Source organism: Argiope bruennichi, chromosome 10, assembly GCF_947563725.1.
Source record: "Argiope bruennichi chromosome 10, qqArgBrue1.1, whole genome shotgun sequence".
NCBI lineage: Eukaryota > Metazoa > Arthropoda > Arachnida > Araneae > Araneidae > Argiope > Argiope bruennichi.
Genome location: NC_079160.1, coordinates 57735613 through 57879791, shown reverse-complemented (window position 1 = coordinate 57879791; position 144179 = coordinate 57735613).

The following is a 144179-nucleotide window of genomic DNA, read 5'->3' as shown; positions in this document are numbered from 1 at the left end:
GGTGGGGAAAATGGAAGATTTTTTTGGCGGGAAAGTTAGTTTTTAATTAATAATCAAAATTCTAATTAAAAATTCGAAGAAAGGAACCCCAGGCGCACATTCCCAACCTCCAAGGTATACATGTACCATATTTGGTAGCTGTATGTCAAACGGTCTGGCCTGTATAGCTCCAACACACACACACACACACACACACACACACACACACACACACACACACACACACACACACACACACACACACACACACACATTGAGCTTTATTATAAGTATAGATTAATATTCATTATTTACATAAAATTTATCCACTTAATTTGCTGAAAATCCAGTTGTTTCAGTTCTTTTTAAAGATAATACAATATTTGCTATATTTAAAGACTATAAAACAATTTATTTACAATATTTCTTATTTCTTTAAATGATTTATTTTTAGTGACTGAATATTTATTATTTGTTTACATACCAGTTAACAAATTAATCATTTATGAGCCAAATTGATTAATTAGAGTGTTGTATTATAGTATCAAAATACTTGATACAATGCTAATTCTTTCATATTCAGTTTCCCTAATAACAAATATCATATTCTAGTATCAAAATACTTGATACAATGCTAATTTTTTCACATTCAATTTCCCTAATAACAAATATCAATACGATTTAATGAAAATTTTTGAATCACAATCAAAAAATGGAATTAAATGAATTCGCATCTAAAATAATATACTACAAATAAAACCACCACAGCACGCCTGCAGTATGCATTACGCTTCAATTTTTTATCCACAAGTTCATTAGAAAAAAAAATCTTTCTTTTATTGAAAAATTACTATTTCAGAAAAAGGAGTAAATTAGGTAAAAATGTGCTGGATAAAATAAGAGAGATCAAAATTCCAAGTCATATAATTCAAATATGGCTTTAGCCAAGATTCAAAATTTAATACCATTGATGCTAGAAAAGCTGTAGCAAATGGAGCCCTAAGTCTGAAAAATGTAGATCAGCATTTATAATATCTTGAAGGTAGAACTGCAAAAAGATACAAGGAGGAAATAAATAATGGACGTATCGAAATACCACTTTATCTTCATATTAAACATGATTATCAGAAATTTAAAATCAAAACAACAAGATGGAATTTCAGAGTTGTAAAGAATGCATAATTTAAAATCTTTGATAAACGTCAAATCACTCAAAATATTTGAAAAAAGAAATATACGATAATGTAGTCTCTAATCTGTAAAAAAAAAAAAAATCATTTGAAGATTGAATTGATGCTATTACAGCTTTTCACTTGCCAAAAATCGCGCAATTCCCTCTATCATGTCAAAATTTTAAAAATAATAATGGTAATTCTAGAGATATATTTCATACATTTTATAATCTGTAAATATAAAAGCTTTACCTGCAACAATACACTCTACAATGTGTATTTGAATTTACATTTTGTGAAACTTTAAAAAACTAAGCATTTTATCTAATCACTTTACTTTCTTATGGATTTAATCAATTTGGCAAATGAGTGGCATAAAGCAATCTCTCGTTTTCATATTGCTTCAAAAAACGAAGCACAAAAAAAAAAAAAATAAAAAAAATTGGAATTTGCAAATGTTTCGCATTTCTTGTTAATTATAACTGAATCAAACAGCTGCTTGGGATTTTAAATAAAAGTTACGAATTGAGACTTAAATGACAGCCATTTTATACATTATCAGTAAAATTTTGACAAAGTCGAAAGCAGTATTTCTTTGCACAAGAAATTTCATAATTATTATCTTTTTCAAGATTAAAATTTAGAGTAATTAATTTAAAAACACTTACCTTAAAATTGTCTATAACTTGGTCCATTTCTATGGTGACGGCTTCAAAATTTCCAACGTTATCCTTTGATATCATTGTGAAGCTTTTATTTCAGAGTTCACTCATTTTAGAGTTCGATTTTATTTGCACTTCATTTGAGATTGTCAATTCGCCACTCTTCATGATATTTTACAGCTTTGAAAATTGTCCTTTCGAGCCATATAGCTAATAATCAATACTGTCAATTCAGTTATTTCTACAGCCATGTTGGCCAGCACTATATGCAAGAATCCAAGCATTTGAAAGATCGAACACTTAAACATCAAATTTCCCAGATTCAGTTGGGGAAAATGCTGATGAACTTATTTTGTTGATTATTTAAGTGCTTGATTTCGTTAAAGGTTTCGAGTTATAACGCTTGGCAAAGTTTAATTAGCATTTAGTTCGTATTGTTACAAGCTAAAATACTCTACAACAGATACAAAACATAAAGCATATTGAAGAAGCTTTTTATGACATTAGCGCCCTCTTGTGTTGAAAATGTTATAATAACAAATCTTGGCTAAGTTCATCCTAAATGATTAATGGTAATGAAATGATTATTAGTACTTTATTATATGTGTTCAATCAACGACAACGAAAATTTGAGAGTAGTTATGCGATGGGAAAATATATTTAAAAATGCATATTAAAAGTATAAATATTTTCACATAGTAGATTAAAAAAGTTTTATGTTATATATTTTCAAAATTTAAAATGCTCTGTAAGCGATTAAAAAGAATTTAACACCTGCATTGGTTAAGCTGGTAGCAGTAAACTCGAAAACTGCGAAATCGTAATCAACTTTTGATTGCATCTTTATATCCAATTGACTAAAGCTTTTAAGCCATTTCTGTTAATAACATGTAATTATTATTTTAGTTATAGCTAATCAAGAACATTATAAGATTTTTTTTATTGCTACATATTTTTGTAACTCATCATTTGTATTAAAATACTTTACTGGAGTGTATTGTAGTTGCTTCAATTTCATATAGAAATCGCCATCCATATTCGTTAATTCTGAAGTTGGGAACACGAAATCTGTACACAACTGGTAGCAAGTTGAAAATATGTGAACTTCAATGTTGAAAAAAATCGAAAAACAATTTCATATGGCCGATTACATCTATTTCTGTTAAATTCACATTAGTTAAACCTAAATCCCCGAAACAGTGCTGATTGTCGATTGTATATTTACTTACAGTTGATGACTAACTAGAAACTAGTTTTTTTTTTTGCTGAAATTATCTAAAAATATTTTTTTTTAATTTGTCTTAAAAATACTTAACTGAAATATATGAAACTAATGTTCTAATTTATTAAATGGATTCCTACCGTACAGCAAAATTCTTTATCGTATTATTGAATTTATATTTTATTAAAAATAAATGTTTAATTATTTTTAATTTTTTTCGTTGATTCACATTAAATTTAATGTTTCCCCCTTAATGTGACTAAAACAATCTTATGTGCATTCTATAAACTGTGAATTTATATACAGTACCTCAAACAATTGAGAGTACACCTTGCTTTTACTTAATAGATCCGACTTTCAATATAAATAGAACATAACCGAGAAGGGCAAACATGTTTTTATTTTTACACATAACAAATGATTTAATTTAACGTAAAAGCAGAAAATAACCAACGAAAAATTTCTAAATTGAAGAGTTTCAGAAGCATTTTAAATAAACATACGTCGATTTTTGCCTCAAAAAATTGAGAATACACCAATGAAATTCTGTAATATCTCGTATGCAAAGAAAGTTTAAATATTTAGTTATATGTCTTTTGGCTTTTATAATTCCCTCTAAACTACATGGAACCCATTAGACCAATTTTCTGGTAATGTTTCAAGACATTTTACCTCATTCTTCTCGAAACACTTGTTTTAAATGGGTTTTGTTTTTAATTTTTTGGTTTTCGACCACTGTTTCGAGTGTGGCCTACAGATATTCAATGACATTGATGTCTGCGGACTGTGGTAGTGTGTGTTACAATGAAAAAAGAAACCACATTTTGACGTTACATGCATTCTGTTTGGGGTCATTGTCTTGCTGGAAAATGAAATTTCCATGTAAACCCAAATTTTCAGCACTTTCCTTTGGATTGCTGCGACCATATGGTTCATCCAATTTGCTGCAGAAATTTCTCAAATCATGGGCAGAAGTGTAAGAGCTGAAACTGTGCGAAATGTAAGTAGACAAGCTGGATAGAAAAGTCAAATTGTTAGAGACAAACCGTTCATCAGCTTGAAAGTTCAGTAAAAACGTCTGAAGTTTACAAAAATCTCATCAACTGAAGAGCAAAGACTTTTGGAAGAAATTTATATTTAGTGATGAAAGAAAACTCAACATTTTTGGCAGTGACAGCCGTCGCACCGTATGGAGAAAGCCTAATACTACTTTGGATCCAAAAATATTCCATACTACAGTTAAACATGGTGGTGACTCCGTGATGATTTGAGGTTACATGGCTCCATCCGGGATAAAAATTTAATTTTTATAGATGATATTATAAACCATATGACTTTCTTGGATTTACTTCGCAGCAATCTAAAGAAAAGTGCTAAAAATTTGGGTTTAGATGAAAATTTTATCTTCCAGCGGGACAATAAGCCCAAACAGAATGCATGTAACGTCAAAATATGGTGTCTTTTTCATCGTAAACAGCAGTTACACGCACTACCACAGTCCGCAGACATCAATGTCATTGAATATCTATGGGTCACACTCGAAACAATAATCGAAAAACATAAAATTAAAAACAATACCCCACTTAAAACAAGTTTTGCAGGAAAAATGGGGTAAAATATCTTCAGATACCACCAAAAAGTGATCGAATCAGTATCACGACGTTTAGAGGCCATTATAAAAGCCAAGAGACATGCAATGAAATATAGACACTTTCTTTCTATGAGAGTTATTACAAAAATTTCATTGTTGTATTCTCAATTTTTTGAGGTCAAAATCTACATATGCTTAATTAAGATGCTTCTGAAACTCTTCAATTTAGAAATTTTTCATTGATTGTTCTTTGTTTTTACTTTAAATTAAACCATTTGTTATGTGTAACAATAAAAACATGTTTGCACTTCTCGGTAATATGTTATTCATTTTGAAAGTCGGATTTATCGAGTAAAAGTAAGGTGTACTCTCAATAGCTACTTTATATATATTTGCAAGCGATAAACGATTATTTTATTGCAAAATTTTATCATTTTATTGCAAAACTCGTCTTATGTCTATAACATTTTCATTATCGAAATGTAGATTTCAAATTTATACAAAATTATCTCAATTATAATAAATTATTTTCATGTTTTCTGAACATCCTCATGAATTAATCTAAAAATTTATTGCGTGAACATCAACAGAATCAAAATGGTGAGTGCAGTCTTAATGAAATATAACTTCTGCAAACCCCTAAACCTAAATAGGTTACTTATAACTTTTTTTTGTTTGATTTTAAATTTAAATTAGTGATTCTCAACCTGTGGGGCGCGACCCCCTAGGGGGGCGTGAGCACACTAGAGGGGGGGGGGGCGCGGGAATATCCAAAATAAAATATTATTTAAAAAAATGATTAACTAACTGAAAGGAAAGCACACATACACATAGAAAACAAAATACATTTTGACATATTTAATAACTTATTAAAGTAAAACAACTTACTAAATCAAAACTTACTTAATCAAAACATACTAAATTAAAAACAAATTTAATAATTATTAGTGAATTTCTTGGGCCTGTCCTACGGAGAAAAATTTTTCGAAGGAAGGCTTAGTATTAGAAATAGCCACTCTCAGTTCTGTTTCTGTATTTTGTTTTCAAAGAAGCCACAGCAGAAAATCAAGTTTCACAAAGGTAGGATGTTGATAATGGTAATAGAATGTGAAATGCCCTTATTTTTAATGCAGAAAAATCATCCTTACCCCTGACGAAAATTCAAATAGTGATTTATTACTAAATTGTCAATTAGTCTTTTAGTTTCGTCACTTGTCATGAAGTCTATGAATTTTTCTTCCTCATCAATTGAGAGACCTTCGGGAATCTTATGAAATGGATCCCTAACCCACTCGTAACTTGCTATCAGTTTATAGTCAGCAAGAAAATACTTTTTAAAATTCTTTGACAGCATGGCTAAAAGATTTTTAATGGTTGCAAAAACAACTTTTACGTGTTCTTCTTCAGCCTTTTAAGTTTTAGTACAATCATCCACATTTGCAAACATTGTTAGGTTTTTTGCTTTAAATTTCTGCTCCACAATTCCAATTTTTTTACAAAAAGCATTAAATTTATCACCCGTATCCAACATATGTGTATTTGCTCCTTGAAGTTGAAGATTCAAGTTATTTAATTTCTTTAATATGTCGACCAAGTACCTCCATTTCATCACAAATAAACCATCACGAAAATTCTCGGCCGATATGTTTTTTTCTTCTAGGAAAATGGCGATTTCTTCTCTTTATTCATAAACACGTTGCAAAAATTCCCCACGTGATGACCATCTTGCCTCTCAATAAAATATTAACGCTGAATGTACCGAACCCATGTCTTTACAAAGGGCAGAAAGGATTCTCGATTTCAGGGGTCTCATTTTTATATAATTTACTATGGTTACAACCGTAGTCAACACAATATTCAGACCAGGACTCATTGCTTTCGAAGCCAAACCTTCTCTATGGATCATGCAATGTGTGCACTGGCGCGATTTTTGTTTTACAAGTGCTTGTATACCTTCGAATTTTCCGGACATTGAACAGGCACCATCGGTGCATATTCCGACGCAATTTTTCCATTCTATGTTTGCCTCGTTCATAAAATCATTTAAAATAGCAAACGATGCGAGCGCTGTTGCTTTGAGTTCTGTTGCTTCGCAGAAAAGTATTTCTTCTATTACTGACATATTATCACAAATTCGAACATAGACAATTAAATGAGCATCTTTATTGCTATCTGTTGCTTCGTCAAGCTGTACTGAAAACAATTTGTCACGCAACTTCGAGAAAAGTTGACACTGTACATCTTCGGCTATATCGCCAATTCGACGAGTAACAGTATCATTTGAAAGAGGTATGGACTGCAATTGTTTTGAAAAATTATCTCCAAACATACAATCTCAATTGTTGCTGGCATAATACGCTCTTCACCAATGGTGTGAGGTTTTTTTACATCTGGCTATTTTACATGAACTTTGTAAGATGCAATTAAAGCTTTTTTATTCACAAACAAAGTTTATTTAAAAATGATTTTTGCTTTTTATATGATTTTAATTTTAATTCGAAAAATTCTCTGGGTTTGTTGACGTATTCACTATGAAGCGTTTCCAAATGTCGTTTAAGTTTATTAGGTTACATGCCATCTGCGGGCAAATTTTTGAGCAAATGATACACAGGGCTCTCTCTTCCTTCTTCATTTACTTCAGCACTGGTAAACCCAAAATTTAAGTATTCTTGAGAATATTTTCACAACCTCGCTCGTCTGTGTACTTCTTGATGCTTGACTATCGTCTAATGCTTGCCTACTTCCGCTTACAAATTTATCCATGAGTCTGCATAAATCTACTGCCGTGAATATTTAATATGGTGAATTGCAATTAACACGAAAACATATATAACATACACATTCACTATAGATTCGACAGCGATAAAAGGATCGACTCGAATGAGACTGGCTGGAATTGAAACTTGCGTTATCGAATATTTTCCATCTTTCTATGAGAAAACATTTGCTCCGCGCATGCTCGAGGTCGTGTAGATTCCCTTCCACAAACATTGCTTATTTTTTTTCACTTTTGTTTAGTCACAGTTCTGTTTTATTTCTTTTATTATTCGAAAAAATGTATTCCCAGTTTCTAAATTTAGCTCACCCCGTCTAGGTTAACTTTTATTAACGAATTTTTCTACTTTCATATTCTTTTAACGTTTAATCTCCCTGTTTGGCTTTCATTTCAAATATAATATTTAAATTTTCTCCGATTTCATTCGCTTCATCTATTTACCGCCCGCTTATTCTAAATGCAAGATGTGGTTTCTCGCCAACGTTGGCTGGCTTTTACTCTTGTTTTGGCAGTTAGTTAAAAATAATTTTAAAACAGAATCCAAAATACTCAATATACATTATTGTTGTATACATTTTATAGTAAGCTTGGGGCGCGATGAAAATTATGATTGAAAACTGGGCCTCAAATACTGAAAGGTTGAGAAACGCTGATTTAAATGGTAGTGAGCTACAAAGGGTTAAGAAACAATTATAAATGAGGAAAAACAAAGTTTTTTATTTTAATTAAAACGCAATTTTTTATTCGTTTCCTTCTTCAAACCATTATTCAATTAACGCATTTTTTTCGATTTAAAAACTAAATTTTCATCACTAATATATAATAATAAAAAAATTTATTTTAGTTTTCACAAAATAATTTTCCATTTAAATTTGTTGGACAGGGAAACTATTTCTGGCAAAATATAAAACGTCGGTAGAAAAAAATGTCGTTGGATTTTTTTTCCAAATAAAAATAAATTTTTCTTCGAATAAGCAGAATTAATTACTTCTCTCTCATTCTGAAGCAGGTGAGTTGATGCAGTCAGTCAGTTCGTCGCATTTCATTTCAAATTTATTTATCAAGGACTAATGTTAATGATCCCTCAAACTGAAAAAAAAAGAAAAGGAAATGAGCCATTTTATGTTTAAAATCTTGAAGTATATTTCTGGGTTTCTTTTCACAGGAAATGATCGAATTCATGAATAGGAACTAATGATGAAAGCAAAAAGAATTCGGACGGAATTTTCCTCAACCGGACAGATCGACTTGTTTTGAATGAATTTTGTTTAAAATCTTCAAATTTAGTGTAAAGACCTTATAGCAAATTTTGTCTCTCTAGCACAAAGCATTTTTGAGTTAGCTTTGTCACAGACAGACAGACATTTTCCAGAAATATATTTTTCGAATTCAGAGAAGTCTGAAATGATGAGACTCTTTAAACCTCGAATTCGAATTTTTTTGTCGATTACTATACTTTACTCTATACTGCGCATACAAGAACGTAAAAATAGCCTTTATTTTATTGTGGAATCTTCTACCAGATATAATCCAGCTAAAAACCTATAGTTTTATTGAAGAGTTTGGTGTAAACAAGACAGCTCTATTTGTTCAGAACTAGAGTTAAAATAAAACTTTTAATTAAGACAGCCCATGCGAACAGGAACCTAATTAAATAGGAACGCGTTTGGCCTCTTATAAGACAGGAATTTTAGTTAAGAGTCCACGGTCATAAAGCCAGATGGGTTTCTTATGAAGCAACGACTTCTTTAGACGAAACTTGTTTCACAAACATCGTAAAATAAGCATCCTTTTAATTATCGATACAACTCGGAGTGAAATATGATGGTATGTGAGCTGGATAGAAAGACTTTTGGAAAAGAGGTTATTAGATTCGTAGAATATTGGTATCTTAAGAAAAGAAATTTAATAAGAGAAACACTATATTTCGATCAATTAAGAATATAAATTTTGTTCTGACCTTAGTAAATATCTTCTGTCGTCTGATTTAATTAGCTATTGCTACATTCAACAACTTATTAAATGCATTCTGAAGTAAGGCATAGTATTAATTATGGGAAATAAAGCTACAGCTTTTCAAAAATCATTGTTAATTGCCAAACTTTTATTGTGTTTTGTTTTGAAAATACCTCATTGTTATGATTTAATCAGGAGTTCATTAATAGTATTTGTCAACCTAGTTTAATCCGTTCTAGCCGTTATCAGTAATTTATTTAAGAAATTCTCAATTAACGCGTAATATTTATTGTGAGAAACAAAATAGAAGCATTCCTTTAAAAATTACTAAATAAAACAAACCTTTTAAAATTACTAACTTTTTATTTCAAATTTTAATTGTTTCTAGTTTTGAAAATATTTCGTTGTTATGGTTTTAAATTGCAACTTTCTTTCATTGATGTGTGACAAAATAAAATCCTATCCAGCAAACTTTTCATATAAATTTGCTTATAGACTTATTTTATTACTACAGTGGTGGAAAAAAGATAGGGCTTGTGAAAAAATATTTGTATATTATAACTATTTGTTGTAGCATATTTTATTTTTTAAAACAATAAACTAAACAATTTCAAATGAAATATTATTTTGAATAACATTTCATTTTAATTAATTGCAGTGTTATTCATGTTTAATTTTTTGAAAAAAATAAAAATAGAGTCAGTTTCAAATTTGGCTAAAAAAAAACAGTTAGTTATTCAGAAATTTGCCCTTTGTTGCAATATATACCAATCGAGATTTCATAGAGTCCACAAGTCTTCCTAAAAGTTTTTTCGTCCTTTTTTCCTTTAATTTTTGATCGCATACTGTAACTCAGATTTATTGGCGTAACAACGCCTGCCTGCATAAATATCAGAAGTCATTACCTCTCACAAAATTTAGTTACATGTTTTTATCATATATTTTTTCCTGTTTTTAACTCAATTAAAAAAAACATTTTATTTGTATTTTACAATAACATATTTTACTATTAAAGATCTATATAAATCGTTTGCATTTTTGCTAATAATGTTCCATCTTTGAATCTGTGTATCGTTGATAATGATAAATTTATATAATTAATGGGATATTTTCCCATAATGCATCAGTTTCTATTTAAAGTATTTGTAGAAGAGTGAATGAAAAGGTACGAAACTTCGTAACAACGTAACCGTTAACGTATGCCTATGCCGCTTTGGGAGAACGTAGTGAGACATCAAGGGATGCGATTGGAGTTTCCGGCGTAGATCGGAGCTTGTGCGAGAGCCCACATGCACAGGAGGGAGCAGAGGCTCTAATAAAGAGCGCTGTCCAATTGACGTGGCAGTTCATGTGAAGACAGGATGGTGTTCACATTGCAAAATTCGATGATTAAGGAAACACTCCAAAGGCTACGCAGGTCCATCAAGAGCAAAAGACCGAGGCTACTCAAAGAGGGTGTGGTTCTGCTACATGATAACGCGCGTCCACGCATCTTCAGGGCCTCACATGCGGAAATGGCCAAGTTCAAATGGGAGCAACTGGACTATATGCACTGCAGCCCGGAAATGTTGCCCTGAGTTTTTCATGTGTTTGGTCAACTGAAAAAACGTCTGAAAAGGAAGCGCTTCAACTAGGACGGTGAACTCAAGGACGCTATGAAGGACTCGTCACGATCTCGTCACGGCCACAGGAATTCTTGAAACAAGGATTCCTTCTGCTCATTAATGAATGGGATCGTTGTGCCCAGGCCTATGGTGTATACTTTGAATAAAGTCTTCATTTATACCCACAGTGTATTTCATATCTTTTTCATTCGAACAGCCCTTGTAATAGGGTTTGAATTCATGCCTAGGGATTGCAATACCGGTATACCGGGATACCGAATACCGGTATTTTTAGCCATTTGTGCAATTTTGTAATACCGGTATTCAAAAGTTTAAATACCGGTTTTTCGGTACTTACTAGAAATTTTTAAAATTGTCTCCACTATATGTTCAGGGATAAGCCAACATAGCAAAATAGTATACGTTTTTGTTTTTATGTCTCCCTAACGGGCGAAATTAATGAGCTAATGAATGGCTTAATTAATTGCTTAAATCTAAATTAGCGAAACATGGATTATCCCTGAAAGAAAATATTGTATCCATAACTGCTGATGGGACAAAAATTATGAAAAAAGTTGGAAAGTTTATTGGTGCAAATCAGCAGTTGTGCTATGCACATGGAATTCAATTAGGATTAATAGATGTATTATACCAAAAAAATAAAGAACAGAAGAATCCAAATACTGTGGATATAGAAATTTCGGATTCCAACTTTGAAAAGAGTAAGAGTGAGAGTGAGAGTGACAATGAAGATAATGACAATATAATTGTTGAAGCAGATACCGAAATAGAAAATGTCTTATGGTATTTACATAATTATAATGATTTTAAAAATGAAAAAGAAGAAAAGAAAATAACCAATTAAAACCTGATTACGTTTAAAGTAAATTTTCTTAAAATTTTTTATCCACAAACCTATCCACATTCAGATGAATTCGGTTCAATTATCGAAGATTATGATGTCACTACTGTCGATAGTGAAAAGGAATTGTCTCTTGGAAAAAAATTAGAATTACCGATAAATAAAAAAAAAATTCAACGAACCAAAATATAATACAGAAATCATCTATATCCAAAACCATTCGAAGGGAAATCGATTTGCTTGAAAATGAGGGATTTAGAGGTAAATACTTGGAAAAGTATATCGCACATTGCTAACAGTACCACCAACTAGCGAAGAGGCCGAATGAGCGTTTCCGACAGCTGGTAATTTTTGCACAAAATTACTTTTCAGGCTTAATGACAGTTCAATTGATGCATTATGTTTTTTAAGATCACATTTCAAAAATTTGTAATAGTACCACAGACTGAATAGTGATATTTACCCTTTTTGGTTTTTTGGAATTTAAATAAATAAGATGTTTCTTTACTTTTTTGTGATTATATACTGTTATAATTTATAAGTTACAATTTTTTTTTTGTGATATTTACACTCTCAAAAAAAACTGGCAAATAAAAAAAAGTAAGACCTGTTTTTTCTTTCTTTTTCTAAAATTTCTAATACCGGTATTAAAACCGGTATCCCGGTATTAAGATTTAAAAAAATACCGAATACCGGTATTGAAATTTTGGTCTGGTATTGCAATCCCTATTCATGCCTCATTATAATGCTTTAAATTATTTTTGAGAGAGAATTAAAAATATTAATTTATACATTAAAGTTTTATTTGAAATTTGAGGTAAAAAGTATTTTTGGTGAAACATCTGATATCAGAAATCGGCAACATGTGTGGAACCCATATTTCATACAGAATGACATAATTGTGTACCATTGTCCTTGGAATAATAATGGTATCCATTATTTCTCATAGATTATAACAAGAATTCCCAGCAAGCATGGTCTTGATAAAACCCATATATTTAATTGCTAGGCGTCCGCTGCTGTTTTCATGTTTCAAATCTAAATCGTCTCTTTGAATTCCTTAACCTTTCAATGCATCTTGTAGCGATTTGACAACACATTTTTATTTACATTTATAAGCTTACATGAAAGTGTCAAGGGATAATTTGAAATCCTTTTTTAAATGCGTATTGATAAATTCAGAAAAACACCAGTTTGTGCAAGAACGGAACTAGAATTAAACTGGAAACTTAGAAAAATATTAGGATGGCTGTTGTTTGAATAATTTTCTCATTAAAAATGCTATCAATATATTTTATTTTCATTGTAAAAACTATATTGGTTAAAAGGGACATTTATTTTTTATTGTAATATTATTATAATGCGATTTGTGTCTCTAGGGTATTGTTTAATTCATGATGTAGCCAATTGGCCCATTTTAATTCTTTTATTAAGATTTCACCAGAAAAAATAAACTAATAAAAAATTTCTTAAATTATATGTAGCTATTCTAAACATGTTTTTTTTTTTTTTTTTTTTTTTTTTTTTTTTTTTTTGTAAAAAAGTAAATGGCCATGCATTCTAGGGTTAAATCAGTTGTCACCAATCACAACAATCGTAACACCACTCCCATCTTTTTTAAACCAATGAAAAATAACATGTTTCAAATGCATCTTTTGGATATTAATATTGAAAGGCACAGAAAAACATTTTAACCTTTTCTAGGGCCGTGGGAAGTATGCTTCCCACCAAATTTATCAATCTTTGTATGAAATTTTGTAGGTTGGCATCAGTTCTGACAAATTGTTGGAGAAAGACAGAAATTTAGATGCTTCAGTTCTTTATCTCAATCAAAATGATGTGCTTTGATTTGTTACTTAATTATTAATTAACCAAATTAATTAATTAATCAAATTAAATTTATCTAATAAACTAAATGAATTCCTTTTCTAATTCTAATTTCAAGCCTAAAAATATTTTAAATGATATGACTAGAAAAAGCTGGCCCTTTAAATGGTTAAAAGAGATTGTGTCATGAACGAAACATACTTCATAAATGTCTGGGATAAAAGAAACCATTTCCATGAATGGCTAATAGATAATCCTATATGTTTATGAAAACATAGTCAGTTAAAATCAGTGCGAAAAACACTAATGATGCATTCTAATAATTAAAATTAAAAAAAATTGATTCTGTAAACTACATTGTACTAGAAAATAAAGCACTCGAATTTATTGATGCAAACGTTTCATAACTAAGAGGGACCTTTCTAAACCTAAAAATAATAAAGCTAATGCTATAGAAAATATATCCATTGCAAGACCCACATATTTAACAGAATTCAAAAATGCGCGGTAGAAATATGCATTATTTCCCTTTCAAAGTCTTCATTATTTTTCTAAGGTCATAATTTTCTCTTACCGATTAAGCTTCTTAAAGAATTCTTGATTAAACGTTTAATGGAGAAAGACTGGAAAAGCTTGTGTTAAAATGTTCTATATAAAGTTACTCAACGTATAAAGTTGAGACAAGTTTGTGTAAACAAGGTGTTAATTGTTTACTAAATCTTTTAGGAAGTTCTATAAAAGAGGTAATTTTATTTTCAAACTTGAAAATCACTTTGATGGACAGAATATGTAAATTATGTTCGTAAACTTAATAAGCGCAGGTTTCTACTCTTGTTAAACATTAATGGAATAATAAACCCGTCTTCCTTTGATGTTAATTTTTTAAGATGGTCTCGTAGTATTTAAAGATATTATAATTCTAAATTTTCATGTGACTGAAAAAATACGCAATCATATTCGTAAATAATTTTCATATTTACTTATATTTTCTATTGGTGATTTTTAATAATAAATTCAGTAAAAAAAATAAATATTGAAATGAAATGAATTTAAAGAGTTTAGTTTATTTAAGTGATATAAAATTCGATTTTGAAACGATATCAAAAATTAATATTAATATTAATATGATTTTTAATATTAAATTCTGTAAAATAAATAAATAAATAAATATTGAAATGAAATGAATTTAAAGAGTTTAGTTTATTTAAGTGATATAAAATTCGATTTTGAAACGATATCAAAAATTAATATTAATATTAATATGATTTTTAATATTAAATTCTGTAAAATAAATAAATATTGAAATGAAATGAATTTAAAGAGTTTAGTTTATTTAAGTGATATAAAATTCGATTTTGAAACGATATCAAAAATATTTGGAGTCAGACATCACAACATCGGATATATAATAGCATTAATAAATAGATAAAAATTTTCTCTGACGGTTTTGTCTAAAATATCATAAAAATCTAAATTTTGGTCAAAGACCAAATAAAGAAAAGTTCTCATACTTAAAGATGGTTTTTCAGTAAATTTTCTCGATGATATATAAATATTAATCAAACATTTATGTATTTATATATTTTATAACATTATGTTTTTAAACATTTATATTTTTTTTCGTATATAAAATCTGCCGAAATTAGTCAGTGTTGAAATTTTTGATTCTAGCAATGTTTCTCTATATGGAGAAGTAAACATTCCACTAGAGCAATATATTGTTTTGTATATAAAACATGATTAATTGTAGAAACAATATATGTAGAGTTGACAATAGTTTTACAGTATGAACTGCAAAGCAAAATGAAAATATTAAAACTGAATTTTCGTTAACCATATATGTATTAAAATATATATGACATAATTAGCTTATTTATAAAGTATTTGTTTGAAAACCTTAAAGAAATTATTTCAAAATAAGTGTTGAACGAAAATTAAATAATGTTAATTAATATCAAAATAAGACTAGTTGTAGTTGGCTCAAAACATGCTGCCTGATTAATTTCTTTAATGCGAAACTCAGTAGCACACATATATTGTACAATATTTACAATATTAAGCAATATTTGAAATAATGTGTAATATTGTTGAATATTTCATAATAAAATATCACATAATATTGTACAATATTACGCAGCTTCTATGCTATATAATATTATTGAATATTTAATAATAAAATATCGCATAATATTGTACAATATTGCGCAGCTTCTATGCTACCTTCTATGCTACATTGTAGTATGCTATTATAAAATAATTTGTTGAATAATATAATAATTCCCTAAAACTAATGTTTTACTAGGGATATTTAAATAAAAAATAAGTTTAAAATTCCGATACAGGAGCACGTGCGTATTGTACAACACTATTTGCAATATTGTATATTATTAAACACTATTTGCAATATTGTATAATATTGTTGAATATTTAATAATGTGATATCGCACAATATTGTACAACAATGCTGTCTGATTAATTTCTTTAATGCTAATCCCAGTAGCACACATATATTGTACAATATTTACAATATTAAACAATATTTGAAATAATGTATAATATTGTTGAATATTTAATAATAAAATGTCGCATAATATTTACAATATAGCGCAACTTCTATGCTACCTGGGAAAAGATGTAGTATAAATTTGTAGTATGCCAGTAAAAAGTAATTTGTTGAATAATGTAATAATACCTTAAAAGTAATGCTTTACTTGGGATATTTAAATAAAAAGTAAGTTTACAATTCCTATACAGGAGCACGTGTATATTGTACAATATAGTACGATATTAAACACTATTTGCAATATTGTATAATATTGTTGAATATTTAATAATGTGATATCGCACAATATTGTACAACAATGCTGCCTGATTAATTTCTGTAATGCTAATCCCAGTAGCACACATATATTGTACAATATTTACAATATTAAACAATATTTGAAATAATGTATAATATTGTTGAATATTTAATAATAAAATATCGCATAATATTTACAATATTGCGCAGCTTCTATGCTACCTGGGAAAAGATGTAGTATAAATTTGTAGCATTCCAGTAAAAAGTAATTTGTTGAATAATATAATAATACCTTAAAAGTAATGCTTTATTTGTGATATTTAAATTAAAAAAATGCTTACAATCCTGATGCTAAATTTTTATATAGTAATTTAGTAAACTAAATGCTAGGGATGGATTTAGGAGCAACAGAAATATTTCTACGCGCATTTCAAAAGATTTATAGCATTATATTAAAAACAAGTTCCAACATTTGAAGATAAAGATTTTTATTTGTTTCTTATGGCTACAAAAGCCATTTTTACGGCAATCCATTTGATTTCTCTTTTATTTGATTTGATTACCTCCTTCCTTTATATTTTCTAACATGCTGGGGCATAAACTTTCTTGAAGGACAAAACGTTAATGTTTTTTGCAATAAGACGCGGAACTTTTGTGGGCTGTGTCCTTATCGGATTCGTAACCAATAAGATAGCTATTTGTACATTGGAAATATCAAAATCCAATTGAATAAAAAAAAGTTTATCTCTTCAATTTTTGAGAAAAAAAAGTACCAAGGAAAGTTTTGAAATCGTTGTTGTCTTTTCTTTTCCTCTTTATTGAGCATTTAAAGCTTAACGCAATGCTATAAGTACCGACATAAAAAAGGAGGAAGCGGTTATCGTATTAGAAGATTATGAAAGAATGTTGTATTCTTTCAACATCTAGGTAGTTTTCTCAACCGTAAAATTAGTTCTGACTTTCTATATCTAAACATTTTTTTACAGATTGAAAATTTATGTTACTCTTATTGAAAATAAAAAAAATAAAAAGTAGTAATTTCTAGTAGTTTATATAAATTTTAACAATATAATTTGTTTCTTAATACTGATTTAAAAAGCATATTTGCATTATTATTTTTTTCATTCTCTTTACTTTATCATACACGTAATACAAATAAAATATTGTAATTGCTAAAATATTCGAACTCGATATTTTGACGAATCTTCATGTTTTCGTCCACCCTGAGTTCGAAAAACACATTTTGGAAAGTGTGCGTCTATCAATCTGGACAAAGATAACACTAAAACAATTTGATGAAATTCAGTATACTGCATTTACATCAAATTTGCAGTTTTCTATCAAATTTTGAGCAAAATCCAGTCCGAGGAAGTCTGTCTGTCCAGCTGTTCAAATATAAATTCAAACGGCCGCAATAAAACGAAGAGAGCTAGATAGATAAAATTATTCATAGATTAAACATTGTGAATTGAGTTTTTGAAAAATATCTGTTCGTTAGATGCAGATTTAACGATTGATGCTATCTGTTCTGATTAATTAAGCCTAAGACATTCATGTTATTGTGTTTAGGACTAGAAGTCCGATTTTCTTTTTTTATAAACAGATCTTAAGATTTAGAGAAAAAAAATAATATGAAGAATATTAATTTATTCGAATGCCAATATTTTAAAATATAAATTTGTCAATTGATTAAATTAAATAATATGATATTCTTCTTTAGCAGTAATTTATTTAATTATAATGCATTTTATGTTTGTCGGAACATAAAATTTATAAGAATTTAATGAAGAATAAAAATTGTAATAAGCAATTAAGTCTTCTTTCAAAATACTTTATTGAAGTAATAGTAAAGTTCTTTTAATGCCAAATATATTAATCTATGGAATAAATTTTTATAATTGTTTTTCTTTTTCTTTTATGATTTTGGTAGGTAATTAGAAAAGCTTGGGTCAAACTTAACATTAGAAAATGAAACTGCAAACGATATTGAAGAAAATAAAATACTAAAATTATTGCAGTTTAAATTGTATACTTATTATGCTTCTAACATGTATACAATTCTTATATTGCTTCAATATTATTTGAAAATTCAGATTTATAAAATATGAATTTATAGGAAATTTTTGTTCATTCATATTTTCAAGTAAAGCAAATGAAAATCAATTTTTTTCACTAGGATATCTTTCAAAATATTAAAAGTATTCTACTAGATTTTTCATATCATTTGCTCTCTATATACTATATATGGAATCACGATTACGAAGAAATGACATATATCTCACATGTTCTCATATTTCTCCCTAAATTTCCTCTGAGTAGCTTAAGTTGAATTCTACTCATCACAAGATTGAAGTTCTAGGTCAATTCCTCCAAAATTTTTGGAGAAATTCAGAAAAACATGTGGAGACAAAAATGGTTATAAATTTTTGATAGTATAATTTATACTCAATTTTTTATTAAAAATACAAATTAAAACCATGTTAATAAATAATGAATTTATTGATTCATTAAAACTATGTTAATAAATGATAAATTTGTTATCATTCATTAAAACTATGTTAATAAATGATAAATGTGTTATCATTCATTAAAACTATGTTAAATACGTAATTAATCATTGCAAGCGATTAATTAAGTATTTACATATTATATACGTAATGTGATTATAATATGTGATTTTTTTTGTTTTCGATGATACAAAGAATCACATATTGCATATTTTAATAATGAAGCAAAACGAAATATTCTATAACATTTTTTATCAAGAGAAAGAGTTAATTTCAATACAGAATGGTATATATATTATATTTTAATTAATCATTATAAATAATTGAAAAATTAATTTGGAGCAAATATTTCTCCACCCACCCAAAATAAGTACTTGTTAAACCCAAAATGGTAAGAAAATACATTCGCTCGACAACAAATAATACAATTCATGCCAATAAATATTCTAGGTTGCAGAATAACAATCAAACTATCTATATTTCATTTTGTTAAATTTTATTCCCCGGGGAAATAAAGCACTCATATTTTCCGCTTCAAAACATCGCTTAATTAAGATCAAACCCTCGGAAGCTGAAAATGATAAAACTACTGCAACAGTTGCTATTTTCTATGTTAAATCAACATTATTATTAATGTCCAAAATAGCGGGTAAAAATATGAATTATTCTTCTTTCTGAATCTTCATTATTTTTCCTTAAGTCATGCTTTTCTCTACTGATTAAAATTACCCAAAAGACCTGGTAATTAAAATTTTGCTAGAAAAGCATTAAAACCACATGTGAAGCAATGCTTCAACATCTGTTGCTTAAATGCGGTTTTAAAAATTGGAGCAGGGTGTGAATAAATAGAGTATGAATTGTTTATAAAATTTCGATGGAATTTATGTTGAAAAGTTGGTTTTATTTTTAGGCATCAAATTATTTTGATGAAAGTAATATATAATTTCTTAAATAAACATCAGAAGAGAAATTTCAAATGTCATTACAGAATTTTATCTCTAGCTTAAAATTCATGCAAATTAATAATAACTTCTCTTTGTATTACATGCATTATTTTTAGATCAGTTCTTCACTAGAATTTACTTACCATTCCATAAATTCAGCGAACAAATAAATATAAATAAGTGAAAATAATTATCAAATTAATTGACATGATAGTTCTTAAAAAATTACTGTGGAAATGCATCTTGTTATATGGGATTTTTTTTTTTCATTTTTATACAATCTATTCTGTAATATTTGGTTGAGTCTTATTCTCTCAACAAAATATATATGACCATAAAGTTGTATTATAACGTGCTCTGACGAGTTAACGATTTACTTTCATCTTCGGATAGACAAGTGCATTTTCTGAGGGGGGTGAGTTGTATGAAGCAGAGAGAGGATTGCGGAGAAATAACAGGAATATAATAAATCTAATTGCGTTGAATTCTGTATATTTTTACTTTACTTTTTGATACGGTTAGATCAAAATGCATTCTTTGCATTTAAGAAACCTTCTCCATATCCAGCCCAATTCTATACATAGCCGTTCAACAACTCATCTAATTAGACTTCTTTGATATTGCCGAATAGTAACGTCATACCCGCTAACGCCAACGAAATACATTAAAAATGCGCCAAGAGACATGACATTTTAACATGACATTGTCTAAGTTCTTAAAAAGATGACAAAAAATAGACAAATAATATGAGAAATATATTGAGGAATAGTAAAAGAACTTTTACAATGTTCATTTAAACATACATTTTTAGAATTATATATATATATATATATATATATATATATATATATATATATATATATATATATATATATATATATATATATATATATATATATATATATATATATATATATGTAATGATATTTTAATTCTAATTTCAATTTAATTAATTTCCAAGATTTTATCTTAATTTAGCCCATAGTAACTTCATTCTAAAATATTCTCTTATTTCGTGATCCAATTCCACTTTCGGTTTAATTAATCCCTTTGTAAAAATAATGCGCCATCAGTACTACGTATTAAATGAAAGTGATACTTTTACCCTTCAAAAGGTGTCAAAGGTCACACGTGTATTGAATTGGCGCCTGGCCAGAAATCCAATGTTATATAAGGCTAGTGATCATCTGTTTGGCCCTTTTTTCCCTTTTCTTACTTCTGTGTGTGCAACGCTGTGTTTTCTTGTATATAATCATATGCCTGCCACTCGGAATAGAATAAAACGTTATTAAAAATACCAAGTCTCTTCACTGTTTCGAACCTGCATTCTACTTCAATCAAAATATGTTACATATATATATATATATATATATATATATATATATACTTAACAGAGTAACACTAATAAATACATTTCTAATTATAAAATATTGCCCCATTTCTCTGTTTCTTTACAAATTAAAAAGAAAAGAAAAACGATTATACGCTATCAGTCTTTTAAAACAATTGAGTCATAAAATTAAAAGAATAATGCAGATTAAAAGCCACTTGGATAATCATTCAATGATATTGATTCAACATCTCAAATCTTTCAAAATTTCACGTTATGTTTTTAAGAATTTAACATTCATTTCAAATGTCGACGAATTAAATTTGAAATAATATTATTAGTAAATTTCTGTCGAGATGTAAAGCATTAACAAAGTGCTGATGCAGCGTCTCCAAAAGAATTTACGACTCATTTCGAGCATGGCTGTCTAAAAACAAAAGCATTTAATCTGCAGCTTGTCTCACGAGCCTGGCAGAAGAGCAGATTATCAGAACTCGAGTCACGGATCGGGAGTCACTGTTATCGGGAGCTGTCTGGCCTTCATTTCTTCAATTTAATTGGTTGAATTTTATAGAGGACGTGGTGACATCAACTGAATTAAAGAGTGATGTCATTAGGTGACAGAAAATGTTTATAAGAGTAAATCTTCTAAATAATTGAAAGTAAGTAACATTTTAAAGTAAAACATTAGAAAAGAATTTGAACCATTTGACTTGTAGCATTAACCTTTAGAACAAATAAGAAAGTGAAAAGGTGTACAATAAACCAATTTTTTGAAATTTAAATTTATTAAAAATAAAATGAGATTCTAAATTTTTCCACCAAAAACTTCCTATGCAAAACTGAATTTTACATTTACAAAATTAAATGTTTTTCATTTATTACCAGTTAGTTCCAATTCGATAACAATTAGTATTATGTAATTATGCTAATTTAGTATATTTTTTTTTTCAATTTCAAATTTAAATAATTGTCTTTTATTATTTAAAAACTAATACCTATTTAATATCAATTATCACTCTGTAATGGTGCACCTTTAGTACCATTTCAATGAGACATGGATTGACTTTGGAAATTTCTACTTATTAAAAATTAAGCGACATTTCGACTTTTACCAACAATAAATCATAAATACGCAAAACTGAATTTTATACCACATTCAAATTTAAATAGTTGTCTTTTTAAAGGTAGCAGTTTAGCTCTCAAGTAAATTTTTTCTGGATTTTGATATTTTTTATTAAAATTCAAAACATTTTCTTTATTTCATCAGCTGTATAATCATATAATTTTTCATCGATTTCTGAAAGCTCAGACAATTTTGTGACAAGATGGAAAAAGGGAAGTTACAGTATTCCGAAATGCAACATGCATTTCGAATATGAATTGTTCGGATAATTAGGATTTTGATGGTTCTATAGCGCCTCGGGACTCACAGTATACATAATATAATCGAATATGCTCATATGCTTATTAAAAATCTCATATGCTTATTAAAATAAATCATGTTTAAGGCTATAGAAATAACAGGACTTTAATGTATGTTGGAATCTAGTACTTCAAAATAATTGGCTAATAGAACATCAAATTATGCGTCAAAAATTTATTTGAAATTAAACTTTACAAATATTCTAGTGAAGTTGTTTGCCAAAGAGAGTTAATAAAAAGTATATCAAACGTTGTTAAAATAATTAAATTTTATTTATAAGCCGTAACTAGACATTTATTTATATGATTACACTCTCATGCGTTGTGTTTTGACTTATAGCACTTTACACAGGCCAGTTATCTGTCAGCGATTTAAGCCGAGTAAGCGTCTCTTGCTTTTTCAGTAGCGCCAACTAGAGTCAAGAGTACGACTTAGCTACTTCAGACGTCACATTCGCTTGCACAACCCCTTTTTACAAGGGGGCACATTCACACACCTCACAGATAGAACACAGAAGAAGAACAACCATGGCCAAACCGGGACTCGAACCCGAGGCGCCCAGATCACGGGGAAGACGCGCTACTCTTGTCCACCCTTATAAATAAAGGTATTCTTATCCTTTTAAATTTTATTGAAGACATTCCTCGCTATATATTTCTTTCATAATAAATGGATTCTAAAATTTTGGTGTATTGATGTGTATCACTTAAACATAAACTGGAAGATCCATTCTCTTTGAATATATTATTACGCCCTCTGCATTCTTGTCGTCGTCCTCTTCGACATTGTTGTATTCAAAATTCCTGTCACGCTTATGTGTCCGTCTCTCTTTTGAATTATAAACCCAGAAAAGGTATACTCATACATATGATATAAGTTCATTTGGAGATGATCACTTTCTTCCAACATTAAAGTATAGGAAAATATATTATGGATAAATAATTCTAGAATTCAATTCTTTTTAAATTACAGCTGTGCCTATTTATAGCAAATTTTTATATAAAAAACAAAGAGTAATAACTATGAAATTTAGTTCAGCCATGTAAATAACACAATTTAGTTTCACGATTAGAAAAGAAAAATATCTGCAGTCAATGGAAAAATATTTAATTTTTAAGTTTATTTTTTATAATGAAATATAGTGCATTTTATCTGTTATAATTGTGGCTAAATTGTTCAATTCTATGTCATTCGAGATATGTATGTACTTCTTATTTAAAAAATATCTTTAAATGAAATACAAAATTATTCTTTATTTCATTTAAAGGAATCAATAAATGAATTGCTTAAAAATTATGAAGTTAGAATTTTTAAATTATCCCCCTAGTTATATATAGTAGAAAAATACTGAAAACGCAAATATTACAACTAAATAATAATCAATAAATATAAAGATGAAATCAATAAATGTATTGCTTAAAAATTACGAAATATAAATTTTTAAAATATCCCTCTATCGTATTAGTTATATTTAATAAAAAAAATTCTAACAACACAAAAATTACAACTAAATAATAATAAATAAATTAATAGCTTGAAGCAATAAAAGTATTGCTAGAATAAATAAATGTATTGCTAAAATCAATAAATGCATTGCTTGAAAATTATGAAATCTAAATTTTTAAATTATCTCTCTATGTATTAACCTTTTTATTAGTAAAAATATCTGAAAAATTAAATATTACAAGTAAAATAACTTCCCTCTTTTGCTACCAAAATTTATCGAATTATGGAGTTTTAAATTTCCTTATTTACGAAGGATCACAATCGGTTTTTTGGTGGATCATTTTTGAACAAATTTAGATCAAGTTGAACAAATTTAGTCACAGTAGAGTGTGAATATTTTGTTTAAAATTTTAGTATATCAAGGGTATTAGATTTTGGAACTCACATCAGATTTTAGACTAAATGTATAAAATGAATGATTTTTCCCTTGGTCTATCCAGTTTAAATATATTTGAACGCGTCGACTCCTACACGCTGTAAGCAAAATAAATATTTTATTATTGTGACTAATATGCCTAAAAATTTAGATTTTGTAATATTTTGGTGGTATATTAGTTAAAACATTGTAAAAATTATTCTTTTCATCAATTAAAGATCTTTCCGTCTAAAAATATCTAATGTAATAGAAATTAACTATTAGGGAAATTATTAGAGTTAGATCCTTTTATTATCTTTTTAAAGAACACTCTGATACAAAACGCTGTATAATCGTGTATGGCACAAGCTTAGAAAATTACCACTTTTTTAAATGTCATATAAATCTATGACCACCTTTTATTTGAAAAAAAAATACTTTGCTTCAAGGTAATTTATTTTTCATCTAAAAGCTATTAAATTTTTTGAATGCATAAAGTATAATTCAAATTTTTCCGACAAAAAACTTTCACTAGTGATTTATGAAAGAAACTCGCTCGGTATTAAGTATTTACCAACAGAATTCTTTCTTTTTCTTTCATTAATTTTTTGGCATATTTTATTCAACATAATAATCATAAAATATAAAATAATTTTTTTTCTAAATTTTTTTTATCAGGAGCTTAGAAATAGAAAATATGGTATTCGATAGAAAATATGGCATATTTTATTCAACATAAAAATTATAAAATATGAAATAATTTTTTTTTCTAAATTTTTTTATCTGGAGCTTAGAAATAGAAAATATGGTATTCGATAAATGGTCGAAATCAAAAGTTTAATGATTATCACCGAGTTTTAACGTCTATGTGTCAGAAAAGGTCATTTTTGAAATTATGTTTATCTGTCGGTGTATCTTGTGGTCGACTTAGGCATTTTGCGACATCCAGACATAACTTATTGTTGTCCTTCTTTTTTTCAAACTTGCCAAATTAGCTTCACATTTCAAAAAATTTAAACTTAGTATCATATTAATGATTTATAGCAAGTTAATCTGTTTAATTTATTAATTATTCCAATTTTTATTTATTTATTACTAGCCGCCTTTGGCGACCAGCCGGTTCTCCAATCTTAATGTTCGTTTAAATTTTAATAATTAAATAGGTTGAACCGGAATTCTCCGGTCGTACCATTAACTATTTTACGCAATTCCAACTTTAATAGATTCTTCAGCAAAATATTTTAAAACTTCAAATTTTGATAGTCATATAATTTACTCATAATATCATAAAGGCCTTCAGTCATAGCGTGGTATGTATCTCTAATTTTCTGTTACCCCTCGTAGAATTTATGCTTTAAATTAAAGTGTAAATGATTAATTTGCAATTAATACAATAATATTTTTTACTGAAACAAAGCATTTTTTTTAATAATATGATTACTGATAATAGAGTCACTGAGCGTTTAAACTTTATGGGCACTAAAGAATATCTTTCTTAATTTATGTAATATCTCAAGAATTTGTCAACAAAAATTTCTCAGATTCATCATGAACAGATCGATTCATTAACAATGTTTCATTTTAAATGCATTAAACACTAAGAAAATAAAATGAATCGTTTAAAATAATCGGTTGAACACAGGTTTAAAAAAAACTACTTAAAAAACGATGTACTTAAAACTATAAGCATATACAAAAAAATATATAACTAACATAAATACAATTTAATTACAAAAGCATGCAATTAACCTAAAAATAATTTAAATCATTGAAAACAGGTTAAAAAAACTACTTAAAAACTATGTACTTAAAACTATAAGCATATACAAAAAAAATATAACTAACATAAATACAATTTACTTACAAAAGCATGCAACTAACCTAAAAATAATTTAAATCATCCGTTGGTTGTCACGCCAACAATCAGAAAACAATGCGCATGCGTGAATTTTCTTCGCCAGTTACGTTAACGCAAATGCGTGAATTTTTCTACGCCAGTTGGGGTAACGTTATGCAGATTATACATTTTTAATTTCCTTTATTCTGTGTTATTTTAATTCAAAAGTACTTCAGAATGAATCTGAAACATGGATTAATTAACAATGTTTAATTTTAAATGCATCAAACATTAAGAAAATAAACAGAATCGTTTAAAATAATCCGCCGAAAAATGTTAACCCTAGCCTCATTACTGTTGGGAGAAAAAGAAAACTGAAGCCTTACTCATTTGGCGGTGGGGAAAATGGAAGATTTTTTTGGCGGGAAAGTTAGTTTTTAATTAATAATTAAAATTCTAATTAAAATTTCAAAAAAAGGGACCCCAGGTGCACATTTCCGACCTCTAAGGTATACATGTACCCAATTTGATAGCTGTATGTCAAATGACCTGGCCTGTAGAGCGCCAACACACACACACACACACACATTGAGCTTTATTATAAGTACAGATAATTCATGACTTTAGGGTATCTACGTTTACATACATAATTATCGAAGCAAATGTTCAATGTTTCTGAAGAATGTAAAAACAAAATGAACAAAACGAAATTTATAGGAATATGGCCATTTTTTTTATTCTACAAGTCAAAGATATAATATTTTTCCCAAATTTATTTATTATGCATCTAGATTAACAAAAACTTTGTAATTATTCTTCCTGATGGGTTACTTCCCCGCTGCGGCTGTCAGTGCAGTAACAATAGGTAGCTGTTTTGCCAAAAATTCACCCTTAGCTCTATTTATAAATTGGCAAATGGGTCTAAGAATAAAATATGGTGCGTAGTCTTTGTCTCAAAATTATTAATTCCTGTAAAAATTTTAGCAAAATGCTGGAAAAAAATGTGAGTCTTTCAGTCCTCGTACATATAAACATCATATTTCAAAAACCACAACTATCTGAATGGATTAGAATTGCAGATGTATATCAGAATTTTGATTGAATCTATCAAATGATAGGTGCTTTTTTTTCTGGCAGTTTAGAAGTGTGTGCACTTTTATTGTGTAGTTTTGGGATATTTGCATGATATCCATCAAAATTTAACGAATGAAATAATTGTAATTTGATTTGTGGTTGTGCCTTCACAATTACGCACCTACATCAAATTTTAGATCCAATTGATCGAAGCTAAGAATTTTAAATACATAATAAACTATTTTCTTCTTTATTCCATGAATTTTAACAAAATAGTGTCATATTTCATAAGCCGGGAAAAAAGTCCCCACCTTGATTTTAAGGAAATAATTTGTTTCTCAATTACAAGGCAAAGTAAAACTTTATCTCCTGATAAAAAAACCAAAACAAATTGAAATTTTAATTATTAAAATATGTTAGCAGTTTTGCATTATATGTAATTTAAATTCTTCCAATTCTTTTCTGAAATTTTTGACAAAATGTCCATTTATTGAAAAATTATCATGCTATTGTTTCAAAATAATTTATGATGGTCCTGTTTTTTAAAAAAAATAGTTTAAAAAATATGTGGATCTAAATTCAGAATTTCCATTTTCCCTTAAACACTCAGTTCAGCAAATCTAAGATTCATATTTCTGAACGGAGAGTACTTAACTGGCAATTCTTACAAACAAAAATGCTTAAAATCTTATATACCTACATTACAAATGTGTTTTAAATTTCTTTCATACAATCACATATTTCTCATTACATTGCATTCGCGTAATTATTTCGATGTTAATTATTAAAAAGCAACATTATCTTAAAATAATATACGCTCCTATAAATAACCTTCAAACGTTTCAAAAATTTTTATTTACAATGCAACTTACTTATTCATTATCCTTTTATAATCATCTATAAATACCAATCAAATTAAAATTGCAATTATCTCAATTTATCTGTTCCAGACACTCTTCGAACAATAACTCAATTCTCTGTTTGTCTACACCTACTCACAAAAGCACTAAACTTCAAGCACTTCTCCTTCAAAAGCCCTTTTCAGAGAGGCATTAATTTATGCCTATCTTCGGCCGTATTTCAAAGTGAAACTAATAGCCAGAAATCATTAAGTTAGGTTGCCACTCTGCACTAGTTGTTAAGAATCCCTGCTTATTAAAAGGAATTCGTAATGTAGTGATCATTATTGCTGACGTGAAACCTTAAAGCGCGATTTTCCAAAATGATCTGTCACATATGTTTCACTAGTTAGCTGGCAATTTATAAACTTCGCAAACAGAATCTTTTTACAGTGAGTTTATTTGAAGAAAATGTATGATAGGTTTTGAGCTAATGATTAGAAAGTTTTTTCTAGTATATTGATTAAAATTCTGGCAATTGTTCATAGTATAAAGATAGAAAACTTTCAAACCAAGTCTCTTGTGTTTTATGTCGCCATATTATTTTTTTGGAAATGAAATTTGTAACTTTTCCTATTAAAAAAAAAAGGGATAAGATTGTCAAATAACAATATTTTTTCTAATCGAAATTATTTTCCTTTAATTTGTAGTAATTCTGTGTTTTTAGTTTATGAATGAGAATTATTTTATGTTATGAAAATAAATATAGTATAGCGGTGATGCTATTGCTTGGCTTATTATGTTTTTCTGAATATCAGTATTCATCATTAAATTTCTTTAATCCTCAGTTAGTTACATATACAAAACAATGCCATCTCTAATAAAAAATTATGTTGTTGTATTGTGACTTATGGCATTCTACAAGCCAACTAACAAAAAAAAAATCTTAAGTGATTTTTTATCAAGTATCGTAATAATACATGAAATTTGTTTTATAGATTTACAAAATGGAAACCTAATGTTTCTATATATATCTTAATATATATAAATTACGTGTCACGTTGTTTGTCAGCGATGGACTCCTAAGCTACTTAACCGATTTTAATCAAATTTGCACACCGTGTGCAGTTTGATCTAACTTAAAAGATAGGATAACCCTTTTTTGAATTTTTAATTAGAATTTTAATTATTAATTAAAAACTAACTTTCCCGCCAAAAAAATCTTTTCATTTTCCTTACCGCCAAATGAGTACGGCTTCAGTTTTTTTTCCCAGCAGTCATGAGGCTAGGCTTAAGCTTTGTCGGCTGATTATTTCAAACGATTCTGTTTATTTTCTTAATGTTTGATGCATTTAAAATTAAACATTGTTAATGAATCGATCTTTCAGATTCATTCTTAAGTACTTTTGAATTAAAATAAAACAGAATAAAGGAAATTAAAAATGTCTAATCTGCATAGCGTTACCCCAACTGGCGTAGAAAAACTCACGCATTTGCGTTACCGTAACTGGCGTTAAAAATTCACGCATGCGCATTGTGTTCTGATTGTTGACATGACAACCATTATCAACGGATGATTTAAATTATTTTTAGGTTAGTTGCATGTTTTTGTAATTAAATTGTATTTATGTTAGCTATATATTTTTTGTATACGCTTATAGTTTTAAGTACATCGTTTTTTAAGTAGTTTTTTTTAACCTGTTTTCAACCGATTATTTTAAACGATTCGTTTTATTTTCTTAGTGTTTGATGCATTTAAAATTAAATATTGTTAATTAATCGTTCTGGTCATGATGAATCTGAGAATATTTTGTTGACAAATTCTTGAAATATTACATAAATTAGGAAAGATATTCTTTAGTGCCCATAAAGTTTAAAGCTCAGTGACTGTTTTCAGTAATCATTTTACAAAATAAATACTTTGTTTCAGTAAAAAATATTATTAGATTAATTGCAGATTAATCCCTTCCACTTTAATTTAACAAACTAAACTCTACGGGAGCTAACAGAAAATTGTTATGTTAGTTATATATTTTTTGTATATGCTTATAGTTTTAAGTACATCGTTTTTTAAGTAGCTTTTTTAAACCTGTTTTCAATGATTTAAATTATTTTTAGGTTAGTTGCATGCTTTTTTTAATTAAATTGTATTTATGTTAGTTATATATATTTTTTGTATATGCTTATAGTTTTAATTACATCGTTTTTTAAGAAGTTTTTTTTAACCTGTTTTAGACCGATTATTTTAAACGATTCATTTTATTTTCTTAGTGTTTGATGCATTTAAAATTAAACATTGTTAATGAATCGATCTGTTCATGATGAATCTGAGAAAATTTTGTTGACAAATTCTTGAGATATTACATAAATTAAGAAAGATATTCTTTAGTGCCCATAAAGTTTAAACGCTCAGTGACTCTATTATCAGTAAACATATTATTAAAAAAATGCTTTGTTTCAGTAAAAAATATTATTATATTAATTGCAGATTAATCATTTACACTTTAATTTAAAGCATACATTCTACGAGAGGTAACAGAAAATTAGAGAGATACATATTCCGTTATGACTGAAGGCGTTTATAATATTATGAGTGAATTATATGACTATCAAAATTTGAAGTTTTAAAATATTTTGATGAAGAAGCTATTAAAGTAGGAATTGCATAAAATATTTAATTTTTAAAATTTTAACGAAATTAAGATTGGCGAACCGGCTGGTCACCAAAGGCGGCTAGTATTTATATATACATACATATATCGAGCTGATATGCTGACCGAGATGATAGCGATTTATCGATAATTTTAAAGATTGGCGAAGGTTTCGTTTGCTTGGAGAAGAGACCGAACGGTACATTGAAATCTAACCAAAGATCATTATTACTTGCTATTAAGATATTTTTGTAGGAAATTTGACTCATGTTATACCAAATTTGCAAATACAAAAAAAAAAAAAAAAAAAAACATTATATAAAATCTAAGAACATTTAGAATAGCAATTTTACATTCTTCTAAAAGTACTACAGTGTAGTGCAACTTCTTTTGAATTGAAAGCCTTGGAATACTATAACTGTGTTCTAAAAATATCAAGATACAAATAAGAGTTATTGACGTTTTTAATATAAAAATTCAATTCTTTATTCCCACATGTATTTTTTATATTAAAAGGAAATTTTAATTTGCTATAACTAGGAATTAATCATTTATAAAAAGTGTTGGTGGTTCCTTTTTGATATTTTGCTCTCACTTGAATACAGAGATGAAACGAATGTTCAGATTTTGCAATCTTGTTATTATATACATTATCACTCATCCAATTTTTAGAATGCGTTTAAAAAGGATATTCAAGAATGTCAACAGAAAGGAGATTTTACACAAGAGTAGTAATTTCATGATAAAGATGAAAAATATGTTGGACAATCAATTGAAATAATACCAATTGTTGATGTAAATGCTTTATTTATTCAAGTAGTATTTGAAATGTAATTTATATTTGAAAGGGATAAAAAAAAGGAACTGTTGAAACACATTCTAAACATTTTTGTCAAAAGTCAAAACGAAAATCAAAATGGGAATTAGTATCCAAAATAGGACTGAAAAGTATCTAGGTATTTTATTTAACGAACCTTGAAATTGAAAAATTATTCCAATTAATTTATAATGCGGATACCTGTAAGTATACCCTAACAATCATTTTATCTTCTTTTAGATTTTAAACTTCAATCGAGATTATTTTTTACTGTAATATTCTCTAAGTTTTTGAATTGTAATATTTGATTTACAATACAATAGGCTTGCATTAATATTTAAATATCGGTGTGTTATTAGTGGTTCTCAATAATTATAGAATCCTTTTTTATCTCAATAAAATAGAACTGAAGGTACTTAATTTAACGAACCTTAAAATCGAATTATTACTCCATTTCGTTTCTTACGGGAAAACCTGTGAAAATGCACACATTTACAATCATTTTAGCCCCTTTTCGATTAAAAACTGAAGCGTGTTTACTTTTTCTGCCACTAGATTCTCTATGATTGTATTATAATATTTGATTTACAATAAAATAAGTTTGCATTTATATTTAAATGTTGATTTGTTATTAGTAATTCTCAATAAACATAGAATCATTTTTTATCCCAATAAAATAGAAACTGAAAAGCGTGAAGGTATTTAGTTTAAAGAACCTTGAAATCGAAATATTATTTCAATTCATTTCTTATAGGAAAAGTTGTGGGTATACATTAACAATCATTCTATCTTTTTTCAGATTAAAACTTACGTATATTTCTTTTCTGCTATTAGATTCTCTAAGGTTTCGGATTGAAATATTTAATTTACAATGCGATAGATTTGCATTAATAGTTAAATATCAATTGTATTATGTATACTGTGAGTATACATTAACAATAATTTTATTTCCTTTCAGATTAAAAATTGAATCGTGTTTACTTTTCTGCGATTAGATTCTCTAAGATTGTATTATAATATTTCATTTAAAATACAATAAGTTTGCATTCGTATTTAAATATCGATTGTATTATGTATACTGTGAGTAAACATTAACAATAATTTTATTTCCTTTCAGATTAACAACTGAATCGAGTTTACTTTTCTGCTATTAGATTCTCTAAGTTTCTGTATTGCAATATTTGATTTTTACATAAATATTTAAATGTCATTTTGTAATTAGAGGCTTTCAATAATCACTAAAAATTTTTTATCTCAATAAAAATTGTGGTGATAAGGAATGAAACAATTTCTACTAAGATGTATGTTAAGGGCTAATTTTTATGAGGTGATTTTACGATAAAAAATGAATTAAACTTTAAATCAGTGAAATACTACTTTTATACCTTTTCTATCATTTTCTAAAAACAAACCAAAAAATATTTTGTTTTTTAAAGAAGATAATGAATCTGAGGAGACACCATTTGAAAACTAAACCTACACCTTTCAGGAAAAAAAATATAAGAAGATATTTTTTCCTTTCCATTGTAACTTTTCAAAAAAACGAAAAAAATCGTCAAAATTTTATTCTATCGTCTTGTTTTCAAGTAACAAGTAAAATAAGTTGCATTATTAAAGAATTCTTACGTAATGGCTGAGGAATTTATGTGATGACACTATTCAAATGTTTGTGAATATTATCTGCTAAGCGGTTTACAAAAATTAACTTCTAAAAATATAACTTCTAAAAACATTATGTAGCAAGATATTACGTAATAATAACAAGCCTCATATTTGTTTAGAATATCAATTAATTAATAATGAATACTCGATAAATTATTTTTATTAGATCTTATTTACCCAAATTTTTATAAGTGCTACTATTTTCATTCAAGAAATTTCCATGTTAACCTTCAAGAACAACTTTTTTAAAACCACAAATCAGAGTATCTATTTATCTTCAAAATGGAGACAAAACAAGATAAAATGTGCAGCATCGTTCGCTCTTTTATGCGAATGTTTATATTCTCTTCTGACGCGCAAAACAAAATAGAATAAAAATAACAGAAGATGTATTTTTTTTGTTTTTTTTTCCATATTCATGCGAGTAAGCGTCAAGTTTATAGTCTCGACCGCGTTAGTATATTTTGCGGAAAATCCTCATTAGCATACAGAGCGAAGAAAATATCCTCCTCTTTGTTACGAGGCATTATCATTTTAATTCAGCGAAGAGGGGTTATTTACAAAGCAAAAATTGTTTTTTATCGTGTTTCATTTCTTAGGAGTTTTATTACTGGCCATTATGTTTAGAAGATGTATGTAAATTCTTAATTGGCTACATGAAAGATTATATTTTGTCGTGGATTTATTTTATTAGGAAGCAAGGTGTTTTTTTAATACAACGAAAAGATATGTTCATTAAATCTTATTATTTTTATGTCCCTTTCTGCTTTTTATGTTTATGTTTGAAACAATTAATTAGAATTTAAACTTTAATCAGTTTTAGAAATAAAAATGACAGCTAATAGTTTATGTTTCAAGCGATATTTGTACAATATTGAAATTTTATTTAGAACTGGTTTGGTTTAGTTTATTTGTATTAACGTCCCGTTTTAAAGCAACACAAGGGCTATTTTGAGACGTACCTCATAATTTTGAACCAAGGTCAGATGACGAGGACGACACCTGAGCTAGCTGGCATTCCCCTCTACACGCCACACCACACTAGCGGGAAGACGTTTGGCATGACGGATTTAACATGCAACAGACCCCCTTACATGACGGTTCTTTGGTGGATTCGGGTCTCGAACCTGAAACCCTACGGAAACCCTCACAAGCCGAGACCTTACCACCAGGCCACTTTATTTAGGATAGATAGGCAATACATGAATATCCAGAATATAACAATTCATATTATACTATGTGGTTGAGATTTTCCTAAAATTGAAAATGACTCCTATTTATTTGTTAAGGTAAGAGTTAGGATCAAGTGAGGGACAAAAAATGTTGTCCTGGATATTTCAGGCGTCCGGAACTTCACCTAAACAATAAGCTAGCTCGAGTTTTCAGAGCAAGAAATTAAATAAGATATGATAACACTGAAATACCCGTATGGAGTAAAAATGAAAAAAATCATACTTTAAGTATAATAAAAGTTGCTGAAGAACTTTGGGAAGACATTGATTAAAATTGAATTTAGATATTATTTTAGAAACAATTTAATGTGAACTATAATGCAAAGAATAGCAAATGTATCAGATCACGGCACGCAATGCTAAAATGCTGATTCTCCATTGCTTTTCATACGAATCATTTAAGACTTTGAAAAATAACTGACAGTAATTATTTTAATTGCTTTTTAAACTTTTATTCATCTGCCTGACCAACTATTTTACGGCTTATCTCACATTTCTAATTTCCAATTCTTATGTAATGAGTCCTTTATTAAAATCTCTTTATATGTAGCTGATGTATCAATTCATTAAAATGTTGGAAAATGTGTAGATAATATGGTGATGGAGAAAGCAGCAATTAAAAGAAATTCAAATATGGGGAGTTGAAAAGATGGAAATATATAAAAATCCGTGAAAGCACGAACCATTTTTTCCCCTACTGATGCAGTTACTGTTACAGAACCTATATTTTGCACATATGTATTTTTTAACATCAATGACATACTTGTAAGTAACAATCCAGACTAGCATTTATAAAGAAGTACATTAGAAATAGGATAAATTAGATCATTCGGAACCAATAGGTCATACCTGAAGTCTGTTAAAGCGTAAAACTCTGGATTATCCTGGATAATTCAGAGGCTGTAATCATTTTTTTATATAAAGATATAAAAAATGAAATAAATTGAATGATTCAGCTTATTTTATTTTTTAAATTTTGTAAATGGTCTTTTAACGGTATATAAACAATCCACATGCATCTTTCTCTATCCGTTTTGTTGTCTTTAATTAATTAAATTCACATTTAATATTACTATTTTATATTTTTATTAGTTTTACCACCTTTGGTTACACAGTGTCAATTGTTCGCGAACACTTCTGCAGAGGCAGAATTTTACGGAGAGAAGGTTTTACTGAAATTATCTTTCGTGGTTAATTATCTTTAGTTTATTTTATTCAATTTGTTTGGTTATCCAAATTTCAACCGGATAATTTTTCTTTATAATTATTTTTGACTAGAAATCTTGCTATTGTAGACCTTGACATCATTCTGATTCTCTGATAATATTTGTCGTATCTAAATTTCCAAGAAGTTTCATTTGCAACGATGCACGTGATACCTCGAGGGTTGGGGTTGGGCTGTTTGTGTTTATTAGAACAAGAGAGATACGTTGGCTCCTAATTCTGCTCCAGATTAAAACACCATATTTCTGTCTATGCAAAATGTCTAAACCATTATCATTTAAATAAATCAAAAATTAAAAAGTTTATAAATGTTTTTGGAATGACAATAAAATTAATATTAAACTAAAATTATGGTATAAAAAATTAACTAAATCAGATTGACTAATCGAGTGTGACTAACGCGCTGGCCTGTTAAAACAATAACATTTTTCCTATTATTACAAGGATCTACGATACATCGATAAGCAATTTTTAAGCATCAAATTGTGATTGATAACAAAGCAATGTTATTTTAAATGCTTTAGATTGCTTATTATGTAAATGAACATCCCTATTAGAATCGAGCCTTATGACATTATAGAGCTACATAAGTTTAAGCTTTGTGTTGTTAAGCTGTGTTTGTATTTTGAAATATTATAGTGTCTTTTTCTCAAGTAAACTGGGAAAATAATCAGCATAATCTTTTTTCCCTGGCTTTTAAAGAATCTAAGAAATGATGAGAAAATTGGATTGCAACAGTGAAGTCAGTTGTTGAAAATTATGCATTTTTTTTTAATTTTCACAATTGAGAAAAAATAATTATTTTAAATAAATTGACATCACAAAAATTATTTTTATTTACAATTTTGTTAATGTCATTCAGCACAATGTTTTTTCTTAAATTGTCTCGAAAAAATCTCCAAAATATCGTTGTTTTTTAATTAATAAAAATTCGAATTAAATGCTTTCAAAAAATCGTCCCTAGTTGCACATTATTATTTTCCAAAATATGTTTATGGGAAATATAGTGATTTGGGTCAAACAGTTTGTTTGCAACGCAATAATACGCTTTTCCTTTTACTATTGGTGAAGCTAAAAACAATAAATATGAGAATATCAGAATTAGATTTCTGCCAGCAATAATTAGCTAGGGTAAATTATTAATTTTTAATATTATTATAAGAATAATAAGTTATTAAATTATAATATTATTAACTGAACAATTGTTAGAATTTTAACTATTAGCATCATATTTATTTATATAATTTATGATTCGCACTTATTCCGTTGTAAGAAATGGAAAAATAAATTATGTATTCATAAACATATTTATTTCCAGTAAAGTTGAAATATCTCGCACATGCTCCTGTGGTATAGAGGCAAGTATTTTAAAAAATTCCACATTTCAGAAAAAAAAATCTCATAGCACCAATCTAAAAGTTATGTATTTCGTGTTATAGATGTATCAAGAAGACATATAAATATGCCAAATTAAAAATTAAATTAAATAAAGCACAATTGCTAGAAAATAGCATTTTAAAACATAACAATTAAATGCAGAGATAATTAAATCGACAGTTCAGCTAATGTTATTCTTGATTATGCGATTTTCGGCTAAGCGTCGAGGAACGTTGAAGAATAATTTGGTGGAGAAAATTAGAAAGAAATAAAAATCCACATTTCTGTCTTGCAAAAGAGGCTGACAAGAATTAGGTACATTTCTAGATCTCGAAATAGTTTACAAGTGGGAACGAACTAATAAATTATTCAACTGAATGGAAATTATTCCCTTTATTCAAGGAGTGTTCAAATGAAAATGTACGAAACTACACAGTAGGTATAAATGAAGACTTTTTTCAAAATATACACCATAGGCCTGAACACAACGATCCCATTGTTTAACGAGCGAGCCAAAGGATTCCTTGTTCCCAGAATTTCTGAGACCGTGACGAGATCCAGTCCTTCATAGCGTCCTTAAGTTCGCCTCCAAGGTCCGCTAGTTGTTGAATTCCTCGAGCATAGAAGAACCATTAACTCCGATGTGTACTGCGAGACATTCCGAAGACTACGCAAAATACTGCTACGAACAAAGTACTATTACTACGAACAAAAGACAAGGGCTATTCACGGAGGGTGTGGTTCTGCTCCATAATAATGCGCGTCCACAAGTCTCCAGGGTCACACACGTGGAACTGGCCAAATTTAAGTGGAAGCAGCTTGCCCATCCGCCCTACAGCCCAGATTTATCGCTCTGCGATTTTCATGTGTTTGGTGCACCGAAAAATACATCTGAAAGGGAAGCGCTTCAACTCGGACGGCGAACTCAAGGACGCTGTGAAGGACTCGTCACGATCTCGTCACGGCCACAGGCATTCTGGGAACAAGGAATCCTTCAGCTCGTTAATCAATGGGATCGTTGTGCTCATGCCTCTGGTGTATACTTTGAATAAAGTCTTCATTTATATCCACAGCGTCGTTTCGTACTTTTTTATTTGAATACCCCCTGTATGCAATTAGGCAATTCTTTATATGTTTTCAAGTTGATTTTTCGCTGATTAGCATGTCCAATAATATTCATAATTGAAAACTACCGGGTTTATTTAAATAAATACAAGCAGAAAAGAAAATATAAAGAAATTATTAAGTCTTTTCTTTCAAATTATTTTTGCAAAGATAGACATGTAAAAAAATAAGTAAACAAATCATAACTGAAAAATTAACAGGAGTGGTTTCCTAATACTATGTCACACACACTTTAATAAACTTGTCATGCCAGAGAACGCATTATATTTCCTTGATGTACAATAGTTATGAAATATTAAATCTGGGTGTGAATTTAGCATTGTTACTTAATCTATCGTACAATCCTTGGCGAGATATTTGGCGATTAACCCATGGCATGCGTTAATAGTATTCAAAAGTCGAATTGGTGTTTTAGCTCCGTTTTTCTCAATCGATTGAAACAAAAATTTGACACCAAACTAAACTTGTAGTCACAAATTCCCTTACCAAATATTTAAATCTTTGCGTTTTTGCGTTATCGCGTTTACATGTTTCTAAGGCTACAGACCGACAGATAGTTAACACTTTCTTGGTTTTGACTCAAAATTTGAATAGTGCCTACAATATAGATGTTAAATCTGCTCACCGAATTTTATATCTTTTGCTTTCTTCATTTTGTAGTTATCGTGTTATTAACTTATATTCGAAAAGCCGGACAGACGGACTTCCTTTAAACAGATTTTAGACCAAATTTGATAGAAATCTACGAATTTGGTGTAAAGAACATATACCAAATATCAATCATCTAGCTCAAAGCGTTTTTTAGTTATCTTTGTCACAGACAGACAGACAGATGGACATGCATTTGCTAAAAATGTGTTTTTAGAACTGAGGGAGGTCTAAAACATGGAGACTCGTCAAAATCTAGAATACAAATATTTGACGATTATTAAACTTTTTCCACACTACGTGTCCAAGACAGTAATAACAAACATTTCTAAAAGATTAATTTTATAAAACAAAACCTATCTTAATAAATGTAAATATTTTTACAATCAGTATTATTAGAATATTGATTATAAGAATAATAATCAAAACTTATATTCAGAATTTTGATTCTGTCTTCAGCAAGACGCTAAAATACATTTAAGAAAATAGTAGGTATAGTTTTCCTAAATAGAAATCCTTTAAACTTGTTTTGTTAGTTTTATTAATAGTTTGGAAAGGTATCAAAATCTCCAGAGAGTATGTGGGCAGTGATCCAAAGCCGTGGATTTAGTCTAGTTACGTTAACGACTCGTTTTGAGGCTAAAATAGGCTAATTTTAATGCGGATCTTGTCACTTTGAATCATGGGTCGGAAAGCCATTCTCCAAACTTTCGCGTCAAGGAGAGGATGTACAACCTACACCGGATTTAACGTAAGTCAGATAAGTTTCCGCGGCAAATATTTTTGCAATTCGATACTGAATACAGCTACCAGAGTCTCTGTTTGAAAGACACCGCACATTTATCTGCCCATCAAAAAAGTTCTCGAAGAGAAAACCCAATGATTCAATGATGATAAATGATAATTCAAAAATTCAATGACAATAAATGATAATTAAATGATTCAATGATAAATGATTATCCAATGATGATAAATAATAATTCAATGATGATAAATGATTATTAAATGATGATAAAAGATTCTACAATAATTCAATAATAATAAATGGTTCTTCAACGATTTAATTAAGGTAAAGGATTATTCAATACGATAAATGATTATTCAATAATTCGATGATGATAAATGATTATTCAATGATGACAAAATATTATTCACTGATTCATTGATAATAAATGATTATTCAATGATTCATTGATAATAAATGATTATTCAATGATGATAAATGTCAACTCAATGATGATAAATGATTTATTCAATGATGATAAACATTTATTCAAAGATTCAGTGATGATAAATGTCAACTCAATGATGATAAATGATTTATTCAATGATGATGAATCATGATTCATAATAATGGTTCTTCAACGATTTTATGATGATAAATGATTTATTCAATGATGATGAATCATGATTCATGATAATGGTTCTTCAACGATTTTATGATGATAAATGATTTATTCAATGATGATGAATCATGATTCATGATAATGGTTCTTCAACGATTTTATGATGATAAATGATTATTCAATAATTCGATGATGATAAATGATTATTCAATGATGACAAAATATTATTCAATGATTCATTGATAATAAATGATTATTCAATGATGATAAACATTTATTCAAAGATTCAGTGATGATAAATGTCAACTCATTGATGATAAAGGATTTATTCAATGATGATGAATCATGATTCATGATAATGAAAAGAAGTTTATTACTCTTGCACACATATAAGGATATTACAGTTGTTGTTACTATATGATTAAAGATGTATCTGCTGTACTAATCTACAGTTTTATACCAATACTAATAAAATATGGTTCAGGTGTTCTTCAAGAAAAGAGGAAAATTACTGTCAAAGGGACAATTGAAAAATATCAATTAAAATTAAAGAAAATATTAGTGTTTAAAAGCAGGACCACTCAACCTTTTTTCTCATAGATTAGGAGGCTTCATTCCCAGTTCGTTTCCGCTAGCCAAACCCAATGTTGCCCTTTAATCATGCATGTTCCCATTACTATAAAAAAACAATGCAAGGTTAACACGTGTATTGCTTAGATGATCAGACGACTGCTAACCGAGATGAAAAATCTCTGCTACTCGAAAAAGGTAAACAAACCGAAAAACTTTTTATTAGAGTTGCCACAAATGGGGTGTCAAAAGGTAGAATTAACTAAGAAAGTTATTCTACCTTTTGACACCCCATTGAACTATTGTTTTAAGCTCATTTGCTGTTAATTAAAGCTTTACTTTTCCTCTTTTATCACTATTTCACCTTCAAATTTATAAATACTTACTACGATGTAATAATATTTTTCAAACAATACTGTCGAAACAATTCTCAAATGTTATGGGTCAGCTGATTTGCTATCTATACCAATCGCAAAGCAAATAAAACGTAATGTTTACATAAAAAAATTTACATGAAAGAAATAATTGTTAAGACTAAGTAAATTGAATTCTTAATGATACCAATTTCAGATCTATACAATTGTTTCATTAATCTTAATAGATTTTAAAAATCCAGTATGATACATATTCTCTAGCAATATTTCTATAGCTATGGTGAAACTCATTATAATTTTATAGTCACTCAAATTCATTCTATCGCAAGTTGTTGTCACTGTTGAAAAAGCTTGATAAAAGCTTATTTCATTCGAACATTTTCTCTAAAGAAGGATTTCCATTCTAGCTTTTATTCTGCACTATGTATAGTTTTTAATTTGTACATGTAGTGATTTGTTGCAAGTTGATTTCTTCAATTTTCTATTTTTCAGTCTCATGGAATAGAAAATGAAATTTTAAATACTTAATTTCAAATTAATAGTTTAATAGCTAATATTTCGAACTAATTATTTGACAATGAAAGGCTATTAAAAATCTATAATCAAAATTCATTTTGCATGCAGGTAAATATCCTTACGCATTTTACAGATAATTATAACAAGTCGTGCAAACATCGAAGACCAAAGTTTTCAATTCTTTGGGGGAAAAAATCAAGTTTATACAGCTTGCATAGAAAATTGTTTTCAAATCAATGAAGTATTTGTATTTTATAACTAACCCCCTCTATAAACGTGATAATAAATAAAAATAACATACTCCTGCTTTATGTTATGAGAATTTAAACCACTTCGGTAAGAAACAAAAAGAATTTACTATAAATAGGGATTTCTATATCGTCTGTTCATAACTTTCTAAAGTTAACAAATTATATATTTAGAAACAAAAAGTAGCCACGCTTTTACATTTGGGTTATTTATGTTGAATTGGTAAAAATTAGAGCATTTACAGTGGATTTCAAAGAAGTATTTAGTAGATATTTATGAAACAAATGAGTTTTACATTAGTTTCATGGAAAATAATTTAAGAGGACACGACTTCATTATTTATAGTATACAATTTAAAATTTTGTTAATAAACTTGCTATAATTCTTAGGAATTTTCCTCTCTGCAGAAGAAATCATGAATAGGTTTATATATGAGGTATTGTGAATATTGTAACTAAATTTATACTAACACGGACTGACTGCAGGCAAGTTGCCTAAAAATTGTTTTGTTATTGATTTACTTTCTGTTATTTCTCACTTGTGCTAAAATGTTCTTATAATTTCTGTATCTTTCTAAATATGGAAGATTCGAGTCATTTCGTCTTGGGGATAAAAACAAATGTAAGGTTAGTTCCTTGAATAAAGTCTCGAGTCAAGATTAGCAATTCCTATCTTTGACTTTTGTTAATACATGGTTTATCTCCGCTAACTTTATCTACGTGACAATAATGAAGATGTTTTATGATAATTATTTTTATATAACAATCTTTCTTATAACACTCATTTTTGTTCCACTTTTTGCATTATCCATCGTCTTCATTTTTGCAGTAGTTCATTTTTATGTATTATTTATGTATTGAAGTATTAATAAGATGCAGTTTTTTTATGAATTAAGGCACTGTTAAGGTGCATCTTTTTTTTGTATTAAGGTATTATTAAAATGTATCTTATTGATGTATTAAGTTAGCGTTCGATTAACGTATCGCTAGAGAGTAAAATGGAATCCATCTTAATGATTTGTATGTAATTGCGCTTTGAGTTGTTATAGCTGTGTGAAGAAAATTAATATTCAGATAATTCGATATGACTATAACATGATTTTTTTTTATACTTTCGCTCCTTTTTATTTGCTAAAAATTTAGAAATTTTATAATTTCTTTTTTTATTAAATATTAGCAAAGTAATATGAAAAAGTATCAGGAATTTAACAATAATTTTTTAAAACATAAAACAGAATAACATTTTAAATATAATTTTTTTTTGCAATTAAAAATTAATATATTTTTGCTATTCTTCGATTTTGATTCGAAACTGTTTGTATAATGCGCATGAATGTTTATGAAAATACTATTCTTGATTATCTGAAATGGTTTCTCTTGGCAATTTTATATCAGCATTATATAAAAAATAAAGAATAAATTCATAACTCAATTTCTTATGGTTTAAATTAATCAAAATTATTTAAATTCATGATACATTACTCTATCGAGTATTCTGATTCAGCTAACTTAAAGCCCACCTTCTAAGCTTTCGAAATAAAAAAAAGCCATTTATTATTGGTTAACAAGTTTTCTGCCAAGAATCCACAGTTATAATTAGATATCTAAATCAGATCATCTCTTTTTTGTTACCTCTTTACTGTATGAGTGAACGGTCTTTTAATTCTGTAACAGATATAAAATACGAAACGTTCATATAACAGTCAACGCTTACAATCATGTTATAAAGGATACCCCCTCATTTTTATCAATGTACTTATTTATAATTATTGACTAATTTTTTAGATGCAACATTCAAAAATCATTAAATAAATTAACAATGTAAGAATCACTGAAATGAAAAACAAAATTATTTGAAACAAAATACAGATTAATCCTGAGATAAAATGAATAATTTTTTTAAAGTTTCATTCTAGAAACAATGTAGGTGCATTGGTTTCATACATATACATTTATTACACAAATAAAACCAGTGTATTTTAAACTTATTTGAATTGATCCTTAGACGAAATGAATAATATTTTTTTAGTTTCATTCTAGAAACAATGTAGGTACATTGGTTTTACACATATCCTTCATAAATCATGGAAATAAAATCAATATATTTTAAACTTATTTAAATTGATCCTTAGAGGAAATGAATAATCTTTTAAAGTTTCATTCTAGAAACAATGTAGATGCATTGATTTCATACATATCATTCATATATCACGCAAATCAAACCAATATATTGTTTCCCTATATGTGTATTGAATTGATCCTTAGACGAAATGAATAATATTTTTTAAGTTTCATTCTAGAAACAATGTAGATGCATTGATTTCATACATATCATTCATATATCACGCAAATCAAACCAATATATTGTTTCCCTATATGTGTATTGAATTGATCCTTAGACGAAATGAATAATATTTTTTAAGTTTTATTCTAGAAACAATGTAGATGCATTGATTTCATACATATCATTCATATATCACGCAAATCAAACCAATATATTGTTTCCCTATATGTGTATTGAATTGATCCTTAGACGAAATGAATAATATTTTTTAAGTTTCATTCTAGAAACAATGTAGATGCATTGATTTCATACATATCATTCATATATCACGCAAATCAAACCAATATATTGTTTCCCTATATGTGTATTGAATTGATCCTTAGACGAAATGAATAATATTTTTTAAGTTTCATTCTAGAAACAATGTAGATGCATTGATTTCATACATATCATTCATATATCACGCAAATCAAACCAATATATTGTTTCCCTATATGTGTATTGAATTGATCCTTAGACGAAATGAATAATATTTTTTAAGTTTCATTCTAGAAACAATGTAGATGCATTGATTTCATACATATCATTCATATATCACGCAAATCAAACCAATATATTGTTTCCCTATATGTGTATTGAATTGATCCTTAGACGAAATGAATAATATTTTTTAAGTTTCATTCTAGAAGCAATGTAGATGCATCGGTTTAGTAAAGACATATTTTATTGCGCTACCTTCCACCAAATATTCGGAAAATAATCCATTTTAAAGCCTATATCAGTAGAAGTTTACGCTACAAATAAAACAGCGCCATTTGTTGAAACTAAAGCTAAAACTTTTAATTAACAGTGCCTAGGCGCCCAGGAACCTAATTAAATTGGATCTCGTTTGGACCCTTAAAAGAAAGGTATTTCATTTGAGAGTCCACGGTCATAAAGTCGAATGGGTTCTTGTGAGCAACCGACTTCCCGAGACAAAACTTGTTTCACAAACATCGTAAAATAAGTATTCTTTTAATTATCGATGCAACTTTTCGGCGTAAAATATGCCAGTGCGAGCAAGTAGGACGAGTTTTGGAAATAAGACTATTAGGTTTGTTGAATATTAGTATCTTCAAGAAAAGGAATTTAATTGGATGTACATTAATTGATTGTCTTTGGAAAGTACAAATTTTGTTGGGCCTTAGGTGGATTGATTTCGTCCTTTGATTTAATTAGTTATTGCTACATTCAGTGACCTATTTGCTGAATTCACAAGCATGATATTTATCTTGTTGTTGCTTATCCTCAAAAGATCTGACATGCGTCAGATCAGTTCCAGTAGGTTGTTGATCATCAAAAACTCTATAATAATAAAGGGATCAGAGGTTAATTTTCCCTTAGAAAGTCCGATGCAACCCAGAATCTGATCCGATGAAGCTGGATGGTCAAGCATTTTTTATGAGTGGGATGGATTTTCCTACCACTTCCAACGGAAAGACACTTAAGGTGGCCATACTTTAGTCTAGCCAGAGCAGTCTGGGAGCCACGGTATCATTTGATTTCCTGCAGAGTGCAGGCACCGTGTACCATTCATGAGCAGGTGAAATACGCCATATCAAATTGAGTTTAGATATTTCATTTGAGTATTGTTCTTGATAAGTAAGCGAAGATAATGGTATTTATCTTGAAATGAAGTGGAATCGATTAAAAAATCATTGTTAATTGTTAAAATTTTATTTCAGATTTTTATTGCCATTTTTTTAAAATATCTCATTACCATGATTGAATCAGATTTTGATTAATAGTTACTATCACCTTCTTTAATTAGTTGTTGTTAGTTATCAATGGCCTATTTAAGGAGTTCCCAGACATTATATACAACAATTTTCTGATATTTATTGTGAGAAAGAAATAAAAATTGTTTAAATAACTTTTTAAATTACTAAACTATAATTTCAAATTTTCCATTTTATTTAGTTTTGGAAATATTTATTTTTCATTCAAATACAATCTTTTTAATTCAAAACTATCGGTTTTAAAACTTAAAACTTTTGCCTGAAATGTGGAAATTTTTTTGAGTTCATAAGAATTGAAATTTTATCAAAATCAGTCACCCATTTTTTTACAATATACATGAGGTTTTAAATCATAATTCCTTTGAAGCTTCTAATTAATTTAAGAACGAGCCAAAGTGGTTTATTTCTGAGTGGTCTCATTTGGGGACATCGCTCGCCGCTCGCCCACTGGCGCCGCTGATAGAGCATATTGCTGAACCCCGATTGGCCGAAAGAGAGTTCACATGACCAATGTAAATTAAGAGGCGGAGATTGTCGCCGAAATAAAGTGCGAAGGCTTTATTTTTAGGGGAGAGAAGAAACGAGTTGCAGGGACAGTCGGACTACGCCCACGAGTTCGAAGTCCGAGAACCAACTGAGTTTCAAGAAAGCCTTCAACTTTGACTGTTGTATCTCCTACTACAGGTGTAAATAACTATTTATTTAACCAAGATTAGAACAAGTTGTTCTTTGTATATATAGAGCTGTAAAATAAAGAATAGGCTGGAAGTTCTGCTTCGTTATTTGATCAGTCTAGATCAGAACATTACAACGTGTTAGACAAAAAGACACTCCTACATGTTTCCAAAGATTTCATGCCAAATAATGAGTTATTCTTCATTTTTTTGCTTTCTATTTGATATTTATCAATTTAAATTTAATTGTGAATATATATTTTTAGCATTTTAGTAAGATAGTTCTTATTCTTAATTGATATTTTGTATTAAATTGCAAAGGCTTCTATTTATTACTATTTATATATATAAGATGCAATTTAGAAATTTCGTTATAATTTGTCATAAATTGTATTTTTAATATTTTAAATGTTTCAATTTACGTAAAACAAAAATTAAAAATATTTTCTAACCTAAAATATTCATAATTATTGCTATTATCATTTCGAAAGATTTTCTTACACTGAGACTGCTTTAGACGGGTGGTGCTAAACGAAGACACTGCCGCCGGTGAAAGGAAGGGAAAAAATTGATTTTGAATTTTATGCATACACTACCTATCAATCCATGTTTTTTCATCATATTTGAAAAATTTTAATGACCCCTGAAAAGGTTAAAAGTTATTTCCTCTAAATACTTCCCACTAAAGAATGTATTAAATGCATATTCTAAAACTCAAAATACACTCATTTCCCAAACAAACAATAATCTCATTAAAAGATTAAATGACAGCGAAATAATAATTAAAAAATTAAAAAGGGGCAGTCTCAGTTTCGTAAATTTTATTACACCTGAAAATAAAGCACTCGAGTTTTCCGTTTCACTCTTTTCATAATAAACGCAAAACTTCTTCAAAACTGAAAAATTTAAAACCTTGTGCATCAACGCTTCCAGCCAATGCGAGGTCAACATCATTACTAGATAATTAAAATAGCGAGTAAAGGTAAACATTATTTTCTTCTTTCGTAATTTTCATTATGTCACCAATGTCTTAGTTTTCTAAACCGATTAAGCTTTCTCAAAGGATATTTTGGTTATATTTTTGTTTTCTATTAAATGTATGGAATCCACAGATTAGGCGTGACTTGGAATAAGTTTTGTTTATATAACATTTACCTTTTTTTATGAAATTTTCAAGGAAATTATGATAAAAGGTAAATTTTATATTCACTCAAAGCGATTACTTTGATGTGTATAACATATGTTATTTTAGTAATGACAGATATAGCCTCAAAAACCCCTTATTCTTTGATCCATGTTCGAAATTTACAGAATAAAAAATAGTTTTCTATCAGCTATAACTTTGATGTTCATTTTTTAAGTGTTCTTCATATTTATATCTAGCATTTAATTACTTTCTCAAAAAATGTAAAATGTATATTATTTTTATTATAATTTTTCAAGTGGAATTTACTGATCTTCCATAAAGATTATTTTAATGTAAAATTTTGTAGAAAATTAAATAAAGAGAAATTCGAGAGAGAAAAGACTTTTAAATTATTAAGTGTATAAAGTACATACGGATAAATGAATGTTGACTAATATCTATAAATAATGCAGATGAATAAATGTATTTGCATTTTGTGTGATATAAAATGCAGTTACTACACATTAGTGAACAAACAGCCTGTTGAAAGAAAATACGGTCTTCCAAGCTAAACTACAAGCACTCAATAGAAGATTCAAATTCGCAACCTCTCTCCTTTAATCAGATCCATTCACCATTTATGCCGACAATAAAGCAAGTATAAGTATACACGTCTCAAGTTTTTCAAAATCCAGATATACATTCTCCTTTCTTCTTAGAAACATTCCCCACATTGGAATTTCATGGATCAAGGCACATATAGGTTTTGACGGGATTGAAGCTTTGGACAAACAAGTCAAAACAGCGGCTAGTGATAATCGAAATCGAAATCTACTGAAGCTTCCAAGATGTTATTTGAAGAACATCCTTCTAAATGAGATGGTGACAAAATGGCAAAGGGATTGGGAAGAAGGCGAAACAGGCCGCTGTCCACATTCAACATAATACCCAAAGTTTCTTCCCACGCGGCCAACTGGAACATAGTGGATGTTCTGTTCTTCACTGGACACGGCCCATTCTCGACATGCCTTCACGGATTCCATCTGACCCACTCTCCTTACTGTAGCTGTGGGGAGATATGATCCCCAATTCACTATGTCACCGACTGCTTGCTAATTCTGTCATGGCACATGCGAAGAAAGCCAGAAACAAGTTTAGAGGAAGAATAATACAGAAGAGTTGTATTGAATATCCTTTCTTCCTGCAAGTTCCATGATATAATAAATCATATTCACAAATATCAAGATATCTTCAAGAACATTCAATAGCTAAAATCAAAATATCACTCATCAGAATCAAAATCACTTATTCCTTCTTAACTGTAATACGCTATAAATCCAATTAGCCCTGCTTCCTCGAAAAAAAGCAGAAATCAAAGCCACATTATCAAGACAGTAGCTACAAATTTCTAATTCTACAATGTTAATATATGTTATATAGATATTTAGAATTTTATTTATCAACTTTTATCATCTTTCATTTTTTTTCTTCTGTTCTCTTCAATTTGTTACCTCTACATAGTTTATACACAGCGGCCTCAAAATTGTAAAGAGGTTGCGTCTGTAAACATTAACATTTTTTTATAAGCAACTCATTATGAGCATTTGTTTTTAGATATTTTCGTTCCCTTCATTTAATTATTAATTTGCTAAAACATTAAGTGTAGCTCTATAGGATGTGACTCCGATGTGATTCTCTGTGGAGACTCCTGAATGGTTTGTTATACTTTTTTTATTATTTCCCCCTTATTTTCTTCTCATCTCGTCCTCATCCAACTGTGTTATAGAGACTGGGGGCAGAGAATGGCGTTATGTTATATATGTAGGTATTGACGTTTAACAAGGCAAAACATTCGACTTAGAACTGCGTAATTCCTGATATATCTATACTTAGAAAGTCAAAATGTGCAGTTCGGAATGATTTATTTTGAAATTTTAATGCGAATTTCAATTACATAAATTTAACGAAGTTTCTTCCTCTATAATATTTAAAGTTGTGGTAGCATTAAAAGGAATTTTGTAACTTTTTAAAATTAAAAAAAATATGTTTTCGAAAATAATTTTACTGTAAAGTTTTTGTTTCTTTTAACTATACTTTTTCCAAATATTGTTAATTTTATTTTATAGCAACATATTTTACTTTGTAAAAAAATTCAAGTAGATATCGTTGTTCTTAAAAATCTATCAAAGTGACTTTATTTTCATTATTGATAACAAAGGAATGAAGTTATGAATTGTTTTCCTATTATGTATAGGTCTTTAATTAAAATATGATGTTTGAATATTGTTGTATTTACGATTAAAGTTTAACTTCACAATCAAGTAATGTTGAAAATTGATTAAAGTGTGTCCAACTTCAAGTATAGTATTCTTTAATATAATACAATTTGATTTGTAAAAATCATTCATAAAAAATATTATTAAAACACAAAGAACTTTGATGCAAAATGGTATTTTGTTCTCATAATTTAAATAAAACTGTTTAGAGTCAGTAAAAATGTTTTTGCATTAGTTAGTTTAACCACTTTATTTTTTAAATTAAAATTTCATGTGGGAAAGTTAGATAAATGAAATTTGGGAAATGAATTATTCGATAAACAGAACAATGTAAGGATTTTAATACCGTACTTGTTTACTGTCTATTAAAATTTGAAATTTCAAAATATGTTGCCGAAGAAACTATTAAAAACCAATGACTTAAAATAATTAATCGAAAATTTGAACAATCATTAACACCAGCGAACAAAACCGTCATTAAAGGTACCTAGTATAATAATATATATTTTTTTTAATTTTAAAAAGCAATGCACTGGAAGGGAAAATTAAGCAAAAACCAAACAATTCAAAGTTCAAATACAAAACTTTAATGAATCTTTATTCTGAGTTGACAGGATTATAGAAAAGTAATGCAAGCCAAATAGATAGGAGGAGTTAGGAGATTACAGATTTTTTTTCTATACACATGTGAATGAAATTTGTTACATTGATGTTAGAAAATAGTTCCAGATAAAGATGAAAGATAACTATTCATACAATGGAAATATTAAAAAAACAAAAACAATTGAATAAAGAAAGTTTATTTCTATAAATTTCACGGGGAAAAACCCAAAGGAAACTTTTGAAACTTTTATTATTTTTCTTTCATTTTATTGAGCTTTTAAGGCCTAACACAATGTTATAAATCAGACATAAGAAAAACGAAAGAAGCAAAATCATTGTACTAAATATTAAGAATGAAAATTATATTCGTTCAGCTTATGAGTATCGTTTCCAATCATAAACCTAGTTCTGCTTTTCTGTATCGATACATTTTTTAGAGACAGAAAATTTATTCTATCATTCTAATTTGTCACTAAAGGACTGTTTATTTCTACATCGACCGTCAAATCAAAAAAGAACCCCGACGGAAGCAGAGTAATTCCATAACAATATTAATAATCCATTTCTTAGGAACTAAATCTTATCTTAATAAAAGAATGTTTTATTTTAAATTATATTTATATAATTTAAATAAAATATTAATTGATGATATTTTTGATAATAATGATCCATGTTTTCTTAAAAATATATAATATTAAATAAACATAGATTATTCCGACTATTAATTATGTTTGAAAACTGGCAAAAATCTTTCTAGCTATTGATTCAAGGCGTGTTGACAAAGATAGATTATCATAAGACAAAGCTGATTGCATTTTTCAGAATTTCACGTCCTTTAGACATACGCTATTGCTTTTTTGATATACTTGAAATTGGAAAATAAGGGTCTAGCGGGCATTGAAGACGGATATAAAGATAATTAACATTGAGATGAAATTCGTATAAAAGACCGAAGAGACTAATGAGCATTGAAGAATTCTTTCAAAAATGCATGAAACTTCCCAGCGTAAAATGTACAATAACATTGGTGTACAAGATATTGGCTGGCAGTCAGAATATCACATTTCATGGAGATGTACAATATCTTATGCTAATAGGGAAATAATTGATGGCATATCTAAAGGATGTAAGTTTTCATATCAGAAAAAATGAAACCGGGGGACTGGTTCTTTGGATTCTTCTAATTAATTTTTTTAAAAATAGATGTCTTTGAATAATGAATTCTGACTAAAAATTAAGATAAAAGTTTTGAAAATCATTTTCGGGTATTCAATAAATATAATTACGCATAATTACGATTAAAATAGTACTGAATATTGGATTAAAGAAGTGAGTCATTCTGTAATTGCATTTGAATGGACGAAAAATTATCTGAAATGAGCCAATAAAATTATACCTGCTATTTGTTTTGTTTATGCCGCACACTCCATTAAAGCACGTCAAAGAAATATATTTTTAAATTGAATAAATTTAACTGATTTCGACAAGAATTAAAGATAGAGCCACAACAGCTGTACGAAGATTGAAGGTTCATCATCCGAGGTCACCAATGTTGTGGTTTGAGTTGAGCGAGGATAGAACCTGGGACCTTGTGGTTTGAGCTCAGTAACATGACCACAATACAAGAGCCATTGCTCGTGTAGCGTAGCTATTAACTGGCTTATAAGCTATTCACTACAAATGCATAAACATAAAATATTAAGATATAATGACACGGTTGGTAATTATTTCTGAATAGCAACAGTAAAAGTGTAATCAATTACATAAATCGATTCGAGTTTATCTACATACTAATCTAAAAGGAGAAGTTAATACGTATATTAAAAGCAGAAAATGGATATTGAAAAGAAGTTCTATGTTGAAAAATCTGCTGTATAATTATATTATATAAGTATAAGAATATTTTTGCATGACTTGAAATTCTCTATTAACAATAAAAAAGAACGTGTGCCAGTCTGTTTAAGTAAATTTCAACCATGCCTGATCACAATTTTCTGGAAGAAAAAAAACCCCTTAATGTTTTTAGCAATAAGATTCGCAGCATTTTTGTGGACTGTGTGCTTATCAGATAGGATGACTATCCGGAGAATGAATCAATTGAAAAAAAAAGAGGTATTGTCTCTTAAGTTTTTTAGAGGAAAACTTCTGAAATTGTTTTTTCATCCTTTTCATTGAACAATTTCAAGCTTATCGTATTACTAAAAGTGAGGATATAAAAAAATACGAGGAAGCGGAATCGTCGTATTAAAGGATTATAAAAGAACGTCCCATTCTCACGGTACCCGATTGGCGTTTCCAACCATAAAACTATTTCTGACTTTCTATATCCATTTACTTTTACTTTCTCGTATGCGAAGAATACAAAGAGAAAATATTGTGATAGTAAAAAAAAAAAATTCGAATTCGAGATTTTGACGAACCCCCCCCCCCCTCCCCCCGAGTCCAAAAAGACAATTTTAGAATTATTTCTGTCTACCTGTGAATATGTTAAGAAACTTTTTTGGTATATGGTATTTTCTCCAAATATTTACATTTCAATCAAATTTTGAATGCGATCCATTCTGAGGATATCTGTTTGTTCACCTATACGATAACTGCAAAACAAAAAGAGCAAGATGGATAAATTTTGATACATAAATTTATCATCTAAAGTGTAGTTTCTCATGAAATATTGAATCAAATCCGTCAAGAAATTGATCTTTTTTATGTCTATACTTTTACAATTATGGAAGTGGAAATTAAAAGTGCAATGACTTAAATATAAAATTCGGTATGTGAACTTATGAATACAATTGTTGTTTTGATTTCAATCAGCTGAAAAAATATACATTCCATTTCTGGTACGTGTGTTTTAACTCCATCCCAGCGATTAATCTCCAGAAATCGCATGCTGTTATGTTCGTTCGTAACTAGTGTTCTCGAACGGCTTGCAGTTAATAATACACAAGTACATTTATTAAAGAGTGCGGGATAAAGTTCGGGGGGACCATCCCCACTAGTTTTATAAACAAAAAGCTTATTTGGAATAAGAAAAGTGAATTTTTTTTTTCTGATAAGTAATAAATATTCAAACCGGAGATGTAATTTTACCGGACAACCGAAATACTCATATATCCATCACAACTGTTTTATATTAATTGTTTCTGTTGGTAACTTCCTTTGAGGTTATATAAAGGATTCAATTCTTGACACAGCAGCTCTTAAGAAAAGTTTGGACTGAAACTGTACGTACGATAAAGCTTAAATTTCTTAAATCAAGTAACGATTACTGCGATTTACTATTGAAACATTCTCCACTTGAAAGAGGACTAACTTAGAAAATATTTTAGGTTTTATTACAAATTGGATTATATTGTTTAAAATAGACAAAAATAAACATACGTCTAGTGTAATAATTTTTTGCAAATAAATTTTTCAAATTTCCGTATATACTTAAAATCTTAAAATTATACATATTTTTTTCATAAAACTTTTAACTTTGAATCATGTATAAATAATGTTGTAATAAATGAGATTTTTCAAAAATATTTATGGAATGCCCATGTACTGATAATGAATCTTGGTAACAATGTGACTCAAACTTAAATTTTATTATTTCTGAAATGTATATCAAAATAAATAATTTATATAAAAATGTATATCAAAATATCAGGAATTTTATCAAATTGTTATAATGATAAATGTGTTAATTTTCTTTAGCGAAATATCAAAAATCTCTCTGTTGCATATTTGATGATAATTATTTCGTCGATTTATCTAGCTGCTTTATTTGTATTGAGCAATTATTCCCCCAATGTTCACAAAAATATGTTTTAATGAGAAATGACCTCTAACTCACCTTTGTTTAGGTTCTTTGGATGTAAATCAACGAAAGTCAATAAACAAATGACATTAGGTTTTAACTTCTACGGTTCCTGAAAAAGATGCCTACATTAGACAAACAATATACAAATAAACAGAATGTAGTTTTGTATATACTCAATGAAAATTTAAAAAAATAAATTAAAAAATTTCATTAAAATTTGCGATATGCACAGAGTGGCTAAATTATTATGATCACCTGACAGTTTTATGCACAATGAGCTATTGCGTCACAGTGTTGACGTTAGGGGGCGAGATAGCTTCAAAAAGAAAATGCAAGGCAAGTGAACCATCCATTGCATTGTGTTAGCGTAGAGATATGGGCAAAATACGTGACTTAACTGAGTTTGAACGAGGGATGATTGTAGGTGTTCGAAGCATCGGAACTAGTATCAGCAAAAAGACTGCTCCTGAAGTGTTCGAGGTTAGCAGTTATTAATGTGTACAGGGAGCGGACTACCAAGCAGAAAACCGGGTCTCAACGTCAGGCTTGTGGTGGTCATAGGCTTCTGAATGTTCGAGCTGAATGGAGAATTTCCAGAGTTGTTCACTACAACAGAAGAACAACAATACGTCAAATAGCGGGGAATCTTAATGAAGGAGCAACTGCGAACGACTATGAATGAACAATGTGGCCCACATTACACCGTATAGGCAGTGGGATTCGACGACTGTTCGAAATCCTCTGCTGTCAGCCTTGAACAAGAATTGACGCCTCAAGTTTACAAAGGAGCATAAGGGTTGGACAATAGATGACTATAAAAGGGTCATGTGGTCTGATAATCGCGTTTGCAATTAAACCATGTAGATGGCAGAGTTCGGATATGGCGAAAAAAGCACGAAAGTATGGACCCCAACTACATTTTCACAACACTTCAAGCTGGTGGAGGCAATATTAGGGTTTGGGGGATGTTTTCTTGGCATTGCATGGGTCCTTTGATTACTGTGGTACAACGTCTGAATGTTCAAGGTTATTTAAAAGTGTTCTCGCACATCAAGCACATCCTTTTATGTTAATGGTATACCCTGACGGGGATGGATACTTTCAGCAAGACAATGTTCCTTGTCATACAACTGGTATTGTCGTCAGATGGTTCGAAGAGCATGACGCTGACTTTACCTGCTTTCGTTGGCCAGCACAATCACAAGATCACAATCCAATTGAGAATTAGTGGGATGAGATCGAACGAGGCATCAGACAGCTGGATCCAGTGCCATCCAATCTGAAGGATCTGGAAAGTGCAGTTCATCGGATATGGGATCAAATTCCTCCTACCAACATCTCATAGAATCTATGCCCAGAGGAATGCGCGCAATATTAAGGACTAAAGGTAATCCAACACTCTATTGAGGGGGTGATCATAATAATTTGGCCATTCAGTGTATTTTCTCAACAAAGTAACATAAATAAGCATCTTGATATTGACATTACTATAGAACAGTCTGTGCAGTGGATGTACAGTGAAAAGTCCAGTAGGCTTAATAAAGAATGATGTTGCTTTATTTTACACGAAAACACGAAACACAGGGAACAAATAGACGAAGTGTACATAAAATAGCACTTGAAGAAATCAACATCACATAAGCAGAAAATTGTTACTAAACAATCTGATATAATGAAGTTAAAGTGGAAAGCTCTCTAGATATCAAGACAACAAAAAGAGAATTCATATATATATTCTCTTCTTTCTATTCAACTGACTTGATTACTTGATTATTGATTTTTCATCTCCTCTTTTTTAGCTCCCATTATAAAGTACTGAATGTTCGAGAATAAACATTATAACTGGATTGAACTATAATTGAACATTATAACTGATAACAAGTAATTGTATGATATTTTCACAATGTTCTCCGATATTCGAAATGTTGGCCAAAATCTTTAAAATATTGTTACAATGCCTTTGGACCTTTTGTGCTTATAGGGTAAGGGATCTAACGAGTCATAATACAAGGTTTGTTCAAATGAAAAAGTACGAAACGACACTGTGGGTATAAATGAAAACTTTATTCAGAGTGTACACCATAGTCTTGAGTACCTACGATTTTATTGATTAATGAGCCGAAGGATTCCTTGTTCCTAGAAATCCTATAACCGTGAAGAGACCCAGTGCTTCACAACATCCTTGAGTTCATCGTCCGAGTTGAAGCGCTACCCTTTCAGATGTTTTCTTCAGAAACATTAACTCCGATGTGTACTGTGAAACATTCCGAAGACTAAGCAGGTCCAACAAGAACAAAAGACCGGGGCTACTCACTGAGGGTGTGGTTCTGCTCCATGATAACACACGGCCACAGGTCTCCAGGATCACACACGTGGAACTAGACAAGTTCAAGGGGAAACAGCTCGACCATCCGCCTTACAGCCCGGACATGTCGCCTGACGATTTTCATGTGCTTGGTCCCCTGAGAAAACACTTGAAAGGGAAGCGCTTCAACTCGGAACGAACAAAAGACAAGGGCTATTCACGGAGGTCACATAATAATGCGCGTCCACAAGTCTCCAAGGCCATACACGTGGCACTGGCCAAATTTAAGTGGAAGCAGCTTGCCCATCCGCCCTACAGCCCAGATTTATCGCTCTGCGATTTTCATGTGTTTGGTGCAGTGAAAAAAACCTCTGAAAGGGAAGCGCTTCAACTCGGTCGGCGAACTCAAGGACTCTGTGAAGTACTGGGTCTCGTCACGGCCATAGGAATTCTGGGAATAAGAAATCTTCGGCTCGTTAATCAATGGGATCATTTTGATCAGGCCTATGGTGTATACTTTGAATAAAGTCCAGAGTGTCGTTTCGTACCTTTTCATTTGAACACTCCATGTAGCTAAGTCTTAAATATTCGGCTTTCTTCATTTCTATTACCAAAGTCACCTAACAGAATCCATATTTGTCACAATGTCGGAGACTAAGGTCAATCAATCAGTATTTATTCAGCTGACAATAAATACATTTAAAATTTTCTTTATTGACATAACTGCGTAGAGAAAAAAATATTTAAATATTAGTAACGTTATTGTTCCATCACTCTGTTTCTTTCAAGCATTTAACAAGACAAAGACTGGATTTTATTCAAAGTATACGTATATTTGATTTTTTTCAATAATATACTCAAAATATTTTAATATAATCGATTAATCGGTCATAAAACTGAAAAAATAAAATGTAAGTTAAAAGCATTTAGTGTGATCGTTCTTTGATGTCGATGCGGGATTATGTATGCTTCCAAATTTCCCATATTTTTGTTGTATCTTTTCTTTTATTCAAATACATACAAATCAAAATTTCCGTCATATTCTGCATGTCGTAAATTTCTGCCGAGATGAAACGCATTAATAAAGCATTCATGAAACGTCTCTGAAAGAATTTACGACCCATCTCGATCATCCCAATCGTAAAAACAAAAGCATCTGCATCTTGTCTTAAAGGGTTGGTAGAAAAGCAAATTATCAGAATGCAGGTCACGGATTAGAATTGTTATCGGGAGTTGTCTTTGTTTCACTGCTTCAATTCAGTTAGTGGAATTTTATAGTTGATGTGATGTTGTTAATTGGGATACTGAAAAATGCTCTTGATAGTAAGAACAGGAAATCTCTTCTATCATTTCAGGTGTGTGTGGAGTCTTATGCATGTGTGTACCGATCTCTACCGATCGTTTATCCTTGTGCTACAAAATTTAGCATAAATAAATATTGGAGGGTTGGAATGTGCGTCTCAGAGCGAATTTTTTAAAATTCTAAAATAGAATTTTAATTTATTAGAAATCAAACAGAATATTCGAAATCTCCCCTCCTGCAGCTCCCAAAATTAATATTGCAACCACTTAGTTGTTGAAACTTAATTCTAAATACATTTCTGACCGTTTCACATTAATTTTCATTATAATTTAATAAATTTTTTCATAATTTAAAAATTTTTAAAAACGACTTTTTAATGCTTTAAAATTAATAGTTGTGTCTTTTTTTCCCCTGAAATTTTAACAATTTAAAAAAAAATATTTTATTATTTCCAAATATATTTACTGTTGTTGGGATAAAACTTAAACCACTTATATTGTTCATCAAATATTTAATCACTTGATTTACTTCCATTTTTTGTATAATAAGTAAAAAGAATCTCTTTTAACTTTCTAGCATACATAGTTAAAGCAAGGAAATTGGCAAAAAATTGGAATTCGAGATTTTGACAAATCTCCATGCCCTCCATGATTCCAAACAATTTTGGAAAATCTGTCTATCGCTCTGGCTGTGAACATGATCATTCAACCCCCCTTTTGAGCTTAGCAGACGAAATTTCCTCCTTTAAAGTTTTAATGATATTTTCCTTAATAGTTTTTGCGAGCCCATATTTCATCTTATAACATGCAGTAGTCCTGGACATTTCCAACGAGTTTAGTGCCATCTGATCGCGGCTCAACTGTTTGCAGAGTTCAATTAAATTGGGAGCTACATTGAAAGAAAGAGAATTCTCGGCGATAAACGAAGTTATTAATACCTCTTGGCGTGCTTTTCTTGTCACTATATCCAATGGCCGAGCATCAGTCTCCAGTAAGTCATCAGTATTTTTTGAATTAGCATAATTACTTAAAGTCATTGAATGTGTAATGCACTTTGAATATTTTATGTGGTCACAGTTTTAGAATGATTTGTGAAAGCCTTGAATCCTTCCCCACCATACTTCAGCAGTGAGTTACAAAAAACACAATATGCTTGTCCAGCAACATTTATTTTCTTGCACCATGTGGAAGATGGTATCCCCATTACCATCTCTCCGTTCAATCCAATTCCACCTAAATGCATTCCGGACACCTTCTTCTAATTGTATAATATCACTATTTATATCGAGAAATTTCATAGTGAAATTCTCTTGCGGACATAAATAAAAAAAATATTTCAATAAACAAAACGAAAAATTTACACGTGCATCAATAAATGAAACGAAAATTTTACACAGCGGAGAAAAAAAAAGTTGCGAAGCGATCAATGACAAATAGCTAATACGGCGAAAATTCCCCCTTCTCTACTTATTGGCGCCACGCCAGGAGAGATAAGACCTTTGAACCCAGAGTCACGTGATCGCACATCTGGTCGAACGAAGTCTCTCCCTTTTTTTCTGCCACGCCTACTTGCCGAAAAGAATCCAGAAGAGAATGTCCGAGAACCGGGAGAATGAGTCATAACTCGCAATAAGGAAAGAACAAAAAAGAAGTTTCTTTCCCCCTTTTCACGCATTATCACTGGCTTTGGAGAAAGAAAGGAAAAGTTTTCACTACACACACTGACCTTGCGTTTTCTGCTTTCAAAGAAAACAAAATTACCCAGATCAAAATAAATAATTCATTATTATTCCTACTTCCTTTTGAACGACGATCCCCGGAATTTCCGGGTATCGAAGTTCAAAATCCCCTGAATTCCGGGGTTTCCCCGGAGCACAAACACCCCTGTTTTAAAAAAATATATTAATATAAATTTAGAATTTCTTTCTACTTTATATGATTATGTAAAACTCATATTCATTTCTATGAACGGCAGATACTTAATAGTAAATAATAAATAATAATAATTCGTATTATGAAGAATAATTAAAAATTTAACTAAAATAATATATTTTAAATTACTTACAATGAAATATTTCCTACTACCCTGGTTTCGTAAAACTATTGCATGTTAGTGATTAAATGAACGTTATCTTTACATTAATTACATTCTAATAAATATACCTCATAACTTTCAACAGCCCTTCTTTACAATATAATTTATTCATTCTCCTTTGCTTTGTAATCATCTCTGTATACCACCATTACTACCCAGTCAAATTAAAATTGCAATTATCTCAATTTATCAGCTCCAGACACTGTCCGAACAATAACTCAATTCTCTGTTTACTACCACCCTTGATTACGCCTACTCAGAAAAGCACTAAACTTCAAGCACTTCTCCTTCAAAAGCCCTTTTCAGAGAGGCACTAATTTATGCCTATCTTCAGCCGTATTTCAAAGTGAAACTAATAGCTAGAAATCATTAAACTAGGTTATAGCGCTGCACCGTTTGTTAAGAATCTTCGCTTGTTAAAGGGAATTCGTAGTGTGGTGGTCATTATTGTTGAAAGGAAACCTTAAAACGTGGTTTCCAGAGTGATCTGCCACATATGTTTCACTAGTTAGCTGGCAATTTACATCCTTCGCAAACATAAACTTTTCGCAGGGTTCTTTCATGCAGAATTTGTATTAGATTTATACGATTTTTACCAGATGATGAGGTTGTTTTGTATTAGTATTGATTAAAGTTCCGCAAATGTCAATAATGTGAAAATATCAAGAATTCAAATAAAATTAAGTGTATCCTATGCATTTTTTGTACTATTTTGTATAAATCTATTTGAAACTTTTTTCATTTTTCTCTTGTAAATATGGTAAACTTTTTAGGTTAAGATTGAATTTACTAACCAAAAATAATTTATTATAATTTTTTTATATTTAAATTTACGATGAGTAAAGGCGGTATATTCTGAAAATAAATGTAGATCTCTTTTGAATGACAGGATTACAACATTCATTTATGAAAATTTTTTAAATCAAGAACTCATAGTTTCATCACTTTAATATGCTAATTATTTCTTTAAATATTAATCTTAACTACTTTTACCCTCCGCCATTCATGTAAGCGCTATGGTATTATCCATAAGATCTCAAGCGTCAAAAATGTATATCTCCAAAATATTCTTTGCAATCCTGCGAGACTAATACTGAACGTTTTTTTTTTTTTTTTTTTTTTTTTTTTTTTTTTTTTTTTTGCCATTATAAAGTTAAATAATGGCAAATAATATGGAAAGTTACTCCAAAGTTTTTATTATTACTATGGAAGAGTCATTTATCAAATATTTTAATAGCTGGTGAACATTTTGCTAATTTGGGCGCGAAACCATTTCGTATTCTTAAGTTTTACCTATGTTTGCCTACTGGAAAATTTAAAATAAATTTATATAATATTAAATCAAATAGCAATTACTGCTTTTGGCATTTTTATATTTTTCACAAAATTCTATAGTATAGTCAATAGTACTTGAGCTGAATGGTGAGGAATACCGTAACCGCATTCCAAATATATTGATTTTGCAAATAACTAGCGAACGTTTCAGACCAGCTAGTTTGCCGTGAATAATGAATTTACTCTATTTCAGTTAAATCTTAATATATATAAATTACGTGTCACGTTGTTTGTTCGCGATGGACTCCTAAACTACTTAACCGATTTTAATCAAATTTGCACACCGTGTGCAGTTTGATCTAACTTAAAAGATAAGATGACCCTTTTTTTGAATTTTTAATTAGAATTTTAATTATTAATTAAAAACTAACTTTCCGGCCAAAAAAATCTTCATTTCCCCCACCGCTAAATGAGTACGGCTTCAGTTTTTTCCCCCAACTGTCATGAGGCTAGGCTTAAGATTTTTCGGCTGATTATTTGAAACGATTCTATTTATTTTCTTAATGATTGATGCATTTCAAATTAAACATTGTTAATGAATCAATCTTTCAGATTCATTCTTAAGTACTTTTGAATTAAAATAAAACAGAATAAAGAAAATTAAAAATTTCTAATCTGCATAGCGTTACCCCAACTGGCGTAGAAAAACTCACGCATTTGCCGTAACTGGCGTTGAAAATTCACGCATGCGCTTTGTGTTCCGATTGTTGACAATATTATCAACGGATGATTCTTGATTTAAATTATTTTTAGGTTAGTTGCATGCTTTTGTAATTAAATTGTATTTATGTTAGTTATATATTTTTTGTATATGCTTATAGTTTTAAGTATATCGTTTTTTAAGCAGTTTTTTTACCCTGTTTTCAACCGATTATTTTAAACGATTCGTTTTATTTTCTTAGTGTCTGATGCATTTAAAATTAAACATTGTTAATACATCATTCTGGTCATGATGAATCTGAGAATATTTTGTTGACAAATTCTTGAAATATTACATAAATTAGGAAAGATATTCTTTAGTGCCCATAAAGTTTAAACGCTCAGTGACTGTTTTCAGTAATCATATTACAAAAAAAAAAAACTTTGTTTCAGTAAAAAATATTATTATATTAATTGCAGATTAATCTTTTTCACTTTAAATTATAGTATAAATTCTACGGGAACTAACAGAAAATTAGAGAGAGACATATCACGTTATGGCTGAAGGCGTTTATAATATTATGAGTGAATTATATGACTATCAAAATTTGAAGTTTTAAAATATTTTGATGAAAACGCTATTAAAGTAGGAATTGCATAAAATATTTCATTATTAAAATTTTAATGAACATTAAGATTGGCGAACCGGCTGGTCGCCAAAGGCGGCTAGTATTATATAAAGATGAGCATGATTCTCTTGTTAAAGATAATTAAGCATCATCAGTCATAAGAAATATTAAAGTCACGACATTATAATTGTCTTATATATGCTATGTTTATTTTGTAAATGAACAACATGGAGTCAATTTATTACTATAACATAGTATCATTAAAAACGTAATTAACAATTTAATTTAACTACATATTGTAAATACACTTCTGCGCATAAAATATTGACTTGCAAGTACCTTGCACGATATTAATAAACGATAGCGGCATTAATAAACTGCAGTTGAGAAATAGATATCTACCATTTTTATTGAATATTTCGTGAGAAAGCGTATTTTAGGCGCATTTTTGGCGATCGATTGAAACCAGAATTGGATACGAAACATTTGTAGTCGCAAAGTAAATACCTAATTTCAGTGATTTAAATCACTGCGTTCACATGCCAACCGACAGTCAACAATTCGACCGATTTTGTTTAAAATTTGATAGGAATATACATTCTAGCTGCTTAATCTGAATATCAAATTTTATCTACCTAGCTCTTTAAACTTTGTACTTTTCCGTTAGCCGGGCGCAAATGTCACCAATTATGAACCAAACGTGAATTTGGCGGAATTCTACATAATTTGGCGATTTTTCGCTTGGGCCCGACTAACGGATTGTGAACCAAACGCGAATTTGGATTAAAAATTTGGCAAAATTCTACATTATTTGGCGATTTTGCGTTGGCCCCCGGCTAATGGAAAAGTACCAAATTTTGTAGTTATCGAGTGCGCTTGTACTCGTACAGTCTTAATTTTTCCGAATAGATTCAAAAGTTAATAGAAATCTACAAATTTGGTCTTACAAAAAAATCCCGCATACAAATTCCAACCGTCTATCTCAAATCCATTTTTTGTTATTGTATTCACAGACTGACATAATACCAAATATTTATTTTACAACCTCAGGGAAGTCTAAACCGTGAAGATTCGTCAAATTCTAGAGTTCGAATTGTTTAAGATTACAATACTGCTTCTATATTCCACATACGAGAAAGTAAAAACATGTCGTTTCTTGCAAAGATCAATGAAAAAAGAATGGCCGCAAATGATATAAACCTTTTATTTATTCAAACAGCATTTACAGCGAAATTTATAAATTATAGTTTGAAGGAAATAAAAAAGAACCATCGAAGTACATTCTAATACATATTAAAATTCGAAACGGAAAGCAAAAAGAAAATTTTTTAACTAAGGTAAGCCTGAAAAGTGAGTAGATTTTCTTGTTTAACATTTTAACGTACTTTGAAAAATAGAAAATTCATTCTTATTCATTTCTTTAGAAAAGACTTTAAGTTCCCATAAGTAATCATTTTATTTTCCTCTCGATGAAACATTAACTCCACTTGATTCTCTAAATTTCTAAGCTGCGATATTACAAATTTGATAACGATACAGCAGGTTTGCTTTAATATTTAAACGTTGATTTTTTATTAATAGATCTTATTAATCATAGAAACATTTTTTTATCGCAGTCAGAGTTTCAATGTTTAGATGTGTTGTTAAGTTTCTAAGAGAATTTATATAAGTTGATTTCTACTAATAGATTTTAGAATGCAAGAGGAGTCGAACTTTAAACCAGTATAAGTCTATTTTTACTTCTTATTTATTATCTTCTATTAAGCCAAACAAAACCCTGCGCTTGTCGTTTCAAAGAAAATATAAAATCCTTCAAACGTTCGAAAGCTGGGTTTATTCTTTGAAATAAAAACAATGTAGCAAAATAATCCTTTTATTTTCAAGGGATTATTTTACAACAAGGCTGGTAAAAGCGATGAAAATATTTTTAAAATTTCGTTTGTCGTGTCGATAGAAAGAAATCCCATTAAAGGATTTATTGTAACGCAATACAGAGATTAACATCTGTGGCAATAGGCCTTTTCAAAGACTTTATAATATATATATATATATATATATATATATATATATATATATATATATATATATATATATATATATATATATATATATATATATATATATATTGCAACGTGGACAATCCAGCTAGACAGGAAAAAATATTTGTGCTCTACGAACAGGTACCAAAGAATGATTACATAGAGTGTGAATTAGATATTTAATTCATAATGTTCTGAAGTATATTGATCTAAGACTACAAAATATTCAACATTTTCATCATGTAAGACTAGTCACCAGTCGCTTCATAATAGCAAAATCATATGTTGTCCCTAGAGGTATACCTATATAAAATGGCCCTCAGGGTAAATACTGACATACTTCCCCTTTACAATTTTTTTAAAGCATAGTTCTCATATTCCCGTCAAATATACATTATGGCGAGATGAGGAATTAAAGTTAAGCCTAAATAATTATATAAAAAGCATTTTTGTACTAACAAGGTAAAGAAGTTAATCAATAAACATAAGTATTAAAAAGGATGAATTGATTTATAAAAAAATATTTAATATAGCATCTATAAAGGAAATTATTAACAACAATGTAGTTAAAATGTCTTAAAACATTTGAAATTATATATTAAAATGAAATGTCTGACAAAACGTACAATATATTCAATCAATTAAGAGAAGTCTTGAAAGGATTATTAGAAACTGGCAGAAAAACTTATTTTGGCGATGACGATATTTTAGTTATGGAGAATAAGAGTTAAAAAAAGTATTTAATAAATCCAACTAATTTCTTCCTCAATTCTATCCTCGTTGGTAATGGCGTCCAAAGCACTTACTAAGTCAGCCACACCCTAATTATACCACCAGTTGCCTTTCATTCCACTTAAAAAGCAACGGTTCGTCCAAGGCACTTACCCTGTCTGCCTCACCCTAGTTATGATATTATTTTCCCTTTCGTTCCACTTTAAAAGCAACTGCTTCGGAAAGAATATGAAAAACGCACCAACAAAGTTTAAGCCTTTGTCTGAGCTGATCCTCACCCCCAAACCAATTGGCAATATCCTAATAAGAATCATCTATAACTGGTAACGCAGTGAATGCTTTAAATAATTCCCAAGGTTTGGAACAATGTGGCTTTTTTTACGGCTGAAGGATACTTCTTTCAGAATTTTGCATAAAATTTACTATAAAAAATACCTACATGACGAAGAGGATTGGTTTGGTTTGGTTATTTTAACGTCCCGTTTGAAGCAACACTAGCGCTATTTTGGGACGAACCTCGTAATTTTGAACCGCGGTGAGATGACGAGGACGACACCTGAGCTAGCACCCCCTTTTTCCACGCCACACCACACCAGCGGGATGGCGTTTGGTCATGACGGATTTAACGTGCAACTGACCCCCTTACACGACGGTTCTTTGGTGGAATCGGGTCACGAACCTGAAACCCTCCGGTTCCGAAGCCGAGACCTTACCATCGCGGCCCATGACGAAGAGGAAGAATTTAATTAATTTAATACAAACATCATCAGTGAGTTGAAGCAACATTATGATGATGGATATTCAAATTTAATGGTAGTAGAGAATAAAAGATGAGTTTTATTAAGAGTTTGCAATCCTATAAAGTATTTCAGTGCGAAAAGAGAAATATTTAAAGCTTAATATTTAACTTTGGAGTCAATCACAATGTTGCTTTTATTCAATGAATATTAGTAATTTAGACAACTGTTACTTCAATAAAACTCTTGTATAGTATCACCCTACAATATATTAAATAAAGGCCTTGTAGCAAATAAATATATTAAGGAATATGCATAAAAAGTTTATTACATATTGCGAGTTAGATTCGGATAGCGAAGCCAGCATTTCACGTTTCCACTTCCGTATATTTAATGAAATTACTAACATGCCATGGCAATAATCAGCAAAGAACTTAGAAGACAATGTATGAAAAAAATTGTTTAAGAATATTCATAATAACCCTCAGTCATTATAAGAAAGAAATGGCACATCCAAATCATTAAAAAATATCCACCGAAGTGACTCCTTTTTGGTGATCAAAAACACTGAAGATTTGACTAAAGACGCTCAAACTGGTGCTCTCAAATACTAAATATTTAAAATTAGTTCGTGAAACCGAAATTTACCAAATTTTTTGCAGCGAAATTGAACAATTCGAAATTTTACAACTGTAATTCAAACGATAAATGTACAACTGCTTTTCTCCTTTGATCGAAGTAGTATACGCTTCGAAATTAAGTGTAATATGTTTAAGAACATATGCACTAAATCCATTTAAATCAACATAAGTAATGCTAACAGGATTTCAATAATTTCCAAAAGTCTAGGTGACCTTACAATTAATTTCAACTTTAGAACCAGAGAGTTTCAACTTGGAAACTTTGTTTCCCAATGATATGTTGTATATTAGCGAAATAACTTTTAGGCTTAGCGAAAGCAGAATCTTATTTAAGTTCAGATTATTCAAGAACATATGAGGCTATTCTATTTAATTAGACATAAGTAATACTTACAGGACTTCAACAATGATTTCCAGAAGTCAAGATGACCTGATTGTTAAGTCTCGGCTTTATGCCTGAGTTTCGGCTTTGAAACCTTTTTCCAAAGATATGTTGTATATTAGTGAAATAAGTTTAGGCTTAGAGAAAGCTGATCCTTCACTAATTAAGACATTTTGAAATTTTAAAGTGGAGTTGTTGAATCAAATATAATCTTATCTTCAGACTATATTTCAAAACTACGAGGTCCATCTTCCATCTAAAAGAAAGGAATAATAACAATAAATTGAATTTCTTACATTTGATTTAGATTGTAAAATGGAATTAAAACATTGTATATAAAATTTAAAGTCTTGAAACTTCTTACTCGTATCAGTTATTTTTATAAGACGGAGTTTTAGTTTAGTTTAGTTACATTAACATCCCGTTTGAAGCAACACTGGGGCTATTTTGGGACGGACCTCATAATTTTGAACAGCGGTCAGATGACGAGGACGACACCTGAGCTGGTACCCCCCCTCTCCACACCACACCACACCAGTGGGAGGACGTTTGGTCATGACGGATTTAACGTGCAACAGATCCTCTTACACAACGGTTCTTCGATGAAATCTGGTCTCGAACCTGAAACCCTCCGGTTCCGAAACCGAGACCTTACCACCAGGCCACCGCGGCCCTTTGTAAGATGGAGATGTGAGCATCCAATGATATTTTAAAACTAAAAAGGAAAAATAAAATAAAACTAAAAAGGAAAAGTGTAAATACATCCGTTACTTACTTTCCTTAAAGCAATCGAAAAAAGTAAAAAATGCTAAAAGTATAATAATAAAATGAATCAACATGACATAGCTTATCAGTAACATAGCGTATCAGTATCAGTAATAACATAGCGTATCAGTCTAAGTCTGAAGTAATTAGCAAATACCACATATCTGTTATTTTCTACGGTAGTTGCTATGTATTTTTTAAAGCAAAGTGAAAATTATCGTCATTTAGATGCGACCCGAAGTAAAAGTTTTGTAATAATTATTTTTATTTCAAAACCATTTCAATTACCAAAATATTACAAAACTTGTAAAAATATGACTGTATGCAAAATTACCATGCTTTTTATTTTGCTAGGAATATTAATTAATTAAATATGATCCTTATGAATCTTCGAACTAATTTTATGATTAAATTTGCAAAAGCACACCAATTCAAACTTACAAAGAAACTGCTATTTTTAGACTGACGCTTTCAGATTAACCTTGAAGAAAAACTGAAATGCAATGAATGTATCTATTTATCTTTAAAAATGGAGATAAATGTGAAAAATAAGGGCAGTATCGTTCGCTACTTTATGCGAATGTTTAGACTTTCGAGCAGTACATTTGAAAGAACAAAACAAAATAGGATAAAAATAACAGAAGATGTTTTTTCTTCCATATTCATGCGAGTAAGCGTCAAGTTTATAGTCTCGACCGCGTTAGTATATTTTGCGGAAAATCCTCATTAGCATAGAGAGCGAAGAAAATATCCTCCTCTTTGTTACGAGGCATTATCATTTTACTTCAGCGAAGAGGGGTTATTTACAAAGCAAAAACTGTTTTTATCGTGTTTCATTTCTTAGGAGTTTTATTACTGGTCATTATGTTTAGAAGATGTATGTAAATTCTTAATTGGCTGCATGAAAGATTATATTTTGTCGTGGATTTATTTTATTAGGAAGCAAAGTATTTTTTTAATTCAACGAAAATATATGTTCATTAAATCTTATTATTTTTTGTCCCTTTCTGCTTTTTATGTTTATGCTTGAAATAATTAACTGAATTCAACTTTTAAAAAACTCTCAAATATTAAAAGAGACTGTCAAGAGTTTCTGTTACAAATCTTGAGATTTTATTTTAAAAATGGGACTGGTATTTCAATATTATGAGAAACCAGAATCCGTAAAATCTTTAAAAATTCATGAAACCCGTAAAATTAAGCAAAATAAAAAACGGTTTGCAGATTTAGCATCGGTAAATCATGGGATTTTTTTTAAGTAAGAAAAAAAAATAAATTAATTAAAATAACAGCCGATAGGTGGCGCTGGTATGAACGACTTAGTTGGAAATACGCAAATGAAACAACCGATTATAAATACTTACGCTCTTGGAACCAGAATCAGTTCTCTCTTGCATTCTATGTAAGTAAACAAGGATTCTATGTGGAAATGATAAAGCTTTGTTGGTGAAGCTATCTTACCTGAAGCAGGAATCAGCAACTGTTGCACTGCATAAATTCCGACTTCAGAAAAATGTGAAGAATAAGAAAGGACTTTTAACAGTGGTAGGTCTCATAAAGTTTGTTCAGCGATTTCAGGAAACTGAAAGATCGTCTAAGGTCCGGACGACCTCGTCTAATGCAAACACGTTCGAAGCGCGTTGCAGCCGAAATGGAAACATTAGCTTCCGAAACCACGGCAGAGACTAGGAGTGTACGAGAAGCTGGCAGGCGCTCAGGATTACCAACATCCTCGATATGTAACATTCTTCATGGAGTTCTTGATCATTATCAATACAAATTACAGTCGTGACATGAACTTTTAGCATCGGATATTGTAGTGAGAGAAGCATTTGCGAGAGGTGGGCAAATGCTTCTCTCCAAAATTGAACACGATCCCATCCTGAGTCTTTAATATCTTGTGGACAGATGAAGCTCATTTTTTGCTCCAAGACGACGTTAGTACGCATAACTGTCGCATCTCGGCGACTTCAAATCCACTAGTGTACGCTGAGAAACCATTGCATTCCCCCAAAATCACAGTGTGATCTGGATTCACAGGTTCCTTCATCATAGGACCTGTCTTCTTTGAAATACAGTGTCCGGTAAATGGTTGTAAAATGGGGTCAGTAAATGCTCAGCATTATTTAACGCTTCTGCATGAAAAGGTTAATCAATGCGTGGGTGGAAAAGATGCGCTTTCTGCTGTTACATTTATGCAAGATGGATTAACAAGTCACCCTGGTATTCCAGTCAAGGAATTCCTGATGCAGACTTTCGGGGAAGATTGAATGAGTAGTAGACTTTGCAAGTTTCCATGGCCTTCTCGGTCGCCAGAAATGACACCAGGAGACTTTAGACTATTGGGAAATTTAAAATCCCGGGTGTATCGATCCCGTCCATCCAATTTGTCGGTATTGAAAGAATCAATCCGCCGAGAGACGTCATGTATACAGCCGGACATGCTGTGCTCTGCCGTTGCTTGATTTATGACACGCCTGCAGTGGGTAATCACTTGTGTTGGTGGACATGTTGAAGACATACTGCAATAATAAATTATTTCATAACATTATTTTTGTTATTTGCGTGTCTATTCTTTCACTTATGTACGAAACGCCACCTATCGGCTGTTTTTTTGTATATTTTCTTTCCTACCCCCAAAAAAAGTCTGTGACTTATTGAGGTTAAATCTGCAAACCGTTTTTTATTTTGCTTAATCTTGCGGGGTTTATGAATTTTTAAAGGTCTTACGTACTTTTTGCCCACCCGGTATAATAATTCTCATAATCCTTTAGAGGTCAGATTTTCTAAAAGTGGAACATCTATATTTGTTTTCATTGTTAGATTCAGGATCAAGTCAGAGAAAATTTAAAAAACAAATATTAGTAACTGTAGTTCTAGCTTGGAAGGTTATTTAGACACTGAGATGGAAGTCTTCAACTGACAAATATTTTTTTAAAAAGTTCAAAAATACTAAAGTGTATAATTGCAAATATGGAAGAAAAATCATTTTCTCTATATAATAAAAGATGAGTACATAGAAAAAAAGGTGAGACGTTAGCATTGAGAAAATATTAAAGTTGCTTTATTTGTTTATTTTCACAGGATCATAGACAAATTATATATACATACTCGTATATAATTATATTATATATTACAAAATGGGAACTAGAGATTTAAATGTGGAAAATGGGAAAATTTGTCATAACACGACACAAAATGCTAAAACCTGAAATTCCTAATCAATTTCGGAAGTCAATTCACTTTTAGATGCTTCATCTATGAGCAGACTATATATGTCATATAATAATTCGTAACAGTAAGTAAACCATTTTAATAGTTTGTTCAGTTTGTTTCTTGATTTATTTGTTATTTCCAATCCTTATACGAAGTCATTTGATTCAGAACTTCTTAAGACGTAAACGTTCATTAGAAATGTGAAAACTGTGAAAATATATTTAAAAAACGATGGGAAAAAAGATGCAACTATTAAAAAGTTAATTCCAAATATGCAAAGATCCATAAAGCAGACTGGCTTAAAATATTACAATATACTCTCTTATTTTATTTTATTTTTCAAAATGACGCAGTTTTGTTACAAAACCTAATTTCCTAAACATTTCTTAAAGTTTTATTTTTAACATCAATTATTTTTAATTAAGAATCGAGATCGGAAGATATGAGATTGCACATAATAATTTGGGACAAATTAGATAATTCGAGATTTATTTCTCAATTCTGAATAAAGAGTAACATACTGTTTGGCATGGCTAATTTGGAAACTTTGAACACTATAACTTTATTAATTTAAGAAGATAATTCAATGAAAAATTAAAAGCATCGGCCGCTAAAGTTATTTTTTTTAACTTTAAATTACCTTCTTATGAACTCATATGATACAATCTACACAGTGCTTTTCTCGATGCTATAGTGTCTTTAATAAAGGACATATTTCATACCATTCACATTTCTATCTCTATAGTTCCATTCGTTTTATCTACCTTGCGTTATGGAGTATCCATTTTTCGCGCACACATAGACTGTCTTCATTTTACGAAAGTAAACTTTTGCCCGGATTACTATTAGGAGTCCGTGCAATTTGGTCAACTTGTGCGTTTATCCCAAATTCCGAGAACATGTCAACAAGCTCGACAAGGCTGCTTGTATCTTAGACAAGCAGCCTTGGCGAGATATTGGTTCGTGTGGAATATTGATTTTATTTGGTTTAATTAGCACTTTTATCCAAAACTTGATGTTAATGATTCCCCCAATAAGCTACTTTTTAAACGTCAAATTGTGATGAACATAAAATCTGCGTTAATTAAGAAACTTTAGATTTATTATGTTTATTGCGTGGAAATCATTCTTAATGGAATCAAGTCCCATCACGATGTTTTTTTCGATAATTTAAAGTCACTTTTTCATGCAAACTGAACAAATAATAAGCAATATCTTTTATTTTTAGCTTCTAAAAATGGGAGGGGGGGGGAATCATGCTATTAAATATTTCAAGAAATGATAAAAACATTTTTGAATTTCATTGCAATAGTTGAAAATTATACCATCTCGTTTTATTTTCAATTATTTAAAATAATAAGTGAAATTCCCCCATAAAGAGAAAATAAAATAAAATATTCCAACTTGCACATTTCCAATTCTTAAAATATACATATATGCTAATGTAATAATTCCAGTCAAATGGTCGGTCTGGACTGGAAAAAAAACTGTACAACGCCCTCACATATTTACCAACAATATTGGTTGGGATTTAATAATATAAACTTTATAATATATTTAAACTAATAATTAGAAAGAAATTAATCATATTTGGATTATTATATATTATAAGTTATTACATTTTATGATTTACTGAATAATTAATATAAAATTATTTTTATTTATATAATTAATTATTCACTACTTGTCTAGTATTAACTAACAACAAAAAAAAAATTGAATATTTATCTATATATTTCTTTGTGAAAAAAAAGAGAATTTCTTGCACAAGTTTCCGTAGTATAGTGCCAAGTATTTTACATTCGTTGTATCAAGATAAGAATTAATTTTTTTATTCTACAATACCATAAATTCATTTAATTATTAATAAGTTTTAATTATTAAATTATTTAGTATTAACCACATTGAAATAAAAAATTTCTGTTAAGTACTGAGTTTAGGATATTTTACTTAATCACTGTGTAAATTAAATTGATATTTAAGCTAATTTTCCTAACATTTAAGCGATCAGCAAGGAATATCAAGCAATAATGAAAATTAATTTGGTAGAAAGACTTAAGAGAAGAGAAATATCCACAGTTCTATTTTGCAAAACAGAATGAAAGGAAAAATTAAATTCGTTTCCGAATCTCGAAATAGTTTGCAAGTGGGAATACTCCACCAAATTAGTCATTTGAAAAGCAATTATTTTCCATGATTGTAATTAGGTAATTCTTTATACATTCCGGTCCCATTTTCAAATTAATTCCTGCCTGGTTAGTAAACCCAACAATATTTCTAACAGAACTACCGGATTTGTTCAACTATATAATAGGAGAGAAATTAGTGAAAAAAATCTTTCATACTCTTTTCTAAAAAAATTAATTTATTTTTAAATACAAACATTTAAAAAAAGAATAACACTCACAAAATATTAATTTCAAATAAATAAACATGAATTTCCAAGTTTCGTTTCTAATGAAAAGGATATTATAATTCATGAAATATATGATAAAACCTTATTTTAAAATTTGATACCTATCTGATTTCTAAAATATCTATCTGATTATGCCATCAGCATGGGACCTGCATATATTTAAGTTAAAATAAAAAAAATCTTCCTTTCAATGAAAATTATTATAGTTTTTTTTTTATTATTGTTAGAAAAGACATTAAGCTATCCAGATCTTACATCGGCAAACACTGGTTTCAACACCAAAACACTGGTTTCATTAATGGTTTGTTACGAACCTGTAACGTTGCTTTCCAGGACAGTTGGTTCCATGGTAGGAAAGACCTTTTTGCAATCAGCTCTATTGGATGCTGGATCAGTAACCTCCGGGGTTGGCGACCATTTGGTGACTTGGCAACGAATTTGGCTTCTTTGGCAACAAAATAGATAATACTAGAATCTTCACGAATTTTGGAGATAGATCCAATAGAAGATGAGACATGTTTGATTGCTCAAGAACGTTCTCTGCACTGCTCCAAAAACTACATATCAAAGGATTCTCTCTTTCCCTGGACTGCCGAATAGAGTTGTCAAGAGGTTCAGAGTCGCATAAGGAGTCAATGGCAAATTCGTTGGTTCAGTCCAGCGAAGCGCGGGAGTTGAATTGAGCTATGTGCTGAATCCCAGAGTTTATTATAGAAGCAGCATCGAGTCTTGTGTGCAGTAGCCAGTCGTGTAGTAGACAATCAACAGTTGTATACGGCTAAATCGGGGAATCAGTGAAGAATTGCAGACATTTGGAGAGACAGTAGAGTGTAGCTACGTAGATTCCCTCCTCCTTCTGAATTTTCTCTGGTAGGTTTGTGTGCTGTGATTGTTGTTAGCTATCGATTTCTATTTCTGGGCTGTTATTTGTACTAAGTGAGCTACTGTGTTTTAATTGTGTACGTCTTGGCCGTGTATTTGTCGTCTGTGTATTCCAGTTTTCGTGTTTGATAAACCTCATCATTTGCTATTGAGACCTGTTGATTGTTTTACATCATACTCCCACTACAAACAAACTTTACGGAACTTTCGTTGATTTTACGTATTTAGTGGAGGAACTTCCAAAGCAGCATATTTTGAAACTTACACAAACTCATTTAAAGACGCCATTTTAATCATTATTTCAGTAAATCGTTCATCATACTTTAGTGAAAATGAGTTAGAAAAGCATCAGGATGAGAACATTTTACCTATGGAATTTCATTTATGCTTATATTATGACGGATTTCGCTATCATAAGCATTGATTCAGTAAGTCCTTTTCAATATTTTCACACCAGGTGAAGGACGTATGACCTATAAATAATTTGATATGTTTAGTTTTGGATAGACGGAAATTGTTTTAGCAATTTGGCTGATATCAAGACGAACGTCATTATTTAGAACTGGCACTAGCAAGTCTTTCTTTAAACTTTCACACTAGAAAGAGGATAATATATAATATATTTAATGGCATCCATGTCAACATACTTGGATATTGTTCATGCAGTTTGGTTTATATTAGGACGAATTTAATTATTTTGAATCATGAGTTAGTGAATATTTCTCCAACATTTTACACCGTAGAAAGAATGTAAGGCCTACATAATATTGAATATTAATAATATTTGTATATCTGGATATTGTTATTATAGTTTTGCTTATATGAAGACAATCAACCTTCACTCTTCAAAAAAAAAAAAAAAATCTCGAAATATCGAAAAATATATATTAACTTAAGATGAACAATAATTTGTATACCTCTACTAAAGATGAAGATGAATATGTCCGTGTTTGATTATTGGCGCTCTACATGCCTAGTCGTTTGATCTGTGGGTGCTAAATCTGGCATTGTGTTCTTCAGAGGGTATGTGTGCAGCTTGGAACGGTTTGTCTGAAATTTTTATTAGAATATTAGTCAACAAAATTTAATTGAAATTTTGGCGTGCTTTTGCCAGAATATCCAAAAAAAATATTACAAGACAAACGTGAGTTTCACTTCCTCTGAAAATTCAAAGATAAATGATAATTTTAATTAAATTATTTTCCTTTCCATATAATTATTTTAAAATTTTGATGGATTTTTTTTTTGGAAATATTTTAGGCATATTTTACAACAATTTTTTTCATTGTTAAGATGTAGCTCGAATAATTTTAATTTCTGTTTCTAATATTTCATTATGTTTTTATTCCATTTTTGATGATTAAACTAAGAAGATACTACCTAGTTTTTCATGCTCATAATGCTTCATTATAAAGCATAAGTAATTTTTAAGTTCAGTATAAGACATATTTAGATAATTTTAAAACACTTTTATTGCATTTAAAATAGAGGTTTAATTTTAGAATAAAGCAATGATGAAAATTTTTTCAAGCGCATTTATTTTTAAATGCTGTAGCTTTTTTTTCTAGAATATTATCGTATATACAGAATATAAATAGACAATTGTTTAAAAAACATAATGAAATAGAATGGCTTAAGGCTTCTGAAACAGTACGAGTTGTAGGTTTATTAAAATTGGAAATTTCAAAATATTTTGCCCCGTAAACAAAACCAATTTACATAAAATATTTTATGCAACGTTTTAGCAGCCATTAATGCTTCTAAATAACCATTTCCCAAAGACGGCTTGCCTTAAAATATAAGAATTATTCTTCATTAATCTGCTAAAAAGGTTAATTTTTGCAGAAAATTTAATTTTTTCACTGACCGTATAATAAAGATTGCTTACCTTCTACAGATACAAAGCTTTAAATTTCTGTGAAAAACAGAAGTTGAATTGTTTAGATCTTTCATATATTTTTTTTAATGAATGGCATAGTTGCAGTTACTAGTTTCATTAAAATGTAAGCTTCAACTGAAAGGAACATTGCCCTTCTTAAAATACTGTGACACTTGATGAGAATCCCAACCACTTGCAAAAGCTTAAAACTTAAATAATTAAGAAAAAAAAAACTCCGTCTTTATACAATTTTACATTTTGTTCTTTTATACTAAATCGATTTAAGATTAAAACATTTTTGATTTCTATTTTTAATTCATATAATTCTTTTTGTTTTAATTTTTGAGTTGTGATAACGTTTTTTAAAAACTAAATATGATCTACATTTTTGTCCTAACCCTGCTACAATAAATAATGCGATTTCAAAGAGCTTGAGAAGCTCTAATTGGAAGATGTCAGATCCATTCACATTAGTTTAAGAATGTATTAAAAACACATATTCATTCTTTAGAAATAAATATTTATTATTATGATATAATTTATTAAAAAATATCTGCATATATAACTAACCACCATCGTCTTTAACGTTGAGCGGATTTTAAAATTATGCCCACTCTTTTTATTTGCATTTTAATCTGATGCCTAAATTCCAATATTTGTTTTGATATGAAGCAATCTTACGAGATTTTTATGTTGAAAGTGAATGATTTATAAATGTGCAAATATACCTAAGCATGAATAAATAATATGTATGCTGATTCATTATATTCTCTTTGCACTGTGTGAATTGAAGCTTATTGGCAATATCCTCTTTCAATTTTTTTTTAAATTTTGTATTCGGCTTTGCATTTTTTTTTTGTGCTGCTTGTGGACCAATACTTGTTTCATTCCTATTTAGTGAATATGATAGATTTTATTATTGATTATAGGTTCATGAACTTTATGGATAAAGAATCAATTTCAATAAATTAAAACTTCTGAAGATTTATATATAAAGTCAACTGTAAATAATGCTTTTATTTCTTAAGCACTCTGCTCGCAAGCATGATATTTTCTACCACAAGTTTTGTGTGTTTATTTATGACAATTAGATACTGTTAACATAATCGCAGTCTTCTAAACGGGCACATCTTATGACTGATATGAATGTAGAACAAAAAAAAAATACTTTTAAATTTATAACAAATGAATATTGTCTTCTACTTAAAATTTGCTAAAATTTTGCGTCGTCTGAAAAATAAAACTGACGTCATGGATAATTTATTTATCTTTCAGATCCACATTCCAACGAAGTTCCTTTAACCAACCCTTTTTCTTATGATTATTTAAACTTAGCTTGATGCTAATGAATGCAGAGTAACTGGTGAATTAAAAGAACTCTCCTACTAGACTTTTTTTAACCTCATCATGCTTATTTTAAATTACATCATGCTAATTGCCAAGTCTTTTCTTTGTAAGAATCTCAGTTATAATGAATTTCCAAGACACAGTCACTTTAAAATATCATTAATTTTTTTCTCCTTGTTACAGAACAACTACTTGCATAATACTCATTCCATTTATTATTCTAGAAAGGATGTTTATGTTTAGATTACGATTAAAATTTCCTGTTTGCCATAAAATATGAGAAGCAGGTGGTGTTTCCGGAACCAAAACCATTCAATGATTCTTTTGGTAAACAAAACCTCATCATTGTAGATTAATATTTAATGAGTATCATAGAAACCAATTGAGCTTATTCCCTTAATTAATAAGAATTCGTGAATAATCATTAATTAGAATATTGAAATTATTCTTTTATTTATAAGAATCTTATTCTTTTATGAATGAGAAGAATTTGCCCTGTGTGAATATCAGACGATAACAATACGAACTTAAATAAACATAAAGAGCCATTCAAATTTTGTTAACAAATTTAAATATAATATTTAATTTGAAAATCTCTAAACAAATGAATTTAAATTAATTTTGGAAGAGCATTTATTTCCCTTTATATTAGAATGGAATTTAACTTCATTCAAAATCTTACTGCTTGTTTTTTAATTTTTTTTTTTTTTTTTTATGAAATGAAACCAAACTTATTTCTGCTTGCAAAATATGGAGTGAATTTTAAAATTAAATCGATACTGCACACATTTATGTATTAAGTGAGTATAAATTGAAATAAATAAATAATAAAAAGGATTTGAAAACAAATCAAGTAAAAAAAATAGACTTCTTTGTTTATAACAAAAATAAAATATTTTCAAAATTAGGTAAGTTTATTTAAAGTAAAGAAGCTCTATAAGATATTATTTTTAAATTACACTTAATGCACACTTTTATGGATTAAGTGAGCATAAATTGATTCTATTGTGAAATACTAATTTGATATCTAATATTATACATTCTATATGTCATATTAGATATGATTCTAATATGATATATGTTTTCATACATATTTGATACATAAAATGTGATTTCATGTAAAAATATAGAGTAGCAAATGCATTGTTGTTATATTCCCGGATTAGAAATCACAAAAGCAGAATGAAGACATACAACAAAAAATAATAATATAATACCGAAGATTCAGGGAAATCATAATAAAAAGTAAAATTATTTATAACAAAACTAAGATATTTTCAGAGCTAAGTAATGCATTTAAAGTAAAGAAGTTAAGATTATTTTTAAATAAATACACTGCACACATTTATGTGTTACGTGAACATAAATTGATTCTATTATGGAATAACAATTTAATACATAATATTATATATTATATGTGATTTCACGGAATAATATAGAGTAGCAAATGCATTGTTGTTATATTCCCAGATTAGAAATCACAAAAGCAGAATGAAGACATACAACAAAAAATAATAATATAATACCGAAGATTCAGGGAAATCATAATAAAAAGTAAAATTATTTATAACAAAACTAAGATATTTTCAGAGCTAAGTAATGCATTTAAAGTAAAGAAGTTAAGATTATTTTTAAATAAATACACTGCACACATTTATGTGTTACGTGAACATAAATTGATTTTATTATGGAATAACAATTTAATACATAATATTATATATTATATTTGTCATATTAGCTATGATTTTAATCTGGCACATATCTGATACATAAAATTTGATTTCATGGAATGATATAGAGTTACGTTGTTATTATACTCGTTATAATACGTTGTTATTATATTCCTGGATTAACATAAAAGCAGAATAAAGCCATTCGACAAAAAATAAAATTAAATAAATAATAAAAATGATTCGAAGAAATCAAGATAAGAAATAATTTTCTTTGTTTTGACAAAAATAAGATGTTATTTTCAGAATTACATAAATGCATTTAAAGTAAGAAAGCTAAGTCTATTTACAAATTAAATTTATGCAATTATGAATTTTAAAGAAAGGTTTTTATTATTGGAAATAGAAGGATATTGAACTGACTTTTCTTTATCTTTGTTAAAAATAAAAAATAATACCCTCAAGAAAAGTTTTCTTTGTCGAATGTATTTTTAAAATCCTCGTTTCAAATATTAAATTTTAAATTAAAAATTTAAAAGAGAACCAATGAAGCATTTTCTGTTTCTCTTTCTATTTCTATTCAATCATTTTAAAGGCTACTTTTTTGTTTTAAAATATTTCCTTAAGGTGAATAACCTGAGCTTTCAGGAGGAAAATCCTATTTTAAAATTCTAAGCAGCGATTACTTCATGCTCGAGTTATGCACTTGATGCAGAAACAGAAAAGAAGTATCAAATTATCCAAGATAAGCCATCCTTTTCAACTGTTACTCTTGGTTCTTTGTCATAGCAAAACGCATGTGCGTAGGAAAAGAATTTCATTAAAAAAATTTAATCGCTTTAAATTAAAGATAATTCGATGAGTTTTTCAATATAAGCATGAAATTAAAAATTTTCACAAACATTGATTTGTTTTATTAATTGCAAATTAAACTCTTACATCTGAAATAATGATTTTCCTAAATTTTATTGGCAACGAAGCTTTTTTTTTTTTTTACATATCTACCAACCTTGGGCCCCTAGTATTAACAATGAAACTATTTTATGAATGCTGAATGCAAAGATGAAAGAATTTAATTAAAAATGTTATTTGATCCCAATTATAATAGTGCTTTAAAGATTAGATATTTTAATTTTAATTATTTTCTAATTTTTAATTGAGATTTATTGTTTCTGATATTCATCATCAAATGGCGCAATTCGTATAAAATAATAATTTAATTTAATTAAATTCCAAACATGTACATATATATTTTAGAGGTAAAAAGTGTGTAATTGGATTGAAATTTTAATGAATTAAAATTAAAGCGAATATTTGGCATTTTTTTCCCTCTGTAACATCCGAAAATATGACAGAACAAAAAAAAATGATTTTTATGTTACCTTAATATTCAAAAATTATTCCTTGAATGATACTAATTTAACATTCTTTCAGTTATTTTTTTAATTTCAGAAATGTTGTAAAAAAATCTTTTCGTTTGATTTCCAACTATACATGAAATTGTTGAGCAGGAATTTAAACTGTCTTCATTGTTTCATTAAATTTTTAATCATTTGATTTTGTGTCTTTGTTAAAAACTAAAGAAGAATGATTATATTTATATATTCGTAATTTGCCAGACAAACAAAAAATTGTAGTTGTAGTACAATGAAGAATAGAAGATGGATATATCGGAAATCATTTTCATAAGAGCTATGACATCATGGGACTAGTATCCATTAGAAACGTTCATACATACATTGAATAACATGTAAGTAAAACAACTGCAATAACATGGCTTTAATATCTGAAGATTTAATGTAATCATCGACATGAACCTATATTCATACAATTTAACTGAAATTCAATATAGCCAATACTCTAGGTGAATCAGTTGAACTCCAAAGCGCTAGATAAAGTGCATATCTATACATAATAATAATTATATAGGGGACTACATAATTTATTCTTAAAAATAGTATTGTCATGATATTGGGCAATTTTGTCCGATTTACACGTGCATGTATTCAAACAAAAACTTTTTCCAAAAAAGTCTTCCCTTAAAGACTGACTTCAATGCATTTCATTTTGTAATTTTAATGTTTTTGGCGATAGTCTTGAAACCGGTAGAAAAAAAGAAACACTTATCAGAATAAACCAATTTGTGCACTATTTAAAAATATCTATTATGTGTCATCACCTTAACATTCAGACTTTATATTAGAATAAAGCAATTTCTTAAGACAGAGAATTTGACAAACAGTTTGGTAGATGTTTCCTACTATTTTTGAGCTTTGAGGAAAGGCATAATGTTCTTATTTGAATTGAAACTGGTCGAAATTCCGGTATATGATCCGATAACCATACCATCAGAAGAAGTTGTTGTTAATGACAAGAATATTTATTTGCAATAAAAATTATTCATCTAAATTAAAATTCAATAACATCTAATTCATGCTGGTCTCTATATGGAGATAATATAGACAACGATGCACACATGTAAACATCGCGAAAATATTGCAGAGCATGATTACACTAAGAGAGGGTTAATGAAAAGAGACTAAAGTACAGAGAAAACAAGAGTTGTCAGTGCGAAAGTGAGAATTACTTTTAAATCTTCTATGTAAATATTCACCAGAATATCGCCAACAAAAGATTCCAGATTAGAAAGTTAGAATGGCTGATGACATTCAGTTTCACTCCTTAAGAGTTACTCACGAATCTCTAAAATTATACTCTTTTTTTCAGAACAAAAAATAATAATCTAGCAATAACATATGAAATAACTAAAAGGAAAAAAAAGCGCTAAAAGATTATTGGACTGTTAAGGCAGAGATATAATAGAATAATCAAAATTAACTAGAATAAAAAAGGTAGAGACAGAACAGAGAGTGGAATCCTAATCACAAACTGGTACAACAAATCTATCAGTCTCTATATACAGAAAAATTTGGATGGCATAGCTTATGCATTGCCCAAAAAGGAAAGAAAAAAAATGCTGAGAAAATTTTCTCAACTTCCTCAATTTTTATAAAAATCCCAATGTGATAATCAATATATAGTCTTTATAATCGTTCTAAATGCAACTATCTTCTAGAAGACCTAACGCAGATCACCGAGAATTACAATGCTAATATTTTGGAACGTATTTTCCACTATACCTTATCTTCGTATGATAATGAGGAACCTATTCTCGAAACAGAAGGTTAGACCTAATTTTCTAATGGAAGGAGAAATATTGTTTCGTGAAAAAATATGTAATGCTATATTTCTAGGATATCATACTTACTTAAATGCCCCCCCCCCCAAAGAAGTATGTTTAGAAAATGGAAAGTGTCTTTGCCGTTATTTGAACACTGTTCAAAATTATTAGATACTGCCAGCCATTAGCAACCGTTTGAATCACCAAGATTAATGATTACCAAAAAATTTTTTTAACTAAATATCTTATGTAGGCTGATTTTAATAATGACTTCTTTGAGATTTTTATAGTCATAAATATTTTTGAGATTTTTATAGGCATATAACATTTTGAAAACCCTCTACCATTTTTTTGTTATGCAATCTATATTTCTATACATTTAATTTTATAACAGATGAGAACAGAGCTTTAAAAGATAGAGAATTTCAAAAAGTGTTTTCATTGTTTAGTTCTGAAGTAATATCTAGATTTAAAAATGATAAAATTTAGAAACAATTATTAAAAGCATATCTTGTTTAAGAATCTTCCCACCATGGGGAAATTGACTGACATTTTGCATCCGACAACAATGGAAAAACCAGAATGAAAGTTAAATAGCACCAAAGAAATGGATTTGAGCTGCATTTCTAAAATAAAATAGATTGTTGTAAAAAAAATGTTCGAAATAAGTTTAAAAAATTAATTTTAAAATAATATACGGTAAGAAATTGGCATAACTGAAAAGATAAATCTGTGAATTTTAAATTATTAGAATATTTTCGGAAATTACAGCGAAAAAATGTCAAATTTTAACTTTCTTTTAATTGATTAGAATTCTAACTAAAATTACAAAACGAAGAGATTAGGGATGTACATTTTATTCTGAAAAATATGTATATGCCTAATCTGTTAGCTTTTGGTCAAATGACCAAAGAGCGGAAACTTAAAACACACATTCTTCTTTAATATTAATAGAGATATCCCCAAATTCCCATAATATAAAAACCAGATTTTAGCATAACGAGGAAGAAGAAAGCAATAAAAAAATTTCTGATATTGTTTACTGAACAGTAATACAAAAGCCGTAGGTGAAAATACTAATTTTCTAATATACATATCAATGACTTTGTGATTTATGTAAATAATGGGAAATTAATAATTTAAAATAATTTAAATGCATCTACAAAATTATTTAAATTACTGGGTAAGAATGAATTCAGAAATGAAACACGAAATTTCAGCATTTTTGTTAGTAACAATTTATTACTTCTATAAAAGTAAATATTCAAAAAGACAAGCACCTTGATGACAACTGTTGTAAGATTAACTCTTCAATGATATCTATTTCAAATTGAAAGTAATCTTTTCCAAGCTTTGGAGCGATTGAAACGATCTACGTTTACATTCCAAGCAAATGAATTCATTGGGGCTCAGTCGTAGCCTTAAGACTCTTTATCCCAACCTTTAGAATTTAACTGCCGTATTATGCAGTTTCCAACGATCAGAACAAAGCCAAAGAATTTTAGCGGAACAGATTTTATGTCAGGTATTAACCCCTTAGCACCATTTCAGCTATTGAAAAGGAAGACCACATTGGCCGTGAAAAGTACAAGCTGAAAGGAAAAGGCACAGAATGCCGAAAGGCGAAGAGATTGCATCAAAATGTCGTTTCTTTGTTCCCTAATGGCGGCCGTAATGAGATACAGATCACGTGACATCGATTAATAGAAATAAGAATTTTTTTTATCAGGTTAACAAAATTAAAAGAATGGACAGTCTTTATATTCAGAAACTGCAAAAGGCAGTGGCATTTCCTTGGTGGTTGTCATTTGAGAAACGATTCTTCTGGGCAAACGTTCCCCCTTTTTATTTGCCTGGGGGATTCACTTTGTCATAATCGTTTCTGCTGCCAATGCCATACTTTCGAGATTCACTTGTTAACTTCGAATTTATTTAGCGGTTACTCCCAAGATTTTTTTAATGAAATAGTGAGGAAAACAATTTGACAACAGATTAATATAAAAATGTAAATTATTTTTAATGTTAAAAAAGACATTTAAAATTCTTATTAATTTCAATTTGACTTGAAATTTGTTGACTAATAAACATTTTGATATAAAATTAATGTATTTTTGCAGTATTTATTTCTTTAAAAATTTTAATACCAATTTTTAATAAATGTCTATTTAAATTTGAAGAGAGTATGCATCTCTCTCTTTCTGTGGCATTTGACTTATCCAGATCATTTGGGTTAGAGTTATTAATTTTCCCAGAAATATTTTTTTAATAGAGGGAATGTCCACCTCTGAACAAAGTTTTAGAAATTTCATTAGAATTTTAATTCATTAATAATCAAGCTTGATAATAGCATTTTCTACTATAATATTCTAAAATATAATTGCAAGAAAAACTATTTTATGAAATTAAAATAAGTTTTAATGCTACCAATAATTTTTTCTTGAAATGTGACATTTTTCTTTTATTGTTAAGAGATATTCAAGTTAGAGCATGTCGAAAGGGAACGTACAATTATAAGACACATTACCGGTACAATACCTCTTGAAGGATTCCATAATGTTATAGCTTTGAATTAACAAGGAAGGTTCATGTACAGAACTAACGGAAGAAGAATAAGACGATTAATTCTGGTCTTTCAGATTCTAACATCCCGTGTCATCATTACATTAAAAATGTTGTTTTGAATTCCGGGGTCCTTTTGATTTGTTAGTCAATGAAGAAACAATCCTTTAGTAACGAACGGCGACTTTTATTAAACACGAAGACACGCAGATGCAGACAACAAATATACAGCAGAGACGAACACACGTAATGCACAGCGGCGGTCTATATAAACAGTAGCTCACAAGAAGTAATAGGTAGTAATAACAGCCACATCAAACAAAGCGGCCAGACAGAATTCAGCAGGAGGCGGGAATCTTCGTAGCTACTCTCTACGATCTCTACAAACGCCTGCTATTCTCCACTATTCCGTCGCTTTAACTATATCCACCTGCAGACACACCACTACACGACTAGCTACTTCTCACACAACTCGATGCTTCTTCTGCAGTAAACACCAGGACTCGGTGTACAGCTCAATTCAGCCAAGCACAGCTCAATTCATTCCGGTGCACCGGCTCAATTCAACTCATTCCGGTGCTCCGGCTCAATTCAACTCGGTGCACAGCTCAATTCATTCCAAGCATTGTGCTCTACACAACGCTTGGGCTTCGCTGGACTGATCCAACAATTCGCCGTTGGCTCTTTCCATGATTACGACTGTCTTCGGCTTGAGACTGCCGGCCATTAATAGTTCCCGGAGGCGGACAGAGAATGTTTTGGAATAATCAGGCATATCTCGGTTCCTATTGGCTCTATCGCCAAAATTCTGGAAGATTCCAGTATTAACTATTTTGTCGCCATAGTCTTCAAATGATCTCCAAGCTCTGATATCACTGACGCGGCACCCGATCAGCAACCAACAGAGCTGATCGTAAAACGGTCTTTCCAATGATTGAACTAATCATGCTGGGAAGAAACATTACAGATTTATAACAATATATGATAAATTTCTATCTTTTCAAATTCAAGATCATTTGGAAGTTGACCAGAAACATATTAGGGAGTTTTTTTCTTATTTCCTATCTCAGAAAACAGATATTATGAATGATCTCTCAGAGAGATCGATTAAAATATATTAGTAACTTACTTGCTACATAAATAATCCTACAAAAATTACAAATTAGTTATAAAAAAGTAGAATAATGTTAACATTTTGTCAGGTATAATTGATCAGTCTCCTATCTATTTAACTACATTCGTTTACTTATTAATTTATAAATACAAAGTGTCGTTTTAAATATAATTATGTATGAAAGAGACAAATGTATATGAATAAAACCTGTACATTTTCACTGAATTAGTACAATAAATATCGCTAAAATAAATAACTAATATGTTGATTAATTTTAAAATCTCTTGAAATATTAAAGGGAATTTACCAACTTATTAAAAGAAAGATCTCATAAAGCTCAAGGTCTTGATCGCAAAAATACCTAAACTTGCCAATGATTCTATGTGTGATCACTTTCATAAAGACGGGGAAAAAAATAACAAGATGGAAGATAAGAACAACAAATTTGACTAACAGATTCAGCATACGGAAAGACGGAAGACAGTACTAACTTGGATGTTATCCCACAATTTATTTGTAAAGCAACACAAAACGGCGCTCGTCTAACTCCACAATTATATGTGTCATCCCATTCATTCATAAAGCTGAAAGATAATAATAACTAAATAGACAAGTCGATTCAATGTATCATTATCTGCCGGACTGACCTGGCCAGAGTATTATCTCACGACATATTTATAAAGTAACCCAAAATGACACATTTTGTGTTTAGGTTTGAGATGTAATAAAGAGGATTAAGTGTGGGTTTTAGATATCTATGACTAGACCGTTTAGAACAGAAGAGGAGTGCTAGTTTTAAAATTTCGTGAAAGATAACATACCCATGTTATTTAACTAGTTTACTGAATTTTGATATTTATGGACATAGACTTATTTCATTAACTGTTTTACATCAGAATCTAACACAAGTGCACATTTTTTGTTATAAAACGACAAACCAAATTATTATTACTCCTTTTGTTGCATTTTTAAGATACCACAGTCATAAGCAATCAATAGATGGTACTTTAAAATCAAGTGTTTTGTTAGGTTTATACCAAAAGTTCCTTTAGCTTTTATAAAGAAACCATATATTAAATTTTATTCACAGTGCTTGTCAGAATGTCGTTAAAACTGGATGAGAATCAACATTTTTGGTGCCCATACAGCTTATAAAATTTCATTCTAACAGACAAATGCACTTAAAATTATTCTTCTCACAGATAGATATATTTTGAAACGTGTTACAAATATCTTTCTAGTTCTCATGTAGATAAAAAAAAGTATCATTTTAAATCACAAAGGTAATTGTTTTGACTATAAAGATAGTCTGTATGCGAGAAATAATGAAGAAAAACACATTTTTCTTTTAAAATTCTCGTTTTCAAAATGTATTTCGAAGTTTCTTCCTGTCCTTATTTAAAGGTTAATGAAGACAACCAACATAAAAAAAAATATCCTTTTGTTATTCCGCAAGGCTTTAGAGATTACTTTATAATAATCTATAATTATTTTCTGATAATAATGTTTCCTATTAGGCGATCTAAAATATTATATTCATCTTTCTAAGAAATGGCTATTCAATACTTTTAAAACTGAACTTTATTTTCTGCCATTATACAAGATATCAGACATTAGCAAGTATTTTAACGATTGGTCAAAGTATAAGGAGACTGAAGACGAAATTGCAAAGTTACCTTAAATAATATTGAATGACACAATAAATATATTATCCAATGATATGAGATGATATCATATCCAATGATATATTATCCTTATGAGGAATTAAAAATACCATTTGAGTAATTGATGGTTGAGAACAAGTGCAATAATACTTGCAAGATATTTATTCTATTATTTAAAACTTATTCCATTTTTCGAAGCAATAACTGCCATGTTTCTTAACCTGTCGAATCATAACTATTCTAAAGTATTTTCAAATAAATATGACTATATAGCATCGAATATTTTACACCATCTTGCCATGCTTGCTACAACTCCCTTGATATTTTCACCAAGCCTTCTATAAAAATCTGAACACGTGAATTGAAGAAATATAGTTAAGACATACAGCATCACTTCAAAAACAAGTCCTGATCCGTGACCTGCATTCTGATGGTACTCTTTCTTACAGGTTTGTGGGACAAGCAACAAATATTTATGTTTTTTCGATATCGAATCTCGAAATGGATGGTAAATTTTTTGGAGCCTTTACATTGAGAGCTTATTAATGCTATTCTATTTATCAAAATTTTATCTTTAAGATTTTTGATATTTGAGGTAACAAAAGTTATACAAAAAAAGGAAAAGATTCTATTAGCACAAGATATCGTACAATATTTCTACAATATTGTTCAACTTTCTTAATATCGAACAATATCGTGTAACGATATCTTAACAATATTGTTGGGTATGTTTTGCTAATGGAAGAAAATTTTCATTTTAATTCTCTTCACAAATTATAATTTCTAAATGATAATTAAGGATACTTTATATATTTCATAGAATGTTGAGATAATTTGAATTAACGCATGTTTTTGTAATAAATCATTGTTATTATAATATTACTGATCAAATCTGATTGTGTTATATATTTCATCAGTAATAAACTGTTTCAAATATAACCATCTGTCAAAGGTTTCAAAAGTAAAATCTAACCAGAAAGAGAGATGCTATTATCACGAGATTCCAAATAAGCCATGCCGAATTAACCCCAAAACATCTTTTTATTCTGATCATGTACCACTTTGTAATAAATGCAGCTGTGTTTTAATGGTTAAACATATTCCATATGAATGTCAAGATTTTGTACACATTTCGGCTCGACTGTTTTTAACGTTAATGACATTTTAGGTAATAACCTTCAACCAAATATTTTTACCCTTTTTAAAAGATATTCACATTTTGCTTCAGGTTTAATTGTATCTTTTTTACAATGTTTTAATTTTTAACATGAAAACCATGTCTAACATATGTTTGGAGCAGAATGGACAAATATAGCCCTTTTGCCATGAAATCAAACCAAATGTATTTGCTCCAAGGGAATTGTCTATGATGTTGTGACTCAATCTGTATTTTCCAGTGCTTATTTAGATAATAAAAAAACGTTTTTTTTTTCATGTATCGTGATTGGATTATAAAGAATGGTTTCTGCATATAGGAAATTGATTCTGCGAGGGGCAGAATGTGTTTTGTGATACGTCGTTTTGACCCTATTTACATTGGCAGTAAGGTCTGGTCACAATAGAAGATAGTATAATTCTTCTAAAATCTTAATGGAGTATGAATTGAAACAAAACCTACCGATTTCTCCTGTTTTTCCACGCAGTATGTCTTTGACGTTATCGCTCTTTGGTCAATTAAAGACTAATTTCTGTTTGTAATACGGGTTTTCTACAGCGTCCAGCAATTATATTCTTGTTTGCGGGGATCATATCAAAGCATTTTTAAAATGTTCAGCAAATATATAGATAATTCCTTTCAATAATAGAAGTTGTAGAACGATAACGATCATTTAAGTTTTAAGAATTAAATTTACGAAAAGTTCTGATGAATTGTATTATAAAATCGATTTTTTTTTTTATTTTAAGGCTTAGTCATTCATGTTGTTAGTATATAAACATCTAAATGGTAATTAATCATATGTATTATCCACAGGCTTTTTTTAAAAGAAAATTTTAACAATTAAATAGAATAATTAAATTAACAATAAAAATCCAATATAATAGAAAAATATCGATGCCTGTTAGGAGGAGAATAAAGAATCAGCAAAATTCTTTTTTAAATTTATTTACAATTTCTTAATGAATTTTTTTCATTACAGCAAAATGTGCATGTTTAAGACACACATATCAGTTTCTTTTATTTGTTTATATTTTAGTGAGTAAAACTATTAAGAGTTTCAAATTCTCTGGAATTTATTTTTAATTGTTAAAGTCAAATTTTATTAAAATCCGTTTAAGAGAATATTTATTTAGTGATAAGCATTAAAAACAAATAAAGTAAAAATATAATTTTACATCAAGAATTATCCATTCTTCAATCAGATTGTTATAGATTGAATTAGAGATCTATTGTATAAATGCTAAATCTGCACAAGAAATTATATGAAATTGTAAGATATATTTCTAAAGAATGTTTTATATTCTTTTATAAAAAAGGCTTCACTGAAAATGAACATAAAAATATGATGATATGAATCAAATATGAATAAATGTTTTGCTTGTATCATTAATATTTAACTTACACAATTACTTTAATATTACATTCAGCAATGTGAATTGAAAATTTGATGGAAAGTAGGGCTAGGGCTTGTAATGTAACTTTTATTCTGAATTTGGTAGGTTCTCTTTCCTGGAACTATTGAAAATAGTGAATGGGTAAATATGTGTTAACCGCTTTGGAACTCAAAAACAACTTAGAATGAAAAAATCCATCTCAACTGGTTAAACGAATCAATGTCAAATTTATAGTCATTTTTTTCTATCCCTTTATTCTTTATTATTAAAAATAACTGAAAATTTTCAATGATAGATTACAATTTCATATTTATTTAAAAATTCGAAACATTATAAATTTAAAACATTATCCTATATCAAAGCATATTAGAAAACACATCTCACAAAACGCTTCAAACTCATTATATAGAAATTATTTACCTCCATTTAATTCCAACTCCCAATTCCGTTATCAGGCAGGAAATAATTACATTCTCCTATAACAGAAATAACAATAAAAACATTTAATTCTCTGAAAAAAATAACAAATATTTATAAATGGTTATTGTAAATTACTATGCCAACTATCCAGGTATGATAAAGAAAGCAAACATACACCATTGTTATTCATCGCAATTCAAAATAACAATTGAGTACTGCCATAAATACGAAGCATAATGAAGCATTTCATAGAAACTTTCAAAAGATGCAGATGTGTGTTTATAATGATACATTTTTTTCTGAAGCTGCATGAAGCAGCAGGTATTTGTTCTGCTGCTACCAACTGACGTTGATAACCTTAAGGTATTCGCATCAACAGGTTGTCAAAGCACCACATCAAAAATTCTGAAAGAATATGGAATGAGTTATCATATCGCCTCGATATTGTTCATATTTTTGGAAGTGCTTAAGATGAACACTTTTAATCTCGTTGAATTTTAATTTTCAGCTGTTATTTGTAATTTACAATAGACAACAAGGTTATAGTTTATTTCCTTTTAATAGCTATGCACATCTAGGGTAGAACTGCACATTTAGGATATTCCTTTATAATTGCCCTGTATTTTCATATATATTTTTTCACTTGTCTTCATGTATCCATATTTATATTTGAATTTTCATAGAAGAGTTTTTGCAGACATTACGTGATATATAATTTATAACAAGAACTAAGTGATTTATTGAAATTCTTCAAAGATGTTATAAAATATTGAATGGTAATTCCACTAAGAAAAGTATTTGATACATTCATGGTACAAATTTAAATGGAAAGTTCTGTATTTTAAAAAATAATTTATATTTGAAAGCCGGTCAGTAAGCAAAAGAATCCTTGAAAATATATGGACTGAAGTTACTGTTTATGATATCATTCATGAAAAATATCATGTCTTTGAAATTTAAACCGATTTCACGAATTAACAAATGAGAATATGGCGAAAAATATCGACTAAATAATGAGCAAAGAAGCGAAAGTTTTTAATAAATACAGTGCAGAACTTCAAGCATAACGTAATGAAATTAAAGTTACGAATGAAGATGTTTATTGCTATTCTAATTGTATTTAGAGAATGTGCAATATTAAAAGAGGGAGAAAAATCCAGAAGGAAATAATCAGGTTTTGCTTATAATGATTCAAAGTTTAGAGGGATAAAATATTCTTTTGATTAGGCACATGAAATAAAGTAAAAGTGAGAACGATATTTTTTTTCTTGCAATTTTGTTTTTTGAGACAATAACATTAATACTGTTTGTACTATTATAAAACGGATTTCGGAGTGCTTTGAAATTTTTAATACCTCACACAGAAATTTTATTTAGTATATTTCGAAATCTTCTTTTATGGTGTTTCTATTTTTCCATCCAAAATATATTTTATTACCTTTGTATCTGAAACGCAGAGGATTTTTACAGTCAACTTTAGTAGCAAATATGCTCAAGACATCCATTGTTTAACTTAATTACATATCCATGTATTGATTTTTTTTTCTTGAAGCACATTTTATAAAATGAATATGAATATTTATTTTGTATTGCATGATGGATAAAATGCATAAAATTGGAGAGTATTGCGTATGTCAGAACACCTAATTGTACAGAACATTGATATTGCTTAAACTTATGATTTCGATAGAAACAATTTTCATAAATTTCTAATTGTTATCATCAAGAATAAGCTCAGGATGATTTAAAAATACAACGAATTAAATAAATGTAACATCAGGCATGCTTTCCTAATACAAATTCATATTATTATTTGATACTCTAAACTACTACTTAAACCATTTTCAGATTATAAAAATCAATAAATCTAACCTAATTCAACTGTCTGTACGAAAAATAAATTTTATTGTAGAAAACCTTATTCCCGTTATAGAGGAATGTAACATTCTTTTATAATCACCTAATACGATGAGTGTCCACCTTGTTCTTTTTTGATATTCATAATTTTAGTATTATGTTAAGTTTCCAGTGTTCACTAAGATAGAAAAGAGACAAAACCAGAATTTCAAAAGTTTTCCTGGTTTTCTTCTAGATATTGAAAAGATAAAATTCCTTTTTTTTTCAATTGGAATTTCATATTCGCAATATACGAATAGACTTCTTATCAGCTATAGATCCGATAAAATGAAAGTCCACAAAATTCCTACATCTTATTGCAGAAAGCATTAACGGTTTGTTCTCTAAAAAAGTCTCTGTTCTGACATAAGTCTCTGTTCGGCCATAAGAAACGAATAAAACTCGTTTCGATTGCCAAATGTTCACTTTATTCTTAGTATTATTGCAATAAATTTGAAAAAGGAGTTTAGACATACGTATTCTTACAAGTCTTTTAAAGTATTACACGTATCTGTAGGAATTGTTGTTTTATTTCTAGAATCCTTGTAGTCTTTATTTATGAATATTTTGTATGAAAATTATTATTTTGTGTGATTAATTCGTCCCCTTTTCAGGCAATAACCTCTGAAATGAACTATCTCTTATTTGTAGCACGGATGCTTAACAAGTAATGCATACGTTTAAAGAAATAATTATTATAAATCTCCTAGAAAGTTTCAATTACTAATACTATTTATCTAATGCATAAATTAATTATTTTTAGATAAATTTTGAAATTGGTTTTTTATATTCATTTTCCCCAATTTTGAATAATTGAGTATTCCCGATATCAATTCAATGTTAATAAATCAAAGTACAAATCTCATTTAATCGATAATATTTAATTTTATGAGTAAGATACATTCTCCAAATGAATGTGTAAAAAATGATTGCAATTCTAAATAAAGCATGTTGAATTTAGTTGCATTGAGGAAACTGTTGACGAATAATTAGCACTATTTTTGGATGAAGTTTGAACCGAGGTCAGATGACAAGGACGATATCTGAGAGAGCATTCATCTCTACAAGTTTCCACAGCACATCCAGGGCCCGACTTAGCCTAATTGGGGCCAGGAGCAAAAACTTCTTTGGGGACCTCCCCTCTGCTTCACTACTGCATAGAACTTGTCTATGGCATTTTTCATTAATTAATTCAAAATGTTATTTAAACTTAAAACTAAAAACATTCTTAGTCTTAACTCGAAGTACCACATTTAACCAGTGAATTTAAAATGCAATCTGATAAAATACTAAGACAAGATTTATATTATAATGCTTTCTACAACTAACTTAAGTATCTGTCTATAAGAGAAACTCCTAAATCTCAAACTAAATATTAGTACACTTTTAAATGAAAAAATATGCAAACTTCTCAAAAATTATTTTCATATGACCAAATTTGTCCAACGTAATTGCGAAAATTTAGCTGAATCCCGCCTTAGAAAGCCATGGATTAACGAAACATAGATTTTTTGTGTGTGTTCAAAAGATAGATTAATGAAGAAGCTAACATAAAACTGATGGATTTTACACTGTACTGATATTTTGTTTTAAAAAGTTCATTAAAGAAGGAAACATAAAATAAACTTTCTATTCAATTTGGAGAACCCCTTTGATGTGGAGGCCCGGGGTAACTGCCCCGTATGCTCCTACCTCAGTCAGGCTCTGAGCACATCCAAAGATTTAATTTGAGCCGAACATAATTCCACAGCGATTCTTCCTTGAAATCGAATTTTGAACCTGTTATACTTCATTTTCTATGGCGAGTACTTACTTGCAGGCGATTGCAATCATATGGAATATATTAAAGAGAAAAACATACAAAATAATAAAGTATGTCAAAAATACACGAGAGAATACGTGCGTGCTTTAAATATTTTTTGTTAAAAAGAATGAGGAAGAATGTAAGAATTGGAAAACCATTAGGCAATGAAAAGAATGTAATGAAGAAAATCTTAAAATATTCAACAAGAAAAGAAATTCTAAACATATATATCAAACATTCAATTGTATTATAAATTCGATTAAAATGTTGGCTCACTTTAGAATATACACACAAAAATTCTCGAAATTTTAAAACCAGTGATTTTATTTTATTCCATTTGATTTATTAATTTTTTAATAAATACAGTTCAGAGAAATGATGGAAGAATAAAACAGCCGAATAATAACAAAAAAAAAAGTAAAGCCTTACATTCCGGCCATTTTGAAAGAATGAAAAGATTTATCTTCTTTGTATGATGGTTCTCTCAATAAAATTCATTTCAAGGAATTTAACCAAACTTTATTTCAAGATAATTTAAACATAATTAATAATTTAAGATGTTAACTTAATTTTAATAATTAAGATAATTAATTGTAACTAATTTAAGATAATTTCAAAAAAAAAAAGAATGAAACAATTATTCCTTATCATATAAGAACAAAATGCTTCAAGCAAAACCATTTCCGTTTATATTCAAAACTAATATAAAAAGAACGTGACCCGTTCTGTCGTGACAAATGAATTCAGAAACCTTACCTTCAATTTCTCCTTATATTAGAATACATTTATATATATTTATTTGATTTTTTTCAAATCAAGATATTCGAGTATTTTATTTTTCAAAAAGAATTTTTCATTAATATTACTTTTTAAGAAATATAACTTATTTCGCTTTAAGATTAAACTTGAAAAAATGGCTAAAAATAATGCTGTTAATCTGGCATTTCATAAAATTATAATAACAACCCAATTCTTAAATATTTGCTAAGATTTTGCTCTTCAAATTTATTTATAGAATTATCATATTCCCTTCCTTAACAGAATTTCATGACTGAAAATAGAATTACCTCTTCATAATTTCTCTTGAGGGCATTCTTAAATTTATCCTCAGTTTTTTTACGTATCATTAATCCCTACGGCAAGCATTACTTGTAGAAGTATAAACATTTCATCACTAGCTTTTCCAATATTTCTCCTGTAAAATTTCAATCAAAGGAACCTATGAGAAAGCTTAATCGGTTGAGAAAATTATGATCTTGGAAAAATAATGAAATCTGAGGAAGAAAAAATTATGCATACTTATGTATACTCATATTTTTTACGAGCCAATAACGATGTTCGTCCACGATGGATACAACAGCTGTTGCACTGGTTTTAATATTTTGCAGCTGCTAAAAGTTTTATCTTATTAAATGCAGAAAAATAAAAGAATATAGTTATTTCTGAATGCATGCTATTTAGTAAAATGATAGAAGACGATATTTATTTATTATTCCTTATACTGCGGTTATACGATTTTTTATGGAATAACTTTACTTTTTTGTATCATTGGATAAATAAATCGTTTTCATTTTAATTTAGCTTTAAATGAAATCATGAAGATAACCATAACACTATATTAGAATGAAATTTCAATTTACACGATTCTTTTGGTCAGGATTTTTTTTTATAAAATATATACAGTGGCTCAAAAAATTGAGAGTACACCTTACTTTTACTTCATAAATCTGACTTTCAATATAAATAACACATTACCGGGAAGTGCAAACATGATTTTATTTTTACACATAACAAATGGTTTAATTTAGAGTAAAAATAAAGAAAAATCAACGAAAAATTTCTAAATTGAAAATTTTCAGAAGCATTTTAAATAAACATAAGCAGAATTTTGCCTCAAAAAATTGAGAATACACCAATGAAATTTTTGCAATATCACGCATAGAAATAAAGTATCATTATTAAATTGCATGTTTTTTGGCTCTTATAATGGCCTCTAAACGCCATGGTACCGACTTGACCCATTTTTGGTGGTATTTGAAGATATTTTACCCCATTCTTCTTGCACCACTTGTTTTAAATGGGTTTTGTTTCTAATTTTGTGTTTTTGAACCACATTTTCGGGTATGGCCCATGAATATTCAATGGCATTGATGTCGGGGTACTGTGGTGGTGGGTGTAACTGCTATTTACAATGAAAAAGACACCATATTTTGAAGTTACGTGTATTCTGTTTGGGGTCTTTGTCTTACTGGAAAATGAAATTTCCATCTAAACCCAAATTTTTAGCACTTTTTTTTTAGATTGCTGCGAAGTATATCAAAGTAAACCATATCATTTATAATGCCATCTATAAAAATTAAATTTCCTACCCCGGATGAAGCCACGTAACCTCAAACTCTTTAGATTGCTGCGAAGTATATCAAAGTAAACCATATCATTTATAATGCCATCTATAAAAATTAAATTTCCTACCCCGGATGAAGCCACGTAACCTCAAATCATCACGGAGTCACCATCATGTTTAACTGTAGGATGTAAATTTTTTGGATACAAAGCAGTATTAGGTTTTCTCCACACAGTAAGATGGTTGTCACTGCCAAAAATGTTGAGGTTTCTTTCATTACTAAATATAGATTTCTACCAAAGGTTGTTGGTCTTCAATTGATGAGTTTTTGCAAACTTCAAATGCTTTTTCTGAATTTGCAAGCTGATGAACGGTTTCTCTCTAACAATACTACTTTTATATCCAGCTTGTCTAATGGCATTTAGCACAGTTTCAGCACTTACACTTCTGCCTATGATTTGAAAAGTTTCTGAAACAAGTTGGATGAACCATATGGTAGCAGCAATCTAAAGGAAAGTGGTAAAAATTTGGGTTTAGTTGGAAATTCCATTTTCCAGCAAGACAACGACCCCAAACAGAATGCACGTAACGTCAAAATATGATGTCTTTTTCACTGTAAACAACAGTTATACACACCAACCACAGTACCCTGACATCAATGCCATTGAATATACGTGGGCCATACTCGAAAAAGTGGTTCAAAAATACAAAATTAGAAACAAAACCCATTTTAAACAAGTGGTGCAAGAAGAATGGGGTAAAATATCTTCAAATACCACCAAACATTGGTCAAATCGGTACCATGACGTTTAGAGGCCATTATAAGAGCCAAAAGACATGCTATTTAATAGTGTCACTTTATTTCTATGCGCGATATTACAAAAATTTCATTGGTGTATTCTCAATTTTTTGAGGCAAACGTCTGCGTATATTTGTTTAAAATGCTTCTAAAAATTTTCAATTTAGAAATTTTTCGTTGATTTTTCTTTATTTTTACTCTAAATTAAACCATCTGTTATGTTTAAAAATAAAATCATGTTTGCACTTCCCGGTAATGTGTTATTTATATTGAAAGTCGGATTTATGAAGTAAAAGTAAGGTGTACTCTCAATTTTTTGAGCCACTGTATTTCTTTTATATATTCTTCATATTCAATTAAAATTATTGTTTTCATAAAACTTTTTTTATTTATCTCTAAACTTTAAATATAAAGTTTTATCTTGAGCAAAGTAGAAGACGATATTACATTCTATAGTTTATCTAAATTAAATTGTTTTATTTCTCGAACTCTTTATTTTACGATAGTTATATTTAAAATTATACAATTTATATCATATATAAATAAAGAATATTCAAAAAATTCATTCCCTTAAGATAATTTAAATATTTCAAAATTTGTTTCATCTATTTTTCTCATTCTATTCTTTTTTAATTCTAAAAATTTATTAATAATTTTAAAATATAAATTTATTCCTAAAAATAAATTATACGCTAAAGTGAAACAACGAGACGAATCTCAAGATTTAAAATCAAATTTTAATACAATCTGAATTTAGTATTTCTTTTCAAATTTTATTTCTTTGATTATCTTAAATTTATTTATAAATTCTATTCATTTAATTGCATGACACTTCAAAAATATATATCTCTCAAAAATTATATATCAAAAATTTCCAATAATTAATTATTTATTTTATTCATTAAAATCCACGAATCTCTAAATATATTTATATTTTCTTCATAAATTTCCAAGAAAAAAACAATCTTATGATATTATTGCTTCTTAAATATTCTAAATTAATACGAAATGCCTTCAAATTTTTATAATTTTTTTTAATGTCTATGCTTCTAAGCTTATACAAACTATTTATTTATTTCTATGATACTCTAAAAATATTTTATCTAGCTCTAAAATTTCGGAAAAAATATTAAACATTCTATTTATTGTAACGCGTAATTCTCTAAATGCATTAAAATTTTTCCTGAATTTTCAAGAATTTTATAAATTATATTTATATATTATTAATAAAATTATATCTATAATAATATCTTTCATAGATATTCTAAATTAATATATAGTGCCTTCAAATTTTTATGAATTTTATTTCAATGCCTTCATGTGCTGCATTATTAGGAGTAGACTAAAACTTCAATTTCGCCATTTGACTACAATTTTAAATTACGATGCCCGTCTGAAAACAAATCTTATTTATCTTCAAAAAGTAACATTAATCCAATAAAACACCCCATTATGCGGAATCACGTATAACCTATAAAAAGCAAAAGCATATCTCTACGAAAGTTTCCAGTGTTTCTCCAGTGAAATATTAAACAAAGAAAATCTGGAAACTCCTAAATATCTGAGAAAATTGATATTTCCAAAAATAATGAAAATTGAGAAAGAGGAAAAATGCATATATTTATTTGGTGTATTTTCAGGGTAAAAATAATACAAGATCTCTTGGCGGTTAGAGTATTTGTTGCAAAAGTTTCATTATTTCACAAGATGTGGAAATTTGATCGTATATTATGAAGCTTGTCGAGCAAAAAAATACGAATCCTAATTAAATACTTTCAACTAATTTTATATTTCCTTCTATATTTAACTAAACTGTTTTCTTTAATCATTTGGTTTTGACATTTTAGTTGATGCAGTTTTGACAGAAGGGGCTTTACATTTTTCAAACAGCGATTTAATTTGGAATTATTAGATATTAAAATTTTTATTTTCGAGTAATAGTTAAGACACTGGCAACTGCGTTATTTGCCTGTGGTTCATATTTAACACTTTTCTAATTAGATGTTCCCTTTTCCATAATAGCTCAGAGAAGAGGTTATCTATGAAAACGGCTTATAAGTAGACAGATTAATTTGATATTACATGCGAGTGCAAGCAATGATTGTATTAATAAAGTGACATGTTTGGTAAAATGATAAAAAAAAAGGCAATTAAAAAAATAATGATTGAAACTAAGCTAAGAATGAGGATTTTAAACCTTCTTTTAAATGAAATAAACAAAGAGGAAATATTAAAATCGTAAAAAAATTTGAACTCGTGACTTTTACTAACCTTCATGTTTGAGTCAGCTTTTCAGACACAAAACACACCTTTCTAGCAGTATAATCATTCATAGAAGCTTAAGGAAGAAATAAATGTTTAAGTTATTAATTAAATATATAAATTAAAATTCATAAAAAGTTTAAACCTCTTTACGGTGTTACTCTGCTCCAAAAATATTTGACTGATGCCAAAATAAAATTAAAAGTTGTGTTTAAATTAATTGAGAATATAAAAGGTAAGAAATTGAATATTTTTATATAATATTATCACCTTTTTTAATACAATAATACCACTTACAGTTCATTAGTCGATCTTTTGCAGATATTTATCAGTTGTCTCATAAAATAGTTTCAAGAAATTAACTGCATTAAAGTCATATAAATACAATTTATGTCAGGTGCATAAAACTCTTTACATATTTTAAATTCCTTCAATATTAAAAGAAATTCAAAGATATAGTAATTTTCTATACACATGTCGAAAATTAAGGTCACAAACATAAAATCTGCGAAAAATAAACTATTCATTGTGTTGCCTCGAAATTTGGCACAGAGGTACACTACAATGGAAGAAAGAACATAGGCACATAACAGCATGGAAATGATTTTAATTAGGAATTAAGAAACAGGGTATATCAAAAAGTGTTACATTATGAATCAGAGATAAAGCATTTATCTCGGGAAAAACTTCTCTAATATGGAGTGTGACCACCGTGCACTGCTATACAGGATTCATAACGAGATTTCATACTGTTTATGAGGGTGTTAGTAAATGCTTGGGGCAACAAAGCCCATTCTTCCAAAAACACAGCTTTTACCTCTTGGGGGGGGGGTTAGGAGGGGGGTTACGCTGTGCAATGGCTCTTCTAAGACCATCCCAAACATGTTCAATAGGATTGATATACGGAGACCTCGAGAGCAAGTCCATACGCCGAATATTCTCTTCCTCAAGAAAATCATCAACGATCTGGGCTCTGTGTGGACGCGCGTTATCGTCCATAAACATGAAGGCTGGGCCAAAAGCACCCCAGAATAACCTTACATAGGCTTCAAGGATCTCATCCTTATAGCGATATGCATTGACAGTACCCCCATCGAAGATGTGCAGGGATGTGTGACTGCTCAACATTATGTCACCTTAGACAAGAATTACTCTGCCACCAAATCTGTCGATTTCTTTTAAGTAGGAGGGATGATAGTGAGCTCCTCGCTCTCTCCAGATGAAGATTCGACGAGTGTCACTCTGTGTGGTAAATCTCGACTCATCACTGAAAAGAACACGTTCCCATTCTTGCTGTGCCTAAGACTGATGTGTTCGACACCACAACAACCGGGCTTTTCTGTTTGATGCAGTCAAAGGGACGCACTCAACTGGTCGCCGGGCATAAATGGCCCTCTCTGCTAGACGTATGTATACTGTTTGTCTGGAAATTCTTATTCCAGACGCAAAAGCAAGGTCACGAACAAGTTGAGGAGCCGTTGTCAGCCTATGCCGTCGTGCGCTTAATGCCAAATAGCGATCCTGTGCAGGCGTCGTTGCTCTGTGCCGGCCTTGGTCAGCCTTTCTTGTTACAGTACCATTTGTTTGGAATTGATTCCACAGCCTGGATACCACTTTCGGTGCTACTTGTAACCATCGAGCTACCTCCGCTTGAGACTGCTCCGCTTCAAGCCTTCCAACGGCTCTCCATCTCAAGGAGTCGTCTAAACGATTATGAGAACTCATTCTCATTGGAAAGAGGTTAAATTTTTTGTTTTAATGTAATATTCACAAAATTGCAGGCAAAATTCCCAAATGCCTAAACAGTCTAATTTCAGTAGTCCCTCAAAGCCGAATGCTAAACAACATTTTTTCCCACAACAAAGGTTAATATCGTGTTACCGGTCCTTTACAATATATAAAATATAATTTGTTTAAAATTTACTGGTAGCTATTTAGAATTACTTTGAAAAATAATTTTGTGACCTTAATTTTGGACATGAGTGTATTATTTATCTCCCTTTATCTTATTTATAGTTTCTTTATCATTTTGGCAAATTCTTTACATTCGATTGTAACACATATAATAGATACATTCAGTATGGCCGGACACGGAAGTCCCATTATTAATATTTTGAACCCACATATTAATAACTTTTTATGGAACCCACATATTAATAACTTTTTATGGAACCCACATATTAATAACTTTTTATGGAACCCACATATTAATAACTTTTTATGGAACCCACATATTAATAACTTTTTATGGATGCATTAAATGAAGGTACAATGTAAATGCATAAATTAAATAAAGCTTTCTACGGCAAAACTCATATCAAAAGTCTTTCCATAGGTTGTATGTAGAAGATGTTCAATAGGTTCAATAACGAATAACAATACTTTATTTTACACAGAACATGAAACACATGAGAAAAATACTGTCCAAGAGTACACAAAAGAATATTCGGAGAAATAATAGTACTTAAGCAGCAAATTGGTAAGAAACAACCGTAACAGCACAAAAAGCTAAAAAAACTTTCCGGAAATCTTTATTCCAAGGACAAACTTCGCTTAACTTTTCACTTGAGTTCAACTCAGCTACCACTTACTTTACACTAATGCCTCGCTTTCGATCCTGCGCTTCCGCGTTTCAAAAGTCCTGTGACAAAACATTGAAAGTCTTCGGTCAAATGTTGGAATTTGAATATGATAATGGAGCTATCGCAAAGTTTCTAGATTATCCAGGATCTTTCGTTATTGTCACCGATACTAAAAGCCGCATACATTCACCTGCTATTTCTTTATCTATAAAGTTATCATCATTATCAAAAGAATATCTACACAAGGAAGCAATATTATAAATTCATAACAATATATTGCTGTAAATAAAAACGAAAAATGTAACAAAATTTAAAGAATTAACGTTTCTGTTTTATGAGCAGATATTAATTAAAGAAATAGAAATGCCGATCGGCTCTGCTTAGGACATTTATTGGACAAATTTTTAAAATGTTTGATGAAGACAATGTAATGCATCTTAATATATTTTCAATATATAATATATGCTGAATTTTTTTCTGAGAAAAAAAAAAACCTGAAATAATTATTTTCGACTGACTAATAAGAAAACTGTTCAACCCATAGCATTGTTATGTCTAAGGATCTAAAGAACATTCCCAGATTAAATTTTAGTGTTGTGATTCACCCATGCAAATAGGTCTACTTGTATCAATAAAACAGCTATACGGATATCTATAAACTTTTAATGGATTACGACTATAAGGAATATTCTTACAGTTAACCTTATGATAAATAAGCTATAGAGAGAATTTGTGTTGGCATTATCATGCAGATAATCTCTTTTGACAGTTTATAATCTCTCTTAAAAATACTCATTATAAAAATTGTTTAAAATTCTGTGGTTTACAATAATTAAATAAAATACCGATAGTTTTTTTTAAATTTATTTTTAATAATATCCTAAGAAATAAAAAATCTGGAAAGACATTTTGAAAGAAACTCTATTAGTTGCAAATGAATTTAATGAGAAATTTTAAAATTAGTAAGACGAAATTAATTTTATTACTTAACGAACTACATTAATAACTTTAACAATTTCTTTCATTTATTCAAATACAAACAAATTATGTGGGAAACTTTATATAGTCTCAAAGGAAAATCAAATACGAAAACAATTTCATTCGTTTCTGAATATAAAGTAAAGAGAAATCAAAAGTTATCTTACTTTAAAATTAAAAATAAAAATCATAATAAAATATATTCTGAGAAACTATAGCGGGTGCTTAAATTCATATACCAAGCAAAAGCCTCTGAAACATTTTCACGGAAAATTTTTCCAAGAAATCTTTTATATCTATAAGAATTAAGGAAATAAAAATGAAAATAACTATGTTACAAGAGTATCTAATTTCACAATTTTAAAGGAAAAGAATCTTATCTGGAAATGTTTTATTCCTTTTAAAGGTGGCACATTTCTAAGAAGTACAAATTTTTCTTTACTTATAGATTTAACAGAAATATTCGGCTCAAAATATTCTTGGAAATCCGCAATCACAATGGTATTTTCATGTTTTTGATAACTTTCTCGGAATCAAACAGAGAAAACATTGAAGATTGAAAAGCAAAGGAATAAAAACTGTAATTCTTTTAATCTACGTAAATAACAGCGAAAAGAATTTTGAAAGAAATACGATGACCTACCTGAAAAAAGAATTTATTGAAGAACTTCAAAATTAAGAAGACCAAAAGATTTTGCTTATTCGTAGAAAAACAGATTTTTGTTTAAGCTTTTCACTTTTTTTCTGTAAAAATTATCTTTTGCAGAGAAATTTGAGAAAAAATTATTTTTACATCTAATTTAGTATATCTGCTATTTATTCGAAAACGAAGAAAGTTCAGTTTTTGAATTTAAAGCAAACAGATAAAAATTTTTCCTGTTAAAAAAAAATTTTTTTTTTACACAAACTGCTTATTTGTTGTTTTCTAGAATTGTCCAAAATATAATTTTGTCTTGAAAACAACTACAAGCGACCGGTCTATATTAAGTTATTTAAAGAAAAATAAGAAGCATTTTAAATTTTACTTTTCACATGACTGCAATAAATAAATCTCTAATTCCAATTTGCATACAAGTTTTATTTATAATGATAGATTAATATTAATATAATATTAATAAGCCTTAATTTCGTAACCTTATAATCCAAAGACTAGAATATTACTTGAATGAAAACAATTTTTAAAGTTGGATTTAAAAAGTAAAGTGTTTTTAATATTAAATACAGTATTTCTTCATTATTACACTTTTAAAATGGTGAGAGTGATGTAAAACAGAAGTTAAATATTAGAAAATCCGCATACTCTCAGAAATTTGAAGGATGCTAAGAATGGAAATATAAATTCGGAACAAATTTTTGTTTAATTTATGTTTATTCTAATTTTTAGTCTTGCATAGTTAGTTTAATGTTAGATTATTACTCCTACTGTGTTAAAAAAGAAGTCAGATTTCTCTCGAATTCAATACCAGATGGCGCCACATTTACAAAATATATTTTTTTTAATTGAATGATAATTGATATTTAAATTCTTATAATTTTAAATCTTTCAATTTATTGAAAAAATGCAGTTAAACAAAAATTCAAAATTTTAAGATGGAAATGAAAAATCAATTACAAACTTCTATCTTTAAAAATAGAAAATTCGTCAATTTAATTATAATGCTGACAAAAATATCAAAATTGGCATTAACATTTTTTTTAATATTTAGAGACAAATTTTTTCGCATTGTATAAAAAATATAATGTTCCATATTCATTTATATTTACAGTTGTTTTCAATTCGTTTATTTTCTCTTTCAGCGACTATGAATCAGTGTCCAAGGGCATTGAAAGACAGTATTCATTAGTACATAAAAAATATATATATATATATAATATCAACGTACGAATTCATTTTGTGCTATATTTTTAATAGTTAAACTGTTTCCTTTTATTTAATAATGAAGCTAAGAGGGTAGGGATTCAAGGCATTTTTTTTTTATCACGAAGCAAGATTTATGAAATTTTGGTAAGAATAATATATAATGAGTCATGATCACAGCACGATATTGAGGTTAAAGCTCGACTGGTGTGGTTTGACGTATATTTGCTAAATGATAGGCATTGATGGTTTGTTTTTATGTACATTTTTCAATCCTGTATTCTCTCAGCAGTTTTCTTCTCTCTATTTTAGTATCACTGAATGGAATATTTATCTAATAATAATATATTGATAATTACAAATTGAATCTTACCATTAACTAAATTAAATCAATATCCTAATCCTATTGGCTTCTTTTATAAAACAAATATATGTCAAAGCCAAAGGATTGGAATTTTAACTATGCGGCCCAAAGAAAATCGGTTTTTCGATGTATATAAAAAAAATATTCCTATAATTCAAATCACGCGCGTGTGTGTAAACATATTTGTCGAAGCATGGCCGAAAAGAAGAAACTTTTGAAATTTAACTTCAGTTTATGTTATAAATAATTAAATAAAAAAAGTGAAGATTGGGTCAAGAAATTTTAGAATGAAGTTAACATGGGATAATTTAAGAAACAAATTAGGAAATTAATTAGGAATTAAACCAAATTAATATATATCTTTATATATATTACGAATTTTAACTTTTTATGCAGTTCTTCGATTCCAAATAAGTATATTTTGTAAAAGTTTACACGTATCCTAAAGAAAATAACAAAATTTGACATCTGTTAGACAAAAATTAACACATATTTCATTTTAAAATTTGATCTGATTTAAATTATGAAAATCTGAATGCGTCAGATCATTTTGATGACTGAAGTAGAACCGGATAAATCGCAAGAGCAAATAAATGAAAATATTAAAAATTTGCCTACAATTGCGGTTTCGCATCGAATATTTTTCTCTATTAATTTTAATTTTAAATGCATTTTTGTATCTTGGAGCTCTAAGGGCGAGGTCATTTGACCTACAGTCACTAAATTAAGAACATATATATTTTAGAGATTGGAATTTTGCAGACCGAAGTTCTTTCATTGACATTTTAATTAAAATCTGAATTTATTTAAAATTAAGCTGAAATTGGCGTTTTTCTGGGATAATTTCAGAAAATATTATTACACAGAAAGGAATTTTACATAGTTTCAGAACATTAAAAAGTGTCCTTTTAATGATACCAATTTAATAATTCTAAAATGTTTTCTGTATTTTATTACTTCTAAAAAAAATCTTAATTTTCAACATTAGATCATATGGTTAACTTGAAATTCAAAAGAATTTCATCGTTTAATTCATTATTTCATTCCTTCCAACATTGAAAGCTAAGAAAGAAAGATTCTGTTTCAATATTTGCATAGCTTACAAGACGAATAAATAAATGAAGTCACAATAACGTTAATCTTTGACGACAGATGAATCAGATAACTGCTTTATTAATAACACAATGATGTCATAAGATTTGTCTTCATTTGAAAGGCTCATGCACACGTAGCACAGAGCATGCGTAAGAACAATTAAAAAAAATATATGATTTTAATCTGTGGCAATTCGATGGGAACACGTAGAAAACGCTGTATCAAAACGATTTTACTAAAATTAAATATAATTCAAATCCCTGAATCAGTTGGTTACCCAAGGTTATTAGTAAATAATTACACACACACACACACACACACACACACACACATATATATATATATATATATATATATATATATATATATATATTCTACAAGGATTTGATCTTTCCATTTATATTCCAAATTATTGAATGAAGTGCATTTTATCATTAGATGCAACATACCGTATTTCTGTGTATTAGAGCAATATTTTAAGATTATAAGCATAAAGGTTTACTTACAGATATAAAAAAAATCCATTGCAGTGTAAATAATCCTAAAAAATACTTTAATATTTAATATCAATAATGATTAATGCAGCTTCATTAGAGTCATGGTAGTAAGATTTTAAAAACTTTACCATTAATTATAATGATAGCAACATGAATAGAAATGAGTGCCTCACATAATTCAAAATATAACTACATTAAAATAAATTCATTTATTAACCCGTAAACAAAATGACTTAGTTTAAAAAATGATATCTTGAAATTGTCCCTTCTGAATGTAGATTCAAAGTTGAGTGAATTTTTCCCCCCAGAAAAAAATTTTTTATATCAAGTGTCATACGAAAGAAAAACACTATTCCGAGAATATTTGATACTTTTCAAAAAGATTACTTTTACTTGTCAGATAAAAAAAAATCCTTTAAAGAGGGGAGATATTGTCAACTTCTGTCATTCAATTCACTCCAAAACGTTCCAAATTTTAAAAATGGAATTATCTACAACAAGGAAAGAGAAAACGAACAAGCATTCCTTGATGTCCAAAGTGTTAAATTAAATTTAAGTGCGGAAAGACTAATTTCAAATGAGATCTCAAAAAATTATATTATTTATAGAAATATAATTCATGTGATGATTAAGCAGATCGTGATTCAGAGATTTTCTACAAAACAATATATTTTTTTTAAAGGAAAGAGAAAACGAACAAGCATTCCTTATTGTTTCGAGTGTTAAATAAAACTTATACGTTGAAAGAATAATTTCGGAATGAGAGTTGAAAAAAATGTTATTTATAGAAATAAAATTCGTAAAATGATTCATCATGATTCATCAAATCGGGATTCAAATATTTGTTACAAAACAATTTATTTTTTAAAGTTCGGAGAAAACAAACAAGCATTCCTTATTGTTCTGAATGTTAAATTAAACTTATGATTGGGAAGACTAATTTCGGAATGAGAATTGAAAATAATTGTTATTTATAGAAATATAATTCGTGTGATGATTCACCATGATTTATCAGATCGAAATTCAAAACTTTTCCACAAAACAATTTAAATTTTCGATTAAGAAGGAAGTTTAAATCGAAACATGTCAAGTCAGAATTGAATTTGGAAACAAATTATTAATGTATACAAACATGCAATTATGGAAAAATTCGAATTATTTGATAACAATAAGATTAAAATTAACCTTTCGTTGATTTTTGTTATTGAATAAAAAGTAGCCGTTTTTGTTTTGAACGATTACTTTCTAGCAATTAAACTTATTAGAACGATTATTTTCTAAGCAATTAAACTTACTATCTCAATCGCAGTTCTAAGACTCTTTATTCCAATCTTTAGAATTTAACAACTATATTATGCAATTTCAACGATCAGAGCAATGCCAAAGAATTTTTGCAGAAGAGATTTTACGTCAGATATTAACCCCTTAGCATCGTCTCAAACATTGAGAAAGAAGACCACAGAGACCATGAAAAGTATGAAGCTAAAAAGAAAAAAGCACAGAACGCCGCAGGGAAAAGAAGATTGCATAAAAATGTCGCCTCTTTGTTCGCTAATGGCTGCTATAATGAGATACAGATCACGTGACATCGAATAAAGGAAACAAGAAAAATGTTATTGTCAGATTAACAAGATTAAAAGAATAGATTGTCTTTATATTCAGAAACTGCGAAAGGCAGTGGCATTCTCTTGGTGGCTGTCATTTGAGAAACGATACTTCTTGGCAAAGGTTCCTCTTTTTTTGCCTGAAGCAGTTACTTTGTCACAATTGCTTCTCCTGCCAATGACATACTTTCAGGATTCACTTGTTAACTTCGAATTCATTTAGCAGATGCTTACGAAGAATCTCAACGATTAAGTATCGAACAATAACATTTTAACAGAAAGAATGAAATAGATTTTTTTTAAATTCAGAAACTGTAGCGTAAGAAAGATAGCATTATTTTATTTTATTTTTTACCTTTCTCTCGTATACGTAGTAAAGAGAAAGTATAGTAATCGTCAAAAAATTCGAACTCGAGATTTTGGCGAATCTTCACATTTCAGACCTCTGTGAGTTCGAAAAACACGTTTTGGAAAATGTCCGTCAGTCTATCTGTCGATACCAAAAATAACTCAAAAACGCTTTCTGCTAGACAGATGAAATTTGGTATTCATTCTTTTTGCGAGATGTCTATCAGATTTTGTATAAAATAAGATCAGAGGAAGTGCGTCTGTCGGTTTCTTCAAATATAAGTTAACACGGTAAATACAAAACAAAGAGAGCTAGATAGATAAAATTCGGTACACAGATTTAACATCTATAGTGTAGACACTGTTAAAGTTTAAGCCAACTTCAACAACAGGTTGACTGTCTGTCGGTTTGTACTCTCAGAAGGAAGTAAAAGCGATAATTCCAAAACGCAATGATTTAAATATATCAAATTCAGTATAGGATTTCATGACTACAAGTGCTATTTTGTTCAAAATTTTCTTTCAATATGTTTAAGAAAAGTGTGTTTAAAACACAAATTCTGTTTTTAGATACTCTTAACTCATCTCAAAAAATTAATCACCTCGCCAAGGATGACACAATAAATTCAATAAAAATGCTAAATTCATGCCAAAAGTTAAAATTTTGTAACTGTAGTACGCCAATGAAAGGTAAGGCGTTCTTTGGCATGACAAGTTTATTAAAGAATATGCGAGAAAGTTTTGAGAAGACCACTCTAGCTGATTTGACTAAAAGCATTTTCATTTGGACTTGATACCCGTGGTAGATTATGAGTTTTATTATAAAATTAATTTTGTCCACGTATCGTCCTTAATGTGTTTTATAAGCATTTTTTAAATAAAATTCTGTTAAAACATTTTTTATTATAAATGTATATCATGCATTCGGGACAACTGCTGCAAAATAATATCATTTTTAGAAACCAGTCAGCCTAGTTAGGCTATAAGAAATTAATCAATATTATATGGAGTTTTTATTCACTACTTAAAACAATGTTTTACTCAATTAGTCTCAAAAGAAAAGAGAGATATTCTCTAATTAGCTCTTATGGAGTTTGTTACTTTTTTAAGGGATTTCGGAGAAATTAGTCTGCCTTTTTGTTTTCACAAGGAAGAAAAAAATATGTCAACTTAGACACAATATAAGATGTAATAAAAACAATTTAGCAATTTGTTTTTGAATATGATATAAAATCATCATTTTTTGAAAAACATGCTTAAAAGCACAGCATAAGAATGAGGATTACAATCTCCTTTCTAAGAATTTCCTATTTTCAACCTCACTATGTTTTGAATAATTAGGTCACAGGTAGTCACAGCATTAGCGTCAATTTATAAGCAAAGATTGAAAGTTTGAGCCGCAAAATGAAAGTACATTCCCTTTCCATATTACCTATTATAGACTGTTTGAGAGAGCTATGTCTTTCGTTATGATGAAAAATAAATGGATTAAACAAGTGTACTAATTTATTTAATGCATCAAGACATTTCAATTTTCGCAAATTTAAATACATGAAAACTCCATTTAATTCTTTTCTTATTATGCCAACAATCAAGCAAATCTGGTAATCCGGTTAATAAAAATATATATTTTTTCTTACATATTAACATATTTTTTTCAACAAGTTCGACAGAAAATTAATAGAATTCTGATTTTATGACGCTTGCGAAACAACTTTTGTCTAACGAAGTCGGTTAGTCAGGAGAACCCATTCGAGTTTATGGCCACGGACGTCCTACTTAATTCCTCTCTTTTAAGGAGTCAAACGTGTTCAAATTTAATTAGTTTCCAGCGCGTAGGCAAATTTAATTGAAAGTTTCATTTTAACTCATAGTACCAAGGAATAATGCTCGCTTGCTTCTCTATGCTTTTAGCGGATATATAATTTAGACTAGATTAAATTCTGGACCTTCAAAAGAATGTACAGTGAAACTCTTTTTCTCTTTTTGATGTTTTGCTATTTGCAAACTATCTTGTTGACTGAATTATGAACATGATGGATTTAGAATCGCCTTTAATCAGAACGAAATCAAGTCAATATAATATGATACAAAATAATGAATATTCTCTGCAATCCATATGCAGTTACTCGTTGGCACAAATAAAAAAAAACATAATAATATTTGTCTTTAAAATAATACAAAAATTTGACCGTATAATAAAATACGAAGCTAGCTATTATTTGAATGCCGCTTTGTTTACTGTAAAAACTATATGTAATTTATTCATATTAGGTTACCATTAGTTTTCTTTTTAAACGTTCGACTGAAATTTAATACAATACTGATTTTAAGACGCTTGCGAAGCAACTTTTGCCTAACGAAGTCGGTTAGTCAGGAGAGCCCATTCGAGTTTATGGCCACGGGCGTCCTACTTAATTCCTCTCTTTTAAGGAGTCAAACGTGTTACAATTTAATTAGCTTCCTGCGCGTAGGCAAATTTAATTGAAAGTTTCATTTTAGCTCATAGTACCGAGAAATAGTGCTCGTTTGCTTTTCTAGATGCTTTTAGGATGCTGGATTAAATTCTGGATCTTCAAAAGAATGGACAATTAACCAAACTTTTTCTCTATTTGTTGTTTTGTTGACTGAAAACTACCTTGTTGATTGAATTATTAACACAAGGGTTTTAGAAATATACTTAATTAGAATAAAATACCGTCAATGTAATATGAAAGTAAAAATGAATATTCTCTGCAATCCATATAGTTGCCAATGACACTTTCAGAAACATATTTAATTAGAACGAAATTCAATCAATATAATATGAAATTAAATAATGAATTATCTCTGCAATTAATATAATCGCCAATGGCAGTTGATTACAAATAAAAATATCATAATAATATTTTTCTGAAAAATCTTAGTTAACATCTAACAGTTTCTCGAATATGAAATGAAGAATGTAAGAAAGAGTAAAAAGCAACTTTCATTAATTAAGGCTCCCTAACAAGTCGCCAAACACTGCAAGCCATCGCCAACCGACTGGTATCTTATGCAGAAAGGAGCTTGGATATCTTGCGTAACATGCAAGTCAGTCAGTAAATTTGGGAATTCAGCCATCTTGTCGAAATCTTGCCATTTTAAGCATTATGGAGTTTGGCGAACTTAGTGTAATCTAAAAATTGTCAAGTAAACCTGAATTCTGTAAGAATAAACAAAGATCCTCCTTTCACTTTCTTTTATAATATACAGATTTACAACGATGATTCGAGGTTTTATTCAATCTACATTTTAAAGTCAAAAAAGACAAAAAAAAATTACTCTCCATTAGATACAATAAGTAATAAACATGACAATGAAACAAATATCATTTGCACATCTATGAAACTGAAGATAAACATTTTTAAAGGTAAAACTTCGTTCTTTTCCATTTTACATGTTAGCAGCCATTTAGCGAGCATTTTAAAGAAGTCAATAATTGACAGAGTTTAGTGACGAGATTTTACATAAATCTTAATTATGACCAATGAAAAGAAATAAAAATAAACCATCTTAGTAATTAAAAACAAAAAATATGTAAAAACATAAAAAGAAATCAAGCAGTATTAAACAAAACCGTTTCTATCTTATGAAACAATTATTTCCTGAATACATTTAACCACTATTCTAAAACATTTTGAAATAAATATATTTTGGTATTGAATATTTTCACTCATTTCTTCGTGCCTACCCTAATTCCCCTGATACGCCACCAAGCCCTCTATAATTCAAGAAATTTTGTGTAGACAGACAGCATTGGCCCGATATCGAGTCCTGATCCGTGACATGTTTCCTGATGATACTTTTTCTGACAGACTCGTGGGACTGGGAAAAAATACTTTCATTTTTACGACAGCAAAGCTCAAGATGGCTCATAAAGTTTCTGGATCCTCTTCGTCAATATTTTAATAATGGTTTCATTTCTGTGGGAACTTTAGTTTCATGTCATTTAATTTCAGTTGGCAGACAATTGAGTTAAACTAATTAGACTGGTTATTATTTACTTAAATACCTTAAATAAATTATCATTTTACAAAACAATTTGTCGGAAATGAATTGCTGAATATTTAAACATTTGAAAGTTAGGTTTCCTTTACCTTTACAGTTCAGAACTGCGATTTTTTTGAATTTATGCCTTTTTTTTAAAATAAATATATTGTTATTGTTATATCAACAGGTCGTCTTTATCGGCCAGCTGGTTTCCCGAGATTTTATATTATAAATTCATAATATTCAACTTTGATGCACTATATTTTATTACCACAGCAATTTTATTTAATATTGTAAATATACAAACATGTGTCATTCTGAGAAATTATATGTAAATTAGTAAAATTAATAGGCAAAAATAATTGTCGAGTTTGGTTCGTTGGTTAAGTTGTAAACCTAGTCAAAGTTTAATTTTGTTGATTAATCGATGACTTATTTAGAAATATCAGTTTTCATATGAAATAAAAATGGGCGATATAACGGGGACGTGACGGGAGTGACGTGATGATGGATTTTATTGTTTCTTTATCTCCTAGTGAATATAAATTAAATATTTTAAAATTACTTCCTAGAATGAAAGTTTGTCTAAAGATCATGTTACGTGAATAAAAAGTGACTAAATTCGTTCAGTGATTAACCATATCTGTTGGAGTATTACTCCTTTGCATTTGCAATTATTTTAAACACACAAATGATCAAATAATGTTGAATTAGGTCAAAAAATTCTTTTAAATATTTTCAGTTTCGTTCAAATTCTTTTCACTTGAATTCGTTAGTCTAAAATTAGTTATTTAAAAAAATTCTTTTTTGGAAAATAACTTATGATGAAAGGAAGCATCAGAATGAAATTGATTGGTGCGCAATGCGTCCGCATAAATAATCATTCGAAACGTGTTTACACAGGATAATCGTAGGCCGCATTATCATCATATAGTCCAATTGTAGGTAACTTAAGATAGTTAAGTTCAGAACACACAATGAATTTCAATTAGAACGTTGACAAATGGGGTGTGGATTGAAATAAAACCGCATTCTCTCTCTTTTTCCCACGCATGAGATGATGTAACCTATTGCTTGCAAACTAAAAATGAATTTCAGTTAGAATAACGTGATCTCTAACTGCGTGATGTCTTATATATGAACATATATAGAATATGTTCTTATCTATACAAACTCTTTATAAGGACCTAAAGCACATGCATTATCCATTCTAAATAAGCTGTTGTTAATAAACATTCTTCCTTTATAGTAATTCCTTGAAACAACAATATCTCTTGAGAAATAATGTTGGTTTATATTTTGCTGAGTTAAATATATGAAAAATTATGTCGAATTCCAATATAAAAATAAATGTCCTTCATATTAATTATATATAATAACACTAAATCATTTATGTTGTTAGCTTACATCAAAATGGATATAATTATCAATAAAGGTTAATTATGGGTTAAAAAAACATCAATTTCTCTCTTTTTTTACCATGGAAATCTGTCTGCAAACCATCTGGTTTTCAATTGATTATAAACTTTTATTTTGAATCACGTGGTGTCTATTTGAATCCACCAACTGTCCCTGTGTAAACGATTCCAGTGTGAACACATTATAGGAGCCTACTGCATATGCACATAGTAAACTAGCTATGGGAACTTGCATATTTTATTAAAAATTCCTTGCAGTTATTTCATTTGCAAAGAAATAACTTTAGGTCAAATCTGCATTAAGTGCATATGAAATCATGACGAATTCCATTATAAAAACAAAGTCCTTTACAGGAATTAAATCTATTAACTTTGAATCATTCATCAGTACAATGAAATGATAATTACTAAGATATTTTATTGATCATATCAAAAAATATAAACATCAAAGAAAGAACTGTAATATAAGGTGCAAGTAAAGAACAGAATAAAATGTCAGCTTATTTATTTGACTGTCAAAATACAGTCTATTAAATATATTTACAGCTAATAAATGATTTGAGATTGTGATAAAATAATTGCACGTATCTAGGATACATGTACCATATTTTTTTTTTATTTTAAATTTATTACAGGGAATGAAGTTATTATGAGTCTGTAATTCGGTAATTGAGAGCTTTATCCAATTAATTCGTAGCACATTTTATATTAGTTATAGAACTATATTAATTATTTATTATTCACAACATAAATTCGTACTAGAAATACATACAAGTAAATAAAAATTATATGATTAAATTCTAAGATTTACTGTCCTATTTCGGAAATTAATTTGAGTTAATTTTAATTGATCATATAATGGAAAGATTTAATTTTCTATCCTGTTTATTATCTGCATAAAAAATAGCTTTTATATGGTGCTTTTTACTTTCTAATATATAAAATATACGAAGAGAGTATATTCTAATCTTTCGAAAAATTCGAATTCGAAATTTTGACATAACAAAGTTTTAGATTTCCTTGAGCACAAAATATACGTTTTTAAAAATATGTCGATTTATAAATAATAACGATAATTCAAAATCGTTTTGAGATATGTAAAAAACGAAAGATTGTACAAAGAAATGTACAAATTTTAAAGAATAATAAATGTACAATATTTTAAAGAAATGTACAAATTTGGTATCTACAAATTTGTACATTTCTTTAAAATATTGAGAAAATCCATTAAAAAAATGTCCTGCTGTCCAAATACAAGTTTACGCTATAACTACAAAATGATAAAAGCAAGATGGATAAAATTTAGTACACAGATTCAACATGCAATATTTAGACATGTATTGATGATTTGTCCGCCTTACCACGAAAAAGGGGTGCAGTAGCTTCTGAGGGTAAAGACCCCTGAGCAACCGAGGGCAGAAGTCCGCCTTCTAGCTCATATGAAGATGACACACACTCATTCGCTTGCACAACCGCTTTTTACAGGGGGGTACATTCATACACCTCACAGATAGAACACAGATGAAGAACAAAACAACCATTCCCGACCGGGATTCGAATTCGGGACACCCAGATCACGTGGAAGATGCGCTACCCCTATGCCAGGACGCCGGCATAGACATGTATTAAATTTGGAAACAAATCGGTGAAGGGATTGACCGCCTTTCGGTCTCTATTTTTAAAAGATGTAATTATGATAAATCAAATATGCCATGGCTTATATATATGGAATTTGGAATGGGATTTTGTGACTAAAATTTCAGTTTTGGGCCAAATTTTGGTTTCAACCAACCAAAGATTAATGTACGAATAAAATCTATTTACAGAGTATTTGTATGAAGGAAATAAATTCAGAAGCTTTGTATCCGATCTTTCTTTTCATATAAGAGCGTTTTAAAATTCTTTTTAAGCTCTCTTTATTAGATGATTTCCTTATTTATTTCTTTTAAAAACTTTGCAGTGCAATTATTTTATTCAAAGATTTATATAAAAGCAACTATAAGAACGTTTATTAACAGGTGGGTTTGTATTCTAAAAATTCATGATAAGACCTCAAATTCATAAATATTTATTTAGTTTTTACTCCTCGAATTTATAAAATAATTTCCACACTTCATTTGTTAAAGGATTTCTAGAATGAAAATAAAAATATACCTTGTTTATAATTCTCCTGGAACTTTTTAAAAATTGTTCGCACTTTATTACGCACATCTCAATTCTTTACATCAAATATTAACTTTAGATATCTAAACATTTCATCAAAAAAACTTGCAGTGTTTCTCTGGCAAAAGATCCTGCGAGAAAGCTAAATCTTTTGAGAAAATTATGACCTCGGAAAGTAATGAAAACTGAAAAAGAAGTATGATGTATACTTACGTTGATTTTCAGAATCAGTAACGATTTTAGTCCGGGATGGAAACAACAGCTGTTTCACTAGTGTTATTATTTCTCGGCTTGCAGGTGTTTTATATAAATTATTTGGGAAAATAAATGTATACTGTAGTTTCTGGTTGCATAAAGTTCAGTAATATGATTGCAAGATGATGTTTATATCTTATTTGTTATATTGATTTATTCAGTTTTTAATATTATAATTGTTCTTTATTCGTTGGGTTTTTGAGCCTTTTTTCATTTTTAGATTCGGGATTTTTTAAATTCTGTTTGGCTGGTGGCTACATTTCTAAAAAATGTAGTTCTGAATTTTTTTCATATTCAAATAAACTCCAAGTTTTTCTAACGTATCTAATTATTATTTATAAGTTAAATTTATATTTTTGATTTTGATCAAAATGAAAGACTGACGCATTTCACGTTTTTGTTAATGAATAATAATTTAAAGAACTGTCACTTTAAATCCCCAAGATTACATCTAGATTTATAAGTTTATGTTATTTTTAGAATATAAATTAGAATAAATTTTTTAGAACTCTTTAGAACATTAGGATTAATATAAAAATCACAAAACATATTTCCCATTTTCATTTATTCATTTTTATTTTTTATTTGAAAATACAAATTCATTCTTTTGTAAAATATAAAAATATATATATAAACCACATAATGATAGTTATAGTAAGAAAATCACAAACCAAATTTAGCATATTTAAATCACTGCGTTTTTGAATAATCGCGTTTACATTTTCAGAGAGTACAAACCTACAGATGTTCAACGTTTTTTCTTTTTGTTTGTTTGTTTGGCTTAAATTTGGATATGTGTCTACAATATAGATGTTAAATCAGTGTACCGAATTTTATCCATCTTAGTCTCTTTCTAACGTAGTTATCGTATTAATTTATATTCGAACAGTCGGATAGACAGACTTCTGAAAATATTTTGCACAAAATTGGATTTAAAAAAATCTACAAATTTGGTGTAAAGAGCCATGTGGTACTTTAGTGAACTTTCACCTAGCTTAAAGCGTTTCTGAGTTATATTTGTTACAGACAGACAGACATTTTTTTATGTGCTTTTCGAACTCAGGAAGGCCTGAAACGTGAGAATAGATCAAGATCTAAAGTTCAAATATTTTGACAGTACTTTCTTTTATGTACTTCGTATATGAAAAGGAAAAAAAAAGATTTACTCTTCTGACAGCAAAATTAAACGATTTTTGCAATTCATCATTTCGAACCCAGTAACTATTTCTAGAGGAATTAAGTTATAATAACGTCGCATGTTAAAGCAACATTAGGCCTATTTTGGGACGGACCTCGCAATTTCTAACCGCGTGACGAGGACGACACTTGAGCTGGCACCTTTCCCCTCTTCAAACTTCAGCACCACACTAGTAGGAGGGCATTTGGCCTCGACGGGCACTAGATTCGCTTACACGACGACTCTTCGATGAAATCGGGTCTCGAACATAAAACTGCCGCCCGGCTCCTTGAGGAAAGGTAGATCTTGAGAAAATCACTGTATATTACAAATTTAGAGGTCTAAAATCCGCTAAGATAGTAATGTTCAGAATCTCATCTTAGCTCTGTTTTAGTTGTAAAAAATACAACTTATTTCTTTAAAAAAAATTAGTGTGTTAAAAATATTTTTCGAATAAAACTAAAGGGCAAGCTGACTGTACAAAAATTAAGATTTCCTCATTTTCTTAACAATATATTTATTCACTGAAACAGCAGAAAATATTTTATGTCATATAAAACATTTTTTTGATATGAACTATATGTTCTTATGTCTTAAAAGTCAGCTAAGGTTTTTATGACATTTTTGATAATTGCGAGACATTAGAAACATAAAAATCTTAGTATAGTACTGACTATTTTTACAGTCTTTTTGACAATTATTATATTTTTTCGATATTTCGCATACGAGAAAGTAAAAACATAAAAGTATAGTATTAGTATAGAAAAAAGTAAAAATTGTGGTACAATATTGGTACAGAAAGTAAAAAAAATATATATTTTTTGATCTACATGTTATAATTGCTTAGAAATTAACTAAGATTTTAGTGACTTTTTTTAAGAGAAATTAAAAAAATGTAAAAATTTAGTATAGTGTATAGATGATTTTAACAATTTTCTGACGATTATAATATTTTTTCGATACTTCGTTTACGAGAAAGTGAAAACATAAAAGTATAGTATCAGTGTAGAAGAAACGTTAGTACTGTCGTACAATATTGGTACAGAAAACAAAAGCGTAAACATTTTGGTACAGTAAATACATTTATTAATGTTTCATAAATCTTTATAAATATTTTTAGATTGATTTAGATTTGTATTTGAAATTATTTACTTATAATCCCCTTTTTGTGTATATTTGAAATTATAAACTAAGTTAAAGACTTGCATTTTACAAATTATTTTACAAGCGTATTTTTTATTTCACAAATCTTCAAACTTATTTAATTTTTAAATTAAATCATAGATTCACAACTTCATTCTTCTCCAGTCGTTTGCTGATTCAAGGAAAAAGAGAAATCAAAAAATATATTTTTATACTAGCAAGCAATTTTTAAGAGCTGTCTTCTTAGTTTGAAGAGAAGTTACATTGACTGGATAGAGAGAAGATAAGAAAATGATAGTAAGGAATTGTTTAATAAAGTTAATAACATCAGTTTCAAAGTGTTTTAGCCATAAAGTAACTGTTTCAGCAGCTTAAAATAAATTCTGCTACTCTAGGTATTCTAAAGGTAAAAAGAAGCAAAAACTCATTTAAAAAGAAAAAAAAAGGATTTTTATCTCCTTCTAAACCTTTTTTCATCTAAAATTATAATGAAGTGCTGGTAATTCCTTAAATAAGCTAATATTTCGGCGTAAATTGAGACAGGAAAGTTATCTAAAGTAAAAACATTTTCTTTATAACCCGCCATCTTGAGAGAATTCTATCTTTTGATCATTTATAAACTTTTAAATTTTGTATATATTTAATGAGACTTCATCTAAATATACTTTTAATTTTCGTTTTAGCATTATGGTTGAAATATTTGTTACTTGAAATAATAAAAGAATTTACTTTCAGTTATTTTTAAAGAAAGTTTAACTAATTTTCATGGAATGAAGTATTTATGAAGGAACAAATACGCTACAAAAATAGAGACGTGTTCAAAATTTGTGATAGAAAATACTGAAGGTACATAATTTAGAAATTTTAAATCAATATTAATAATAGATTAAGCTTTTATTGGTCTGTAAAGAAAATAGATCATAGAGTAATCATATTATGTTTTATATAGTTTCATACATTTACTTTTCATACATTACCATGCAAATATATTTTTCAATAGGTTCTCAACATTTTGATGAAATAAAATATTTCCAAGCCCCTTCCTCTAAATTCCACTTTCATCTGATTGTTCTTAAGGAAAATAATAATAATAATAATCCTTTGCACAAGCCATTCTGAAAAGTATTACTCTTGAGATTACATCAAAGTCCCGGAATCTAGTTCTACCTACTTTAGCACTAATACTTTCCCTTACCCGTTTACCAATATCATATTTTTGAACTTCTCATGAGGCCAGTTTTCCTTCTGAAATTATTCAATAAGAATTCACGTTAAGTTCATGGCAGTATTTCGTCAAAATCCTGAAATCTACTTACTATATTTACCATTGATTCTTTCATGGCCGGAGATAATCCCCTATCGAGGATAGGTGCTCCGTTAACCTATTCCATTATCACTTACCTCGTGTATTTGTCTAAATGGAGTGAACACGCATTATTTGTATTAACTGCATATTGTTATTGCCTTTTAAAAGCTTTTTTTTGTTATATTTAACAGGCTTCTAACTATTGCCTCAAGTTTTAAAGGTACTTGTAAATGAATATTGAAGTTGGATTCGTTGCTTTTAATTGCATGAAGTTATATGGGTTGTTAAACCGTTAAAAGGACCTTCGCATTTGTATCAATTGTTTTTAATTTTCTGAACCAAATCAAGTTCTATTTGCTTAATCAAAATTAACAACTCCTCCTGGCAAATAAAAAAAAACTATTGATTAAAGAGTAAGTTTAATCAAACTCCTTATGAAAGCTAGATTTTTTTTACTACATTCCCTCTTTTCTTTGTGTGCTGCACGATATCTGATCATTAAAATGAACATTATATTATTTTTTACTAATTTTTTTTTCCTTAGGTTTTGATGTCACTGATTAAGTAGACAGTTTAGTTTTTCATTGTAGTAACTATCATAGACAATTTGAAATTTTGCTGTATTATTCATTCAATATGATTAGAAATAAGTGAATCAAATAACTGAATTAATTTAGTAAAATGTACTAGAATACTTATACTTTCGATCGATTTAAATGCATAAAAATGTCAATTAATTCCCCTTTCTGAAAATAGCAAGACTCTACAACAAAAATATATTTTCCCCTTTACATATCAACGGGTTTTGCTAAGAGTTGGACTGACAATTTTGTTGAATGCTTATTTTACGACTCTTACGAAAAACTTTTGTCTGATTCAGTCGGTCGGTTGATCAGGAAAGCCATTCCAGTTTATGGCCGCGACTACAGTAATTCCTCTCTTTTAGAGAGCCAACGTGTTCCAATTTAATTAGCTTCTTACGTAAGCAAATTAAAAGTCTTATTTTAACTCATGGTACAGACAAATAGTCTTTCTTTGCTTTTTCTGAAGACTTCAACAAACATAAGATTTAAACTGGATTAAGATCTGGAGTTCTCGATAAAAAATGCAATATAACATATACTCTTTTTTTTTTTCTTCCTTAATTTAATTTAATGGTTCTACATTGCTTCTATAAAGGAAATTAAGAATTTCTGTCATTCATTTTGCAAAGAATATCAAGTTTTTTAACATAGCAAACATTTTTTGCATTATTTTAAATTTAATAATGATTGTTTTAATTTTGCGAACAGATAGAATTGTACGCAAATTTAGATTTTTTTAGTATTCTGAATATGTTATAAATTTCGTATAAGACCCCATTGCAAAATTCAAAACAAAGTCTCATTAGAAGTATTTAAATTTTTGTATTTTAATGGGACTTTAAATATTGCTAGATAATTGCCTAATGAAAAGAATATCAATGCTTTTAACATAGCAGGCATTTATTTCCATTATTGGAAATTTAATGGTGATTGTTTTAATTTTACAAAGAGGTTGAATTAAATGCACGTTTAGATTTCTTATTAATCTATATTTATTGTAAATTTCCTTTAAGACGCTGTTCATCGCGAATTTCAAAACAGAGATCTTATCAGCAGTAATTAAATCTTTATATTTTGATGATACTAAAATGTATAGTAATCTATCAGTCAAAATCAAGCAATCTTATGAAAATTAAAAGTAAATATTTCTTGAATCAAAGCTAATGAAAGATACATTGTATTAAGACTACACCAATGCTGCTACATCCAAAACATAAATGAATTTAATCGAATTAGAAATAAATAAAGTTTAAATGCAATAATGAAATAAATGGAACAAAAAAGATGGAAATGTTTAATCTGTCCTGAAGATTTTTTCAAGGGTCACCCTCTGGCAGGGATTCACACAAGGGATTTTTTTTTCTGTGAGAGTGTCTGAATTTTGTCCTTCAAAATTTTAATTTCTTGCGATTTTCAGGTCACGAGGAGTCAATTCTTGGACGAAAGTCAGACCCCTCACAGAAGAAATCCCTGGTTTGAATCCTTGTCTGACCGTTACCCTTGAAGAGTTTTCAGTCGGGATTCATCGTTTCCTTCTTTTTTTATTCCATTTATTTCATCATTGCATTTAAACTTAACATTTACTTCAAATTTGATTAAATATATATTCTAATAATGCGTATACTATCTTAATATGGTATTTTTTATAGTATTCACAACAAAACGAAGGATTAAACATCGAATATAAACACCAAGAAGTAGATAGAGTAATTCTTTAACTTTTTTTTAATTAATCATAAAAATTTGTTATTTTATTCAGAAAAAATAATTATGAAGTTTTTTAGATGTTTTTGTCTTGAAGAAACATTCTGAAATAAAGAAGCAGACGAACATGTACGTCGTGTTTCAAAATTTGAAAATAAAAAAGCAAAGCAAGAAGAGAAAAATTTTCTTTCAACTCTGACAATATTTCGAAAGGCATATATTTTTTGGCTGATTATAGATCTTCTAAAAATTCTTCAACTAAAAAGATTCTTAAAATATTGTCAGCATTTATGCCTATTAATCATTTTTGATAATATTTTTTGGCTGATTATAGATCTTCAGAAAATTCTCACAAAACCTTCTTAAAAATATTGTCAGCATTTATGCTTATTCATGCTTTTGATAATAATTTTGGTTGATTAAAGATCTTCTAAAAATGCTCAACTCAAATCACCCGTGAAAATATTGTCAGCATTTATATCTGTTCATGCTTTTGATAAATTTTTGTTAGCAAAATATTTAAAAACATCTTAAATAAAAAAAAAATGAAAAAACAACATTTTTTCTGATGCAAGATCATTAGCATAAATACTAGCTAAAAGACAGTTCGAAAGAACTACCATAAAGTGACAAATGAATTCACTGAAGAGTTTTAAATTCAGAAAGAGGAAATCGATTTTGCTTATTCGCAGAAAAACTGACTTTTATTTAGAAATAAATTCCAGTTTTACTGCTTTATCTTCCCAAACGTACTTCTCCCAGAAAATGTTTGTTTCTTTTCCTGGAAATTTGAGCTGAAAATTATTTCCTAGAAGTAACTTAGCATCGTATTTTTGGTATTTATTCGAGAGTGAATGACATTTATTTCTTCAACTGAAAGTAAATGGGCATATTATTTTCTTATTTAAAATTCATTCAAAAAATAAACCAGCTATTTATCGTTTGCTAAAAATTAGATAAAATGAAAGTTTCTACCTGGGAAAGAAAAAAATAAGTGAACGGTTTATATTATTTTATTAAAAATTAAGAAATTTTTTTTCTACTGCATTCTTTCTACTTGGTAGTAATAAACAAATTCAACTTTAATTTCGAAGTGATATATATGATTCTGTTTTACACTTGTGTACTTTCATTACATTGGGCTTTAATTTCGTCATAATCACCTTATAATTTTGGAGAAAAGCATTTCATTGTAAACATATTCTAACTTTTATTAAGGTGACTACGCTAATTGTTGTTGTTTAGTTGTTGCAAAAAAGTTTGTTTTTTGCGAAATTATTAATTTTTATCTAATTTCAGATTCTTTTTTTAAACCGGTTTCTTTTTAAAACCGTTAGAATTCTGTTTCTAAGTCAATTTTTTGGAAAGTTACACTGACAGTTATATTTGATTTCTTAGTTTTAATGCTGTTTACAACTTCAGATGTTGTTTTCTAAACCTCTAACACTTGGTGGAATTTTCTTACGTAAAACCTCATAAATTAAATCTAATACATATCTTTTGTTCAAATATGGCATAAAAATTTCTCAATATGTTCTGCAGTTCCTGAGTTAGAGAATAAAGAATCTATTCATTTAGAAATATTTTATAGTTCTTGTAGTGCTTCACAACATGAATTTTTTTTAAATGTTCGTATTATTTATCAGTAGAACCCCAATATTTAAAGAATGATTAGAAATATAGTTTATTTTTAAGTTCAGGAACTAGATAATATACTTTTTAAGCTATTTGCAAAATTGTAAGAAAATCATTTGATAAATCTCTAAACTAGAAGATTTTTTGCTTCATGCATCGTTTTAGTCAAAAAAAAAAAAAAAAAAAAAAAAAAAAACGAATTTTTTAAAACGCCTTTTGCATTTAACTAGTAATTTTGATTTCATAGATGTGTTTTCAATCTTTTTTAGGCAAATATTAAAAGTATAACTTTTCTAGAAAGTTTACGAAAAATTCATTCAAAACTTAGTCACATACCGTAGAAAGAAAAAGTAGATTTTAAAAAAAATATTAAGTATAGTATTAACCCTCTGTTACATTTTTAAAAACATCACAGAAAGAGTGATATAAAACTAGGAAACGAGCAAACACTCTTAACATAGCGATAACTAGTCACGAGTTTATTCGTGCAATCCAACTCAAACATTACAAAACGGCCACGAATAATCTCGTGCTTTTGTTTCGTATCAGCATTGTTGAGTCAATGAGTTCTCGGAGAGCACCGTGTCACGGAAAAATCCCGAATCCAGGGAATGCGTATATGGTGAATAGTCCACAGATGCTATAAAGGATAACAACTCTTTAATCTACTCAAAATCACAAGTAACAGAACACAGAAGTGTTTGCACAAAACAGCACGTGCAGTAAAAAGTAGCACGGAAGCAGAATCGGTAATAAATAACCGCAATAAACCTTATTAACACACTGGTAACTAGTCATGGGTTAATTCGTGGTGTTAAACACAAACATTACAAATTCGTAATGAATTAACTATGTGTTTTTGTTTCGTGTCAGCATTATTGAGTCAGTGCGTTCTCGAGGAGTATAGTATTACAGAAAAATCCGGTGACTCTGTATACAATGAATAGTGCAATATTCCCTAAATGAACAAAATGCTTTATTCTACCCAGAAACTAAAGTCACAAAACACAAAAGAAGTTTCCACAAAACAACACGCGCAAAAAAAGAGTAGCACAGAAGCAACAAACCGGTAATAAATAACCGCAACAGCACAAAGCGCTCAGAGAATTCACAAGAGATAACAGAAAATTCACTTGACTACTCAATTGAGCACAATTCAACTACTACAGATGACTCCACGTGACTGAAGGTATCGATGGATGCATTACAGTACGTGACGCTTCCTCCAGTATTTCGAAAACAGCTACGTCCAATGATTCGCCCTTCAGACTTTGCGGACAGCTAGGAGTCCGAATTTCAGAAAGGAAATCTTGTAGAATAGAAATTCAACTAAAAAGTGTGGAGAATGTTTTTTAAAAGAAAACTCAATGAAAAAATATATATTTGCAAACACTGATGTGTAACATATACAGGGTGTTCATTAATTATTGTCGGAGTTTCCGTACCTCATAACTTTCGAATAAAAAATATTACGCAAAAACCGATTACGTATTCGTAAATTACAACTCAAAGAATTTTATTAATGATATTAAAGTGTAAAGCTTGCACAATTTGCACTTTGTACGTATTCAGCTGAAGGCGATTCTTTGAGTTGTACTTTACGAATACATAATTCTTTGAGTTGTAATTTACGTATTCATAATTCTTTGAGTTGTAATTTACGTATTCATAATTCTTTGAGTTGTAATTTACGAATACATAATCGCCTTCAACTGAATGCCTACAAAGTGCAAATTGCGCAAGCTTTACACTTTCATATCATTAATAAAATTCTTTGAGTTGTAATTGACGAATACGTAATCGGTTTTTGCGTAATATTTTTTATTCGAAAGTTATGAGGTACGGAAACCCCGAGAATAATTAATGAACACCCTATATAAGTGTTGTTATATCGATTATCATACCAAAAAGAAATATTAAGTAAAATTTATTAATAATAATACATTAAAAAAATAATTTATTTATATTTATTTACTTCTACACCTTATTGCGAAATTATATCTGAAATAAAATAAACTGAGAGTAAAATTACCTGTCAGCAATGTATCAACATAAAATATTGTGCGATATATCTACGATGCTTTGTTCAAAATGCTAAATGCCATTTAATATCGTGGATGTATCCATGAAATTATTGCGCATTTTGTGTATTAGGGAGTCGCTTAAATTCAGTAAAATTGTTAAGATCTGAAGGGATCAACTTATAATTTTATAAATGACATTAAAATATTAAAAACTTAAATGTAAATACTGGGCGATAATGCATTTTCTAAGTTTATAGACTCCCCTTTGTAGTTAAGATTTTTAATGTTATAAATATAATGGATACATAATTATTTTTTCTCAAATGCACCACTATGTGGAACTCACATAAGGAATTAAAATTGCATTCAATAATGTTAAATTGATTACTAAATTAAGAAAGCATTAAAATGATAACTGAAATCTTCCAATAAATGTGCGATGCAAAAAAAATCAAGCCGAAGTGTTTATAAAGAGAGTACTAACAGAAACCAACAAGAATCGGAAGACAGCAAGTCACTAATTAAATAGCAACGCAGTGCAACAGCGCTCAGTTTAAAACAACTGGAGAATTAATTCTGGAAAAAGAGAATTCAATGGACTGAATCATTTTAGTTTCTTTCAATAGGATTACAGACAGAAAACTGAATTTTCTAGAAGAATCTCAATGAAATTATAATAAAGGTATCCCCATTATTCTTGTATTTTCTCAAACCTTTTTTGTCGCTAAATGATCATCAAGCTGGTTGGCAAGGGTGGAGATCTTTGGCTATGAAGGTACTTTAATAGATATAGATTCTGTTCCTTACTGAAAGATTAATTGAATAGGAAATCAATATTATAGATTTATAATAGTATTTTCATCGAGATAAAAGCAAGTGTTAACAAAATGTAGCGAAATTTAACAGTTAAATTTCTCAAGTTCTCTCTCAAAGCATAACAATTTAGAAGGTTTTTTTTTTTTTTGCTATTTAAATTTATATTTTTTTATCATTTTAAATTCTTTTTTTTTAATTTTTTATGATTAATCTCACAAATAATTAAAAGCAATTAATTCAGGAACTGCAGAACATATTGAAAATATTATAAAATAACCCTTAAATTTTAATATATGGTCACTTTTGACATAAAATCCTAAGATCATCAGATAAGATTAGAATTTGAGAAAATTGTATTTAAAGATGTAAAATGGCATAAAAATGTATATAAATAAAAATATAAAAATCAGTGCAACTTCCCCAAAAATAGATTTAGAAACAAAACTCTAACTGTTTTATGAAAAAAACTTGGCCTAACATTAAGAATATTAAATAAAAATTCATAATTTCGCAAATACCGACTTTTTAACATAGTCACCTGCCTTAAAGTCACAATACTTTGGTGAAAGCCGCCTTACAGTATCTAAGTAGCACCTCAATGTAGGAAAATTTATTACACACGTGACATATTTTCAAGAAGAGTTAATTCCCACTTTTGTTTCACTTAGAGAAAAATTAATTTAAGTTTTCAATAACAATACTGATAGTTACAATAAATTCATTTCTATAGGAAATTATGACGTGTATGTTTGCAAAGAAGAGAACAGCTAGAAGCTAAAATCCATCTGGGATAGTAGGTTATTTCTAACTTTTTATATCTGTCACCCAAACTTGATTTTCATTCAAACACTTGTTCCTATGTCATAACGGATCCTAGGAAACGATTTATAATAAATAATTCCTTTAATAACCAGAGGAAGTATCTTCCCAAAACTTTCTTCCATACACTCTGATAGAGGTGTTATCTCAGTAAGTGCCTTGCATAGCATTGGCGCGGGCCGCGGTGGCTTGGTGGTAAGGTCTCGGCTTCGGAACAGGAGGGTTTCATGTTCGTGACCCGATTCCACCGAAGAACCGTCGTATAAGGGGGTCTGTTACAAGTTAAATCCGTCATAACCAAACGTCCTCCCGCTGGTGTGGTATGGTGTGGAGAGGGGGCTGACAGCTCAGGTGTCGTCCTCGTCATCTGACCGCAGTTCAAAATTACGAGGTCCGTCCCAAAATAGCCATAATGTTGCTTCAAACGGGACGTTAATATAACTAAACCTAAACCATAGCATTAACGCACAATATAGAGATTTGGATTTAGCATTTTTGATGTATTTATTGCGTGAATTCAGAAATCGATTCTGTTATTTAGACACGTTTTTACCAGCCAACTGAAACAAATATTTGACACAAAATTACACTTGTCGTCACAAAATCACATTCCAAATTTGATATATTAAAATCACTGCGTCGTTGAATTATGGCGTTTACATATTTTTGAAAGTACAGACCGACAGACGGTCAATCCCTTACTGAATTTAGTTCAAAATTTGATAGATGTCTAAGCAATAGATGTTAATTCTAGAATTCGATTTTTTTCTATCTAGCTCTCTTCATTCGTAGTTGTGTTAAATTATATTCGAACAGCCGAACAGACAGACTTCCTCAAAATGGATTATATTCAAAATTTGATAGAAATATACAAATTTGATATAAAGATCGTATACCAAATCTCATTCGTCTAAATTAAAGCATTTCTGAGCTGCCTTTATCACAGGAAGACGGAAGAATATTTCACAGGAATGTGTTTTTCGAACTCAGAGAAGTCTAAAACGTGGAGATTCGTCAAAATCTCGAGTTCAATTTTTTGACGATTACTATACTTTCTATACACTACGTGAAAAAAAAAGAAAAAAAATCAATGATAAGAAACAATTCAACTGGTCTAAAGAACGAAATAATTGCTATTATTGGAGAACTTCGTGTGTGGAAGCTTCTGGATCATGATCATCACATAATTGTTCTATTTAAATGAGAAATAGAAGCATCTCACAAAATGTCTGAACTTATAACAGGAACTCATTTGGGTTCCTTAATGGTGAAGATAGTACAAAAATTCAGCGGAACTTCATGTGTACCCGAAAGAGCTATGGACTAAGAACTGAAGAAGAAATTTTCCAGTGAGTATGATCTAGAACAAACTAACAGCAAAAAAACTGATGTGAAACTCAAAGCACTTTTAAAGAGGTGAAGCGGTTTTAAGAGTATCATTTCAGGTAGAGGAATATGTCCTTTCATGGTCGCCAAGTCATAATCTTCCTTCTGCCATGTATATTCTTCAACCATGCCGTGACTTCATTCGCTAGACTACTGATGAGATTTTTTTAAATTCATAATTGGAGAGAATAAAATCATGACGAGCTTCTTGGACAACAAATTAAAAATATTATCATTCTGATAATGGTAGGTAAAAGATTGCTTACAGGCCTAGCTGAATGTATGTACATGAAGTCTTCTCTTTTTTTAGTTATGCGTGAGGATATGTTCATTAGTCGATGTTACTTATATGGGCTTGTCATGGAAACTAATAGTCTTTTGCAATTCTGCAATCGAGGCTTCTTTAGTATTATAGGTGGTGTTACATGATGATCTAACAGCTCTGAGATTTGAAAATTCTCGTTAAAGTTCAAATAATAACAGAGACTGAAAATAAAATTATTTTACAAGATATTTGTATAATTTTTATTTTTCGTTTATTTAACGTTCGATAATGAGTGTGCTTATTATTTACATGTGGGGAACAAAGATTCAAATCAATGAACTTAAATAACCAAATTTAAAATGCATCTGATTTTCAAAAAAACATTTCTATCTAATAAATAAATAAATCGATCGATTTTCTTATATAATCTCAGTTCTTCAATAAAGATATTGTTGCGAAATTTCCAGGGTTCGTTTGGATAGAGGGTGTTATATGGTGTGAAGAATGCTCAATCACCAGGCGGCAGTAGAAAATAAAACAACGACGTTTATTTACACAAAGACACACAGGACAGCACAAAGACGACAACTATATACAGCACAGAAGACGATTATCTTCAGCCGAGACGTGCAGCATACAAAACCGCATAAACAGCAGCATACAACAGATTCTACTGCAGACAGTAGTACACAGCTTAGTTCAGCACTAGCTTCACTCCGTCGCTGCTCCGCTTATCTCTGGAAGGCCAGTTCTTTATCGTCGGTTCCGACTACTCTTCGACTCCACTGGTTCGCAACCCAATTCACCGCTGGTTCACCACTCGACTCACCGTCGGTTCACGACTACTTTTCGACTCCACTGGTTCGCAACTCAATTCACCGTTGCCCGGCAGCTGCGGTTGCTTCCTTTTATAAGCATCAGGAGGCGGGGCCAGACGCCTCTGAACCAATCAGGAACGTTCAAGGCGTAACTCGGTTCCTACTGAACGGATCGGGAAAATTCAATGTTTCGGGTATAATCTATTTTGGCTACAAAGTCTCCAAATTCGTCGCCAAGTCGCCAAATTGTCGCCAAGCTTTGGGATCTCCTATGAAACCCACTATGCTGGGAAGCCGAATCAAGGATTTGTAACAATATTCATTAAAATATGTAAGATGTTGATTCATGCCGACGAATTATTCAGCCATCATGAGAAACTTTTGAAATTTAGATTTCATTTCAATAATTTCAACTGGCGGTAGCTCGAATAAACTCATCGTATATTCATTTCGCTATGTCCGAATATCTAATACCAGCTAAAGATTGCATTTAACAATTGAACAGCGATATTAATACGATGATTTAATGTTTATTCAAGAATTTCTAAGTCTGAAGGCTCGAGTGAGAAATGAATCTAAAGATTATATTCATTTAATTCGTAAAAAAACAATTAAATGTCTGTAAGAGAAACAGATGCAGGATAATGAAAAGATTTTATCGTCTGTAATTATAAAAATGCTTTATTACCCATTTAATGACGGTATGTAAAATATGCAGCAGCTCTAATTTCAGAAAAGGCTGTACTCTCTTTTATTTATCATTTTGTGAAAGCGTTATATTTTGGACATTGCTTTATTATCAAACTTTGACATAGAGCTACTGTCGATAAAAGTTTTGTTATTCATTCAAAAATGAGCCGGAAGCATAGAGATATTTCTAATATATTCAGGACCAACCATGGACACTTGGGAAGACTCTGAGGTATACCTTTTATTTCTTAATACTTTCATCCGACAATAATGTTCTTAAATAACTCTTAAGCATTAATAACATGTCATTGTGTGGGGTGGAGTAGTGCCATGCCTATTTCACTTGATGAATTAAATAAGAAATGGTTAGTTCTGATTATAGATGGCATTAAATTTATCATCCTATAATGTCTTACCCGTATTTCCATGGGAAGATCTCACATTCAAATAGACAATATATCGACACTCAAAAGAGAATGTCGAAAATCAATATATGGTGCCGATCGTTTTACTGTATGGAAATGCAATTTCAATAGTAATCAAAAATACAAGCGTGAAAGGCTGAATCACATTTGATGCATAAATTCAAGTATGATATAAAAACATTACCAAGGAACGCAAGATACCATGTTCTTAACATTATAAGAAATTGCTCTTTCGGGCGTACTCATGGTGTAGGTCCATAATGTCTATGCCACAGACAGGTTAGTTCCAGATGCTCATTTTGTCTCCTTCTGATTATCAGTTCTAATTCAATAATCATATTTTTCTACTAATTTTCTTTTTGTAACAAATTTAAAACGGTCAAAATGATTTATTTATTGCTTACAAAAACATCTGAAAATGTAATGCAAATTGAGATAAATATTCGATATTAAACTTCATTAATAGGATTCCATAATTCAACAATTCTTTATTTCGAAAATGGCGTAATAACATGAATTCCTTTTTAAAAAGTGAAAATGTTGGCGATTTATAATTAACAATGACTATCGTAGATCCTTACATTTATCCTATAATTGTTGTTGTCAACATGTTTCAGAACAACAATAAAAAATTAAAAACTACAATAAAAAATTAAAAACTTGAAAGAAAAATGTTCTTAAAGTTAATCAATGTCTAATTACATCTTTTCTTTCTTTCTCAAAATTCTTTTTATTAGATGTTTCCGTTTTGGGTTTAAGTTATGTTACAGTTCATCATTTATTATCCTTCTTGGGTCATTTATTATAAAAAAAATGTGTCAGCAAACATATTCAGTAATGAAATTTTTCAAAGAGGAATAGGCGAATTGTGGATGAGGTAGTTACCACGGTAAGATGATAAAAATTATTTTAAGATCAAGAAAAAAATTAGAAGTTAAAGCAAGTTCTGACATAATAGTTCCTCAAGTCTGAAATAAAGATTGACTGTTTTGTCAATAATATTTTTTGTTTATGTCTCGGCTGTGTTGATGGTATGTTTATCTAGTTTTTATTGATGGAGTAAAAATTAACGATATGAAATAAATATGCAAGGTGTTTCATCTTTTGTCCAATAATTGTTAAAAAAAAGATATTAAGAAAAATTGGAACTAGTTCCTAACATATTAGATATTGATTCTTACGAGAAGTTTTGGGAAAAAATTGTAATATAGCAAAAAAATGTCATTATACGAAAAGAAATTATTTGTTATATAAAAACAACCACGTAATTTATAAGAACCCAGAGAATTAAAGATTGGATGGAGAAATTACTTAGGAGTAAAATAAAAAAAAATATTGCTTCATTGATCGGGAAATAATAAAAAAATGCGAATGAAATCTTTTCTTACATATTTTAAACTCTTATTTATATGTTTTAAAGAAAATATTTCAGAATATTTTTGAATGCTTTTTTTTCCACTATGAAGTTTTATACTCTATCACATACAGAAATATATTGTCCGATTTATTAATTGATTGAATAATTCAATATTTATTAAAATATTATTGAAATAATTTATTTAAATTAGTTATATAGATTATGAAAAAGTATATTTAATTAGTTGGATATTCTAAAGCTATAAGAAGGAATTTTTAGACTAATCCTTAGAAAAATTTTGAAGAGCAATAAGATTATGTAGGGAAATTCTTTGATTGTTCTAATTCCAAACTTTCCATTTCGCAATAATGCGAAGATATTAATGGTAAATATAGTATATAACAAGTTAATATGCAATGTTTCCTATGAGCTACTCATTTCAAAGCATCAGCGAATTAAAAAGTTTTTTAATACGTTTTCTTTAAAAAACCTTTACAGAGTAGGGAAGATGCGTAGTTTACCCTTATAGTACAAATGTTGCAGTTACAGAATTTTCATCCTTTATAACATTGGTTAATTGATGCTTATCTAACTCATTAGTTTTATTAACCTTGCATAACTAATCAGTGGAGTCTTTAATAATCAAGTTAACAGTTTTATTTCCCTTCACCAAAGCATTCTATATTATTGAACATAAAGGAAAAACCATGGCTTATGAACTTAATAAAGAGAATGAAACTTAGGATAGATAACAATCCAAATTACATTACATTTCAAAGCATTTAATTACATTTTTGAAACTAATATTAAGCATGATAATACAAAGAAAATTGCTTAAAATGAAAGAAAAAAAAATCCGATTAAGTTCTTAGAAATCTTAATATCAGTTGCAAATGATATAATTTCTTTATAAAATTCTGAAATTTAGAATAAATTTGAGTTTTAGAGACGTTAATAAATATTTTCTATCACTCAAATATTCTAAATTCACCAGAAAAATCCATATATTCATTATTTCTTGTTTCAACACTGGATTTAGGCTGATTAAATCTAGATGTACATAGAGCGTTAACATAAAATTCTAACATTGATTTACTCCAGAAGTACTGAAAACACATTTTATATATACTTTTCGCTCAGTATATTTATTGGCTATTTTAATATGTTCTCTATTTTGAATAAGACTTTTACTACTATTTCATGAATTAACTGATGTTTCTGTTTTGTTGCGCAGGACACATGATTCAGAAATCAAGAAGACAGTTTCCGTTTCCGATGGGCATTTCTAATATTGTTTTCCTATGTAGTTTTTCTCATAGCAAGAAAGATAATTTTATAGATGTTTTAATGATCACCGGGCATGTGGGCAGTTTGGCGGCGGATTTGATGATTTTGACAACAAAACTGAAAGCTCTAAAAATGTAGGAAATGTGATGTTATCTCTCTCAAGATTCGAGACTGTCCTGTCCTTAGAAAGTATGGTTCTTTGTCCCAGAGACTATTTTAGCAAAAACACCAAGTAATTCAAATGAATTTCCAATAAATCTGATCGTGAAATGAACTCTTTAGTTATAATGTAGACGCTATTATTTAATTAGTTATTTACTAATTGCTTGTGTTTCACTGATTCCTGCAAGTGCTGCCTTTGCTCATATTTTATCAAAGAGTTGTTAGCATTTGCGAATTTTTGGACTTCTAAGTGTGTACAGAGCGAGCGATTTTTCTGTATTATTATGTCTTATATATTCAATGCAATCACTGGTATTGAAAGCTCTATTTTATTTTCCTAGTAAAATTTTCTCTCTTTATACCAAATCAGAATTGAGAAAAAAAAAAAGAAAAAACAGCGCATCTAAAACCAAAACATAGCATGAAAAGCTCATACAATGGTTGACTTAAAGTTAAATTATAATTTTCACTGAATAATCTGTAAAAAATAATAAACTAGAACTGCAAAACAGAATTTTGTAATGTTGCACAAGTGTTTTTTAATTATTAACATTTATCAATTATTTCTTTGTGTGCAAAAAGAGAAAATCTTTATAAAATATTTAAAGTAAATTGAAAAATCCATAGGATGCCGGGTGATATTTTTTATTTGCACAAGACTCTCTTATTTGCCAATAATTACATAGGTACGCAGAAAAAAATTCAAGAATAATTTCTAGAATGCTTAAAAGCATAATTTACACTGTGTTAAAAAGTATATATAAATATTTGTATAATGATATACAATTTCGAAAATTATTAAAAACTATCCGTTTCATTAATAATTGAATTCATTAAAATGAACACAAACGATTGTTATATTTCTAAAATCGCTTGCCTCAACTCAATTAGATGCATTTTTTTTCTACAATACATCAAAAACAAAGATGAATTAAAGAAAAAACTTATTTAATGTTCTTTATTTGCTAACCCTAATTCTCCTTCCGTATATTCTCTTATTCTCCATTCAGTAACATCTGCGAGCTCCATTTAAAACTGTTTCGGAAAACAAACATAACAGTAATAAACGAATGTTTATAAGCGTAAACAAGGTTTATAGAGGGATGAATAATTCAGGATTCGTCTCAGAAGCACACCCTTTATTTCTCTTTCCCCCCAGACAGTCACGTTTAAGTTCTCCGCATTCCCTGGGGGACTTCATGTAAATATGCAGAAACTTTCATCCTCTCGAGGCTACTATACTGGAACTGCAGCTCCATTCTGCGTGTATCTTATCTTTTTGGAACGCGACTTGCAAAAACGTATCGGAAAATATATGGTTTCTGGGCTGGCTACTCTGCTTTTTTTTTATAAAAAAAATATCTGATGATTTCCACTGAAAAAGTATTAAAAATGCCTTCAAAAGAGGCTAACCATTTGCGTTCATAAAGTCAAATATAAATATACTGCAAATGTTTACTATGATAAGCAGTCAATTCACATTTCGCATGAAACACTTTAAATGTTTATGGGAGTCATGCGTGTCCAATGCTCCTTTGCAGGCGGGATAATGACGTAAAGTCACAATATTATAACTATTAGATGCACGGGCATTTATAACCAAATTCATTTATTATATATCCTTCATAATGAATCAGTTTGTCTCTAATGAGTTCACAGGGATGACGAAAGAATTACGTCATATCAGACGAGTCTATTTTGATAAGTAAGGAGATAACAAATTTTGATTCATGTTCAAGTATAGCTGCTATTCGCTCCTTTTTAAAACACGATTGAATATGGGTCAATAATGGAAATAAAAAAAATGCTCAGAGATCAACAGGATCGCATTTATTGCAGTCTCTCAATTTTGTCGCTCTACATTATCCATTCTTTTTTTTTCTTCGTATACATAATATAGCGAAAATAGAGAAATTGTCAAAAAATTCGATATTTTAATGAATATCCAGGTTTCAGACCTCTCAGAGTTCAAAAAACATATTTTTGGAAAATTCAGTAAAAAGGTGGCAAATAGATTCAATAAAAAGGATAAATTCATCTAAAAGCTAATATTTCGTAACTATCGTAGGCCAATGTCAAGCAATGCACTCTCTGGCATGAGAAGCTTATTACGGAGTATGCGAGAAAGTTTTGGGGTGACCATTCTGGCTGGCTTCTTTCATTAAATGAAAATGATTTATCTGAGATAGAAAATAATTCACTATCTCCTCAGAGTTAAACTAATTTTGATTGTCTAAAAATTGAAAGAAAAACATAGTGGTCTTCTATTCCTCAATGGGGATAATTCTAATGAAAGATAATTTACACTGTACTACTTACTCTGTATAACTTACTCTGTATTATAAGAAAGTTTCTTAGAATTTATAAACACTCGTGTTGAAATTATTATTCTTAAATATTTATAAACACTCATGAATGCCTTGAACATGACAGTTTATAAATTCTAAGAAAATGCAAGCAGAAATATTCAAAAAATAATATAATTCTATCACCAGTATTGTATGAAGTGGTTAAATCTTAATAAGTTGTTTTACACAACAAAATATGTATCCGGAATAGTTTCAAGAGACAAAGAGGAAAGGATGGAAAATACGTAACACACATACAAAAATTCACTGAAGTAATGCATTTCCATATAGTAGGTTACACTTATTGCAAGAAGTTGATGATACTGCAGTCTACAATATTGTAAAATGGATAATTAGCTATCTTTTCACAGCTTAAACAGCATGATAGAACTCCGCGTCATGTTATTGGTCCATCCATTTAATTGCGACGTAAACACATACGCATCTATAAAAACACTTGATAACGCTTTTTGTCTGATCTACCAACCTTCACCCTCTTGAACTGCATTCAGTAATATGACAGGACCCATCTAAAATGTCAAGGGATGATAGAAAATCGTAAAAAATGAATATTGAAACTCTGCAAGTCAAGACGAAACCGCCCAGTTTCAAAAGCTCAGGTGTGTTGTGAAATGATGTATGTGTGATATTATGTATTAGAATGAACAGCCGATATCTCGGATAATGTCCAGCATTTGTTTTGAAACCTAAAAACGCGACTCACAGCAGTGGCCACAATTGGGAGCAAATTTCTCACAAAATTCCACAGGAATTTCTAATGCAAGACTTTTAATGTAACTCTTCAAAAGGAAAAATTTGCAATTGTTTTTTTCCGCTACCTTTGATATACGCATCCTACAGTCTGTATCTTTCATCTAACTCATAAAAATATAATGATAGCTTAATTTGTTGTTACTACCACTTCTTCACATTTCAGATATATTTGTCAATTATATGGCATGCAACAATAAGAAATAAAACCTACTTGCCAAAAATAAGTGGAAGACCTTGTTGCTTCTATCACACAGATAACTGCATCTTTAGTACTCAGTGCCTCTCCCTGACTGTTTCTCTTACTCAAGTTTTCTTTATGTTATCGGTTTTGGTGTTGTCATCATTTTTGGTAAACCTGTACTTAGCATATATGTTCAAAATTTTCCCTGTTGCTGCCACACATGTCCAAAATTCAAACTGAAATGAAACGTTGAGAGAGTGAAATTGTCAGATAAATAAGTATAGTGGGAAAAGTAATGCTGTACAACTGAGTTATCTCTACTCCAAAGCCAATTCCAATTCCAAGGGAATGTGTTGTTCCAAGATCCATTATGGTCTTTGGGATTCAATCTGACTTTCTCAACTTTGCATTGTCGCAACTATGGCCATTCATATTGCCTTGGATGCTGAAACAGGGAATGAGCGGTACATTTTTGAGGTGACCTAAAATAAAAGAGCAAGAAATTTAATTGCCATTATCAAAATTTCATCATATACGAATTGTCTAAGTGCGTAATTAAATGAAAGTGTTAATAATAGTTATAAGAAAAAGAGTGCATATTGATGAGAATGCTCGCTTTATAAAATATCCACTTTGATTAACACAAAGATAGTTTCTAAACGCTTTTGTGCGAATTAAAAATTTGATCTTCCTTGAAGTTGTTGTCTTCGTTTAATATTTCAATATATATTCGTTAAGTTAAATAAAATTTGCAAGGCAAAGTAAATTGGTATTTTATATGATGGATTGAAAAAAACCCCTCAAAAATCAAGATTTACAGTATAATTTATATTTTATGCATATGGAGTTTAAAATGGTAACAGATTGGTAAAGAACAAGTCCTTTCCTGTTGAATAAGAAATTCTTATGATTATATGCAAAGACGACTCTTTCAATCATTTGAAATCGGTAACGGGAAGGTTCCTCCAAAATAAAAGAGCAACTTTTGGGCTATAACCGTTGCATTTAATACATTCATTTGATATGAATTCAAAGTTGCAAGTCATAGATTAGTGCACGCAACATTTAGTACATGTTTGCACATTGTATTATACTAACTGTTGCATCGCGTCTTTTCTTTCCCAGAAGATAAGCAGTGATTCCCACATTTAAAGTGACGCTGAGCAGTTCAAATAAATTTCATGACTAGGAATTAATCAGAAAATATAATACAAGACTCCTAATTCGGAAACAACTTTTGAAGATAATTGATTAATAATATTGTTATATAAAAGAAGGAAACTAAGCTAGGGAAGTTTCCCCAGTTAAATAGTGTTACATGTGTATTGAAGGAAAATAACTGAGAAAAGATGTCCTGCATATTAATTTTATTTAATTTCATGAAGGATTTTTTTCAGTGTTCTTCAATATCTTCTAAGATTTTCAATATAAGCAATAAATAAATTATTTTCGAAATGTCTTAGTTCCCATTTTGTAATATATATACACAGTGGTGGCCAAAATTGTGGACACTTTTGAAAACTGTTATGTTTTTTAACTTTGTATGCTTATAGAAAATGTTACATTTCACAAAATGCCAACTTCTACATATCATTTTAAAGAGAATTTAATGCTGATTTCAATACAAAACGCAGAATTCAAATACTTGCAACACAAAAAAAGTTATTCTTACTTTAATATGAATAACAAACACATTGGTGAAATGTATTGTAATTTCTAACTTTCCTGACAAATCATTGTTCTTGTGCCGGGAACCAATCAAATATTAATAACTGCTAGCAGAAACTGATATCATGTTGAAAATTGGAACAAGTCATTATTGTGCTTTTTTCTGTTGAAGGAAGACTGTTTTTTATCTAATCAAATTGCAAGTTTGAAATTTTGTTAATCATTTTAATATATAGTTTGAATTTTTGTAAATATTTCTAATATTTAGTTAAGAAGCAATGACATCAAATAAAAGAATATATTGGACACCTAGAAAGAGAACTAAAATTAATGTGTTACAAGAAAGCGGTTTTTCCTATGCTGAAAATGCAAGACAGGTGGATGGATCTGGAGTCCGAAAGTTTTGTGCTGGCATTTATGTCAATTCAAGAACAATCAAGAGAAGATTATTAGATGTTGGACAAACAGGTAGAATTCAACGAGAAAATCCTTATCTAAATTTACAGTAGTGTATAAAAAGATTACAGTGGGAAAAGGAACGCATTAATTAAACCAATGATCAGCGATATCAAGTTATACGGAGTGATGAAACAAAGATTTTGTTATTCGGTAGTAATGGTGAAAATTTGTGAGACATAGAATAGGCGAAGAGCTACATCCTGACTGTATTCAGACAACTATGGAGAACTCAATTACTGTTATGACTTGGTCAGGCATGTCAGCAGACGATATTGGTCTTCATGTTATCTATGGGACATTAAATGCAAGAAAATACATTGACACTATTCTAGAGCCAAAACTTACACCTTCCGTCAGTGATCTCTTTCCCAACAACATACCATTTATTTTTCAGCAGGATTCAACTCCTTGCCACACAGCAAAAATATCGAAAGGGTGGTTTAGTACAAAGAGCATTGAATTGTTATCATGGCTAGGAAACCGTCCTGAAATCAAAATTATTGAGAAATTATGGCACCGTTTGAAAATTCTTGTACATATGAAGCGTTCATAAAATAAAAGAGAATTAATTGAGTCTATAATTGTTTCCTGGCATCATAAAATAACGAAGGAAGAGCTTAAACCTGTCGTCAGCTCAATAAAACATCAGTCTGAAGCTGTAATAAAAATAAAGGCTACCCTAATAAGTACTAATAACTCACTGCAGTCATCAACATCTAATGTATCTCGATAATTATTGCCGCTCAACTTTTTTTTTGTACAGTAAATATTTGAATTTTGCTTTTTGTATTGAAATCAGCATTAGATTCTTTTTGCATTTTCTGAAACGTTACGTTTTATATAAGCAAACAAAGTTTGAAAGCATAAAAATTTTCAAAAGTGTTCACAATTTTGGCCACCACTGTATATATCCAGATATTGCTTCCATTGCTGTTATGCTTATTCCACTTCATATGATACCAGAATCAATTTTTAAATACATTTATAGCACTGTTATGAATTTTAGTTAATTTCCATAATCTAAAAATTATAAATCTGAAACTATATATGTTCTCAACAGACTAGCAGTTTCAGTGATTTTTTTAACAAATGCCACAAACGATTTTTATGTGACAACTACTGTAAGGTTTTATTCTGGCAAACGATTTCTTCCATAAAAGAGTAGTATCTCGAAACTCCCTTGGGACTGAAAATCATTATTTTGTAGCCTTCGGAGATACGATACAATCCATATTTATGACAGAACTCTTAGATTCTGTGCATAATTTCCGGAAACGACTTGGCACTCTGCCAACTGTAGAAATGAGGCAACCATTCATTTGTATGAAATGTTCATAAAAATGTATAAATTCAAAGTGATGCAATTCATCTTCTCATATGTGTTTACAAATGCTCGAAAGGAAATATTATTTTGAATAAAGCATGATGGTATAATATCTATTCCAAGCAATAATAAGAAATTCTGATCTATCAATTTTTTTTTTAGAAATTATCGTTTCCAAAGCTTAGAAAAAAAAGTATTCAACTAATTAAATCCGATTCCTTATTTTTCTTCGCATTATAGTTTCAAATCAAAGAATATTGAAATAAAAACATAGCTATCTAATATAAGAATAATAACACTGCTCCTTGAATTCACATTTATATATTTGGTGTATATATTGTTACAAAAAATTCCAAAATCCGTCCGCTGGATGTGCGTGGAACAAGTTCAAAAGTAGATGAAAACTTTTTATTCGACACGAAAATCTGAATACACAATATTAATAACAGAATTTATAATAAGTAGCAGCATATCACTACCAGGCAACTGTGACCGCGAAAGCACTCAGAAAGAACACGCTGAACATCCCAGAAAAAGACTTTGTCCGACTACTCTCTTGCATGCCTTCATTTTTCAGGTCCTGTGACATAGTTCTATGAAATTTTGGAACTCAAATCCTAGTAGTGCTATTGCCAAGATTCTAGAATACTATAGATCCTTCATTTTTATCGCCTAAGTCATCAAATTCTTCGTCAAGGCCGGTGTCATTGCTTTGGCATTCACTCAGATACTATTGCTATAGTTGTAAAACTATCGTTCTAACCAGAGGACTACGCTGGGAAGCAACATTAAAATTCATAACAATATGCGTGCTAAGATAAGAGTGAATTTTAATGAATGATGAAATTGATATTTTTCAATTATTTTATCCGATAGTGAAGCGTTTCACTTCAATTGTGTTTTAATTTAATCTCATTAATAATGATACATTTTTAGTTATTTTCGATCAACAGAAATCTCACGGCGCTACCATATTCACTGTTTCTAAAATAAACTGAGAAATAAGGAGTATTAGAGAAATCATAATAACCACAAAAACAGGAAATTATATATGGAAATAATTAAAACAAAAAAAGTATGAATATTACACGTGTATATTTCTTCCTAAAAATGGGATTTTATGTTGTGAGAAAGAACAGAAGATAAAATTCGAAACAATTAAATAAAACGAAAAAAAATGTTTTAAAACAAAAAATTAAATTTAAAAAATTTAATCAAATGCTGATATTAGAATTTAAATTGTGTACAAATATTTTTAATGATTCTTAGAATTTAATTTCCATTTATTTTCTTGCCATGTCAGCGAAGAAATGTAATCATCAATTCCCACCACACTGATCCAAGAAAAAAAAAAAAACAAAAAAAAAACAAAAAAAAAACATACACTGTAATCATGGGATTGAGATTCGGCGAGTATTGTGCTCACTCTCCAGATGGTATCATGTCTGGAAAATGCGGCTTCCGCCACTCTTCTGTTTTTTCAGCCTTGTGAGCTCCTGTGGAATCTTGTTGAACTTAGCATTGCCGAAGTGCGTTTTGGCTTACGGAAATAAACAGCTTCTAGAATGTCCAACTGGTACACTATTTGGTTTATTTTAATGCCCGCATCCACAAAAACAAAGTACTTTATCCGCTTGAGCAAATTTCATTCCAGACCATGACCGACTTTGGATTTTTGAGATTTTCAACACTTGTGGAAGAGCTTGGAGCGTATACAGACTAGATCCTTTAGTTCCAGGAGTTATAAGCTTTTGGATAGTTAAGAGCATCTCAATTAGTGAAAAGGAATCTCTCTCAGCGCCGACTTGCGGCCCGTTTCAAAAGTTATCGGAGTCTTTGGAACCGCACGAGTTTGTTTTCTTTTGTGAGAAGCTGAACTTTCTGTACCTTGTAAGACTTCAGTCCAAGCTCTGTTTTTGCCATTCGTTGCACTGATCGGTTCCTTATAACCAGTTTATTAGTGATCTTTCTCATGGAAACCCTCAAATTTTATTGAACTCGCGAATTGATAACCTGACAGCTATTGAAAGTGTTCACCATGCGTTCTTGTTCACTTCCTGGAATTTGACCATCATTGCCAAACTCTTTGAAACGATAGATTGTGTCCTGTTCTATGCAGTCATTTTTTCTTTAAAACAATACACTATTTTAATATTTTAACTATAAACTAATCCAATAGTTTATTTAAAATTAGTTTCCTTAAGAATGGTACCATCTGGTAGTCCAACTAAGATGAAAGTTATTCCCAGATTCCATAATATTTATAACAATGAATTTAATTTTAAGTATAAAAATAATGAAACTAAATATATATATATATATAGGCATAGGAATAAAAGAATGATTTTAAAAATTGTTTTTATTATTTTATCATCCTGCATAAATTGTTACCTTTACAACTTTAATATATACATTATAATATTGACTCATCACTTTTAAAAG